The 119945-nt window shown below is 44.7% G+C and overlaps 3 protein-coding genes and 1 long non-coding RNA gene across 11 annotated transcripts; 3 read left to right on the top strand and 1 right to left on the bottom strand.

Annotated features, from left to right (window-relative positions):
• Window positions 1-4222: 4222 nt before the first annotated feature.
• TCEA3 (transcription elongation factor A3) lies at window positions 4223-53324 on the top strand. Its single transcript, XM_040229650.1, has 11 exons — window positions 4223-4412; window positions 9710-9772; window positions 10517-10622; window positions 11066-11210; window positions 19564-19626; window positions 34330-34493; window positions 34666-34722; window positions 38757-38911; window positions 49007-49153; window positions 50629-50700; window positions 53204-53324. The coding sequence occupies exons 1-11, from the start codon at window positions 4344-4346 to the stop codon at window positions 53210-53212; spliced, it is 1050 nt and encodes a 349-aa protein (XP_040085584.1). The 5' UTR covers window positions 4223-4343; the 3' UTR covers window positions 53213-53324.
• A 2536-nt stretch (window positions 53325-55860) lies between these two features.
• LOC120855102 lies at window positions 55861-61887 on the bottom strand. The gene is made up of 4 exons (XR_005719142.1): window positions 61799-61887; window positions 61120-61313; window positions 60246-60305; window positions 55861-59937 (listed from the first exon to the last, which is right to left on the bottom strand). It is a non-coding gene; the product is annotated as an uncharacterized LOC120855102 (long non-coding RNA).
• ZNF436 (zinc finger protein 436) lies at window positions 61453-70876 on the top strand. 3 transcript variants are annotated; one of them, XM_040229624.1, is made up of 4 exons: window positions 61453-61956; window positions 63261-63353; window positions 64118-64244; window positions 66850-70876. In XM_040229624.1, the coding sequence occupies exons 2-4, from the start codon at window positions 63321-63323 to the stop codon at window positions 68100-68102; spliced, it is 1413 nt and encodes a 470-aa protein (XP_040085558.1). In that variant the 5' UTR covers window positions 61453-61956; window positions 63261-63320; the 3' UTR covers window positions 68103-70876. The 3 variants fall into 3 exon arrangements, with proteins under 3 accessions (XP_040085558.1, XP_040085559.1, XP_040085560.1); XM_040229625.1 differs by lacking the exon at window positions 63261-63353; XM_040229626.1 differs by lacking the exon at window positions 61453-61956 and having other exon boundaries at window positions 62002-63353; window positions 64038-64244.
• Window positions 70877-84719: 13843 nt separating this feature from the next.
• On the top strand, window positions 84720-118074 carry HNRNPR (heterogeneous nuclear ribonucleoprotein R). Of its 6 annotated transcripts, none has more exons than XM_040229602.1 (11): window positions 84720-84895; window positions 88003-88168; window positions 90409-90527; window positions 91078-91185; window positions 92859-92972; window positions 106861-107037; window positions 108592-108727; window positions 110177-110391; window positions 114216-114365; window positions 116561-116682; window positions 116793-118062. In XM_040229602.1, the coding sequence occupies exons 2-11, from the start codon at window positions 88012-88014 to the stop codon at window positions 117403-117405; spliced, it is 1911 nt and encodes a 636-aa protein (XP_040085536.1). In that variant the 5' UTR covers window positions 84720-84895; window positions 88003-88011; the 3' UTR covers window positions 117406-118062. The 6 variants fall into 6 exon arrangements, with proteins under 6 accessions (XP_040085536.1, XP_040085541.1, XP_040085539.1 ...); XM_040229605.1 differs by having other exon boundaries at window positions 84771-84895; window positions 88000-88168; window positions 110186-110391; window positions 116793-118074; XM_040229604.1 differs by having other exon boundaries at window positions 84774-84895; window positions 110186-110391.
• Window positions 118075-119945: the final 1871 nt, after the last annotated feature.

The raw sequence follows: 119945 nt of genomic DNA, 5'->3' as shown, positions 1-119945 counted from the left end.
ACTGAGTCCTGGCAGGGACAGACCGGGATGAGCGAGGGAGGCTGAAAGATGCCAATGGCCAACGTGGCAGCCTGGCCAGGGAGGCTGGGCTGTTTACCCTGGAGACCTGGCCAGTCTGTGATCCCACAGGAGCGGGGTTGTCTTCAGAGCCCCCAGTGACTGTTTTATTCATCTCAGATCTGTTATTATTTCATTCATCTCTAATAAAGGATTTTTTGGTGTAAATTTCAGTGGTATCATTTATGTGCTCTAAAGAGCCATAGAGAAGGGGAGAGATTCTTAGGGCTTGGAATTCTTGCTCTAGACTTGGAAAAGGGACAGCCTGGTGCAGAGCAGTAGATGGCAACCAGAGTGATTCTCCCCCCAAGGCCATATGGCAAGGCAAAGAAATCTTTTACTGTTCCCGACTGGAAGTTGATACTGGCATCTAGTGGCTAGCATTCAGGGCTGCTGCTCAACATCCTTCAGTTCACAGGCCAGCCCATCAAAACAATGAATTTCCAAAATGTTAATAGTGCCGAGGCTGGGAAACCAGGGTGTGAGGGAGAGCACTGGACTGGGAGTCTGGAGACCTGCAGTGTAGCTCTGCTTCAGTCCCTGCTTCGACTTCATCTCCCCTGAGACAAGGATTGGAGAGGGTAGTTTATTTGTGAGATGGTCCCAAGAAGCACAATGAGGGAGCAGGGATGTGAAACAGAAGGTCAAAAAACAGCAAAGGCGGGACTTCCCTGATGGACCAGTGGTCAAGAATCTGCCATCCAAGGCAGGGGGTGCGGATTCCACCCCAAGATCCCACGTGCTGCAGGGCAACTAAGCATGCCCGCTACAACTGCTGAGCCCGTGCGCGACTAGAGAGAAGTGACTACAGAGAAGCCCGCGTGCCCCAATGAAGATCCCACATGCCACAACTAAGACCCAAGGCAGCCAAATAAATAGATAAATATATTTTAAAATATTTCTTTAGCTGCACCGTGTCGTAGTTGTGGCATGTGGGATCTAGTTCCCTGACCAGGGATCGAACCCTGGCCCCCTGCATTGGGAACACACAGTTTTAGCCACTGGACCACCAGGGAAGTCCCCTAAATAAACGTATACTTTTAAAAAGAAGGGAAAAAAAGCAGTAAAGGGTGTGTGAATGAGTTACCACCGTGAGAAAGGAAGGGAACCTCTGACAGATGGTATTAATTAGATGGTCCCAAGTTGTCCCATGGAGACTGAAGAACTGGTGTATTTACCCCCAACTCTAGTCTCTTGCTGGTTCAGGGGTCCTTTCTAGGAGTGCCAGTTCTTAATTCTCAACTTCCAGGCTGCTCTGAAGCCTTCAGTCAGATGCAGGAAGCTGTCAGAGATGTGTTTAGGAACCTGATCCAAAGAACTGACTCATTTGAAAAGACTCTGATGCTGGGAAAGATTGAAGGTGGGAGGAGAAGGGGATGACAGAGGATGAGATGGTTGGATGGCATCACTGACTCAATGGACATGAGTTTGAGTAAACTCTGGGAGTTGGTGATAGGGAGGCCTTGACGTCAGTCCATGGGGTCGCAAAGAGTCGGACACAACTGAGTGACTGAACTGACCTGACCTCCAAAGTGGATGGGTAGGCAGAGGGGAGGTAGTGGGTACCGACTGATAATGGTTAAACAGTGCAATCCTAGGCCTCACTGGCTCTCAGTCTTCCCATCTGTACAAAGAAAGAATAGGACTTGATGTTTTCTTAGCGTCCGTTCAAGCCCTGATGAAAGTCTTGGCTTCTTTTGATGTCACTTAATTCACAGTGGGAGTTGGATGGAGATTTGAGAAAACTCAAGTCTGCTTTTTCAAAAAGACCAGTCGTAAGTAATTGCAGACAGCTGTCTCTTCAACCCAGAGGGGCTTGCTTGGGTTGATAAACCCTAAAAGTGGCTCATAGTGCTTTTTATGATCAGGCCACGCCCCCTCTGCACACTCCTGTCACCTCTGTGCTGTGGCCACGCCAGTTTCTCAGTTTCTTTAACCCTGACAAGGCCAAACTCTCCCATAAGTTTTGCCCATTGGGAATTCCAGCAGAATTGATTTGTACCTCTCAGGATGTTCAAGGCTAAAAGTGCATGGCACCTAGTAGGCGCTCAATAAATACATGTATGAATGAATGTTTCTTGTTCTCTCTCTCTCTTTTTCCTTTAATATTTATCTATTTGGCTGTGCTGGGTCCAGTATTCTTGCCTGGAGAATTCCACGGACAGAGGAGCCTGGTGGGCTACAGTCCATGGAGTCACAAAGAGTTGGGTCTTAGTGGTGGCACTCAGGATCTTTGATCTTCATTTCACCATGGGGGATTTTTTTTTACTTGTGGCATGTGGGATCTAGCTCCCTGACCAGAGATCGAACCTGGACCCCTGCATTGGGAGCACAGAGTCTTAGCCACTGGACCACCAGGGAAGTCCCTCTTCTCTTATTTCAACACTCTCCTCCGACCCCCCACCTCCCACTGAGCACATCTGCCCAAAGTTTAAACGTCATTTCTTCAGAGAACATGACGTGCCAAATGGTATAAAACCCCTTAGATATGTCTGTAAAGTATCCTCTACTTCCTCCTGACCCTCACCCTAGTTGTGATAACACAGAAGTGCCGGTGTCCATATTTGTAGGTTTTTCTTACCCAGAGACTGCCTCAAGCTTGCTGGGAAGTTTTAGCCCAATTTTAGAAATGGAGACTTGATTGGGAAAAAAGTTTGTTTATTTGAGTTTTATTAGCTCTGTAGTCCTGGAGAAGTGCATGAATTGTGTTCTGCAGGACTTCAAAATGGGGCAGGCGTATAAAGGAGAAAATGGCAAAGTTATAGTCAGTTACATGAGCTGTTTATCAGGAATTACAATTGCAGCTAGCCAGAAGTAAAGGTGCTTATGAAGTAAAGATTGGTTGTGGTCCAAAATGGTTACATAATTATAAGGGGAGACCTTGAGACAAAAAGGTTTGCAGCTGGCAGGTATTGTTCTGAGCACTCTGGTGATGTTCTTGGAGCTGGTACAGTTCAAAGAGAGCTTAAGGGTTTTGTTTAATCTTTTTTTTTTTTTTTTCTATTTGGCTGCACAGTACATGGTGTATGAGATTTTAGTTCCCCAACCAAAGATCGAACCCATGCCCCCTACAATGAAAGCAGAATCTGAACTACTGGACTGCCAGGGAAGTCCTGAAAGTTCAAGTGTTGAATGGTGCAGAGATATGTCTGATACCAGATCCTCAGTGGCTACCCAACTCCACATTTGTATGTCTGAACTGTGATCACGTATTTTAATTTCAGTTTGTCATCAGAAGCCAGATGAGTCCCTCAGTCATCCATTCTCTAAGGTTCTCTCAGGAAAGTCTGGATATTTCCCTTGAACACCCCCAGCTACAACTCCCCACACCCCACACACCGTGAACCATTTTCCCTGACTCCCCTCCCGGCCCATAAACACCCTTACACACACACTGCGCACACGCATAGATCATTTTCTATCAATTAAACCCACTCCTTTAGGGAGGGATGTGGGTCTGCTGGGGGCACTGGAGGGTCCTTCCACAGGAACACAAACGTGTGCACAGCTGTGGGGGCACAAATTTGTTTCCAGACCCAATCTCCTTGGGGAGGGAGCGTGCAGACCCTGAGTAAATAAAGGGCACTCACTCATCTGGATCCAAAGTTCTCAAAGTCAGGCGCACTTAGGGATCTCCCAAGCCCTCACCCGGACCAGAAACGCAAAACCTCGCTTCAACAAACAAAACTGAAGGCCACGGTGGCCCTGGATACACACACATGTGCGCAGGCCGTGTGCACCAATGAGTGAGCACGGAGATGGGCCAGAACTGGATTTCACGATCATGTAAAAATAAGGGGATTCGAGTATACAAAATTGCCTCCACCTGGGCATCGGCACGAACTAGGTGCGCCGGGTTTGAGCTGCAGTGGTTGCAGAGAGGAGCCCTCCTCGCCTCGACGGCCGCCCCCACTCTCCGGAGCGCCCTCCTTCCCAAATCTTCCTTCCGCTCCAGGGCCCCCACCCCGCCCCTCCAGGACCGGCCGGGCTCTCGCAGCCTTGTCCCTCTCCCGGGGAGGCCGGGCTGGCTGGCGCGGGCAATCTTTGCCCGGGCGAGTCCTTGAAGTCTATATTTAGTGCACGCCGCCCCTCCCCCACGTCGGGAGGCCCGCGGCAGAGGGGTTGGGGGGGGTGTGGGGGGAGCCCCGCCCCCGCCGGGCGTGTGTGTCGGGTGTGTTTGGGGCCCGCGCGGCTGGCGCGCCCTCTGCCTTTTTACGCCTCCGGCACCCCCCGCAGCCCGGCTGTGGCCCCTGCGCCCCTAGCCCCGCCGGGCGTCGCGGGCCAACATGGGCCAGGAAGAGGAGCTGCTAAAGATCGCCAAGAAGCTGGAGAAGATGGTGGCCAGGAAGAAGACGGTGAGGCTGCAGAGTTCGGGCTGCAACCCCTGCCCCCCGCCCCGGGACAGGCGCGGCGCGGGAGAGCCCGAGGAGTCCCAGGGGCGCGTGCTGGCCAGGCGCCCGGGAGGCGCGCGCGCGCGGGACTCGGGGACCCGAGGGAGGCGCGGCTGGGGCCGGGCTCCGCGCCCCGGGGGGGGGGGAAGACTGGCATCTCAGGGTGGGCGTGTGCGTGGCGCCGGGGGTGAGGTGTGGGGGCCGTCGGGTGGGGATTGGGGGAGCACCAAGCCAGCCCCCGAAGACCCGAAGGCTTCTTGTGCACGTCCGTCTGGACCTGCAGGGTTGGGGGCCCCCGGGTAGGTCGTGCGGGGCCCGGGAAAGAATGGGAGACAGGAGCTGGAAAAAGACTTTCGGAGCCTCTGGACTCTGCGTGTGCAAAAGCCCGGGGGGGAGCATTGGCGACCGCGGGACTGGGGACCCGGAGATAGGGGTGGGAAGGACTCCTGGGTGACCCGAGAAGTGGGAAGAAACTTGAGTTGATGAGGGTTGCTGAGCCATGTGTACCCCGCACCCCGGGAGTGGAGCTGGCCCAGAAAGAGCCAAGGGCCTGGGTTCCCGCAGCCGCACGGCTAGAGGCTCCAGGAGCTGTTGGCCACTCTCGCTTTCCTTGGCCGCGGGGTGGGGCCCGGGCCCCAGGCGGGGGCCTAACAGGTGTCGGGCGCAGCCGCTGCGCCCAGGGGGCCCGCCGGGCAGGGGAAACGGGGACCGGCTGGCGGCCAGGGCTGGGGGCGGGGGCGGCGGCGGCGGGGACAGCGGAGCCAGGAGGTTGAGAAGAATCAGGGCTGGCAGCCCTACCTGCGGGTCCCTGAGCGCTCAGTGCCCGGCTTGAAGTTAATATTTGATCCTTCCCGTGATCTTTGCCTCAAGTTGGCTGCTGCTCGATTCCTAGCCGAGCAAACTTGGCCTTGGGACAGGGAGGGCTGGGACTCACCCAGAGTAGGGTGAGAGGAGAGGGTAGCCTGGGAGGGTAGCCTGGCAGGCGGTCCCCCCTCCCCTTTGACACTGTCCCAGAACCCTCCTCCTCCTGCCATCCAGGGGAACGTTCGGAAGCAGGACTTGAATATCAACACACTCTGTAATCTTAGAAGCTCAGGAAAGGGCCGGACCCTAAGGGTGCCTTTAGAGCAGGGACAAGGGAGGGGTTGCTGGATCCATGGGGTGACAGGGAGCCCTCGAGTAAGACATGGGCAGTATTGAGTTGGTGTCCATGTGAAGACCAGAACCTCAGTTTCTTCATCTGTGAGATGAGATGACCTACCTCCTGGGAAGGATCGTCAATGGATTTTTTTTTTGGTCTCTGCTGGTGATGGTGAGGGTGGAAGACAGTGAAACCCTTAGGATGATCTGGGCTGGCGCTTGGGAAGGCTCAGAGAGTGACACGTGCTTTTGCTCAGCCAGAGGAAATGCAGAAACCTGCAGATTTTAAGGAGTCTCCGTTCCAGGATGCCCCAAAGTCAGTGAAACTGAGCCTCAGGTCATCAGACTCAGCTGCGCGTGGCAAACCCCAGCCTGGGTCTCCTGAACTAGATCCCACCTCAATCAGACAAGTTGTCCCAGCCCTGCCGGTTACTGACCCCCGACTTGGGCCAGGAGATTCTAGGCCTCTTGGTGAGAGGGCAAGAGTGGGAAGCTTAGGAGACCTGAGACGAGGCAGAGTGGCTGCGGAGGAAGGGACCTGCCCTGGCCTCCCCTCACCCCTTTCATGGCTCTAGACCCACCACTCTGCTTTCTCTCTCTAGCACTGGATTTCTTCTTCTGTGAAATGGGAAGAAGTAGTGTCCTTTGGCAAGGAGTCCTGTGGAAGTACTCAGAGCTCTCTCCAGGAAAGATGCAAGTCTGGCCACAGGGTCCCTGGAGCACAGAGCCGGTCTGCAGCCACGTCTGCGCCTGGGTTCTTGGCAGCATCTGGGTGGGCACAGAGCTCTGGGCATGTAACCTAGAAAGGTGGGGCCTGTTCTGGGAGCCAAAGTGGGCCCGCCCAGTGGTGGTTAGGGGGAGGACACACTTCCTGTAAGAAGACGGATCTTCCACGTTGCAGCTCAGGCCCGAGATTTACTGCCAGTTACTGAAGTCCTAGCAACTTAGGGCTTTTGTCAGACGCTGTAAGCGCATACCTTCTGTACCAGCCTCAAACATACAGCAAAATGCCACACAATCACACACACAGACATAGCTACATGCAGCCACACACCGTGTGGTTAAACGAGCAACTGTGAACATAAATAACGCATGACAGATGTGGTTACTGACCCTGACATGACTGACACACTGACCATTATATTTTCAGAAAAAGACATAAAGACAACTGTACACATGTTTAAACGTGTAAACATGTGTGTGTGCACCGTAAGCTGTGCCCCGACGTGCAAAGCTATAAACGTAGCAAACAGCTGCACTTACGTGTCCAGACGGGTTGTGACACAGACGTCATCCCACAAAGACAAATAGACACATTATATTGGGTTGGCCAAAAAGTTCGTTCGGGCTTCCATGACAGCTTTTTTGGAAAAACCTGAACGGACTTTTCCGTCAGCCCAGTCCTCTGAGCGGCATACACACAGCAGCTCCCCACCTGAACTGGAGATACTGCTGGCTGCATGTCCCATACGTACATGCCAAAAGACGTGCCTGGCAACATTTGCCCATGGCGTTGTGAGTTCAGCTACAACCGGCATGCATGGCTGTTCTCCAACATGACCCAGTTATATATACAGTGTGACATACACAGGCACACACCCAGTGGTGAGCTGGAACTGACTTAATGTTGATTGTTGAACTTTCAGGGATTTTGCAAGCTAGTTGTTAAGTACAGCAATTGTTTTTAACATTAAACTATGTGCTTACAATTATATTATGTTGAAAACAAATGTCATAAATACTCCAGAGTCATCACTTCCTTATTATTTTATTACTTTTTTCTGTCATCTATGGTCTGGAGGCTATTTATTATACTGTATTGTATCAATATGGGGCTTCCCTGGTAGCTCTGCTAGTAAAGAATCCACCTACAATGCAGGAGACCCCAGTTCAATTCCTGGGTTGGGAAGACCCCCTGGAGAAGGTATAGGGTACCCACTCCAGTATTCTTGGGCTTCCCTGGTGGCTCAGATGGTAAAGAATCCACCTGCAGTGCAGAAGACCTGGGTTGGGAAAATCCCTTAAAGGAGGGCGAGGCAACCCACTCCAGTGTTCTTGCCTGGAGAATCCCCAGGGACAGAGGAGCCTAGTGGGCTACAGTCCATGGGGTCACAAAGAGTCAGACACGACTGAGAGACTAAGCACAGCACAGCATATCAATATGGTCTGTATCACTCATTTCTTCCCAATGTCTCCTTCAATTCAATGACAGCTTACTCTAGCTTGACATTGCTGTAGGGAGAATATTGACGCCACGGAAACTGACGAACACTACAAATCAATTTTTCCCTTTGAGAACCTGCTGTTAAACATTTACCAACATACCACTGCACTTACCCATGTTGATATTTCATGACTGCAGACGTCTCGCCAGACCCATGTCCATACCTACTTGCATGGTTGTATAGTGGGTCAAACCCAAAAGGTTTGAATCCTAGCTCAGTTCCTTATAACATTGAGCAAAAATTCACTTCTGTTTCTTGGATTTCTCTTCTGTGAAAATGGGATCTTGATTCTTTAAAAATGAGAATAGTAATAGGACCTATCTCATAGAATCATTTCGAGAGTCAGAGGAGATCATGCATGTAAAATATTTAGAACCGTGCCCAGCAGATAATAAGCCTTTAATTAGTAGTACATGCAGAGTTATATGCCCACAAATTCACATGCACACACATCTGCAAGTCATTCCTCTGAAACATACTATGAACCCAAGTTCTAAGGGAGACTGAGGACTGACAGAGGGCACTTGGGGGACATGACCCCGGAAGCCTGGTAGGGTAGGGGTTGGCAGCTGGTACTGCACAGTGGGGCCAGGGCACAGGGCATACAGGACGCGGTCAGCTGGTGCTTCCCAGGGACCTGATCTCAGGACGGGAGGCTGGGGCTGGCTTCTAGGAAGTGGGTGGAAGACAGAGAAGACCGAAAGAGGACGGGGTGGTTCAGGGCCTGGCAACCAGCAGGTTCCACACCTGCATCTCTTGTCTTCTCCTCCCTCTTCCCCTTCCCGCCTCTGCTTTCCGCTTTATGCATTCACTCGGGGAGCACTGGGCTGTGTGCTGAACCCAGAGGTCTCAGAGATTACACAGTCCTCTCTACCCAAGAGAAAAGGAAAGTACATATCTTCACAAAAACTCGAATGTTCCCAGCTGCTTCATTTGCGGCAGCCCCAAATCGGAAACCGCAGCACAGTGCCATTCACAGGTGAATGGACCGACAAACTGTGGCCTCTGCCCACAGCGGCAAACAACCCAGTAACAGAAAGGAGCTGTGGCTCTGCACAGCAGTGGGCACAGAACCTTAGCATGGCAACACCGAGCGAAGAAGCCAGCCAAAAAGGCCCGTTACAGGCACATTCCGTGAAATCCTTAAAAATGCAAGAAAGTAGAATAGTGGTGCCTGGGGTTGGGGGTGCAGAGAGGGGTAGATTACCAAGGGGCGCAAGGAAAATGTCGGGGATGCTATGTTTATTTTGGGCTGCACTGTACAGCTTGCAGGATCTTATTTCCCCAAACAGGAATTGAACTTATGTCCCCTGCAGTAGAAGCAGAGTCCTAACCCCTGGACCACCAAGGAACTCCCTGACTATGTTCTTATCTTGATTGTGGCGATAGCTTCATGGATGTACATCAAAACTCACCAAATTGTAGCTTATAATATGTGTGGTTTAGTGTATGTCAGTTATACCCCAATAAAGCTGTTTTTAAAAAATAAAATATAAGCTGCAGTCCTCAACCTACAGAAGGTCAGAGTTGGGAAGTGAAGGTAAACCATGAGGTAATTAACTTTAGAGGAAGAGATGGGGAAGGAGAGAGCATTCCCAGTAGAACAGCAGGGTCAGGGGTCAGGGTGAGTGGGTAGGGCTGGACCCCGCTCAGACGGGCTGGAACCCAGATGGGTGGCGGGAGGTGAAGTCAGAGAGCTGGTTTGGGGCGGAAGCTGGTGCTTCTCTCTTCCTCTTCCTCGCCTCTCCTTTGACTGCTTGTCTGCCTGGATCTGTCACTGGAATAGCCGCCTTCCTTACCTCTTGCCGCCCTCCCTCCCACCAAGACTGCGCGATGGTCAGAGAGGGGCCCGGCAGACCCCACAGGCTTCAGCCCTCCCCTTGTGGCCTCCCACAGGAAGGGGCCCTGGACCTCCTGAAGAAGCTCAACAGCTGGCAGATGTCCATCCAGCTGCTCCAGGTGGGTGGCGATGGGCAGCCCCCCGGGGGCAGTGCCGGCGGCAGGAGGGCGTCCTTGTGCAGGAAGGAAAGACCCTCATGGGGAGCCCTCCCAGGAGGGGGTCGGGGGGGACTTCTGAAGGGAAGGCAGCAGGGGGGTCTTGAGGTACTCCAGGTGTGGGAACAGAAGCCTGCAGATGGCAACGGAAGCTTTCTGAGCTCTTGGGGCCCTCTGGGTCTGGGGACAAGACTGACCCGCTTTCTTTGAACCCCTAAGTTCCCAAGACCTGAGGTCTCTGGGATCCAGGAGGCCAGCGTCTCTGGGAGAGGTGAAAGCCCCCTCGTTTTTGCATTTTCCATGTGTTACCCATGTGGCCTCCAAAATTCTACCAGAAGCTCTTGGCCCTGAAAAGTTAGCACATACCCAAGCTGTAAAGTAGCCAGAGTTGTGTCTTAGGCTGAAATTTGAACTCCAGGACACCAGAGGGCAGAGAACAGGGAGGAGTCCTGGGCACCAGCCAGGCCTGTGGCTGCCACCACCGCCACCCCAGCTTTACTTCAAAGCTGCAGATACCCCTGCAGGTCGAGGGCCGGGCCATGGGCACTGACCTCTCTCAGGGCAGCAGGTCCATTATAAAGTCAGGGAGATAACCTCAGCCACAGTTCCAGGCTGAAGCCCTGGGGAGCCTGGGCCAGGGCAAGGGGATGGGTGCCCTGGAGCAGGTCTTGCCTTCCCAGGCTGGCTCCTGACCACCTCCCTTTGCAGACCACCAGGATTGGAGTCGCCGTGAACGGGGTCCGCAAGCACTGCTCCAACAAGGAGGTGGTGGCCTTGGCCAAAGTCCTCATCAGGAACTGGAAGCAGCTGCTGGGTGAGGGGGCAGGGTCCCTGGGGCCGAGTGTTTCTCCCCGCGCCTGGGTGCTGGCTTATAGCAGGTACCCAGAGTGTGGCTGTTGATGACTCAGCTACGACCCCCAGTGGCAGTGCCAGGGTTTGTCTGCTCCACAAATGTGGGGTTTGTAGACGGGCGAGCTTTCGTGTCTGTGTCCCCATGTGTGTATTTCTCTGTGCTTCATGTGTGTGGACACATCTGTATGTACACATTGGTGTGCGGAGATATCTTTCTGTCCCCTTGGTGAGCTTGAGCTTGCACCCACATGTGCACATTGTATGTGCATTTGTGTGTAAATGTGCATTTGTTGGGAGAGGGGTGAGGCTGCCCCAGTCCCTGCCCTTCGCTCCTTTCTCCCCCAGAGTCTAGGGTTTGGCTGAGACAGAGTGAGTTGAGGAACAATGTCATGATTCTGTTTTTAGACTCCCCAGCAACCCCCAAAGGAGAAAAAGGAGAGGAAAGAGTAAAAGCCAAGAAGAAGGAAAAAGGGCTTGACTGTTCGGATTGGAAGCCAGAGACAAGTCTTTCTCCACCAAGGAAAAAACGGGTGGAAGATCCCAAAGACAGGTACTTGTTCTGGGATGGCGAGAGGGGGCTGACGCTCAGCATGTCCTCTGACAGCACTTCTGTTTATATACCATCTTTTCGTCTTCACACACCAGGAGGTGGGTATTGTTATTTCCCTCTACAGTACCCACTCTGGGGGCCTTCTTGGCTCCGCCAGACTGACTCACGAGACTCAAACAGGCCGTCCCTGGTGGGGCTTCACCTCGAAGGATGCAGGGACAGGAGAGGCAGTGTGCCAGCAGGGGGCAGCTTCTCATCACCAAGGTGTTTCTCATTACCAAGACTTCTCAGAGGGCAGTGGTCCCCAGCCTTTGTTGGCACCAGGGGCCGGTGTCATGGAAGACAATTTTTCCATGGGTGGTGGGGTGGTGGGAGGGGCGAGGAGGATGGTTTCCGGATGACGCAAGCACATTACATTTACTGTGCACTTTAATTTCCATTATTGTTACATCAGCTCTACCTCAGGTCAGCAGTCCTTAGATCCTGGAGGTGGGGGACCCTTGTCATAGGGACCAGGCTGTGTCCAGAGCTATTCCCCTGCCCACCCGGATGACATTCCCAGGTACAAAGAATGAGACCTCCGAGGGCGGGAACTCGCATCACATCCTACAATTGTAAGTCCCATAAACCAGGTCTCCAGGATTCCAGCAAGGGCAGTGACCAGTTACAAGATTCACAGCACTCGGGGTAGCCTCAAGCTGCGGTTTTTCCATAAATCATTGATAGTTCTTTCATAGGCCTTTCCCGTCTAGACAGAGTTTACCAATCAGGGCTCATTTGCTCTAGACACAGTGTCACCTAGGAATACAGCTTGACGGTCCACCTTCGTCAGGGTTCCAGGTGAATGGGGCTGGGAACTTACTTGTGCACAGAGAAGGCGTATTTTGCTGGCTTTTTAGTCAAAATTGCCTTCCGCGATAAGGAAGCTGAAGATTGGGGAGCAGGGCCTTTCCCAGGGTCACACAGCCGTTATGTAACAGAGTGGGAGCCCCATCTTTGTCAGACCCCCACGCCTCTGCTGAGGTCTCAACTCTTTGTCTGTTCCCCTTTGCCCACCCCAGCCAGGGTCTCCAAAAATGCATGACTTTTTAAAAATATTTATTTATCTAGCTGTGCCGGGTCTTCATGGCAGCGTGGGGGATCTAGTTCCCTGGCCAGGATTTGAACCCAAGGCCCCTGCATTGGGAGCACAGAGTCTTAGCCACTGGACCACCAGAGAAGTCCCAATGCATGACTTGCTGATCGGCCCAAATGGCCTTGTCCATGACGGTAGATAAAAGCCTTCACGGACGCATTAGTAGGTCCTACCTATTCCCTACGTGACTAGTCAGATCACTTAATTCCTTCGGGAGGAGGTCATCTAATAGATAAGGGAATGAGACTAGGTGAGACTGACTAGTAACCGATGGTACTAGGTAGTTACAGACAATATGACTTGTGATATACCAACATTTTAAACCTTTAAAAACTGTATTTATATAATTAATTTATTTTTGGCTGCACTGGGTCTGTTGCTGTGCGTGGGCTTTCTCTACTTGTAGCACGTGGGGGCAACTCTGTGGTTACGGTGCTCGGGCTTCTCCCGGCCGTGACTTCTCTTGTTGTGGAGCACAGGCTCTTGGCACACGCACTTCAGTACCTGCAGCTCTCAGGCTCTAGGGCGCAGGCTCAGTAGCTGTGGCACATGGGCTTATTTGCTCTGGTCCCAGTCTTCTGGGGCCAGGGATCGAACCCACGTCCCCCGCATCGGCAGGTGGATTCTTAACCAGTGGACTACCAGGGAAGCCCTATAACATATTTTTACCACCCTTAATTAATTTTTGAAAGTACTGTAAATCTGGGACTTCCCTGGAGGTCCAGGGATTGAGAATCTGCCTTGCAATGCAGAGGACCTGAGTTCGATCCCTGGTCTGGGTACTAAGATTCCGCATGCCTCAGGGCAACTAAGCCTGTGCACCACAAGTACTGAGTTCGAGTTCTAGAACCCACAACCCGCAACCACTGAGCACATGTGCTACAACTGCTGAGCACATGTCTTGCAACCACTGAAGCCCTGGTGCCGTGGAGCTTATGCTCAGCAACAAGAGAAGCCATCACAGTGAGAAGCCTGCGCGCTGAGACTGGAGAGCAGCCCCTGCCCACCGTGCCTAGAGAAAGCCCATACCCGGCAGCAAAGACCCCGTGTAGCCAAAAATAAATAAACAAATCTGTTGCAGAAATAATGGAAGATATTTTAAAAGTATGAAAAAATCACATTCCCACCACCCAAAAATAATCACTGCTAATATTTTTGTACATGTTTTTCTCTGTTTTCTATAGTTACCATCAATTCTGTAGTCTGCTTTTTAAGATGCAGTACTTGTCAGCTTGGAATCTTCTGAATGTTCTGTTCTTTTCATTCTGCTAATTTTGCAATCATATCCCACTTGAGGAAATGGTCATTGGCATTTAATGTTTCACATGGTGTGTTTGGTTTTCCCAAAGGGATTAAAAGGTTGGCCTCCAGGGATCCTGTGATCCACCATGCCTAGCATGGAGTGAGCATTTACTGAGCATTGCCAGGCCCAGCTGTACCAGTGGAATCCCCTGTGGAAAATTCATGCTCTGGCTGGTCTAGCCATGTCTGGAGCACCTGTTTGGTTCTGAAAGTAAAAGTGTTAGTTTCTCAGTTGTGTCCAATTCTTTGTGACGCTATGGACTGTAGCCCACCGGGCTCCTCTGTCCATGGAATTCTCCAGGAAAGAATACTGGAGTGGGTCATCATTCCCTTCTCCAGGGGAATCTTCCCCACCCAGGGATCGAATTTGGGTCTCCTTCATTGCAGGCAGATTTTTCACCATCTGAGCTACCAGGAAAGTTTGGTGCTGAGTACCTTGGCAAATAAATGAAGGACTAGGATCTTGTGACATACAGTTGAAAGACTAGAGGCTGAAGTATTGGGCGAGAAGAGCAAATGGGATATGGGACTAGTCTGTGGAATAGGGAGTATAGACATCTGGGTACAGATGGCAGCTTGGGCACAGATGTTTCCTTTAGTTCTGTCCCCAAATCCCGCCGAATGATCAGCAAAGGGATTTCCTTTAAAGGCCTACCGAGACGACAGGTGTGGGCGAGGAGACAGTTGGAAAGCAGAAAGCAAATTTCTAGGCTGATGTTGATCACTTACTCCTTAGACTCTGAGATTCACTGTTGTGACCTGAAAAATGAACATCATTATCTCATTATATGTAACGTTTATATGCAGAGCTCAGTCCCTCAGTCGTGTCCCCTCTTCACGACCCCCATGGACTGTAGCCCACCAGTCTTCTCAGTCCATGGAATTCTCCAGGCAGGAATACTGGATGGGTTGCCATTTCCTTAGGGGATCTTCCCAACCCAGGGATCAAACCTGTTGGCAGGCAGATTCTTTATCACTAAGCCACCTGGGAAGCCCTAAAATTTATATAACTATAAGTGAGTGATAAGTGAAGTCGCTCAGTCGTGTCCGACTCTTTGCGACCCATGGACTGCAGCCTCCCAGGCTCCTCTGTTCATGGGATTTTCCAGGCAAGAGTACTGGAGTGGGGTGCCTTTCCCTATATGTGTATATATGTATATAGCCTTCTAGGATTTTTCCTGTGCATCTACCCATGAAATACTTATTGTATTAATAAAATGGAATTAAACTCCATATACTATTTTGTAGCCTTTTCACATCATATATTTATTCCAACAGTGAGTCACGTTTAGGGTAAAAAGTTTAGAAAGTCAAATACAAGAAGAAAATAACAGAAATGATCACTGTTAACATCTTGATGTATATCTTTCTTATCTTTTTAAGAACATATATGTGTGTGTGTGTGTATATATATATATATATATATATAGAGAGAGAGAGAGAGTTATATTTTCTTAGAAAATTAGAATCACACTATAATACTGTTTTATAACCAGCATTTTACATTTAACAGTATCCTAGGGTGTTAAACTGTTGATGCCAGCTCACTTTTCATAGCTGGAGCTATGAGATGAAGTTGTCTCCATGGCTGAGCAGAGAGTGGGGTGGTTGTCCCCCTACCTTGCTGGGAGAATCCAGTGGGCAGGGGTCCTATTTCAGTTCCATTGGTGAAATTCCTTTCCTTTTAATTTTCTTAATTGATATTATCATATATAAACACTATAACCACATTATTATATAAACACTTTAACCACATTACTAAAATTTAAAATAAGAATTAAAAATATTTCTCCACAATGTGCCGCTTCTGAAAAAAGAAACAGCTTGTATTTTCTTCCTCTTCCCTTCTAGGCCTGATCTACTTACATAATTTTACCATTCCTATAGACACAAGGGACAATTACATCCCTGTTTATTTATCTTTCTAATGTATTCTAGGCATTTTTTTCATGTTCCTGAATAGTTTTCATAATGATCCTTCACAAAAATGGCAGAATTTTTCTGGTTTGTTCTAAAAAGCGATGAGGAAAGGCCAGAAAATGGGCAGTCCCAGGGAGAGGAAAGACTCATGTCTCCCCTCCTTTCTCCCACTGCAAGAATCTCCGCTCCCAGCTCTGCCTGCCCCTGTCCCTCCCTGTGGGGCAGTCGGGGGGGACCCCACAGAGGAGCTCCCAGGGCCCAGCGTGGGACTGGAGGGGACATGCAAAGGAAGGTCTCTGCCCCTCTCCGTCTCTGCTGCCTCCCGCTGTGTTTAAGCTGGGGCAGAGGTCCACAGGATCGTTAAGAGCTGGCACCTGAAACTTTCTCACCTGCTGTCCCCCAGGCCATGTGGAGGATGAGATGGGAGCTGGAAATCCATGCAGGAGCCTTATTATTATCTGGAAAAGAAGCAATCAGCTACCTAGAATTAGGGAGCACTGAGGAGTTCTTCGTGGTGGGAACTGCAGTAGGGATGTTAATGACCTAGTCTTCCTTCTAGCCAGCCCACAAACACAGGTCCTTTTCCCAGCGTTTGACAGATGAAGGAGCTGATGCTCGAAGAAGATGACCTGCCCAGGGGCAGGGCTGGGATCCCAGCTCATGTCACTGGCCTGTGCTCTGTGCACTGGTCCACCGCTCGGCGGTGTCCGAGTCTTTGCAGTCCCCTGGACTGTAGCCCGCCAGACTCTTCTGTCCAGGCAAGAATACAAGAGTGGGTTATCATTTCCTTCTCCAGGGGATCTGCCTGACCCAGGGCTCGAAACCATGTCTCCTACATTGGCAAGTGGACTCTTTACCACTGCGCCACCTGGGAAGCATGTCACCGCCTCCCTTTTTAGAGTGGTAATTGTCATGTATGTTTACATGCATGGAGAAAAAGACGAGGGAAGGATCTTAAACGTAAACGATCTTACCTCTGGGGAAGTGTCTTTTTCCACATTTTCTAAAAATCATTTCATTACTGTTTGACTTCACAGCCTTCAGCAACAAATATTCATAGAGCACCTACTCTGTGGCAGGCACTGTTCTGTTCACTTAGGCGAAGTCAGTTGAGTTGAGTATATTAGATTGGGCTTCCCAGAAGCAAACCCTGAGACATGGATTTAAGTGCAGGAGGTTTATCTGGGAAGTGATTTCAGGAAATGCAGACAGAGGAGAGAGGAAGTGAGACAGGTAAGGGAGGGGAACCGGCACAGGGTGTGATCCTGAGCAGGTTACTGCCCTGAGTGGTGGTGGTTGAATCACTAAGTCGTGACTCTTGCGACCCCATGGACTGTAGTCTGCCAGGTACCTCTATCCATGGGATTCTCCAGGCAAGCCTACTGGAGTGGGTGGCCATTTCCTTCTCCAGGGGATCTCCCCAATCCAAGAATCGAACCCAGGTCTCCTGCATTGTAGGCAGATTCTTTACCAACTGAGCTACAGGGGAAGCCAGGGCTAAAATCCTGCTGGAGATGGTGGAGGACACACCTCAGTTGATCCACTAGAGGGCTGAGGAAGCTGGAGTACTTACCCATCTATTCCCCTGTGTTTGGTTGAGGGCTGTTCCTGGGGTTGTTAACTCCCCTGCGATTTCTGCCCATCGGCCTGCTGGCGCTGGCTGGCACAGGGAGAGCCCCAGGGGATCTTGAAGAAGGAAGTCCTTGGGTCCCAGTGCATTTGGGAGGAGTGCCCAAGGGATGATGGGGACTCAGCATAGACAGCATCCACCACAGGGAACAAAACCCACCATATTCTGCTCTTGTGAAATTTACACGGTAGGTTGCTTGGACAAAGCATAAAATAAGTAAGCAAATTATGTGGTTGGTTAGACAGTGACACCTACGCTGGAATTAAAAAGGAGAACTGGGGACTTCCCTGGTGGCCCACTGGTTGAGAGTCTCCCTGCCAGTGCAGGGGGCATGGGTGTGATCCCTGGCCCAGGCAGATCCCACATGCCCATCCACGTGCCACAAGTACAGAGCCCGCAGCCCTGGAGCCTGTGCTCGCTGATAAGAGAAGCCACTGCAGGGAGAAGCCCGCGCACCGCAACTCCAGAGCAGCCCCTGCTCACTGCATCTAGAGAAAGCCCAAGTGCAGCAGCAAAGACCCAGGGCAGCCGAAAATAAATAAATAAATGACTTAAAGGGGAAAAAGAGAGAGCTGGGTAAGTGACATGCGGAATAGGAGTTACAATTTACAAGCAGATTAATGTGACAAAAACGATGAAAGGGGGAAATACGTTCTATACAATAAAAAGGATGTGTGTAAGTGTGCTCAGTCGTGTCTGACTCTTTTTGAGGCCATGGATTATAGCCCACCCAGGCTCCTCTGCCCATGGAATTTTCCAGGCAAGAATACTGCAGTGGGTTGCTATGTCCTACTCCAGGGAGTCTTCCCGACCCAGGGTTCTTACCCGAGTCCCTTGCATCTCCTGCATTGGCGGGTGGATTCTTTACTGCTGTGCCACCATGGGAAGCCCTAAAAAGGTTGTAGCTACATGTATTTTGTAGAATGGGGCGGGGGGTGATTTTTCACTTCTAGTCACATCACCCTGATATAACTACAGCTAGCATTTGGTTGCCCACTCCAGTGTTCTTGCCTGGAGAATCCCAGGGACGGGGGGGCCTGGTGGGCTGCCATCTATGGGGTCGCACAGAGTCGGACACGACTGAAGCGACTTAGCAGCAGCAGCAGCATTTGGTTATGGGCTTCCTTCCCTGGTGGCTCAGACGGTAAAGCGTCTGCCTGCATTGCGGGAGACCTGGGTTCAATTCCTGGGTGAGGAAGATCCCCTGGAGAAGGAAATGGCAATCCACTCCAGCACTCTTGTCTGGAAAATCCCATGGACGGAGGAACCTGATAGGCTACAGTCCATGGGGTCGGAAAGAGTCGGACACGACTGAGCTACTTCACTTTCATAGCTCAGTTGGTAAAGAATCTGCCTGCAATGCAGGAGACCAGGGTTTGATCCCTGGGTTGGGAAGATCCTCTGCAAAAGAGAAGGGCTACCCACTCCAGTATTCAGGCCTGGAGAATTCCATGGACTGTATGTATAGTCCATGGGGTCACAGAGAGTCGGACATGACTGAGCGACTTTCAAAAATGGAGAAGGAAATGGCAACCCACTCCAGTATTCTTGCCTGGAGAATCCCATGGACATAGCAGCCTGATAGGCTACAGTCCACGGGGTTGCAAAGAGTCAGACACGACTGAGTGACTTCAGTCACTCAGCATTTGATTGTATTTCCTTTTCATCTTTTTCTTTCCTAGGCATTAGTCCTCTTGCCTGGCCTCAGACACAGTATGCATCTAAGTTTGCACCCTCCTTTCTCACTTGCCATTTTAAACCCAGTTCTTGCAGCTCTGAGGCCCACCTCCTCCTCCCCTCCTCTTAAAGTGCCCACAGGGGAGGCTGAGGCTGATTTACTCCGACTCCTCATGAAAAGTGATCATCCGAGGAGTTCAGTCCATCGGTTCCAGCTAGCCAGGGCCTGCCTGACAGCAAGGAGGAAGGACCTGCAGAGAATAGTAATTAGTAACACATGACATATGGAGAAGGAAATGGCAGCCCCCTGCAGTGTTCTTGCCTGGAGAATCCCAGGGACGGGGGAGCCTGGTGGGCTGCCGTCTATGGGGTCGCACAGAGTCGGACACGACTGAAGCGACTTAGCAGCACATGATATAACACATGGACCACATCTGCCGTATCTGGTGCTTGGCAGATCTTGGTCTCCTTCCCTCCTGTTACCTCATTTGATGGTGGGTGGGTGAAGGGGGCCAGCCAGCACCTCCTGGGGCTCCTCCTGCCAGGCAGCTGGGGTCCAGGTGGACTTCGTCATCCCCAACCCAGCAGGCCTGGCTCCGGGATGCTTCCTCCCTGGACTCTGATCTCTCTAGGTCAGCACTGATGCTCATCGACCAAAGCATCTCATCTCCACTTCCTCTTCCTTTCAGGAGAGACTCTGTGGACTCCAAGTCTTCAGCCACCTCCTCTCCAAAAAGACCATCAATGGAAAGGTAAAGGAAGCCATGGGCCTCTGCACCCCAGAAGTCCTGTTCAGCATGTGTGTGTGTCGCTCTGTCTTACTGGAGGAATCCCGAGGCAGGAGAAAGGAGGAAGCTTCCTGTGTTGCACTGACTCCAATTCCTAGGACCCACGCAGTAAGGGTGGCGGGGGAGGCCTCTGAATCAGAGGTATGGTTCCTTCACTGGGGTGCCTGACCAATCGCTATTATCCCATTGCTGTCTGGGGAACATTCTCAAAGTCAAGTTGAACCCAATGAAACAGGTCTTGAGAGCCTGTACCTGGATTGGGATCTCTGGGTTTGGGGCGGAACTGGTATCAACCCTGAATTATCATGTCACTCATTCATCAAATATTTATTGAGGGCCTACTGTGTGCCAAGAATTATTCTAGGTGCCAAGGATATAGCAGTGAACAAAAGAGACAAAATCGTCTAGGGCATGAGGCCTTTATTCTAATGGGTGAAAGTGAAAGTCACTCAGTCGTGTCCAACTCTTTGTGACCACATGGACTATACAGTCCATGGAATTCTCCAGGCCAGAATACTGGAGTGGGTAGCCTTTCCCTTCTCCAGGGGATCTTCCCAACCCAGTAATCGAACCAGGGTCTCCTGCATTGCAGGCAGATTCTTTACCAACTGAGCTATCAGGGAAGCCCCATATTCTAATGGGGGAAACTGGTAATACATATGATAAGTAAATATTGTTGTTTAATCACTTAGTCGTGTCCAACTCTTTGCGACCCCATGGACTGTAGCCCTCCAGGCTCCTCTGTCCATGGAATTCTCCAGGCAAGAATACTGGGGTGGGTTGCCATGCCTGTCTCCAGGGGATCTTCCCAACCTGGAGATCGAACCCACATCTCTTACATCTGCCTGCATTGGCAGGTTGGAAAGGGTGGTCACTGCAGTGGTCAGGAGAGCCCTCACTGAAGAGATGACCTGCGAGCAAAAACATGAAAGAAACAAGGAGTTAGCCGGACAGACATTGGGGTCATTCCACACAGGAGGCCTGCAAGGGGGAGTGTGCCTGGCAGGGTCAGGCAGCCGTGAGGTGGCCAGCGGGTCTGGAGTGAATAAGTAAAGGTGGGAGTTGGAAGATGGTGTGAAACAGGAACCCCTGGAGAGTACTGAGCATGGGAATTCTGGGAGTGAATTTATCAGAATCCCTCTTGCTGCTGTGCTAGGTTGTCAGGGCCACAGACAGAAGCAGAGAGACCAGCCAGGAGGCTGTTTCGATAATTCAGGGAAGATGTGAGGGTGGCTTGGATCAGAGTGACAGCATGGAGGTGGGGAGAAGTGGGAGACCCTGGGTATATGTTTTAGGGGGGCCACACCCTGCATCATGTGGGATCTTAGTTCCCCAACCAGGGATCAAACCCACGGCCCCTGCAGTGGAAGCTGGAGTCTTAACCACCGGACGACCAGGGAAGTCCTGACCCTGGATGTAGTTTGAAAGGAGAGCTATCAGGATTTCCTAACAGATTGGATGTGGAGTACAAGAGAAGAATAAGTGTCAGGATGCCTCCAGGACTTTTCATGTGAGTGTCTGTGAGGATGGAGATACCGTGAACTGGTATGGGGAAGACGCTGTGTCGGTCGGGCTTGAGGTGGGAGATCAAGGGGTCAGGTTTGGATATGTTGGATTTAGGGGTGTACAAACCACTTGGGTGAAGAAATTGAATATGCAGTAGGTTATACCAGTCTGGAATTCAGGAAGAAGGCCTGGGCTGGAAACACAAATTTTAGTTGTTAATGTGTAGCTCGCATGTGAAGCCACTAACCTGGATGAGATCACCCAGGAGAGACTGTGGATAGAGGAGTGTGCGTTGTGGCCCGGGAGGGAGGTCAGAGGTCAGAGCAGAAGAACCAGAGCAAAGGGAGAGCAGGCCAGGCCAGGAAGTGGCTTAGAGGTGGATCAAGGCAAATGATTAGGATCCATGGGCCATATTGGATGCTCGGGTGACTGGAAGGAGTGGTAAGGGGGTTGACTTCTAGGGCAGTATGTTTGGAAGCTGCCCAGTTCTTTTGGGCTTTTTTTGTTGTTTAGTTGCTCAGTCGTGTCCGACTCTTTACAGCCCCAGGGACTGCAGCACGCCAGGCCTCCCTGTCCCTCACTAGCTCCCGGAATTTGCTCAAACTCATGTCCATTGAGTCAGTGATGCCATCCAACCATCTCATCCTCTGTCGTCCCCTTTTCCTCCTGCTCTCAATCTTTTAGGCCTAATATACCAGTAAGACTAGGTCAGATTTGGAGAAGGAAATGGCAACCCACTCCAGTATTCTTGCCTGGAGAATCCCATGAACGGAGGAGCCTGGCAGGCCGTGGTCCATGGGGTCGCAGAAAGTCAGACACCACTGAAGCAACTAAGCACGCATGTACCAGTAAGACTGACATTGGAAAGAAAAAAAGGGGCACAAAAATTAGGTCATTTAAGGTTTTATGAAGGTTAAACAGGCCTGGGATGTTGATGGGGCAGCTGTGCTGAGCATCCCCACCGTGGCAGCTGAATGCCAGCCCCAGCCGATGAGAGAGGCTCTCTGCTTGGAGCACAAATCTGAGGTTGCAGCCTGCCAGGGAAGAAGAGAGTTCTGTGGCTGATTGCTATTGTCTGCCACAGGCGATGCCTCGGAATTGAGGTTCCAGCATAGTTCTTGGTTCTAAACTAATCAGTCCTGAATATTCATTGGAAGGACTGATATTGAAGCTGAAGCTGCAATACTTTGGCAACCTGATGCCAAGAACTGACTCATTGGAAAAGACCCTGATGCTGGGAAAGATTGAAGGCAGGAGGAGAAGGGAAGGGGACGACAGAGGATGAGATGGCTGGATAGCATCACCGACGCGATGGACATGAATTTGAGCAAACTCTGGGAGTTGATGGACAGGAAAGCCTGGCGTGCTGCAGTCCATGGGGTCGCAGAGAGTTGGACACGATTGAGCGACTGAACTGAACTGAACTTCCTGGTTTGCAGACAGCCACCTTCTCACTTTGTCTACACATGACTGAGAGAGACAGAGAAAGAGGGAGATTTCATGCTCTGGTCTCTCTTCCCTTTTTTTTTTTTTTTTTTTTCTGGCTGTACCATGCGGCATGTGGGATCTCAGTTCTACCTACCAGGGTTAAACCTGTGCCTCCTACAGTAGAAACCTGGAGTCCTAACCACCAGGGAATTCCCTGTGGTCTCTCTTATTCTTCTAAGGACATTAATCCCGTCATGAAACTTCACCCTCTTGACCTCATCTAAACCTAATAATCTCTCAAAAGCCCCACCTCCAAATACTATCACAGTGGGAGTTAGGGCTTTTCAGTTCAGTTCAGTTGCTTAGTTGTGTCTGACTCTTTGTGACCCCATGAATCACAGCCCACTAGGCCTCCCTGTTCATCACCATCTCCCGGAGTTCACTCAGACTCACGTCCATCAAGTCCGTGATGCCATCCAGCCGTCTCATCCTGGGTCGTCCCCTTCTCCTCCTGCTCCCAATCCCTCCCAGCATTAGAGTCTTTTCCAATGAGTCAACTCTTCGCATGAGGTGGCCAAAGTACTGGAGTTTCAGCTTTAGCATCATTCCTTCCAAAGAAATCCCAGGGTTGATCTCCTTCAGAATGGACTGGTTGGATCTCCTTGGCATTCCAAGGGACTCTCAAGAGTCTTCTCCACACCACAGTTCAAAAGCATCAATTCTTCGGTGCTCAGCTTAGTTCACAGTCCAACTCTCACATCCATACATGAACACTGGAAAGACCATAGCCTTGACTAGACGGACCTTAGTCAGCAAAGTAATGTCTCTGCTTTTGAATATGCTATCTAGGTTGGTCTAACTTTTCTTCCAAGGAGTAAGCGTCTTTTAATTTCATGGCTGCTGTCACCATCTGCAGTGATTTTGGAGCCCCCCAAAATAAAGTCTGACACTGTTTCCACTGTTTCCCCATCTATTTGCCATGAAGTGATGGGCCCGGATGCCATGATCTTCGTTTTCTGAATGTTGAGCTTTAAGCCAACTTTTTCACTCTCCTCTTTCACTTTCATCAAGAGGCTTTTTAGTTCCTCTTCACTTTCTGCCATAAGGGTGGTGTCATCTGCATATCTGAGGTTATTGATATTTCTCCCAGCAATCTTGATTCCAGCTTGTGTTTCTTCCAGTCCAGCGTTTCTCATGATGTACTCTGCATATAAGTTGAAGAAGCAGGGTGACAATATACAGCCTTGACGTACTCCTTTTCCTATTTGGAACCAGTCTGCTGTTCCATGTCCAGTTCTAACTGTTGCTTCCTGACCTGCATACAGGTTTCTCAAGAGGCAGGTTAGGTGGTCTGGTATTCCCATCTCTTTCAGAATTTTCCACAGTTTCTTGTGATCCACACAGTCAAAGGCTTTGGCATAGTCAATAAAGCAGAAATAGATGTTTTTCTGGAACTCTCTTGCTTTTTCCATGATCCAGCGGATGTTGGCAATTTGATCTCTGGTTCCTCTGCCTTTTCTAAAACCAGCTTGAACATCAGGGAGTTCACGGTTCACGTATTGCTGAAGTCTGGCTTGGAGAATTTTGAGCATTACTTTACTAGCATGTGAGATGAGTGCAGTTGTGCAATAGTTTGAGCATTCTTTGGCATTGCCTTTCTTTGGGACTGGAATGAAAACTGACCTTTTCCAGTCCTATGGCCACTGCTGAGTTTTCCAAATTTGCTGGCATATTGAGTGCAGCACTTTCACAGCATCATCTTTCAGGATTTGAAACAGCTCAACTGGAATTCCATCACCTCCACTAGCTTTGTTCGTGGTGATGCTTTCTAAGGCCCACTTGACTTCACTTTCCAAGATGTCTGGCTCTAAATTAGTGATCACATCATCATGATTATCTGGGTTGTGAAGATCTGTTTTGTACAGTTCTTCTGTGTATTCTTGCCACCTCTTCTTAATATCTTCTGCTTCTGTTAGGTCCATACCATTTCTGTCCTTTATCGAGCCCATCTTTGCATGAAATATTCCCTTGGTATCTGTAATTTTCTTGAAGAGATCTCTAGTCTTTCCCATTCTATTGTTTTCCTCTATTTCTTTGCATTGATTGCTGAAGAAGGCTTTCTTACCTCTTCTTGCTATTCTTTGGAACTCTGCATTCAGATGCTTATATCTTTCCTTTTCTCCTTTGCTTTTTGCTTCTCTTCTTTTCACAGCTATTTGTAAGGCCTCCCCAGACAGCCATTTTGCTTTTTTGCATTTCTTTTCCACAGGGATGGTCTTGATCCCTGTCTCCTGTACAATGTCACGAACCTCATTCCATAGTTCATCAGGCTCTCCATCTATCAGATCTAGGCCCTTAAATCTATTTCTCACTTCCACTGTATGAACTAGCAGTTTTCCCTACTTTCCTCAATTTAAGTCTGAATTTGGTAATAAGGAGTTCATGATCTGAGCCACAGTCAGCTCCCGGTCTTGTTTTTGTTGAGCATATGGATTTTTGCCTAAGGGACACTGTCTATACTGCACTGTAATAACGGGAGGTTAGGGAGGGGCACTATTGGCATTTAGTAGGCAGCAGCCAGAGATGCTAGATGTCCCAGAATGTGAAGGACAGCCCTGTGTCAAGAAGGATTGTCTTATCCAAAAATGAAATGCTGGCCAGTAACCCATTTCTGGGTTTGATGCTGTAATAAGCACATTGGACATTTATGTCAGGGTTTATACCTTCAGGCTCCTCTCCTTCCTTTGCCCTGTGGCCTGGAAGTCTCTTGGCTCCCTCCCGTAATGCCTTCTTTCTCTGAGGGTTGGTCAGGCAGAGTATGTTTGTCCTTCCAACAGCTGTGCCATTTCCTGCTGGTTCAGTATTGGGGGTGGGCACCCCAGAGGGAGAGAAGCAAGTCTTGTAAACTCACTTTATCCACCACTCAGACTGTTCCCTGCATTCTTTACCTCCATTTCATCTTTGTCTTCCATTCATTCACTCATTTGCTCATTCATGCTTCATTCATTAAGCCAGCACATTTGGTTTTGTTTGTTAAATATTTTATTTTTAGCTGCACTGGGTCTTAGTTGTGGCATGCAGGGTCTCTGATCTTTGTTGCAGCATACAGGATCTTTAGTTTCAGCATGTGAGATCTAGTTCCCTGACCTGGGATCGAACCTGGGCCCCCCTGCATGGGGAGCAAGGCGTCTCAGCCACTGGAACACCAGGGAAGTTTCCCAGCAAGCACATTTGTTAAGCACCCCCTGACAAACTCAACGTCTTCCAGGGGTCGAGGACATGTGGACACACTGGGTGACTAGTGGAGAATACCTGCCCGTCTGAAGGGGGCACCCACTACCCAGCCCCAGCTGGTGGTTGCTTTATGGATATGACACCCAGCATGCCATCCCTTCCAATTTTTAAAGGAAAGCTGGCCAACTAGATTTTCCTAAGAAATGCCCAGTTTTATGTATTAGCAACATATTCCTATTTTCCTAAGACACAGTAGCTCAGACAAAACTCCTGTGTAGCCCATCAGTTTGTGACCTCCAAAGCGAAGCAAGGAGACACCAAAATGCTTGTTTTTTGAAGCTCTTAACACATAATGAGAACACAGTGTCTCAACATGACTGGAGAAGTCAAAGGAGACTTCAGGGAAGAGAGAGTATTTGTGCTGAGAACTGAAAGATGGGTTGCCTGGTAGACCACCACCCAGTAGAGGGCATCCCAGGCGGAGGGAATGGCACGTGCAGAGGTGTGGCTGTATGAGTGAGCCTGGGGCTCAGGAACTGTGGCAGGAGTACCAGGAGACAGACCGCAAAGGGCACCCCTGTGACAGAGAGGGCGGCACTTGGCCAGCTTTCACCCGAGCAGTTTCGGCAAGCTTGGTGGTGCAAGTAACCGAAATGCCCTCAAGGTGGCGCAGAGGAGCAGCAAGACCGGCCTCCAGGTGCCTCTGCTCAGACCTGGTTGGTGAGGATTTTTTCAGAGCTTGGCGATGTCAGACCACAGGCTGGTGCTGGCCCTGGTGCATCCGGGGAGCAGAAGGAACCAGCTGACAAATCCAGCCTCCCCACCCTTGCCCACAATACCCTCTCTGCAGTTCAGCACAGTTCCCACTCGCGTGCACTGAAAACAAAATGAGCCTGGCTGCCTGATTCGCCACCCAGACACAAATCCCAGCCAGCCAGCCAGCGCCTCTCCAAGAGGCGGGACTATGGCTGGGAGGGCCCGCCAGGGAAGTGAGGGGGGAAGTGCAACAGGCAGCCCAGTCTGGCCCAGGAAAGGGGACTCTGGAAAGCTCTCTGCCTTTTAGAGGAACAGTGAGATGTGTTGAAAAGAATTTGGAAGGCAGACAGACCTAGATGTGTGGTCTGTCTCTGCCATTTGCAAGTTGGATAACCTTGAGTACGTAAATTCAGTTCTCTGAGCCTCAGTCTCTTGAACCGTAAGATGGGGATAACTGACCCCCACAAGGTCACTGTGAGACTCAAACGAGGTAATGCAGTGCTTAGCACCATCCCTAAACCAAATGGGTGCTCAGTGGATGCACAGTGTTCAGTAAGAGTACTCACACTTAATGTGGCCATCTGTGTAAATTATCATCTAATAGTCTGCTGCTGGAATTATCTTAGATGCTTTAATCTTCTAAGCAGCTCTATAAGGTGAGCACTGTTGTTCTATTTGCATTTGAGAAAACTGAGGCACCTAGAAGTTAAGGAACTCATCCTAGGTCAAATAGCTACAAAGTGGTGGTATCAGATGTTGAATCTGTGAGTCTGGCCCTGGAGCCTGTTGTTGTTGTTCAGCCACTAAATCGTGTCTGACTCTTTGTAGAAACATGGACGGCAGCATGCCAGGCTCCCTTGTCCTTCACTATCTCCTGGGGTTTGCTCAGATTCATGTCCACTGAGTCTGTCTAACCATATCATCCAGTAGAGGTGATGCTGTTTGACTGTTTCATCCTCTGTTGCCCCCTTCTCCTCTGGAGCCTGGGCTCTTCATAAATATACTGCCCCCCAAATTGACAACTTTTGTTAACGTTATTATTATGCCTCCTTCCAAGCAGTATGCTGTTGACTCCTCCCTTCTTGGCTCCCCACCAGTGAGTCTTAGACACTGAGGATGTGGTGATGGGCACACAGGTCCGTGAGGGGCAACACCAGGAAGAGTCTGGGCTCCGTCCCAGCTGTAGGAGATGGGTTGGTCCAGACTGTGGGAGTTGACAGATGCTGGCTCAAAGGGCCCTCTGTTAGTCCCAGAGCAGTTGGGCAGCTGGTTTTCCAAAGAGGACCTATCCCCTGCCCAAGTCAGCGCTGTTAGACCCCTGGATGTGCCTTTCATTTCTGTGGCCCACTCCCTCAATTCATCATCTGTTCATTCATTTGACAAAGATTCATCAGGTGTCAACCTAGGGGCTTGTCACAGGTGCTGGAAGACAGTGGTGAACCCGCAGATGGGGTCCTGGTACTCTGGAACCTGTAATCTGGAGATGGAGGCAGACAGTGTTTATAAACAAACAAGTTAATTACAGGTTGGATAAGTGCTGTGGATGAAAGAAATTGGGTCATGTGCTAGAGAGTTCCAGGGCAGGAGAGTTGGCTTGGCTGGGATGGTCCAGGAAGGCATCCCTGAGGATGTGACCTTGGAGCTGAGACCTGACTGGCAGGAAAGGACTCATCATAAGAAAATCTGCAGGAGGAAGGGCCTTCCAGGAGGAGGGCCAGCCCTGTGGTGAGAGTGATAGGTGTGCTTAAGAAACAGAAAGCAGCAGTGCGGGGGGCTGGGCTTCAGTGACCTGTGAAGGGAGTGCGGTGTGAGAGTAAGTCAGTAGGGGAGGCCATGGCCAGATGTTGGGGGGACGATAGGAGGCCATGGTGAGGAGTTTGACTTTATGCTGGAAATAATTGGAAGCTGTTAGAGAATCAGAAGCAGGGGAGTGATGGCATCAGCTGTGGGTTTTTGTAGATTGTCAGGGGTGCAGGGAGAGCAGCTTGGGGCCTACTGTGGTCATGCAGGTGAGAGCCCAGTGGCCGGGACTGGGTGCGGGAAGATTCATTTTGGTTTGCAGGCAGCCCCTTAGACTCAAGTTTACCCCCTTCCCAGCCTCCCCTCACCCACACCTTTACTCCTGCTGGAATCTGACTCCAGGACAGGTCCTCTTGGATCTCAGCTTCTCCGTCCCTGTGCTCTCCTCCCAGGCCACCAGTTGTGAGGCAGAGCTGGGCAAAATCCAGGGTGAATTAATCTAAAATGGTGAAGTTCAAACTGAATTTAGAAAAATAATAAAACTAGGGAATCCATTTGGACAAAATTTGGGGGAATTCAAAATGTACACCTTGGGAGTTACCTAGCCATCCAGTGGTTAGGACTCAGGACTTCCAATGCCGTGAGTCTGAGTTCAATCCCCGGTTGGGTAACTAAGATCCTGCAAACTCTGCAGCGAGGCAATAAATAAATAAATAAAATAAACCTTTAGAGGGCAGAGCCTTCCCTCCTCAGACCACCCCACTCTGTGGCAGCACTGAGACACCTTTAGGAACCTCAAGGCTCCAGAGAACACAAAACTCCCAGTGGCCCAAGGGTATCCATGGTGACAAGAGTCCCCTGTGTCAAGGTCAGTCCAAAACAGCAGGAGTTGGGGGACAAGGAGGTGGATGGCAGAGTTCACACTGAACAATGGGATTATCTTGGCACCCCAGGTTTTAAAATTTTGTTTGTTTATTTTGGGGTGTGCTGGGTCTTCGTTGCTGCGTGCTGGCTTTCTCCAGCTATGGAGAGCTAGCTACGGTGCATGGGCTTCTTATTGCAGTGGCTTCTCTTGTTGCCCAGCACAGGCTCTGGGGCTTCAGCATTTGTAGCTCACAGGCTTAGTTGTCCCTCGCTATGTAGAATCTTCCTGGAGCAGGGATCGAATCTGTGTCTCCTGTCTTAGCAGGCTGATTCTGAACCACTAAACCACCAGGGAAGTCCCACCCCAGGTTTTTTAACACTGGGAAGCTTGGGCTACTCAGCCAGCCTCACTCCCAGACAGAATTTCTCGGGCTTGACCTTTGAGAAGTCCAGCACCATTTTCCTGAAAGAAAGAAGTGCATCTGTAATCTCCAGAGCTGCCTAGGACAGCTGCCCAGGTTGTACACTGTACAACTTTAAGAGATACCCAGGTGACAATGAGGATGGTGCCCCTTGGAGTTTTGGGAAACACAGCAGTCCTCTGGGCCCTTCCAACAAAGGGTCAGTGTGGTGGAGTAGAAGTGACTCACTTCTTCACCTCCGATGAGTCAGTTTTTCCTTGGAAGCATGAGGGCTGACTGGCAGATCCTGATGGGTTACTGAAAGAGGAGAGTGGGAAGAGCCAAGAGAAGAAGGCAGAGAGGTCTTGACTGGTACCCACCCCAAGAGTAGTGTGGAAACAGCTCTGAAAGGGAGAGTGCGGTACAGTTACCTCTCCATCCTCTGATATGTAAAACAGGGCCGGTTACTTATGACTCTCAGGGATATGTAGTGGAATAAATAGCAAACAGGCAGTAAATGATGGCTTTTGTTATTAGCATCTTTAACACACCCCAGAGTCTGGCCAGAAATCCTTTTTCCCCATCTCCCTCACTCTCCTCCTTCAGCTGTCCCGAGCCCCTCAGTCCTGCCCATACAAACCATGGACTTCCACGCGTCCACAAATTTCTCCCAAGAATTTGTTTTCCCATCCACTCCTCTGGTGGCTAACTCCCGGCCCCATCCCTTGCTGAATTTCTTGGGCCAAGTTACACTGTAGTATGACCTGTTTGACCTTTCTTATGCCACTCAGGAAGGCCTGACATGCTAATGCCGATTGGCCTGGGACCACCCCCAGGAAGCTAGGTGATGCTCCCATAGCATCGCCCAGCACCTGTTCACAGGAACCAAAAGGGACCAACAAGCGGTTGGAATCTGAGCCTCGGCCTGGTTTCTTTCATTACATGCATCAGCACGTCACTCTTTTTTTTATATAGTGGTAAAGTAGTATATCTGGAGAAGGGAAAGGCTATCCACTCCACTCTTCTGGCCTGGAGAATTCCATGGACTATATAGTCCACGGGGTCGCAAAGAGTCAGACACGACTGAGCAACTTTCACTGCAAAGTAGTATATATAACAAAGTTTACAATTTCAAACCCACCGCCCTTTTTTCTGGGCCATCACGAAGCCTGTGGGATTTCAGTTCCCAGACCAGGGATTGAATCTGCACCCTCAGCAGTGAAAGTGCAAAGTCCTTAAAGTCCGGACCACCAAAGAATTCCCCACTTTAACCTTTTTTTTTTTGTCTGCAGCGTGAGACCAAAAAAAAAAAAAAGATATTTCATCATTTCAAATGAATTCAGATTTAACAAATGGGATTTCTCTGGCGGTCCAGTAGTTAAGACTTTGCCTTCCAAATGCAGGGCACACAGGTTCTATCCCTGGTTGGGGAGCTAAGATCCTACATGCCTTGTGGCCCAAAAGCCAAAACATAAAACAGAAGCAATGTTGTAACAAATTCAATAAAGACTTTTTAAAAATGGTCCACATCAAAAAAAAGAAAAGATTTGCCAAATATGGGCTTGGCCAAAAAGTTCCTTCGGATCTCTCAGCTCTGTCTTAGAGAAAAACCTGATGAACTTATTGGCCAACCCAGTATTTAAAACAGATTCGTTGCCATCACTTATTTCAGGGTTTCTGGCTGCTCTTATTCATTGAACTTACTATACAGATTTTTTTATTGTGGTAAAATATATATAACATAAAATTTACCCATTTTAATCATTTTTAAGTGTACAAATCACTAGTATTAAGTATGCTGACACTGTTATATATCCATCACCACTTTCCAGAACTTTTTCCATCATTTGAAACTAAAATTCTTATCAGTTCAGTTCAGTCGCTCAGTCGTGTCCGACTCTTTGTGACCCCATGAACTGCCAGGCCTCCCTGTCCATCACCAACTCCCGGAGTCCACCCAAACCCATGTCATCATCGAGTCGATGATGCCATCCAACCATCTCATCCTCTGTCGTCCCCTTCTCCTCCAGCCTTCAATCTTTCCCAGCATCAGGGTCTTTTCCAATGAGTCAGCTCTTCACATCAGGTGGCCAAAGGATTGGAGTTTTAGCTTCAACATCAGTCCCTCCAATGAACACCCAGGACTGATCTCCTTTAGGATGGACTGGTTGGATCTCCCTGCAGTCCAAAGGACTCTCAAGAGTCTTCTCCAATACCACAGTTCAAAGGCATCAATTCTTCAGCTCTCAGCTTTCTTTATAGTCCAACTCTCACATCCATACATGGCCACTGGAAAAACCACAGCCTTGACTAGACGGACCTTTGTTGGCAAAGTAATGTCTCTGTTTTTTAATATGCTATCTAGGTTGGTCATAACTTTCCTTCCAATTAAACAATAACTCTTCATTCTCCCTTCCCCCCAACACCTTTCTGCATTCTGCCTCTATGAATTTGACTGCCCTAGGGACTTCGTATGACTTCATATGAGTGGAAGCTTACAGTATTTGTCCTTTTGTATTTGGCTTATTTCACTTATCATAATGTCTTCAAAGTTGTAGCATGTTTCAGAATGCTGTTCCTTTTATAGCTGAATGATCTTCTGTTCTATTACATACCACAGTTCGCTTGTACACTCGTCTGTTGATGGACAGACACTCAGGTTCTGTGTGAGTGCCGTCACTCAGTCCTGTCCGACTCTCTGTGACCCCGTGGACTGGAGCCCGCCAGGCTCCTCTGTCCGTGGGATTCTCCAGGCAAGAATACCGGAGTGGGTTGCCATTTCCTTCTGCAAGGGATCTTTCTGACCCAGGGATTGAACCTGCATTGGCGGGTGGCTTTCCCATCACGCCACTTGGGAAGCCCTGGACACTCAGTTTGCCTCCGCTTTTACTGGAGAACAGGAAGACGGGAAATTTCCTGTCTGAGCCATCAGCACAGAGGGACCACTCGTGATTGTCAAATATTACAAACCAAAAAAAAAATGGTGTCTGTCATGACAAAAGTAGATATGTTCTTTAAGCAGACTTAGAGAATATGTATGTGAAAGAAGAAAATGAAAATCTCCTGTAATCCCATCTAAGAGAGATAATTGCTATTAACCTGGGGTTAGGACTTCCCTGGCAGTCTGTGGTTAAGACTCTGAGCTTCCACTGCAGGGGGTGTGGATTCAATCCCTGGTTGGGGAACTAAGATCCTGCATGCCATGCCGTGCAGCCAAAAAAAAAAAATGTTTTTGAAATGGTGTTACTGTTTGAATGTCTGTGATTCCCCAGAATTCATATGTTAAAATCCCAACCCCTCAATGTGACTGTATTTGGACATAGGGCCTTTAGAGAGGTAATTAAGGTTAAATAAGGTCATAAGGATGGAGCCCTGATCCAGTAGGATTAGTGTCCTTAAAGGAGACCAGTCCTGGGTGTTCACTGGAAGGACTGATGTTGAAGCTGAAACTCCAATACTTTGGCCACCTGATGCAGAGAGCTGACTCATTCGAAAAGACCCTGATTCTGGGCAAGATTGAGGGCAGGAGGAGAAGGGGATGACAGAGGATGAGATGGTTGGATGGCATCACCGACACAATGGACATGGGTTTGGGTGGACTCAGGAGTTGGTGATGGACAGGGAGGCCTGGCAAGCTGTAGTTCATGGGGTCGCAAAGAGTTGGACATGACTAAGCAACTGAACTGAAGTGAAAAGACACCTCAGAACTCACTTGCTCTTTTTCCACCATGTGAGGGCTTAGCAAGAAGGTAGCTATATAAAGCCCGGAAGAGAATTCTGGCCAGAAACCAGATTAACAGACACCTTGATCTTGGACTTTCCAGTCTCCAGGATTGTGAGAAATGAATTGCTGCTAAGTCATGTAGTCTATAGTATTTTATTATGGCAGCCTGAGCTGACTAGGAAACATGGTTATCCCTCCAGTGCATATATATTTGTGGCCTTTTAAGCCAAAACCAAAACGGGATGATTCTTAGGTGGTGTATCATAGGAGTTAAGAGCACAGGCACTGGAATCAGATTGATCTGGGTTCAAATTTTAGCGATGTAACTTTAGGCAGATCTCTCTCTTGTTTCTTCATCTGCAAATGGTGGTGATTACAGTATCTACCTCCAAGGACTGCTCTGAAGACCAAATTAGAAAATGCTCCTAAAGGGCGTTGCACAGTTCCTGGCACATGGTGAAAGCCGATTAAATGGTGGCAAATTCATTTTTCACTGGACTATAGCTCCTTGAGCGAGTGAACTTTTCTGACTTGTCTGCTTTATCCCTTGTTCTCAGCACAGTACCTGGAGAATAGAGCCTAATATTTATCAAATGAGTAAACAGATGGTTCTAAGAGAGCAGATAAGAGAGAGCAGCTAGCATGGTGGATGATAGAGTTATTGGCATCGTAAAGTGCTCTACAACCTCTCAGCAGAGTGCAGTGGTTGGCTAAGTGCCTGGGTACCAGTGTTCACCCACCTGGGTTTCAATTCTGGTTCTACTGGTTTCCAGATGTGCACATCTCTCTCTCTCTCTCTAAAACACACTTTAAAATACAACTCTAAAGTGGGGATAAGTATAGTACCAACCTCGGAGGATTAAATGAGATGATCCATGTCAAGTGCCTAAAATAGCACCTTCCTCATAGAGTTTGTATGAGGATTAAAGGAGATCCTCCATGAAAACACTGGTGCTCAACAAAATGCTTTATTCCCTTGTTGTCAACATGTCTGTTACTGGTTGTCATCCTTAGATCAAACAGCAGCAAATCAAAAACGGAGACCACCAGAACACCCAGCAGCCCCTCAAGCCCCACGTTCACCCCCTCCGTCTGCCTCCTGGCGCCCTGCTATCTCACGGGGGACTCCGTCCGGGACAAGTGCGTGGAGATGCTCTCTGCAGCTCTGAAGGCGGATGGTGAGAGAGCCTGAACCAGTGACTGGGGAGGGAAGGGCTCCCCAGGATCTGGGAGAGGTGGTTTTTCTCCACACCACGAAAGTGGTACAAGATGCTAGAGTCCCCTGTACAAACAGGCCTCACTGCCAAGGTCATCTTCAACTGATGCCCGTGTTTCCCGAATCTCTTTTAGATGATTACAAGGACTATGGAGTCAACTGTGACAAGATGGCATCAGAAATTGAAGATCATATCCTTGAGCTGTGCCAGGGCTGTGGGTGCCGACCCTGTCCAGCACCAGGTGTCCCTAATGCAAGGGATCGGGACAGGGAGTGGGCTAGGCTGTTTAGAAGCAGTACCTCATTTCATGTGGAGAGCAATCTCCCAGGGAAGGTTCCCTAATTTTACAGGTGAGGTTAACTGAGGCTCAGAGCAGCTAAGTCCTTGCCAAGACTCATCAGCTAATAGTACTGGCAGAATTAAGATTTGAACCCAGGAGGTGTGACTCTAGAACCTGAGAGTTGGAACTTCCCTAAACATCCAGTGGTTAGGACTCCATGCTTTCACTGCCAGGGGCCTGGGTTCAATCCCTTATCAGGGAACTAAGATCCTGCAAGCTGTAACAGCCAAAAAACCAGCCAAAAATAAAAAGAACCCGAGGGCTCAGAGAGGCTGTGTCTTGACAGGTCTGGGTTGTGACATCATCAAGGAGATGAGACAGAAGGAGAGGACAGCATTCCTCACTTTCAGCCTTCCCTCTCTTCCTCCTCTGAAGATAACAACTCCCGTCTTTGACCCCCCCAAGTATGTACCAGGCTCTGTGTCTTGGTCAGTCGACACTTTCTACCTCTGTAGATTGCCGGGAGAAATATCAGTAACCTCAGATATGTAGATGACACCACCCTAATGGCAGAAAGCGAAGAGGAACTAAAGAGTCTCTTGATGAAGGTGAAAGAGGAGAGTGAAAAAGCTGACTTAAATCTCAACATTCAAAAAATGAAGATCATGGCATCAGGTAAAAAAGTGAAAAGAGTGTCAGACTTTATTTTCTTGGGCTCCTGAATCACAGAGGATGGTGACTGCAGCCATGAAATTTAAAGATGCTTGCTCCTTGGAAGAAAAGCTATGACAAACCTAGGCAGCATATTAAAAAGCAGAGACATCACTTTGCCAACTAAGGTCCTTATAGTCAAAGCTATGGTTTTTCCAGTAGTCATGTATGGATGTGAGAGTTGGACCATAAAGAAGACTGAGCATCAAATAATTGACGTTTTTGAATTATGGTGCTGGAGAAGACTCTTGAGAGTTCCTTGGACTGCAAGGAGATCAAATCAGTCAATCCTAAAGAAAATCAGTCCTGAATATTCTTTGGAAAGACTGATGCTGAAGCTGAAGCTCCAGTCCTTTGGCCACCTGATGCAAAGAGCTGACTTGCTGGAAAAGACCCTGATGCTGGGAAAGATTGAGGGCAGGAGGAGAAGGGGATGATGGAGGATGAGATGATTGGTTGGCATCATTTACTCAGTGGACCTGAGTTTGAGCAAACTCCAGGGGATAGTGAAGGATAGCGAAGCCTGGTGAGCTTCATGGGGTCACCAAGAGTCAGACAAGACTTAGTGGCTGAACAACAACCTCTGTTAACACTTACAACAATCTCTGTGAGGCAGGGGCTGTTGTTCCCAGTTTACAGATGAGGCAACTGAGGCTCAGGAACTACTGAGTGTCAAAGCTGAACGGAAAACCTTAGTCTTTGGATTCCATGTCCTGAGTTCTTCCCCTATACCCCATGCTCCCACCATCTGAAAGCAGCCTTGTGTAGACAGAGGAGATGACTGCTGTGTGGTCTGGCCAATTGAACTGAAAGTTTTTTTGTTGCTTTTTCTGTTGTCTTGCCCGGAAAGTCCCACGGCAGAGGAGCCTGGAAGGCTGCGGTCCGTGGGGTCGCAGAGCTGGACAAGACTGAGTGACCAGGAGTTGCTTACTAACACTTACTTGTTGTTTTGTTTTAGCAATGTCTTGAGCTTGCTGGATCTTAGTTCCCCAATCAGGGATAGAACCCAGGCCCCCTGCACTGGAAACATGGTGTTCTAACCACTGAGCCACCAGGGAAGTCCCAAGATTTCTGTCTTGAGAGAAAAAGGGCCTCCACACCCTGCTCCACTGAGTGAATGCATAGAATTCCTTTTACTGGAGACAAATCTTTGCATATCAAAGAAGTGTGGAGGGTGGGGACGGACTCCCCAGGGAACAGGGGTGTGAGTGTCCCACTGAGGCCCTTTCCTGGCCTCCTGGGCTCTACCTAGGGGCTCAGCAGGTCAGGGAAGGTGCAGGGGCCAGTCTCAGAAAACAGATTTGCTTCCCTCGATCTCATGCCTAAGAACCACCCTAATAGCCTCCAACACATCTCCTGGGAGTTTCCCTCCACCATCATTTAGTTATTAACCAGCACTTCTTGAACTAATCTCATACCTGTCCAAGTTCCCTTCAAAATTTCTAATTAATTCAGGAACACAGAACACGAGGCATCAGAACTGTCATGAGCTTCATCTTTGTTTCTCCCGAACAGTTGTCCCTCCGAGAAGGTCCCTCCACCTTCAAGCCCGGTTAGAGACAAAAGGTGGATGACCCAGTGCACAGCCCCTGCTGCTGGCCTTCCGTCCTCTGAATGACCTTCTTCTGAAGGAAAGGCCATCAGAGCTGCACCAACAGCCCTTCAGCTCTTTGTTCATAGGTGATGGGAGGTCAGAGGGAGGAGGAGTTTGGGGGCTTGAATTTCCATGTCTTAAAAAAAGGTAGGACCTCTTTGGAGTGACCCTGGACGAACATGGCAGCCGTGGGGCTCACAGGTGCTCATGTCGGGGTGGGGAGGAGGTCAGTGGGGGCGGGAGGTCAGTGATGCCCGGGTCTGCTCCGCCTCATCCTCCTCTGCGACCTTGATGAAAGGAGGCCAACTCAGGAAGAGGCGGACGAAAGGGTCCTCAGCCCTGCTGTCCCCACTTATCAAGCACATCTCCACTTCCAAGGATCCCGAACGCAGAAGATTTCTAAACAAATACTGGGGCTTTCAAGTGCATGAGAGCATATTCTTCCTTCTCACATTTTATTGTACTATACAAACAAGAAGACAGAAAAAATAAATACCACCACCTTCCCTCCCACCACTTGGAGCTCCCAGCTGTGTCCCGTTTCTCCACATTCCCCGCAGCTTCTTTCTCGTATATATAGGGGTTTTCCCAGAAAAGGTTTCATTTTCCTGATTCTTCTTGGCTTCGCGGAGGCCAAGAAAATGAGGCTGTGTTCCCTGAGCTCCTCCGGAGGAGGGAGGAGGGTGGAGGGAGGAGGGAGGAGGCCCATCTGGGATGCAGCTTCTGGACAGAGAACTTCCTGTGGTCGGTGGCCAGGGGTGACTTCCTGCCGGGTGAGTGGAGAAGAGAGTGTTACCGTCAGGAGGGAGTCTGGCTTCCAGCCCTGCCTCTGCCGGGAATGTGCCCTGTGACCTTGAGCAAGGGCCTGTACCCTTTCTGAGCCTCAGCTTCCTCATCTGTTAATGAGCAAAGTGACTGACCAGCAATTCCCAAAGTGTGTTCTGCGATAGGTATTCCTAGAGAAAAAGAAGGGAAGGGGAGGTTGGTCTGTGTTGTAATATGCTGGGAACACCAGATGAAACAAAAGCCAATGCGTTCTTTATTGTAATACTTCCTAGAGCCTTAGACACGTGGCCCCCAATCTGATGTTTTCCTCTGACAGCTGGACTTAAAAGTGTCCAGGAGCCCTTCCAAACTAGAGGGTCATCGTCATCACTATCATCTTAGCCCCTAAAGGTTAAGCATTTGAGACACCCCAACCACCACGCTAGAGCAGCGTGCACCTTAGCTCAGGGAATCCTCACGACAACCTGTATTTTACGGAGAGGGAAACCAAGGCACAAAGAGGTCATGGGCTCACCTGTGGTCACACAGGAGGCTCAGACAAACCCAAACTGCCCATTCCTGGGGTCCCTGGCCCCGCAGTGCTTGTGATGACCCGATCTCACCTTGCAGGCTGTTTCCTGTCCCCGATATGTGGCTGATCCCAGATGCCCGCATGAGGACCCTGACTCGGGGAGTCAGAGGCCATGAAGGGGCCTGACCTCTGTCCAAGTTGGGGGTACTCACTCGAGCACATGGGGTGAGCCAAGTCCAGGGAAAGGGAGAGGTGGCTTTGGGGCTCCTCAGGCTTCAGGGACTGGCTCCCCGTCCCCCGGGGCCCCTCTGTGAGTGGCTGGCTGGCCCTTGACTGTGTCACATATCTACCAGGAGCTCAAGAGCACGGACATGAAGTACCGGAACCGTGTGCGGAGCCGCATCAGCAACCTCAAGGACCCCAGGAACCCCGGCCTGAGGCGGAACGTGCTCAGCGGCGCCATCTCCGCAGGGCTCATTGCCAAGATGACAGCGGAGGTGAGGGTGGGGCGGTGGCCCCTCCAGTCTTGACTGAGGCTGAGAGGCAGAGGCTTGTGACGCAGCAATGAGCCAGGGGCTACCTTAGCTAGGGACCATCTTGGACGCCCCATCCCTCAGGGCCTCTGGACTGTCAGAACAGTGAACACAGCTACCAGGTATTCAGAATTGCACTCATTGCTTCAGGCACATGGGCCAGTTTAGCTTCGCACCAACCGAGGTAGAAATGTTTATCATCTCCAGTCTTACCCGTCAGGACACTGAAGTTCAGAGGATTTAACTGATTTGCCTGTGCACACAGCCAGAAAAGGGTGATGCCAGGAGCCAAACTGTTCAGCCTCAGAGCATCTGCTCCTCCCTACTTTATTTTGTTTGTTTCTGTTTTGGCTGCGCCAGGTCTTCATTGCAGTGCAAAGGTGGCGCCCGGGCTGTTGCTCCGTGGCATGTGGAGTCTTAGTTCCCCTACACCTGCACCCGCCGCATGTTGTTCTTGTTCAGTTGCTCAGTCGAGTCTGACTCTTTGCGACCTCACGGACTGCAGCGTGCCAGGCTTCCCTGTCCTTCACTGTCTCCCAGAGCTCACTCAAATCCATGTCCATTGAGTCGGTAACACTATCCAACCATCTCCTCTTCTCTTTCCCCCTTCTCCTCCTGCCTTCAATATTTCCCAGCATCGGGGTCTTTTCCAATGAGTGGGCTCATCGCATCAGGTGGCCAAAGTATTGGAGCTTCAGCTTTAGGATCTCCTTTAGGATGGACTGGTTGCATCTCCTTGCAGTCCAAGGGACTCTCAAGAGTCTTCTCCAACACCACAGTTCAAAAGCATCAATTCTTCGGTGCTCAGCTTTCTTTATAGTCCAAGTCTCACATCCATACATGACCACTGGAAAAACCATAGCTTTGACCAGATGGACCTTTGTTGGCAAAGTAATGTCTCTGCTTTTTAATATGCTGTCTAGGTTGGTCATAGCTTTTCTTCCAAGGAGCAAGCGTCCCCCACATAGGAAGGCAGCTTCTTAACGACTGGGCCTCCAAGAAGTCCCTCCTCCCTGCTTTGTGATCTGCCTCCCTCTTCTGCCTCATTCAATCCTACATCCCATTCCCCAGCTCTGGGCCCAAGCCTGAATCGGAGCCCCTGACTCTATGGAGCACAGCAGACATGTATACAAATATGTTTCATTCAGAGGTGGTGGCTGCCATGATAGAGCCACTGTGGGAACTTAACAGGAGGGAAGGATTGACCCAGAGTGAAGGGGTCAGTAAGGGAAGGAAAAGGGAACAAGCCTGTTTGAGGGAGTATGTGCAGTGGTTAGAAGTTCGGGGGCTGCACCAAACTGCCCTGGTTTGACTTCTGCCTCTGCCACTGAACTTTGTGATCTTAGACCAGCCACTTAACCTCTCTATGCCTCAGTTTTCTCATCTGTAAATTGGGAATAACAGCCATCTCATGAAGGACAGAATGAGTTAACACATGTAAAGTGTTTAAAGTGGCTTCCCTGGTGGCTCAGATGTTAAAACGTCTGCCTGCAAAGCGGGAGACCTGGGCTCAATCCCTGGGTTGGGAAGATCCCCTGGAGAAGGAAATGACAACCCACTCCAGTATTCTTGCCTGGAGAATCCCATGGACAGAGGAGCCTGGTGGGCTACAGTCCACGGGGTCGCAAAGAATCAGACATGACTGAGCGACTTCACTTAAAGTGTTTAAAAGGTTAAGACAAGTAAAGTCCTCCCCAGTATTAGTATATGCAAGGCCCATTTGATGGACATGAGTTTAAGCAAGCTCCAGAAGTTGGTGATAGACAGGGAAGCCTGGCTTGCTACAGTCCATGGGGTCGCAGAGTCGGATATGACTGAGCGGCCTAACTGAACTGAACTGAGGCCCGTTCACCAGCCAATTCATGTAACCCTCATCACAGTGAAATATCATCCCCACTTTATGGCTGAGAAAACTGAGGCCACACTCAACTCAAAAGTGATGATGAGGATTTGATCCCAGATCTGTTTATTTCAGAGTCTGTCTCAGAAAGACCTTTGCACACCCTCAGGTATGAGTAGCTCTTTGCTGCCAGCACTCAGGGGATTCCCTGAAAGCACACAGCGATGGCATAGCTAAAGTGCCACTAAATCCAAGAGCCCCAGAGAAGGGGCAGGGAAGTGTCTTGGAATCTGGATGTGCCTCTGGGTGTTTAATGTGTGAGGTGTAGTGCATGTGTGTGGAGTGGGTGTGTGGCCTGTGTGAGGCGGTATGGATGTGTGCTGTGTGTAGTTGATGTAAAGTGTGCATAGGTATGCGGTGTATGTGTTATATAACGTGCTGTGCTTGCTCAGTCTCTCAGTCGTGTCTGACTCTGCAACCCCTTGGACTGTAGCCCGCCAGGCTCCTCTGTCCATGGAATTTTCCAGAGAAGAATATTGCAATGGGTTTCCATACCCTTCTGCAGGGGATCTTCCCGACCCAGTGATCCAACCCGTCTCCTGCATTGCAGGCAGATTCTTTACCAGCTGAGCCACAAGGGAAGCCCCCTGACCCCAGCTTTAGGATAAAAATGGGAAATCTGGCACAGGTGGACAAGCATTAACTTTTTGCTTAATTAAAATATCTTTTTCGGCCACTAACAACATATACCGAGGGTTACACATGCAACTTGGCTTAACAGTATCCTCTTTCCTTTGTGAGGTGGCGCTGCAACTGAAATGGGAACCCAGCCTGCGTTTCTGTCTGTCTCTCACTCTATGGCTCTGGGGTCCCTTTGCCTCTGTGTGTGAGTGTGTCATAAGAATGCTGTCATCAGAGTGTCTTACAGGCAGTTGCAGAGACACTGGGAAACCAGGCCCTGGAAAACCAACAGCAAGGTGTAGACATGAGTGTGAGCCAAGCCTGGCAAGTTCCCAGAAGCTGGAGGCTGGGACAGAGCTGGGTGCCTGAATTAGGACAAAGGCTCCAGAAGTCTCAGCAAAGTAACCAGCCAACTCTGGCCCCATCTAAGGACTATTCACTAGAACAGGGCAAGAGAATCAGGTGATCAACAGGCCCAAGAAGAGGCCAAGACCACACTAGGCCTCCCCAGGGACTGCCAGTGCCAGCCACCAAAGGGCCCCTGCCAGCAACCCAGGCAACAGAGGTCCAGGGGGCCTTCTTCTTGGGGTCAGCTTCTACTCTAGGCAGGAAATTTCTATAAGAAATATAGGATCGGGGCTTCCCTGGTGGCTCAGTGGTAAAGAATCCACCTGCAATGCAGAAGCCATGGGTTTGATCCCTAATCCGGGAAGCTCCCTCATCCTGAGGAGCAGCTGAGCCCGTGGGCCACAACTATTGAGCCTGTGCCCTAGGGCCCAGGAACCGCAACCACTGAAGCCTGTGTGCGCTCTAGAGCCCATGGTCTGCCGCAAGAGAAGCCACTGCAATGAGAAGCCCAGGCACGACAATGGGAGAGTAGCCCTCACTCACCACGACTAGAGAAAAGCCTTCGTAACAATGAAGACCTAGCACAGCCAAAATAATAATAATAAAATACAGGATCATTTTTGCTCCAATAAGAAAAATAACAGCTTGGACTACAAAGAAAGCTGAGTGCTGAGGAATTGATGCTTTTGAACTGTGGTGCTGGAGAAGACTCTTGAGAGTCCCTTGGACTGCAAGGAGATCCAACCAGTCCATTCTGAAGGAGATCAGTCCTTGGAGGGACTGAAGTTGAAGCTGAAACTCCAATACTTTGGCCATCTGATGCAAAGAACTGACTCACTGGAAAAGACCCTCATGCTGGGAAAGATTGAGGACAGGAGAAGGGGATGACAGAGGATGAGATGGTTGGATGGCATCACCGACTCAATGGACATGAGTTTAAGGAAACTCCAGGAGTTGGTGATGGACAGGGAGGCCTGGCGTGCTGCAGTCCATGGGGTTGCAAAGAGTCGGACACGACTGAGCAACTGAAATGAACTGAACTGAACTGGACCATTGTTGCTCCAATAAGAAAAATAACAGCTTGGGGTTGGGCTGCCTACTATGCTGTGGCTCAGAAGACGGGGGCTCCCATCAGACAGAGCCTGGCGAAGCGGGTCCTCACGTGTGACTGGCCATCCCTCTCTAACTCCCTTTCTATATCTCTTTCCTGGTCCACCTGATGCCCTCGTGCTTCCTTCGTCTGGCTTTTCCTCTCACACCCAGGTGATTTCAGAGAACGGGCTGGATTCTGAGATACCTGTCAGAACTGTTGAATGGATACGTTGACAGCCTGCAGGGAGAGGTGTCTTAAGTGCTCAACAAATATGTTTCAAATTCACCTTGTAGGTGATGTGAAGATCCAGGGTCATCGCTTACTCCCCTCATTTTCAACCTTATTTTTCATATTACTGTACTGACTCCCAAGATGGGCGGGTCATGGTGGAGAGGTCTGACAGAATGTGGTCCACTGGAGAAGGGAATGGCAAACCACTTCAGTATTCTTGCCTTGAGAACCCCATGAACAGTATGAAAAGGCAAAATGATAGGATACCAAAAGAACTCCCCAGGTCAGTAGGTGCCCAACACGCTACTGGAGATCAGTGGAGAAATAACTCCAGAAAGAATGAAGGGATGGAGCCAAAGCAAAAACAATACCCAGCTGTGGATGTGACTGGTGATAGAAGCAAGGTCCGATGCTGTAAAGAGCAATATTGCATAGGAACCTGGAATGTCAGGTCCATGAATCAAGACAAATTGGAGGTGGTCAAACAAGAGATGGCAAGAGTGAACGTCGACATTCTAGGAATCAGCGAACTAAAATGGACTGGAATGGGTGAATTTAACTCAGATGACCATTATATCTACTACTGCGGGCAGGAATCCCTCAGAAGAAATGGAGTAGCCATCATGATCAACAAAAGAGTCCAAAATGCAATACTTGGATGCAATCTCAAAAATGACAGAATGATCTCGGTTCATTTCCAAGGCAAACCATTCAATATCACCGTAATCCAAGTCTATGCCCCAACCAGTAATGCTGAAGAACCTGAAGTTGAATGGTTCTATGAAGACCTACAAGACCTTTTAGAACTAACACCCAAAAAAGATGTCCTTTTCATTGTAGGGGACTGGAATGCAAAAGTAGGAAGTCAAGAAACACCTGGAGTAACAGGCAAATTTGGCCTTGGAGTACAGAATGAAGCAGGGCAAAGACTAATAGAGTTTTGCCAAGAAAATGCACTGGTCATAGCAAACACCCTCTTCCAACAACACAAGAGAAGACTTTACACATGGACATCACCAGATGGTCAACACCGAAATCAGATTGATTATATTCTTTGCAGCCAAAGATGGAGAAGCCCTATACAGTCAACAAAAACAAGACCAGGAGCTGACTGTGGCTCAGAACGTGAACTCCTTATTACCAAATTCAGACTCAATTGAAGAAAGTAGGGAAAACCGCTAGACCATTCAGGTATGACCTAAATCAAATCCCTTATGATTATACAGTGGAAGTGAGAAATAGATTTAAGGGCCTAGATCTGATAGATAGAGTGCCTGATGAACTATGGAATGAGATTCATGACATTGTACAGGAGACACGGATCAAGACCAACCCCATGGAAAAGAAATGCAATCAAGCAAAATGGCTGTCTGGGGAGGACTTACAAATAGCTGTGAAAAGAAGAGAGGCAAAAAACAAAGGAGAAAAGCAAAGATATAAGCATCTCAATGCAGAGTTCCAAAGAAAGCAAGAAGAGATAAGAAAGTCTTCTTCAGAGATCAATGCAAAGAAACAGAGGAAAACAACAGAATGGGAAAGACTAGAGATCTCTTCAAGAAAATTAGAGATACCAAGGGAACATTTCACGCAAAGATGGGCTCAAAGGACAGAAATGGTATGGACCTAACAGAAGCAGAAGATATTAAGAAGAGGTGGCAAGAATACACAGAAGAACTGTACAAAAAGATCTTCACGACCCAGATAATCACGATGGTGTGATCACTCATCTAGAGCCAGACATCCTGGAATGTGAAGTCAAGTGGGCCTTAGAAAGCATCACTACGAACAAAGCTAGTGGAGGTGATGGAATTCCAGTGGAGCTATATCAAATCCTGAAAGATGATGCTGTGAAAGTGCTGCACTCAATATGCCAGCAAATTTGGAAAACTTAGCAGTGGCCACAGGACTGGAAAAGGTCAGTTTTCATTCCAATCCCAAAGAAAGGCAATGCAAAAGGATGCTCAAACTACCACACAATTGCACTCATCTCACACGCTAGTAAAGTAATGCTCAAAATTCTCCAAGCCAGGCTTCAGCAATATGTGAACCGTGAACTTCCAGATGTTCATGCTGTTTTTCGAAAAGGCAGAGGAACCAGAGATCAAATTGCCAACATCCGCTGGATCATGAAAAAAGCAAGAGAGTTCCAGAAAAACATCTATTTCTGCTTTATTGACTATGCCAAAGCCTTTGACTGTGTGGATCACAATAAACTGTGGAAAATTCTGAAAGAGATGGGAATACCAGACCACCTGACCTGCCTCTTGAGAAATCTGTATGCAGGTCAGGAAGCAACAGCTAGAACTGGACATGGAACAACAGACTGGTTCCAAATAGGAAAAGGAGTCCGTCAAGGATGTATATTGTCACCCTGCTTATTTAACTTATATGCAGAGTACATCATGAGAAACACTGGACTGGAAGAAACACAAGGTGGAATCAAGATTGCTGGGAGAAATATCAATAACCTCAGATATGCAAATGACACCACCCTTATGGCATAAAGTGTAGAGGAACTAAAAAGCCTCTTGATGAAAGTGAAAGAGGAGAGTGAAACAGTTGGCTTAAAACTCAACATTCAGAAAACGAAGATCATGGCATCCGGTCCCATCACTTCATGACAAATAGATGGGGAAACAGTGGAAACAGTGTCAGACTTTATTTTGGGGGGCTCCAAAATCACTGCAGATGGTGACTGCAGCCATGAAATTAAAAGACGCTTACTCCTTCAAGAAAAGTTAGACCAACCTAGATAGCATATTCAAAAGCAGAGACATTACTTTGCTGACTAAGGTCCGTCTAGTCAAGGCTATGGTTTTTCCTGTGGTCATGTATGGATGTGAGAGTTGGACTGTGAAGAAAGCTGAGCACTGAAGAATTGATGCTTTTGAACTGTGGTGTTGGAGAAGACCCTAGAGAGTCCCTTGGACTGCAAGGAGATCCAACCAGTCCATTCTGAAGGAGATCAGCCCTGAGATTTCTTTGGAAGGAATGATGCTAAAGCTGAAGCTCCAGTACTTTGGCCACCTCATGCGAAGAGTTGACTCATTGGAAAAGACTCTGATGCTGGGAGGGATTGGGGGCAGGAGGAGAAGAGGACGACAGAGGATCAGGTGGCTGGATGGCATCACAGACTCGATGGACGTGAGTCTGAGTGAACCCTGGGAGATGGTGACGGACAGGGAGGCCTCGCGTGCTGCGATTCAGGGGGTCGCAAAGAGTCGGACACAACTGAGCGACTGAACTGAACTGAAGTGAACTGAACTGTACTGACTCCATGTGTCTTTGATGTGCTTCCTAAATAAGGCAGGCAAAGATAGGTAAATGGATTGGTGAGTGGGTAGATTTTTTTTTTTTCCTGTTCTCTCTCTCTCTTTTAATTGAAGTTTAGTTGATCTCCTGGTCTCTGTTTCTTAGCTGGAACAGTCTGACCCTGGCCTAGTCTCCCACATTCCTCACCTTGAGCCCACCCCAAATACCCTTCCCCAAACATGTTAGTCTTGTCCTCTGATCTCCCACATCTATTATTTTCTTCCTCTGGAATGTGCCATGCCGCTTGGGAAGTTGTGCTTATCTTTCAAGTCTGGTGAAAGTGTCAATTTCTTTAATGAGCCTCCCTGCCCCCACGCAGTTAGCCACTAGTCAGGCTTTCCCTGCACTTTGCAGGCCTTTGCTTTAGTTCCAAAGACCCTGATGCTGGGAAAGATTGAGGGCAGGAGAAGGGGGTGACAGAGGATGACATGGTTGGATGGCATCACCGACTCAATGGACAAGTCTGAGCCAACTCTAGAAGTAGTGAAGGACAGGGAAGCCTGGTGTGTTGCAGTCCATGGGGTTGCAGAGTCAGACACCACTGAGCAACTGAACAACAACACTATCTTGCAATCTTAGGTGAATGCTTGGCTCTTCGACTAGATATCATTACCTGGAGACAGGAACCAAATCTTATCTTAGTCCACAGGGCTTAGAGGCGGTGGTGGACTGTCCGTGCCTCCCAGCTCCAGAGAGATGATTGCGTGTAGCTATTCCCAACTCTGCGTTCAGTGACATCACATTAGTAGCTTGAAAGGCTGTGGTGGGATTGTTTACACCATGGAAACTGGTAGATGCTACAAATCGGCCACCCACTGTGGCCAAAGCCAGTTTACCAGCATGTCAGCGCTATGAAAGGCATTCAAGAGATTCATATCCAATACACTTTGAAAGAACAAATATATTATGCTCTGGAAAGTCCCCCAACATTAAAGTCAGCTGCTTGTTGCTTCTATAGCCTGAGGTTGACTTGTGGGCTTTCCCAGTGGCTCAGCAGTAAAGAATCCACCCGCAGTACAGGAGCTGCAGGAACTGTGGGTTCGATCCTTGGGTCGGAAAGAGCCTCTGGAGAAGGAGATGGGAACCCATTCCAGTTTTCTTACCTGGGAAATGCTATGGACAGAAAAGCCTGGCAGGCTACAGTCTGTATGGTTGCAAACAGTCTGATACAGCTGAGCATGATGACTTGTTTTGTATATACCCCTGCCATTGGTTAGGACGTAGTCCTTGCGTTTGACACAGTAGGAGTTAAGCATTCGTGTACACAGGATAACTTGGGGGCACTAGTAAAAATGCATATTCCTGGGCCTGCCCTAGAGTTTTGGATTCATAGGAATCTGCATTTTATCAGGAAACACAATTGGTTATAATGCAGAAATCAGCACACAAAAATTGTTTGACCTTTGTGCCAACTCTGTTCTCCACGGTTTAAGGGGTGAGGCTAAATGGTAGTAATATAATGTTTAGCCAGTGCCAAATCCTCTTTTTTTTTTTTTTTTAAATTTGATAAATGCCACAAGGTGTGTAGGATCTCAGCTCCCCGAGGAATGAACCTTGTCCACAGCAGTGAAAGCACCAAGTCCTAACCAGTGGACCACCAAGGAACTCCCCAGATTCTCTTTTAACATTAGGTTCAGGGAATTCCCTGGCAGTCCAGTGGTTAGCACTCCACACTTCCACTTCAGGGAGCATGGGTTCCATCCCTGGGTAGGGAACTAAGATTCTACATGCTATGTACTGAAGCAAAAAAAAAAAAAAAAATTAGCTTCAGCCATCTTCCTCCCCCTAAACTGAGGCTAACTAGAGCTCTTTCCAGCTTGAGTGTCTCCCTCTCTTCTGGAAAAAGGCCAAGGCAAGTCAGATGTCTAGGGAGATAGACAAAACAAAAGGGGAGGGCCTGACTAATGCAGAGACTGGGTGTCTACAGGGAGCTGACAAGAGATGGGAGGCTCTATTCTATAGGAACGTTATAGAAAAAGATGTTCCATGATGCAATCACAGTTGAGCAGTCAGTGGTGTGAACCTCAGGAACCTCAGGTCCTGCTTGGGTGGGGTAGCCGCAGTAAGTTATAGAGAGTTGAGGCCAAGGTTCCCACCAGGCAGATTGGCCTGGCTGAACGGTGATCACCGCTCAGGCTTTCAGTCAAGTCCAGCCCGGAAGGACAAGGGGAACATCACAGATCACGGGGTCAGTGGTCAAATAAGCTTAAGCAGGAAGGTTCAGGCAGGTTCCTGAGGTCCTTGGCAGGCGCTGTGAGTGCCAGAGCTGAGGAGATGTACACGAGATTGTTGACTCTGGGCGGACGCTGTCTGTCTTGTGTTCCCCCGTACTTGCCCTACCGTACTTGGCCTGGTCAGAGCCCGGGGTTTGACCTGCCACCCAGAGGCAGAACGGGGACTCCTCTGGTAAAGCCTCGCCCCAGCCAGGACAGGGCCAGGCTTCCCTCCAGTCCAGAATGTCCCCCTCCCTCTGTGCAAGCTCCCTGAAACCCAGGTATGGGGTAGGGCTCCTGGGGGCTCCCTAACCCTGAAGGGCACACTCCTTTTTCTCCAGGAAATGGCCAGTGATGAGCTGAGGGAACTGAGGAATGCCATGACCCAAGAAGCCATCCGTGAGCACCAGATGGCCAAGACAGGCGGCACCACCACCGACCTCTTCCAATGCAGCAAATGCAAGAAGAAGAACTGCACCTATAACCAGGTATGGCGTGGGGTCGAGGGACCAGAAAGAGCTGAGGGACAAGCCAGCAGGGAGAAGGGGCTGCAACGCTAGGCTGCGGAGAGGGGCACGACTTGGTTCACCAGCATGATACATCTGTGGCTTCCAGAAAAGATGCAGAGAGAAGCACCCAGATCCGTGTGAGGTGCGATCAGATCTGTCCTGCAGCCGGCATAAGAAGGACCAGACCTACAGGGGGCACAGAACTTCTGCAGAGTCACAGATGGTTGGAAGAGAACTTGGCAATAAAAACTCTGCTTCCTCACTTCACACACAGAGAGACTGTGGTCCAGAGGGGACAGGCTTTGTCTAAAGCGGCAAAGACAGTTAGTGGCAGAGAGAATAATAAGCCCAGATCCAGACCTTTCTTGCCAGTCCAGCCAATGTGGTGGTAAAGCCTAAGGGCCTGAGCCCTGAGCCCTGAGGATGAAGACCACTGCCCTGGCCTGGCCTCCTGTTTCTGGGTTACACATGTTATGCCCTTGAGGCACCAATATTCTTGGATTTGGATTAGTGCTCTGTTATTCTAGAACTCTATTCATTCCCCCATCTGCTTGTCAAGCAAGCACCTTGCCTCTGGGGACATGTGGCTGCAGCAGAAATACAGTAGTCAGCCCTGCCTTCCAGGAGTCCCTTGGAGAATTCCCATGCCGGAATCCGAAGATGTGTGTGCAGGTTCCTGCTCTCTGCAGAGTTCTCTCTCCTGGGGTGTCATTGCTCTGCAGTGACAAGGCCGTGTTGTGCTGTGTCCTCCTGGCCCGTGGCTGGGCATGCTCATTAGCCGGGGACTCCCTCCCACCCCACAGACACCAGCTGACACCATTCACAGCTAAGAGTCTGCAAAGCCACAACTTGCTACATGTCATAGCCGTCCAGGGTGGGCTGCAGAAAATCAGAACAGCGGTTGTTAAATCCAGAAATGCCCGGGATTTGCTGGGGCAGACCTGGTTTCTGCACCTGAACAGTCTAGTTAAAGGGATAAGAGACCAGAAAACAACACTGAATGTCCCCCATGACCTTCAAATCCTCTTTCCTCTCCGGGCTTCCGTTCTTCCACCTGTAAAATGAAGAAGAAATGGAATGATCCCTGAGTGTGCTTCCAGCTCACTCAGTTCTGATCCAAGAGGTACATCCAATACGATATGTTCATTTTTCCTGTAGGAGATGAGTCTTGAAGCAAGAGAAGAGAGACCAGTCAGTTCAGAAGGATTAACAAAAAGAGTGCAGAAGTCAGGCTGAGCCAGTGAGATACTGGAAGGGAGCCAATAGGCCTGCAAGGAGAGAGGAAAACATATGCATACCTAGTGGAGTGCTCAGTGATGAGGGCACTGCCAAAGTGGCGTGGGAATAACGGCGCCCACCTCTGCGATTTGACCTACTTCTACAGTGGGAGCCATGGCAGGTCCAAGAGCAAGGGGGTGACGTCACGAGTGGGCCCGCTCTCTTTTTTCTCTCAGGTGCAGACACGCAGCGCTGATGAGCCCATGACGACCTTTGTCTTATGCAACGAGTGTGGCAATCGCTGGAAGGTCTGTATGTCTGTATCTTTCTTCCTCCCCTGTCATCCTCAGGAGCTGCCCCACTTAGGAAGTAGCAGGCCCACAGCCCCAAATGGGGGCTGGCGGGGGGCAGTTTTGCCAGCCTGCGCAGAGCAGGTCTGCAGAGCTGGAGATAGTGGTGCATTGTTGGGAAGGCAAGGCCAGAGGACACGTGTGTGTGTGTTTTCGTTTTGGAAAGCACCCAGCAGGGGTGGGGACAGCAGCCGGCATTTTATCACAGGATGGGCAAGTCTGTCATTTGAACACAGATGGAATCAGCCTCCTGAGATCCCCGGGGTTGCGGGGAACGGGGAGGGAGGGGGGAGGAAAAACAATAGCCCTCTGCACTTGGACCACACCTCTCTGCAAAGTGCTTCCACAGATGCTATTTCCTTTGAGCCCAGTCACAGCCAGGGAGGTGGGGACGACTGAGCCCTGTCAAACCGGCACTGCTCTCAAATGCACCCAGGTTGTCCTCCCCTCCTAAGGCAGCTCTGGAAAAGCCTTACGTTACCCCAGGCTGTAACCCAGGCAGCCCCAGCACCCGCAGAAGCGGCAGTTTCGTTTTCAGGCGTGGGAGCCCAGCAAAGGCTGCTCCTGGAGTGCTCCTTCCCACCTCATCTTCTGAACCACCCGAGTGTGGTCACAGATTAACGTCCCCTTCCAGTGCCATCTGATTTGCATGCGTGCTGTGTGAGGTCTGGGTCACCGGGCAGCCGGCAGGTTGTAACGTACTTAGCAAGGACTGAGCATGAGGCTGGGAGTCAGGAGCCCTGGTTTCCGTCTCCACTCTGCCCTACTCACTGTGTGACCCTGAGCATGTCACCCACCTCTCTGAGCTGAAGGGTGATGCTAACACCTTTCTCCCGGACTGATTATGAAGACTATCACATACGCACACATGCTTTGCAGCAACTACAAGAAATGTTCCCCATATTACTCTCACTTTGAGATGAGGAAATTGAGCTACTGAAATGGTTAACGAGCATAAAGTCTCAGAGTTTGGAGCACGGAAAGACGGTGCTCCAAATTCCTGATCAATTGACCTTTCTATGACTTTATGAAGGGACTTTTGATGGCTCTGGGGCCTCATAAGAACTGCCATGTTTTTTTAAGGTAAAAGTCAGATGATTATGTATTTTCTTCTTTCATTCACCTGTTGAGCACTTAGAGGTGAAGCCAGGATAATGGCCTACTGGTTTCAAGCACGGGCTTGGGTATCAGGCTCAAATCCTAGCTTTATCACTCACAAAGTGACTTTGCCAAGTGCCCTGAACTCTCTAGGCCTGGATTTCCTCATCTATAAAATAAGGGTAGGAATATAGCCCACAGAGCTATTTTGAGGATTAGAGAAGGTAATACATGTAAAAAATTAACAGGGCCTCTGACAGCTCAAATGGTATCTTTGTCAAATTAGGGAAAGGTGTTCTTCCTCCAGATAGATGTAGCCTTGCACTTGGGTCCAGAACTTGGGAAACAGCAGGGATGGAGTTTCAGCCCAAACCTGCTCCTGTGGGGAGGCTCTCTTGTGAACAACCTGTACAACCACACAAAAAAGTCCTGAGCATATATGTGCCTGGTACATAGAAACCACCATTCTTATTATTCACAGTTGTTACCTGTTAGTATTATGGGAGCTTGCGAGTCATTTAACTTGTCTGAACTGCTTCTTTCCCTGTGAAAATGCACATATTATAATGGTGCTTATCTCACAGGGTAACTATGAGGAGGAAATGAGTTGATATATGTTAATACTGGTTAGCCCAGAGTAACTGCTCAATAAATAGGACCTTTGTGAGTGTTACTGTTGGGCAAAAGACATTCTACATGCTCCAAACCCAGCTCCTCCTCCCTGATTCCCAGAGAGAAACTGGAGTTTGGAAGTTGGAGAGGCAGGTCCCACTAGAGGTGGCAGCTACGTGGCTTCGGACAAAATTTCCAAGTAGTGTCCGCTGCCATGTGGGATGCCTACTGTCTAACCAAGCTATGAGTAATAATCATGGTGATGTTTCTGACCATAAATTGAGAGCCCACCACACGTCCAGCATCAAATTTCCATTCATTGCTTATCTTTTTCTTCATGGATCGGCATTATGGTCCCATTTTACAGATGAGTGATCTGTTCAGGGTTGCACCACTAATAGTGACAGGGAGGGGATCTGGACTGGTCTTTGTGGCTCCAGGCTTCCCAGGTGGCTCAGAGATAAAGAATCTGCCTGCCAACGCAGGAGACGCAGGTTCGATCCCTGGGCTGGGAAGATCCCCTGGAGGAGGAAACGGCAACCCACTCCAGTGTTGCCTGAAAAATCCCATGGACTGAGGAGCCTGGCAGGCTACAGTCCACGGGGTCGCAGAGTCGGACACTGAGTGAATGAACACAATCCTGCGTGGCTCCAGACCCCACCTCCCCTTTCACGTCCCCTCCACGTGCCTTTACCCTCTTTGAGTGGTGCAAAGAAAGTTCTAAAACGCTGTTGCCTTCTTGGTTTTGTAGTTCTGCTGACAGAACCACCAACCGGGATTTCAGTGAACAAGGTGAGGAAGAACAGAGAGAAACCACCAAGCCCTTCGTAAACTGGAGAAAAATAAAAATTAAAATGAAGAGAAATGCTGAACTCTGAATGGGGCATTAGGGACCAGAGGGAGAATTCTTTTGCAAATTAATAATCATTTATCAATAGGGATGGGCTTCCCAGGTGACTCAATAGGTAAAGAATCCCCCTTTTGATTCAGGAGTTGCAGGAGACACGGGTTCGATCCCTGGGTCGGGAAGATCTGCTGGAGGAGGAAATGGCACCCCACTCCAGTATTGTTGCCTGGAAAATTCCGCAGATAGAGGAGCCTGGTGGGCTTCAGTCGATGGGGTCACAAAGGGTCGGACACAGCTGAGCACAGTACAGCAGCAGCACATTGATGGGCACCGGCTAATGGGGGAGGCTAACTGGGGTGTGATTCTAAGCCCATGTGGACAGACCTCTTGCGGAAACTCAAGACTTCAGAGCCCCAGAGCTAAGGTGCAGTACATTTGATAGTAGCTGGCAGACCTTTGCTTTGAGTCCCTTCCCTCACATCTGAACCTCTCAGCCTTTTCTGAGTTGAAAAATACCAGACTGACTCAGATCTTACCCACTCCACTGTGAGTCACACGTGTGGAACAGTTGGCACACAGCATCAGATTTGGCTAAGGCAGACATGACTTCCACACTGTGTAGGAAGATCTCTTCCCCGCCCCTCATCTCTTCTCAAACGCTCTGCTCTTCCCTGTTTCTAGCTGATCTGGGGGCAGGGCTCTGAGGACTCCAGACCTGGTCCCTCTAGGAAGGCCAGACATCATCTTAAGCTCAGGGTTTCTGAGTGAAGAAGCAGCGCCTGAGTTGGGCGGCCCCCGGGAGATCCTGAGCCTTGGAACACGTCCAGGCCCAGGCTATGCATTCCTCACCGCTCTGTTGTGGTCTGAGCTACAGAGGAAGTCTGTAGGGCACAAGGCCCCTGTTGTGCTTCTCCCACGATGAAGCTGGCTTGCTTTTTAAGCCAATAGGAAACTTGAGGCAAAGCTGGAAGCTTCTGAAAAAGCCCTGGGAGCAGGTCTTTGCATCTGTCCTGAGTCTCAGTCTCTCACTGTCCCTGGCCTTCCTGAGGCCCTGGGCTGAGCCTCCTGGACACTTGTTTCCTGAAATAGCTAACTCGTAAGAGCTTGTGAAGCAAAAAGAGGCTTCCCGGGTGGCTCAGTGGTAAAGAATCCACCTGCCAATGCAGGATACACGGCTTCGATCCCTGGGTCAGGAAGATCCCCTGGAGAAGGAAATGGCAGTCCACTCCAGTATTCTTGCCTGGGAAATCCCATTGTCAGAGGAGCTTGGCAGGCTATAGTCCCTGGGGTGGCAAAAAGTAGGACACGACTTAACGACTGAGCATGCAGAAGCTTGTGAACTCCTGGGAGCTTGGGCAAGTCCCTTAACCTCTGAGTCATTTACTTACTCGTTAAAAATGGGAGTGGGCCTAGTGCCTGCTTCATAGCATTTCCATCTGCCCTGGGGCTCACTCTTAGGGCAGCTTTTTTGGGGTAACTTCAGCTCACGTTTCTTATGTGCCCTGGCATCATCCACTCTGGAATCTGTTATCACTTTCCTCTTTCTATCCTACCGCCTCTTCCTATAGATGAAGCCTGTAAATAAACTGTGTACAGTCACCATCTCCAACTTTTTAGCACTCAGATGTGGGATGGGTCCTTTGGGAAGATGGAAAATTCACTCACAGAAGATACAATACCCAAAACTCATAAATATCAGATCCAAGACTGAAACTCTGGTCTTCTGCTTCCTGTCACTGTGCTCGAGGCTATGAGAGATGCAGGGCCAAACAGTGCTCTGCCCCTACCTTCCAGGAACCCTCAGCTTGGCAGGGAAAGAAACCCACAGGCACAGACTCCATACCAGGTGGGATGATGGCATGTGATACATGCCTGAGGTATGAATATTAACTTCAGGAAGGCAGAAGGACATTGCTTAAGACACCCAGGTACTTCTTCAACTGTAGTAAGGGTGGGAATCCTCTGAGGATCATGTTAAAATACAGATATTCTGATTAAGTGGGTCTGGGGTGGGGCCTGAGATGTTTTTCATTTCCAAAGAAGCTCCCAGGCAATTCCAATGCTGCTGATCGACCGACCACACTTTGAGTAGTCATGGTTGAGACATCTAGACTTTTCTCTGCAATATCTTAAGCCTCCCTCCAAATGTCTGGAAATCAAAAGCAGAGGGCTTCCCTCGTGGCTCAGTGGTAAAGAACCTCCCTGCCAATGCAAGAGATATGGGTTCGATCCCTTAGGTTTGATCCCTGATTTGGGAAGACTCCACATGCCATGGAACAACTAAGCCTGTGCGCCACAACTACGGAGCCCATGCCCAGCTACTGAAGCCCAGGAGCCCTAGAGCTGGGGCCCTGCAACAAGAGAAGCCACCAGAAGAACCCCGCACACTGCAACTGGGGAGGAGCCCCGCTCTCCGAAAGTAAAGCCTGAGCCGCAAGGAAGACCCAGCACAGCCAAAATAAATAAATAACAGCCCACGCACCACAACAAAGAGTAGCCCCCCGCTCACCACAACTAGAGAAAGATTGAGCACAGTAACAAAGACTCAGTGCAGCCAAAAATAAAAATACATAAATTGTTTTAATACATAATTTTTAAAAAATAGCAGGCAAGGGAATACTCAGTGGATGATGGAAGTACGTCAAAAGGACACAGAAATCACCTGGTCAAGGCTCCCATTGGGAAAATAAGGACTCAGTAGATCACCCCTCCCCCAAACGGACTAAACAACAACAAAAAATGCAGAACAAAATATCAACCACTATTGATACAATAATGTCAATAAATGTTACTTTGGGGCTATTTAAAGATGGCAGCCTGGGCGGTCTTCAGCACTCACTTCTCCATCTGAATATCCATTGTGCTTCTGATGTCACAGACATTGACAGCAAAGGAAAAAACACAAAACTGAATCTCCACCCTGAATAACCTTACTGTTTACAAAGGAGATGAGTCAGAGTAAACAGCAGAACAACAAGTCTCCAGTTCCCACATCTATGCAGTTCACATCTACGTTCACAAGAGGACACAGGAAAGCATGAATAGGCCTCAGACTGTCGGTCAGCAGGCATCAGGACCTTCCCAACCGGTCTTCCTGTATCCACTCAGGACCTCTCCAATTCACGCTCTCCACTGCACTGACCAGAATAGGCTTTTTGAAACTGCAAATCTGATCACGTTGCAGCCCCCCTCTCCATTACCCACCTTTACAGCCCTCCATGTTTTCCCACTGCTTGTGGCAGAGCCTACAAGGTCCTGCAGTGCTGGCCTCGGCCTCTCCTTGACCCTCTGTGCTCCAGCCACACTGGTCAAGCTGTGCTCTTTACCAGGTGGGCTTTGCATTCACTGTTGTGGTTTAACCTCATGCCCTCCCTAATTTCAAAGATGAAGAGAGTGTGAGCTGTAAGGGAGTTAGTATTAACTCTGCCTCCCCGGAAGGCGTCCTAGGGGCAGAGAATGCTACCTTTGGGTGGGGGGGAGGGGAAGGATGACCTTAGGGGAAACAGAAGCAACAAACAGGCTCACCGGGAATGCTAGGGCCAAAAAGACCTTGAAAACCAGTCAAGATCCTACAATCAGTTTAGATGATTTCAAGCAGAAACCTGAAATACTATAGAAAAGTCTTAGTAGTCTCATCCAGACTACCAAATTTGGTCTTAGATCTGGGCGTCTGTTTTCTTTTTTTTTTTTTGAGCTTGAGACTTAAGTCTCCAAGTGCCTATCTGGTTATCTCCTCCAAGTACCCCACTGGCCCTCTCAGTCCGTCACAAACTGAGTTCACATCTTCTGTTTCTTAAATCCCGTCTTGTCTTTTCTGTTTGTCAACTATTTCCTTACTTAGAACCATCTTTGACCCTCTCCCCTTGTCCTCTTCATCTTATCAGTTATCAGTTCTAGAGTCTCCCTTGCCCAATCCTTCTCTCCACTGCCACCATCAACATTTTCTCTCAGGTGGTTTTTTTTTTTTTTTTTTTTCGATTGATGCAGAGGCCTCATACTCAACTCAAAACACTCCCAACTCAAAACACCTACCTGGACTTCCCTGGCAGTCCAGAGGTTAAGACTCCGAGCTTCCAATCCAGGGGACACAGGTTTGATCCCTGGAGAGGGAACTAAGATCCCACAGGCTGTGCAGTATGGCCATAAAAATAAACACACACCCCCTACCTTCCTTGCATGAGCCATGCATGGCTCTAAGCATCATTCCCTCAGTCATTTTCAGTGGATTTTCACCAGCTGTCCTTCGTCTGACTTTAAAAGTTCCTCTCCACCTGCCTGTCTTTAGTGGTTTATCTGCCACCCTTGCTGCCTCTTATGCTACAGCCAGCCTAAGGGAGGTTATTTGTCCTGTTCTTGCAAACCCCTTTTGACCCCACCCCCATCCCAGTCCAAATCTTACGATTTCTTCGAGGCTCATGTCTTCTATCAAGTCTTCTCTGATCCCCTGTCTGAAAGATATGGTTCCTCAGAATTTCTACAGTACTATGAAATGCTAATAATTTTTACACTGCATTCTACCATGACAAAGATAATTTCTTTGTATGACACTGTCAATATAATCTATTAATTATTGAGCATTTACTAGCTGAGTATCTTGGGCACATTATGTAAATGCCATGCCTTCATCCTTCATTTGTAAAATGATGGAAATAGTTAACACTGAGCTCATACGGTTGTTGTGAGCATTCATTAGAATTACACCTCACACAAAGCACCCAGTTAGTGAATATTAGCTATTGGTATGGGTATGGGGTGGGGGGTGGGAGGGCGGTACTTTATATTGTCTCAACTAACCCTCAGACCCCACTAAACTAGGTTACTATTATTATACTTTTTTTTTTTAAACCTGTGGGTTGAGAACTGGTGGGTTTTAAGTGAAGTTGTGCACAAAAACAAAAAAAAAATTGTGGGGAAATATACATAACAAAAAAGTAGCCATCTTAATCATTTTTAAGTGTACATACAGTCCAGTAATGTCAAGAATATTCACACTATTGTGCAGCCAATCTCCAAAACTTTTCGTTTCGCAAAACTAAACTTCTATACCTATTAAACAATTTCCCATTTCCTTCTTCCCTAGTCTCTATTCTACTTTATGTCTCTATGTATTGTATTATTGTACTGGTTTTACAGACCAAGAAAACCAAGGTTCAGAGAGTAATCTGCTTCTAGGAGACAGAATCTGGACTTGAACTCGGGGCCCCATGCATACTCTGAGTCATTCTGAAGTACGGTTTCACCTCAGACAGCATCTGTGATGCGTTTACCTCCCCCATAACCATCGTGGCCACTGTGTGCCAGGGCCCTCCTCTGGGCCCCTGCGTTCTGCAGCCATTCTCATGGAAGCCTTGCAGTCACTGAGGGGTAGTGTCCTATCTCCCAGCGCCAAGCTGATATAAGACAGATACACTGTAAATCTGGAATCAGGCCTGATGCCTGTCAATAGAGTAAACAATACTAAATAAGCCTGTGGCACATTTTTAATGCAATTGTTTACATTTTTTCAAAGTGTTGACACTCAGGAGAAAACCAGCTGAAATGCATGAGGTCAGAAAGAGCTTCCCAGTCCCCATCACGCTCCTGTCCTCCTGCAGAGTCAATCTGCTGTGCTCACCCCAGTCCACCCCCCATCCCATCTGCACCTCCGCACCAGCATTGCTGAGCCACAGTCAGAGCCAGAGGCAGGCAGGTGGGCAGGCAAAGGGACATAAGAGACCGTGCCTGCTCTGCTTCCTCCCCCTGCCACTCCACCCCCACGTTCTTCCCTCCAACCATACCCAATCCTGACCATTCTGAAACACGCTCTGTCCTTTCACGCCTCCGTGACTGCGCACATGCTGTTCTGGAAGACTGGAATGCTTTCTCTCCCCTCGTTCTCCACCTCCAAGACTCCTACGGTTTTTGTGAGTCTCCACAGCTCCGTTGCCTCTTCTGTGATGACTCCTCCCCTACCCACCTCCCCAAGCTCTGAGTCCGCCCCTCTTTGGAGCAGACTAGTTAGCTCATCGGGGTGCTCTTGAATCTGGACTGAAGTGACCGTCTGTAACTCAGTGTGTCCCCCACGCTCCCAGCTCCTTGTGCTAAGATGAGGCTTCATCTCTGCTCTGAACAGGGATAAAGAGGATTTCGGATCACTGATTTTTATTTTTTTAATGTTCCTGGTATATTTCAAAATGAGATAACAAGATCACAAATATTGAGGCATCTTTTTCAATGTCTAGCAAATGAATACTTCCAAATATAAAAAATTATAATTGTGCTGCTCACAAGATAATTATATGATTTATTAAGATATATTAATAAATATGATTTATTAAACATAAGAAACATACTATTTTATATTATATATTTATATAAATCATATATTGGATTTATACATTATATATACAAGACTTATTAAGATATAATAATTTATAGCGCTCAGTAGGCACAGCAGTCTGTTAATAAGAAACAAGCTTCAGGATATGTAAGGAGGCTTTTTGATCAAATTGATCAGTGGATGTGACATAATGTAAAACCCCATTTGGAGACATTGTCAAAAGCCTAAATTGGAGACCCTGATGAAACTGTTCACCTGGCCCCCTCTCCAGTGGCAGGCTGTGCTGCTGCCTCTGCACACAGTAGGCGCTGACTGTATGCTGAAAAATGGGAACGAAAACAGCTTTCCAAGTTAGTTACTGAAAACCCACCCACAGTACGTATTCATGAAAACAATGAAGTCCTGAACAATGGGGCAGGAAGCCATCTCCTTCTCCAGTGACCCCAACCCTCAGAGTCCAGCTGAAGGCTGCAACCGGAAACCCCTCACCCAGTGTCTTTCTTCCCCGCCTTTCCCACTGCCCACCCCCAGGGGCACCAAACGCACTCACGCTTTCCATCCACTATCAGCCCCCCTTCTTCTCAACCCTCTGGAGGGTCCCAGGTGAAAAAAGAGAAAAGCACTTACTCATAGGAGGAGGCAAGCAGCCAAACTGGGCTTGGAGAGTCGTCCTGCCCCCAGGCAGGCCTGAGGAATAAAAGAAACGGCGGCGAGAGGACAAAGGACTTAAAGCTCTGGAACAAGGGGAAAGAAAAGGCCTAAGAAAGTTTACAAAGCAATCTGTCAGAGAAGGGATAAAAAGGGAGCCCCAACTGAGCCGAGGGCCTGGGGCACTCACCTCACCTTCAGCCCAGTTAGAAACCTGCAAACTCTGAGCTGACCTCTCTCTTCCTTGTCCCAGAGCTTTCCCTGGGAGCATGATGCCTCACCTTGCCGGGTTTTTGGTAGCCCCAAATACTTCTGCTCTACTTGGCTCAACATGCCAGTTCTCTTGAACTCAACAAACTGACTCAACTGCCAGCTCCCTCTGGATTTTCACTGAAACACTCTGGATAATAAGGTCACCAGCAGATCTCCAAAGCTATCTAGCCACTCGGACTTCCCAGATGTTCTGAGCTAGTGAAAATATCCACAGGCTTTCTGAAAGTCTCTCCTGCCACCAAAGGCAGGATTAATAGTAATATCAATGATCATCTGAGTGAGTGCTCTCTCTGTATGGAGTGCTTTAAATCATCTTACTGCTCACCACCACCTTAGGTACGGATCACCCAATTTCACCAGAAAGGGAAGTGGGCCTGGAGCGATTAAATAACTTTCCAAAGGATACGCAGCCTGGATTCCAACCTAGGTCTGTCTGACCCTGATGCCTACACGATTCCCACTCAGGACACCGCCTCTTGGGGATCCTCTACGATTCTATTTTTTTGTGTGTGTGGTTCCCATATTATTTTTAGATGGGGGAGGGATGGTACAATTCTGTGGTATCTAAAAAATTTCTTACCTCACAGTTGGCAGTGTAGAGTGGGGAGTGGGAGAGTTTGCCTCCTGGCTGGGTAGGGTCCTGAGTTCTTTTAAAACACTTGATTAATTAGCCATAAATAACTGGGCACTGGGAACAGGACACTCACTAATAAAAGCGTAGCCTAGAGTCACGTTTGATGAAAAAAATTCAAGTCACTTGGTGGGTGGACATATCTGCAAAACAAAAGCAAAGCCCCTTTCCCAGCCCAGGCAGAGAAGTCTCCTGTACAGTTAGAGACAACAGGCTTCTGGGCACGTGGCCAAGGTTCTGAGGATATTTATAACTTGAAGAGGGTGGGAGTCCCTAATAAGCTGCTATATTCTTTTTCCATCACTTCCCTCTCCAAGGCTACGCGAGCTCGGAGCTCTCCTTCACGCAGAATGCCTGCTTTCCCTAGTGCTCCGCTTCCATTGTCTCATTTTCTCATCCTGGCTGGGGAAAGGGAAGGCTACAAGTCCTTCCGTTCGGAAGAGCTCCAGTTGAATGCAGCTTAGCTGCTGGTGGTATTTCTTGGCTAGCGGCTGTGGTCTCGGAGATCTGCCTAGGAGCCTGTGGTTTCTCTGAGCTGCCCTCAGTCTGATGTTTCGGGAATTCTGTGTCTTTGGGAACCGCCTACCATCTCTGGGCTTTGCCTGCATGTCTACGGATCAAGATCTACCTGCAGATCTAAGATATCCAGGATCTGCCGGTGATTCCTAGAATCTTTCCAAACGTCTGCAGTCTCAAGAGAACTCTGCCTGCGGATTTGAAATCTGTTTTGAGCCCTCTTGGATCTTTTGAAGCCGGAGACCGAACACATCTTTCGCGGGCCAGGAGGTGAGTCTGTTGGTTCCCAATTCGGGTTTTCGGCTTCCTGACTTCAGTCGGTCAGGAGCTGTTAACATCCTGAGAGCCCGCTGGGCTTAGGCCGTTAGAGGCCCACGATCCCATCGACGCGGGAGGCCGCCAGGAACTCTTATCAGGCAAGCCCTCGGGGATAATAAGGATAGACTTTCCGAACCCCGGGGCCCGGCTCGCTCCACCTTACGCGCCCTATAACCCACCCTCTCTTCTGACTCCGCTTCGGCTTTTGCCTCCCCTCCGCTAGGCGCAACTCAGCCGGCCCCTCAAGGGGAGTCCGTTTTAGAAGGACGCGGTCGGACACCCCTACAGGGTTAACAGCGATGGAGCCGAGACCCAGCCGGGCCCTGCCGCGGACCTCACTCTCCTGCGGATGGCCTGCGCGGTGCCTCCTGGGAGTTGTAGTCTGCACAGCGGTGTGAGAATGCCGCGGTGGCTGCTGGGAGATGTAGTGCGTGGGTGGAGCTCAAAGTTCCAGCGCGGCCGCTGAGTCTCCCCGGGGGAGTGGGCGGCTGCTGCTTTCCTCTCCGGCCGGGGTGGTCAGATGAGAGTTAATCCCAGAGGAACCCAACACAGGCCACCACCTGTATTAGGCTCGATGTCGCAGTTAAGCTTAACTTAAGCTCGACTCAAGATAAACTTCTAGGGGGTCTGAGGAGAAGCAGGGCAACCTCTCTGGCTTAATCCGACTGCGCTCTCCAAGAGAAGAAAGTGAAAGATACTCCGCCCTGGCTAGGAGGACGCGCTTTTTTTCTTCACCCTTTTGTTCTTTCCCTCCGTGGCTTTTGGCCTCTTGACTGGCCTTTGTACGACAGAGTGGAACTCCAACTCCCGACAGGCCACGGGGACGGGCGCAGGCGCGCTAAAGGAGCTCTGCCGGCTAGGAGAGGCGGGCCTAATACTCGGCATCTAATTGGCAGAGCGCTTTGGGAGCTTCGCTCGCTGATTGGCCGAGGCAGCTGCCGGAAAGGGCCCAGCCTCGACATGGAGGAGCAGAGGCGTTCTGTGGGCTGGGCTGAGCCTCCTCCCTGAGAGAGCATCGGCTTGACCCCCCGGGTCCAGGAGGGTCCGAGCCAGGGGGTTGTCTTATTAAATTCTGGCAGCTTCCACCCCTTGGTGGCGGAGACACAGAGGGCGGGTCGAGTTTGAGGGTCAGGGAGGAGAGTGACCCGGCCCGGGTTCAGGGCCCTCCCCACCCGCCTGGGCGGCCAGAACTCCAGCCCTGGGGAGTGGGCAGGGCCTGTTTCTGTGCCTCACGCCCTGCTTTTCGCCTCCTTTAGCGCTGTCTGCTAGCTGCTTTTCCTGCTCTCTCTCCTGGGAGGCGAATCCTTGAGCCCGAGATGGCAGCCACCCTGCTCATGGCTGGGTCCCAGGTAAGCCGGGGGTGGCTTCTTGGACCCTGCCTATGCTTAACCACCTCGTCCCCGCGTTTCTTTGCTCTGCAAATCCCTGTGGGAAATTCCCTGGGATTAGTAATTTGCTTGCTTTGCCATTCTGCCTCCAGAGACCCAGTATCAGGACAGTATAGCCACAAACAAGCATTTGTTGAACACCTGCTGTTTGCCTTTCAATACTAGGGAGACAAAGATGGATGGAAAGTGCCCTCTCTGTTTGGTCACAATCTGTAGGAAGACAGATGCATCCGGTTAGCCATGAAACTAGCGTGATAAAAACACTATTTTCTGTAGGAGCAAGGTGCTGTGGGAACCAATAAGTGGGAGTATTCTCTCTGAGGTGAGGGAGGGAGGAGTGGAGCAGAGCTGCGGGATGGGCTCGGGGGTGGGGGGAGGTGCGGGCACTGACGAACAGCTGGTGCTTGAACAGAGTTTTAAGGAATAGTAGGATTTCACTAGTCCGAGGGAGATATTCCAAGAAAAGAGGAACATTGTAGGTAAAGGTATGGAATGATGTAGATGCTCGATGTATCCGGCTGTGGGACCAAAGCAATCTGCTCATAAATTGCTCTCTCCTGAACCACATCTCTTTGTTGCTTACTTATTTCTCCTTTGGACTCTACATATCAGACCTAACGCCTTTTGCCTTCTCAACAATTCCAGCCATGTCTCTCATTTCAAGAAGAAAAATTGGTACTAACTTCCTAGATACCAAGTATTGAGGAAGCAATGTGTGATTTCAGGCACCTGTGACATTTGAAGATATGGCCATGTACCTCACCCGCGAAGAATGGAGACCTCTGGACCCTACACAAAGGGACATTTACAGGGACGTTATGCAGGAGAATTATGGAAATGTTGTCTCATTAGGTAAGAATTCTCTGTCTTTCTCCACCCCACGTTTTTTGAGACTATCAAAAATGCCTTAGCTCTTTCAACACAAACTAGTTACTTGATTTTTAAAGCACCTAATTGGATTTTGGCATGGGCTGAGCCCTCAGGCAGATCTTTGAGTGAGGGAATATCAAGGTCATACCGTCTAGGATGAAAGATTGTTTCTGCACATTTTAGAAACACTCAGATTTCTTGCGCCCTGAATCATTTGCCATTCTCCAGCCTGTTTGTACAGATCACTGACCAAACAGGTCTGACATAATGGTACTTGCCAGGTTATAAATGCCCCTGTAAATGGTGCTTTTACTAGAAGATGAAGGGGTGCTGACCGAGGTTGACAGGAGGGCAAAAGCCACCTTTTTGTGTTTGTTTTGGCTTCAGAGCCCTAGCTTTGCCTCAGGTCCTTTATTTATCCAGAGTAGGTACTTGTCTAGAGATGTTTCAGAGTTGATCGTAGATTTTGAGTGTGTCAGATGCTCTTCCAGGAGAATCCTGAACTAAATGAGATCACAAATTCTATTAAAGAAGGAAGCTAATTTTCTTTAATGGCCTGCAAACCTGTTGTTTCTCTGAGATACCCTTTTGTCTGGGTGCAACTAGAATAAACTGTTCTTGAGCCGAACAGTCTTTTGACTCACTTTGTCTCTTGTTAGGACTTGACAGAAGTTAGCAACCATGTATAGTTCACTAGGTTATCTGCCATTCATTAGGATTATTTCTTTTTCTGAAAGCTTTATCCCCATAGCTTTTAACAAACAAATGGCAACTCTGAAGGGTTTCCTATTTAACCTGGACTCTCTCTGATGTCTCAACTTTCTTGGATCCTTCCTTTAGAAATGCAACTAGAAATGACGCTATCTACCCAGATCTGTTGTAGTCAGGAACCCAAGTATTCCACTTAATCCAACAAAAACAAGAAATGAGAATCTTAAAGAAATGTGAATGTATATGTCAGTTGTCTACCCCAAGGAATGCTTGTTGGAAAGATGGAAACATGGAAATACCAAAAAAAAAAAAAGTTTCTTGCCCAAGTAAGTTTGGGAATAGGTTAAATAATGTTTACAAGACTTCTTTGCCTTCAGACTCCTCAGAACCTATAATCTGGTATCAGGGCATTTTGAATTTCTGAGAAGAGGATGTTGTATGTACCATTTACCAAACTAATTTATCCATGGACCTTTTTCCCCCAGAATACCTAGTAACCTCTTTCTAAAAAGTGTACCAAGACACACAACTTGGAAACTCAGTGACTGGTAGAAAGTTTCTTATACATAGTGACTTTGTATATTCTGATTTTCTTTTAGAGTCTTTACCTAGTCAATGCCAAGAGTATTCTGAGCCAGGCATCTTTTTTGCCTTCTCCAACTGTCTCACTTCTGTTTTCATTAAAAGGCCAGTGAGGGGGACTTCCCTGGCAGTCCAGTGCTTAAGACTGTGTTCTTCCAATGCAGAGGGTGTGGGTTCAATTCCTGATTGGGGAACTAAGATCCCAAAAGCTGCATGGTAAGGCAGGAGAAAAAAAAAGTACAAAAAAAAGCCACTGAAAAGTAGCAAGTAACATTTGGCAGTCATTTTTCTTGTCAAGTGAGACTTGATATAGATTGATAAAAATCTGTTTTTCTTCATGCTAACCCAGTAAGTCCATTTTTTCCCCTAGGAGGTGCTTAGTATATACTAAATAATGCTAATGATGAAGACTTGACAAGTTAAGAACATATAATATATACACACATGCATTCACATGCAAGATATCCAGGCTCTTGGCTTTTAGAAGTTCTAATTTAGAGTCTTTTATATTTTCTTTTATATATATATTTATTTATTTGGCTGTGCTGGGTCTTAATTGTGGCACATGGTTTTAGTTACAGCATGTGGGATCTAGTTTCCTGACCAGGGATCGAACCCTGGTCCCCTGCATTAGGAGCTTGAAGTCTTAGCCACTGGACCACCAGGGAAGTCCCTAGAATCTTTTATATTTTCTATTTCTGGTTTTCTTCTTTTGAAATACCAAGAATGTGTATAATTTGAATAAGGAACCATTAACTGTAGTGATACAAAGCATTAACTTTTATCAGACACCTGGATTTGTATCTTAGCTTCACCATTTACTACTGTCAAACTGTTTGTGAACCACTTCTGTGGACCTTGGATTTCTCATTCATAAAGTAGAAATCATCATGATGCCCGGAGAAGGCAATGGCACCCCACTCCAGTACTCTTGCCTGGAAAATCCCATGGATGGAGGAGCCTGGTGGGCTGCAGTCTATGGGGTCACTAAGAGTCAGACATGACTGAGCAACTTCACTTTCACTTTTCACTTTCACGCATTGGAGAAGGAAATGACAACCCACTCCAGTGTTCTTGCCTGGAGAATCCTAGGGATGGGGGAGCCTGGTGGGCTGCGTCTGTGGGGTCGCACAGAGTCGGACACAACTGAAGCGACTTAGCAGCAGCAGCAGCATGATGTCTGGTGCTCAAGGTGGTTGAGGTAATTCACAGAAGGGACTTAGCACAGTGCCCAGCACACAGCGGATCATTTTTGTGTGTGTTTACCAATAATATTCTTTACCCTTTATTACAGATTTTGAAATCAGGAGTGAAAACGAGGTGAATCCAAAGCAAGAGATTAGTGAAGATGTAGAATTTGAGACTGCATCTGAAAGACCTGTTGGTAATACTGAGGAAAGTCCTGAAAGTGAAGAGGCCTTTGACAACAGGGATAGATCAGAAAGACAGTGGGGAGATTTAACGGCAGAAGAGTGGGTAAGCTATCCTCTCCAACAAGTTACAGATCTGCTTGTCCACAAAGAAGTCCACACAAGCATCCGATATCATATATGTTCTCATTGTGGAAAGGCCTTTAGTCAGATCTCAGACCTTAATCGGCATCAGAAAACCCACACGGGTGACAGACCCTATAAGTGTTATGAATGTGGGAAGGGCTTCAGTCGAAGTTCCCACCTTATTCAACATCAAAGAACACACACTGGGGAGAGACCCTATGACTGTAATGAATGTGGGAAAAGTTTTGGAAGAAGCTCTCACCTCATTCAGCATCAGACAATCCACACTGGAGAAAAGCCTCACAAATGTAACGAGTGTGGGAAGAGTTTCTGCCGGCTGTCTCACCTCATCCAGCACCAAAGGACTCACAGTGGGGAAAAACCCTACGAGTGTGAGGAGTGTGGGAAAAGCTTCAGCCGGAGCTCTCACCTAGCTCAGCACCAGAGGACCCACACAGGTGAGAAGCCTTATGAATGTAACGAATGCGGGCGAGGCTTCAGTGAGAGATCTGATCTCATCAAACACTATCGTGTCCACACGGGGGAGAGACCCTACAAGTGTGATGAGTGTGGGAAGAATTTCAGTCAGAACTCTGACCTCGTGCGCCATCGCAGAGCTCACACGGGGGAAAAGCCGTACCACTGTAATGAATGTGGGGAGAATTTCAGCCGCATCTCACACTTGGTTCAGCACCAGAGAACCCACACTGGGGAAAAGCCATATGAATGTAATGCCTGTGGGAAAAGCTTCAGCCGGAGCTCTCACCTCATCACACACCAGAAAATTCACACTGGAGAGAAACCTTACGAGTGCAACGAGTGTTGGCGAAGCTTTGGTGAAAGGTCAGACCTGATTAAACACCAGAGAACCCATACAGGAGAGAAACCCTATGAGTGTGTGCAGTGTGGAAAAGGATTCACCCAGAGCTCCAACCTCATCACACATCAAAGAGTTCATACGGGAGAAAAGCCTTATGAATGTACAGAATGTGAGAAGAGTTTTAGCCGGAGCTCAGCTCTTATTAAACATAAGAGAGTGCACACTGACTAAGCCCTGTAATTATGACTGGGAAATGATTCATTTGAAGGTCCAATTGCATTTGATATCAAAGAGCTCTCTCAAGACTGAAGCTTCTCTTACTGTACTGACTTTCTTTGCTGTGGGTCGCCATTTAAAACATCACAGAAGACAAGCCACTTGAAATTCTGACCCATGGCTTTGGGAATATTATTCCCTCTTCCAAAATAGTGATCTGTATTCACCCAATACTAATGAATTATTTCATCAAAATCACAAATAACTGGAAGTCTGAAGACCAGGTGATAAATGCTGGTAAATGCTCAGGCCTGGAAATGGAGTAAATCTTTCAAAGTAATTTCTCCCATCCTTGACCCAAAGAGCTATACTAGGAGAAATGTTGAACTGTGATAGGGTGGTCACAGCTGCTTTGGAACAAAACAACCAGAGACTTTACCTGAATTGCCACACCTATTCACTCACCATCATAGTAGCTGGGCACACACATCTTCCCTTAAAAGGGCTTTCTCCTTGAGTTGCTCATGCATTTGTATCTTTCTATCTTCCTGAGAGCAGGATTCTGCACGGTGAAGGCAATGATCATTACTTTTCTCCTCATTGTTTCTAATTAACTTTTTTTAAAGCTTTCCTCTTTGCGAAAGCTAACTGAAGATTCAGATTGAAAGGAAAAATGAGACACAGATTTGGGGACCAAGGCCTCATCAACAGTGGTGATTTTAGCAAGGATGCCCACTGTTGTTATTGCCATTGATCAGAATTTATGAATTTTCTTTGGGGATCACTGTAGGGACTATTGTAGGGAAAATATCTTCAAGGAAAGGTAGGACCATAAGTGATGGTGGAGTGTAAGGAGCAAGTGGAATTGACTGGGGAAGGAAGCATAGAGTTCCTTCCCAAGGAATCAGGTCATTTCTGTGTTCTTTTCCCTCTACCCTTTAAGATCAATTCTTCCTATACTGCTAACTCTAGGATTTGATACGGGCCACATCCCAGTGTTTATCTTAGCTTGCATAAGGGCATGTGTATGTACAGTGAAACGTGTATTCTTTGTTTTTACCAATAGCAGAAACTGAATTCGCACTGAATTAGCATGCTCTTGGGTGATATTGATCATGTGACAGAAAAACCGACATAACTCCAATGTGAGAAATGTCCTTTTGTTCATTCTTTATGAAAAAATTTAAACACTAGTGCTCTTGTGTGCATTCTCCTGAAAGATCTGTATAGAACCAAGCACTTGTTTATATGTATTAGTCTGTTGGAGATAATTACCAAATAGGTTGATTGTCCTAGTCTCAGACTGAATGATCTTCTCTTTGCCCTAGTCACAAGGAATTAATAAACCTAGATAGGAATGTATTTCCATTCTCTCAGCTTACAAATTTAAGTGGTTTATGTCAGCATTGACCCAATTTAAGCCAGTAATGTCAGTTCTCCTTAGCTCAGCTCAAATAGGAATTAAGAAATATCCTGAATGTTGATGCTTATCCAAGCATTTGGGGGTGGGAGTGGGAGGGAATCGATGTCCAGGAATGGGGGCTAGAGTAAGGAATATTTTGTTTTGAGTCTGCCCCAAATACTGTGCTTTATTGTGAGTGTTGTAACATTGGAAAAACTTTTGCCATAACTCTTTGGGACTTGGTGTTAGAAGAGCCAGTGGTCTTTCCTGGGTCGTGTACTATAGTGATTTCTTGTGACCCACTGCCCTGCGGGTCTGCATCCTTTGCAATAACACAACCTCAGAATTAACAATGAAATAATCCACAAAGTAGATGTCTTTCTTTTGGCACTCCTATTTAAATACAGAATTGGGCAGGGAGCATGTTCTTTGTTCTATACGAAATCTAGCTGTGGTTATTCATATTTTAATTGTTGAATGACTTACATGTTCTTGATGACTAAACTCAAACGTGTCTTTTTCCCATATCAGTGTTGCTGATGGTTTTAATGAATATCAAAATTCTGTTGTTTCTGTGAGCCACTAGGGGCATTAGCTTCAGAGTGGCCAGAGAAGACATCATCTCCATGACCTAACTGTATTTTACTCGCTTTTCCTTCCCTATTCTCCTGCCTTACCCCCAGCCTGTTCCTTCTGCTGCTTTTGGCTTCTAAGTGCCCCAGCCTTCTCTCCAGACATGTACACTCCAGTTGGGAAGTTAAAAGGGCAGAGGGCCAGACCAGCTCTATCTCGTCTCTTGCTGCCAGTTGTTGCCCATTTGCTGCGTTGAACTCTGTGTAAAGTTATGCATCAGTCTCTCTTTGCTGAAGCTTTCTGCATGCCTTCTGCTCCCAAGTCTCTGGCTGCTTCTGCACATACCCTGAACACATCGTGCCTGTTTTCTATGATTGTGGAGAGTGAGTGAACAAGTTAAGTATGTAGCACAGTTTTCCTTCTGGTATTGGTCACAGTTATACTAGTGTCTATCTACATCTGTATTATTCTAACAATATTCTGTAATTAAAAGTAAAATTTTTAAAATCAAAAAGCGAAGAATTATTTTAGTAATTCAGCACCAATTCACAAAATAGCTTTTCATCGGATTCATTAAAATTGGGCACAATTGGTTTTTTATCTTGATGCCTTTGTACAGATGTTCTTGGGGGAATCTGGGAAGTGTCTTCACATATTGGTCAGCCTTTTGGATATTGCCATATTTGGGGGAGATGCCAAAACCTTGGCATTTCCTATGAAGATTAGGCTGATGGGAAACAACATGGAAATATTTGGTATGGGTAACTCATTAACTTTGGGGAAGGAAAACAAAAGCAAAAAAAAAAGGAAAAAATGAGGGGAGGCCATATTGCTTTAAGGAGATATTTTTGGGTATCTGTTAATACTAAAACAGTTTCTACTAAGTTAATATTAGGATCCCAGAACAGAGAAATGTCTTAAAAATGGTCAGAGGCTCTCAATTCATGACAAAATTTCACAATCTGCTTAAGGCAGTGATTATTTTCTAGTAGGTTGTGGCCACAATCTTCAAATTTCTTACAAGTAATTTTATCTTGGGAAGCCTTTTTTCTTTTTTTAATGGAAGACCAATTTAGACAGAGGTAGGGAGTAGAAGTGCTTTAAACTGGGGGAAAATATGAAAGAAAAATTTTAATTTACCCTATAGCCAAGACTTGAAAGAGATTTTATAAATTATTAGACTTTTTTTGGGGGTGGGTGGTAAGGGGCTGTGCCACGTGGCTTGTGGGATCTTACTTCCCCAACCAGGGATGAAACCTGTGCCCTTGACAGTGAAAGCTCAGAATCTAACCACTGGATCTCCAGGCAGTTAGCATAAACATTTCTTAAAACTTTTTTTCTCCTTCCTACATGTTCAGCATTTTTTATTTCTGGAAAGGAAAGTTCAAGGAAAATGGGGGAGAAATTGACCTGGCACTTCTCCTTCAGGGTATTTAATATGTTAATATTTCACCATTATTCTAATAGGGGCAGATTTCCTTCTCTGAAATTTTCTCTAGGTGGCTAGCCCTTGGTTAGGGCTGTGCTTCCAGGCCATTAGGACTCCACTGAGTCCATTGAAATGATAATTTGTTAAATGGTTCCGTAGTGTTTCAAAGGTTAGTGTTCCTGCTGAAAAAGGAGTTCCTGTGCCTCAGGAGAAACTTACTCTTTGAAGCATTGGTTAGATACCCATCTCTGTACAGTAGAGGAGCAGCCCACCGGGACCTCCTTATCTCTAGGAGACTTTAAGATAAAAAGGTTGTTAGTGAAAAACAATAGAGGAGTAAAATGGATTGAAGAAAATTACCCTGTAATGACCTAAAATGGTTTCAAGGTGAATCTCATTGTATTTATCTGTTTTCCTAAAAGGTTCATATGCAAAGTCTGTATCATTTTTACCTTCTTCAAAGGTGCTTTTGTTTTTCCCTTTGGGAGAGACAGGCTGGTGATATCAAAATCTCACTCTGAATTTCATAGCATCCCCTGTGGCTGCCTTGTAGACATCACTTGGAAATTACCCAGGCAGACCTGAAACTGAATCTACCACTTTGTTCTATCACCACCATCACCTTTCACCTGCTTCTGTACTTCCAGACTCAGTCATGGTCTAGTCATCCATGCTAGAAACATATATTTCATATTTGAAAACTACTCCTTAAGCCACTCTTCCAAAAGCAATCATAAAAATCAGTTGCATAATTAGTCTTACAGTCATTACCTTAGTCATAGTCATAAGTTGCTCAGTCGTGTCCGACTCTTTGCGACCCTATGGACTGTAACCTACCAGGCTCCTCCGTCCATGGGATTTTCCAGGCAAGAATACTGGAGTGGGTTGCCCTTTCCTTCTCCAGATCTTCCCAACCCAGGGATTGAACCCAGGTCTCCCACATTGTAGGCAGACGCTTTACCGTCTGAACCACCAGGGAAGTCCTGTCATTACCTTGCCACCTCCTAAATATTTCTCAAATCTATCTACCTGCTTTCTCTATTGCCCTCACTTATCATGTAACCTTGGGCAAGTTACTTAGCTTTTCTGTTCCTTGGATTTCCCATCTGTAAAGTGGTGGGTAATTATACCTACCTCACAGAATGGGTCGGGAAGATCCGCTGGAGAAGGAAATGGCAATCCACTCCAGTACTATTGCCTGGAAAATCCCGTGGACAGAGGAGCCTGGTAGGTTACAGTCCATGGGGTCGCAAAGAGTTGGACATGACTGAGAGACTTCACTCACAGAAGTGCAAAGATTAAATGAAATAATAGAGCTCAAAATATTAGTTGCAATTATTTAGACCATCCCCAAGCCACATCCTGCTTACTGAAACAACCTCTTAATGAGTCTCCTCTATTTTCAACCTCCTTCCAACTATTCTCCCTAGCTGCAGCTAGAATGATCTTTCTGAAGGGCAAACCCATTCTTGCCATTCTTCTGCGCAAAACTTTCTCATGCTTTCCATTGCCAGTGGCACTGTGTGTGATGTGTGAGGAAGTGAACAAGACCTGGCCTCTGCTGCCCTCCCGAGCTGCAGTTCTCTGCGCTTTCCCTGCACTTGCAGCACTCTCCAAGCTGCCTCTCCTTCTCTCCACTCTTCTGGTCAGCTTCTCCTCCTCCTTCAGGTCTCCATGCCTGGCTTGTTCCAGGGAACCTTTCCTGATCCCACAAGACTAGATCAGGTGTTTCGGTCCAGTGTTCCCTGGGTTTACCCCAGTCAAAGCACTTTATTCCTGTTTTGTAAATGCCTGTTTACTTCTTTGTCTCCTCCACTAGATTCTGATATCCTCCAAGAAATCATTGTGTGTTGCTTACCATTGTATCTTCAGTCCCTAGCAAATGTTTGACTGAGAATAGGGAGGCAACAAACATGTCTTGGATAAATGAAAGGAGTTGACGTATCAATTTCATTCCCTTTAGTGGGACTGGTGACTTCATTTCTGATTTTTCACTACACAGTTCAGTTCAGCTCAGTTGCTCAGTCGTGTCTGACTCTTTGCGACCCCATGAATCGCAGCACGCCAGGCCTCCCTGTTCATCACCATCTCCCAGAGTTCACTCAGACTCACGTCCATCGAGTCCGTGATGCCATCCAGCCATCTCATCCTCTGTCGTCCCCTTCTCCTCCTGCCCCCAATCCCTCCCAGCATCAGAGTCTTTTCCAATGAGTTAACTCTTCGCATGAGGTGGCCAAAGTATTGGAGCTTCAGCTTTAGCATCATTCCTTCCAAAGAAATCCCAGGGTTGATCTCCTTGCAGTCCAAGGGACTCTCAAGAGTCTTCTCCAACACCACAGTTCAAAAGCATCAATTCTTCGGTGCTCAGCCTTCTTCACAGTCCAACTCTCACATCCATACATGACCGCTGGAAAACCATAGCCTTGACTAGACAGACCTTAGTCGGCAGAGTAATGTCTCTGCTTTTGAATATACTATCTAGGTTGGTCATAACTTTTCTTCCAAAAAGTAAGCGTCTTTTAATTTCATGGCTGCAATCACCATCTGCAGTGATTTTGGAGCCCAAAAAAATAAAGTCTGACACTGTTTCCCCATCTATTTCCCATGAAGTGATGGGACCGGATGCCATGATCTTCGTTTTCTGAATGTTAGCTTTAAGCCAACTTTTTCACTCTCCTCTTTCACTTTCATCAAGAGGCTTTTTAGTTCCTCTTCACTTTCTGCCATAAGGGTGGTGTCATTTGCATATCTGAGGTATTGATATTTCTCCCGGCAATCTTGATTCCAGCTTGTGTTTCTTCCAGTCCAGCGTCTCTCATGATGTACTCTGCATATAAGTTGAAGAAGCAGGGTGACAATATATAGCCTTGACAGACTCCTTTTCCTATTTGGAACCAGTCTGTTCCAGAAAAACGTCTATTTCTGCTTTATTGACTATGCCAAAGCCTTTGACTGTGTGGATCACAATAAACTGTGGAAAATTCTGAAAGAGATGGGAATACCAGACCACCTAACCTGCCTCTTGAGAAACCTGTATGCAAGTCAGGAAGCAACAGTTAGAACTGGACATGGAACAGCAGACTGGTTCCAAATAGGAAAAGGAGTACGTCAAGGCTGTATATTGTCACCCTGCTTATTCACTACACAAGCCACTCATAAAAGAAAGTCTGTAGAAACAGGAGATATTCTGTCATTGAATGTCTGGTGGGGCCTCATGCAAGAGGAAAAAAGGCTCCCAGAGGCTATGTGGTCCTCCCAAGGAAAAACGAGGATAAAATCACCTACTCTTGAAGCGTCAGTATTTGATGAATCATTGTCATCTTTGGAGGGTTATCTAGGATTAGACATTATGGCAACTTTGGTAAAATGTTGCAAGGCAAGCTCTCAATACAGGGAGCTTGGGCAGGATTCTAAACTCCCAACTGTAGATTTGGCTATTGGTCAACCTCTGAATTCTCCAAGCTGATAATTCTCCAAGTTGAGCATTATAAATCAATAGTTGCTGATATTTTGAGGAGGATCCAGATTCCTTTAAGAATCTAATGAAAGTTTTGACTTTTTTTTTTTTTTTTTGAGAGTTCTTTATATATTTTGGATACAGGACTTCCCTGGTGGCTCAGGCAGTAAAGCGTCTGTCTACAATGCGGGAGACCTGGGTTTGATGCCTGGGTTGGGAAGATCCCCTGGAGAAGGAAATGGCAATCCACTCCAGCACTATTACCTGCAAAATTCCATGGACAGAGGAGCCTGGTAGGCCACAGTCCATGGGGTCGCAAAGAGTCGGACACGACTGAGCGACTTCACTTTCCTTTATCAAATACATGATTTGCAAATATTTCTCCTAGTCTTAGACTTTTCATTACCTTAACAACATCTTTCAAAGAACCAACGTTTCACATTTTGATGAAGTCCTGTGTTCTAATTGCGTTTTTACCCACGATTTCCTTTTCTAAGTCTCTGTATTGATAGTTCTCAAGTTACAAGACTCAATCTTTGTTTTTTAGACGAGGGAGGAAAGAAGCATGCTTTCTAGATTTCACCTTCATTTGGTTATATCCACTCTATTGGAATTTGGGTTTTAGCCCAGGAGAAGGCAATGGCAACCCACTCCAGTACTCTTGCCTGGAAAATCCCATGGACGGAGGAGCCTGGTAGGCTGCACTCCATGGGGTTTCGAAGAGCAGGACACGACTGAGCGACTTCACTTTCACTTTTCACTTTCATGGAGAAGGAAATGGCAACCCACTCCAGTGTTCTTGCCTGGAGAATCCCAGGGACGGGGGAGCCTGGTCGGCTGCCGTCTATGGAGTCACACAGAGTCAGATGACTGAAATGATTTAGCAGCAGCAGCAATACTGCCATTATACCAGAGCAACAGGGCCATCTTTCTGAACCCTGTATGTTAAAGGGTCTTCCAGTTGTACCTTTCCCCGTGGGAGCAGAGCAACATGCCATCTAGAGCTTATACTCCTGCCTCCCCTTCTAGATCACCAACTTCAGTTATCTAGGACCTGGACTCCTTTGCCCTGACAGCTCACTTCAAGCCTCTTCCCCAAGATCATTCTCTTGAAGGCAAACCAAGCTCCATGTGTGTACCCATAGCCCTTGGCTTGGGAAGATGGGCAGATTGGCCCTGCAGCCACACATGTGAACATGAGGGCCCTCCTGGAAGAGGACAAGGCCAGAATGGGAAAAGCAGGGGGACAAGCTTTCATTTGTACTCCAGCTCCAGTCCTAGTCCCAACCTCCAGGCACACGGCGAATCGTTTTCACCAGTGACTTATTAGGGGTCAGAACCTATGATATCCAGATTTCTGAGGTGAGTAATTTGTTGGATGGATGAGTATGCTGTGAGTGGAACCCAGGCACACAAAGAGGAGAAATCTGGTCAGGGTACAAAGGATAGAAGTTAATTCATTTAACAAAAACTTGTTGAGCACCAACAGTATACTTGGTATAGGACTGAATGAGATGAAGGCTCCGCCCTTATTGAACTTGTATTCTGTGGAGGAGATGGACAAAGGCATACATAACGTCAGGTGATAACAAATGCAGTAAATAAAAATAAGAGAAGTGGTGTGAAGAGGGACTGCTATTTTAGAGAAGATAGTCAAGACTCTCTAAAGTGGTGACATTAGAGCAGAGTTCTGAAGGTGTCAGGATATCTGGAGGAGAGTGTTCTAAGTTCTTAATTTACTAAAGAGCAAATGTGAGGGGCTGAGGCAACGGTTGGCATGCTGGAGGAATAACACCAGGTTGGGGTGGGTGGAGCTCAGTGAGGAAGGGGGCAAATGATGGGAGATAAAAACCATTTTTAGAGACTACTTGTGGAGTTCAAAGAACCTCTTAACATCCAAACACACTCACATGCCCAGCAGGTAGTTGAGAATATGAGTTCAGAGCTTAGGACCCAAAAGGGGCAGGCAGGTAAGTAGGAATAGTGATGGGGTTTCCCTGGGGGTCCAGTGGTCAAGAATCCACCTTGCAATGCAGGGGACACTGGTTCAATCTCTGGTCTGGGAAGATCCCACATTCCGTGGGGCAACTGAACCTGTGTACCACAGCTCCTGAGCTCCTGCTCTAGAGCCTGGGGGTTGCAGTTACTGAAGACTGCACGTTCTAGAGCCCATACTCCACAACAAGAGAAGCCACCGCAATTAGAAACCCATGTACCAAAACTAGAGAATAGCCCAAGCTCGACACAGCTAGAGAAAGTCTGAGCACAGCAACGAAGACTCAGCACAGTCAAAAATAAACACATTTTTTAAAATAAAAAAAAATGAGACTAGTGAGTATGGAAATGAATAGCAAAAACCATGCACGTGACTGGGGTGGCCCTGATAAGAGTGTGAGAACAGCATCAATGATGGACTCCTGGGAGCACCCATATGTAATGATGGGCAGAGGAGGGGACAATTACAGAACCCACAGAGAATCAGGAGAGGAGCGTCCCAGGGCAAAGGCCATACATTCCAAGATAATCAAATGTAGTAGATATCTAGTGAGATACTCTATTTGAAACTCTTTGTAAATGGAAAAACTTTATGCAAACATACCATGTCATATTATTGTTAGTATTAATGATAATTTCAGAGCACTTTCCCCCTTATTGTAGTGGATAATTTTTCCTATTTTTGTTTTTTAATTTTTTGGCCGTGCCATGCAGCCTGTAGGATCTTAGTTCCCCCACCAGGGATTGAACCTAAGCCCCCCTCCACTGGGAGCTTGGAGGCTTAACCACTGGACCACCAGAGAAGTCCCTCTAATGGATATTTTAACTTAAGGGTAATGAAACTTTAGCTATACACATATTGTCTATTTATAATCAATTCTTACTATTTTATTACACTCTTAAAAGTTATACGTAGGGAGCAGGACTCACAATCTCTGTTGAATTTGATTTGTGTAACAGTATATTTAACTTGCATATTGGAATATGGGTAATAATACTTAGGATTCTACTGGATTTCAGTTAAAAGCTTATAGTAACAGTTCCTAGAATATTTGCCACATATAACTCTTCTGTCTGCTCATAGGGAAGCCTTAAAATAATCAGAAGTCAATGGACCAAATGTTATGTTCAACAGTCTCCTAGAATTTGATTTCTTGAATTTAGGTGGAAGCTGCTACGACCGCCGGTGCCAGTCTCTTTACCAGTTGCAGAGTTCAGAGTCAGCGCAAAGAGGCACCAAGGTCCTGGTGGTGACTCTCCAGGGAATTCTGCTGTGGCCAAGTGGAACAAATACGTTAAATTCCTCCAAAGACTAAGTGTTCATCACTCTTAAATTGGACCCAGCAATCCTAATTGGCCTTGAAATTTGATTCTTGCTATCTTGAGTTTGATTGAGGGAATGTAAGGCTGGAAAGGAGAGCTCATTTTGCTATTTTTCCTTTTCACTTTTTCTATGTTCCCTCAACAAAACTCCAGGAAAGCAGATAAATCATGAGGAAAAAAAAAAGTGCAAAAAAGAATTTAAAAATCAGAGACTATCAGGAATTCCCAGGTGGTCCAATAGTATGGATTCCATGCTTTCGCTGCCTCCGTGTTCAGTCCCTGGTCTGGGAACTAAGATCCCACAAGCCATGAAATATCACCAAAAAAAAAAAAAATCACAGACTACCAACAAGAAGTTTGGAAATATGAAGTCTTAGAAAGGTGAAGGTTTAACTTTATTGGTTTTGATTCAATGAATCAGACCAATTATGCTTTAGCTGTGTAGCATGATTACAAGACTGTAATTTGGACTTACATCATAGTTTGAGCCTCAGTTCTCACCTGGGAATTAGTTTCTTCATTTGCAAAAGGGAAATGATACCTTTTGCTATTTGCCTCATATATTGTTGTCAGCTTTAACTAGTGTTGTGAAGTCTATATAGGTATAACCTCTATGGGAAATTTTCTAACAAAGCTACTCAAATGACTGTTGCTCCTCAATGTTGACATTTTGTGAGGCCACAATTTTGTTCTTTAATACTGTTTCTCAGAATGTGTTCATATTGCATTGAGAAGCCAATCTGCAAAGGACATAGGAAAATGTTCTCATTATCTTATATCACAGTTTGCTTTTGGCTCTAAATAGTGTTTTCTAACTTATTCATCATATTGGGGCTTCCCTGATGACTCCCAGTGGTAAAGAATCTATCTACAGTGCAAGAGATGTGGGTTCAACCCCTGGGTTGGGAAGATCACTTAGAGAAGGAAATGGCAACCTAATATTCTTGCCTGGGAAGTCCTATGGACAGAGGATCCTGTCAGGCTACAGTCCATGGGGTCACAAAAGAATCGGATACGACTTAGCTGCTAAATAACGACAACAAATTCATCATATTGACAATGATGGTTCTTTTTTTTTTTTTTTTTTTTGGTTGTGTGAGTGAAAACCAGGAATGGGCTTTCTCTGGTTGCAGCGAGCAGGGGTTACTCTTAGTTGCAGTGCTCAGGCTTCACGTTGCAGTGGCTTCTCTTGTTGCAGAGCACAGGCTCTAGAACATGGGCTAAGTAGTTGTGGTACATGGGCTTTAGCTACTCTGTGGCATGTGGAATCTTCCCAGGCCAGGTATTGAACCTGTGTCCCTTCCAGTGACAGGTGGATTTTAACCGCTGAACCACCAAGGAAGCCAAATGATGGTGTATGTGTGTGTTTGACTGGTAAAATATCCATCCCTACAAATGACGAGTCTGCCAACACTAGGACTTCAATCAAAAAGGAGCTTGATGAAGTAGCTCACACCTGTGTTTGAGTCTTAGTTTACCTGTGTGGCTTTGAGCAAATGTTTTAACCTCTCTGAGCTTTGTTTCCTCAATAAAATGGAATGTTACCAGTCTTTAAGTTTTCGTGTGAGGATCAGCAACAGCATATATAAAGCACTCAATACACAGTAGTGTTAGTCATTCAGTTGTGTCTGACTCTTCAACCCCATGGGCTGTAGCCTGCCAGGCTTCTCTGTCCATGGAGTTCTCCAGGCAACGATACTGGAGTGGGTAGCCATTTCCTTCTCCAGGGGACCTTCCCGACTCAGGGATTGAACCAGGTCTCCTGCATTGCAGGCAGATTCTTTACTGTCTGAGCCACCAGGGAAGCCCCAATACATAGTAAGAGCTCCATAAATGGTAGTGATTGCTGTTTAAAACACTGCTGTCACTAAGATGGAGAAACACTCTTCCTGTTTTAAAACAGTTGGATGAATTTGAGAATTGAAGGGAAGTAGATGGACCAGCTAGGATAATCTTCAAGAGAACAATGTTGCGAAAATGATACAGCAGGCATGCAGTAAGATCTTGGAGTAAGTTGATTATAAGCTATTGCATGTCAGCCAGATGGCACTATTTTTTAAAAGAAGGGTAATCCTAGGAGGTATAAATGAGACACAGTCTTTAGCTCTGGTCAGTCTTGATTGGAGCACTACCATTTTGGAAAGTGGCTTAAAATGATAATTATTAAAGTCTGATGGAGGAAATAAACAGTTCTATTTGACAGTGGGAGAATTCCAAGTAGAACTGAAGTTTTCTAACTAGTATTTTCTAACTTATTCATCATATTGGGGCTTCCCTGAGTAGACACCTCTTGGCACATAAATGTTAACAAGGGTTGGTTGTTGATATCCTTTCCACTAACATGCTATACATAGTATTTCTTCATTTTCTATTTTTCTCTCCTCATTCTTCTTTCTATATTATTTCTTTTTCCTTTCCCCTAGGTGTGACCTTGAACTGTGGCTGAGTTGGCTTCTCATTAGTAGCAAGTGAAGGCATTTTTGAAGAGGCTGAACTGATGTAATCTTGTTTGGAGTCTGAGGAATAGACTGTTTCCTTTAGAATCATGAAAGGGACAAGTAAGACAAAGATTAATCTAAGGATCCAATAAAAAGGTTTGATAATTTTAAACATTCTTTGTTACTTCAGGTTGTAAGTAGTAAAAGTCAAAGCTTCAATTTGAGTATTCTGGTGCTCTGTAATTGTTTAAAGAAGCAAAAGCATGTTGTTCATTGACATACCAGTTAGACCACCGATTTGTTCTGTGACAGGGAAGAGCTGTGGACTGGTCTAGCTGCGCTGTGTTACCCATCTTAAAAAGGTTAGATATATAGCTGGAGCGCTCCCTAGCAATTCATTTTATTATATTTATTTGTATACTTGTCTTGCCTTGTAAACTGGAATGTAAGCACTTAGAGGACAGCGATTATGGTTATATTTTGTACTTTCACACAGTGATTTATATGTAGAGGGCATATAACAAATATTTGTGTAATATCACATTCATGAATACACACACACGTACAATTTTCTTTTGAAATGCAAAGCTTTGATGCCCATATTTTCCAAATTTTAAAAAACCAGATACATGGGTCTGAAAAGGTGGAGTATACTTAGGACCATACAGGTGAGTATTTGACCTCAGAAAATACTGGATGATAGAATCACTTTACTTACAGTATCCAGTCCAGGAGTTTTCATTCTATATTAAATGGAGAAGGGTCTCTGACTGGAATTCACTGGTCCTTCAACTTGAAAGAAAAAAAAAAAAACTATTTTCGTTAATATACTGCTGAAATTAAGCATTTTTCCCCACTGTGAATACAGGAAACAAACCACAGTTAGCGGTAACTTTCACTCTGTCACCAATAGGAATAACAGATATTTTAATATCGCATTCCAGCTGTGGGATTTCTTGAAATACCTTTTTGCTTTAAAATTTCAGTAGTTTATCTTGCTGCAAGATCTTGATGTGTAAAGAAAAAGATTCAGTTCAGTTCAATTGCTCAGTCATGTCTGACTCTTTGCGACCCCATGAATTGCAGCACACCAGGCCTCCCTGTCCATCACCAACTCCCGGAGTTTACCCAAACTCATGTTGATCGAGTTGGTGATGCCATCCAGCCATCCCATCCTCTGTCATCCCCTTCTCCTCCTGCCCCCAATCCCTCCCAGCATCACAGTCTTTTCCAATGAGTCAACTCTTCGCATCAGGTGACCAAAGTATTGGAGTTTCAGCTTCAGCATCAGTCCTTCCAATGAACACCCAGGACTGATCTCCTTTAGGATGGACTGGTTGCATCTCCTTGCAGTCCAAGGGACTCTCAAGAGTCTTCTCCAACACCACAGTTCAAAAGCATCAATTCTTCGGCGCTCAGCTTTCTTCACAGTCCAACTCTCACACCCATACATGACCACTGGAAAAACCATAGTGTTGACTAGATGGACTTTGTTGGCAAAGTAATGTCTCTGCTTTTGAATATGCTATCTAGGTTGGTCATAACTTTCCTTCCAAGGAGTAAGCTTCTTTTAATTTCATGGCTGCAATCACCATCTACAATGATTTTGGAGCCCCCCAAAATAAAGTCTGATGCTGTTTCCACTGTTTCCCCATCTATTTGCCATGAAGAGATGGGACCAGATGCCATGATCTTAGTTTTCTGAATGTTGAGCTTTAGGCCAACTTTTTCACTCTCCTCTTTCACTTTCATCAAGAGGCTTTTTACTATATCATAAATGTCTTAAATATGTATTTCCTGATTGTATTTCAACATAAAATTTCTTTTATAATGCGATCTATTTTACTTTGCTCTTTTAAAAACACAAAAGATCCATAGTTTTACCAGACTGTCAAATGGCACAAAATAGGTTAAGAACCCTCGAGCTAGACGCAGATTTATGTGAAGCTAATAAAGTTTAAACTTCAAAGTCCCTTTACCATGCCCTTCTAGACTCTGTTCCTAAATTTGTATTCATCATTTTATATTATTTTTCTTAAGGATCCTAGCATATACATTTTAATTTGTATTATAAAATTATTTATAATTTATATATATCATAAAATTACATAATTACAAAATTATATTAATCATTTCAAATTATAAAATTAGCATTTTAATTTGCATTATAATTTGCATGAAATGGGCTTCCCTGGTAGCTTAGCTGGTTAAAGAGTCTGCCTGCAATGCAGGAGACCCTGGTTCGATTCCTGGGTTGGGAAGATCCCCTGGAGGAGGGCATGGCAATCCACTCCAGTATTCTTGCCTGGAGAATCCCCATGGACTGTAGCCCGCCAGGCTCCTCTGTCCATGGGGTTGCGAAGAGTCGGACACAACTGAGCAACTAAGCACAAAAGATGCTTGCTCCTTGGAAGCAAAGCTATGACAAACCTAGACAGTGTATTATAAAGCCATCACTTTGCTGACAAAGATGTCTACAGCCAAAGCTATGGTTTTTCCAGTAGTCAGGTAGGGATGTGAGAGTTGAACCATAAAGAAGGCTGAGCACTGAAGAATTGACACTTTTGAAACGTGGTGCTGGAGAAGACTCTTGAGGGTCCCTTGGACAGCAAGATCAAACCAGTCAATCCTAAAGGAAATCAACCCTGAATATTCATCAGAAGGACTGATGCTGAAGCTCCAACACTTTGGCCACCTGGTGCAAAGAACCCATTCTTTGGGAAAGACCCTGATGTTGATTAACAGTGAAGGCAGGAGAAAGGAGCAACAGAGGATCAGATGGTTGGATGGCCCCACGGACTCAATGTCTGAGCAAACTCGGGGAGATGGTGGAGAGGGAAGCCTGGCTGTGTTGTAGTCCACGGGGTACACAAACAGTTCAACATGGCTTAGCTACTAAACAATAAAATCATTTGCATAAATTCCACACCCCACACTGCAAAAGTTGGGTTGTCCATGACGTTCAGCCCAGTACCGAATGCATAGGTTTTCAACAGCTAATTTTTGGTCGATAGTTTCCGGGAAATTTAAATTATCCTTGAAGTGTATCTGGAAATCTTTCAGGCCACTGCTTGGCTTCCTTCTCGCCTGGAGAGGGGCAGGGCATTGGAGATGGGGAAAGAAGGGCCGTGAGATGAGAGGTTCGGACTAAAGGGAGGAACAGGGGACAAACCAGTAGGGGTCGAGGGTGAGAAATGTTTAAGAAAAAAGGGATTTAGCCTCCTTTGGGAATTAGCTTTTTTCCTTGCACGGTTCCTTTGGCTTCGTAGATGCACACACCTGCCCAATGTTCTTTTGTGAATATGAATTAGCTCCAAACCCCACGCAGAAAGGTCTCAGCTCTGTCATTTGTAGCTAACATGACTCTTAAGTAAATGCCCACTTGAGCGATTTCCCTCACATCCTGAGCTGCTCCCAACCATGTGTGGAAGGGAGCCAAGGAGGGAGTTTTCTGAGTGCTCCAAGGGATGATTTTTCTCCGCGAAGAAATTCTCCAGCAAAACAGACGAGCCAAACCCTTACAGCGTGCTCTAACTGGAGCCCAGAAAACGACCTAGAAGAGGCCGGGCCGCGTGGCGGTGGGCGTGTCCGGGGTGAACGCGGCGGCGGCGGCGGCTGCTCCAGGGAGGCGGATTACCGGCGTGAAGGCGCCGGTGAAGGGGCGGGAGGGCCCGGAGGGCCCGCGGCCGACGGAGCCGATGTGAACCGTAGGGGGCGGGGTTCCGGGGGCGGCCTCGCGCGGGCGGCAGACGAGAAGGGACGGGGGAGGGGGCGGGCCTCGGCCACTCTGGGCCTGCGGCCCCACAGCCTCGCCTACCACTCACTCGCAGCTTCGCCACAGACCCCTTTGTGTTCCTGCCCCCGCCCCGGAGGCGCCCCAGCCGGCAGCGCTGAGTTCCCTCATTGGCTCAGCCGACGGCTTCCGCGATTGGCTTCTGAGCCGTCCGGCGTGGGGCGCCTCTTCTCGCTGCTAATGGTTGTCTGGGCTGTTCGTCAGGCCGCCGCGCGAGGTGATTGCCCGGCCGCTCAGAGTCCCTGGAAGCAGTTCCGGGAAACCCCGCGTGCTGCCGGGATCGCGTCTCGGTCCGTGACGGCGGGGGGAGGGGGTGGTGCGCGCGCCATTTCTAGTCGTTTTCAAAGCGCCTCGCGCTGGTTCTCACGGGCCCGGCCACCGGCCCCAGCTCTGCCCTGGTGAGTCTCGCGCCGGCCCGCGGGGGGAGGGGCCGGGAGCCCCGATCCGACCCTACCGGGCCAGGCCCGGGCTCGGCGCCTGCTCCCCAGTTTCGTTTTCGCTCCGAAGCCCCCGGGGTGGGGGTGGGGATGGGCTGGGGGCGGCTTCGGCCTCGTCCGGCGGCTCAGCGGAGGGCCTAGCCGCCGCCGAGGCGCTTCCTCGCCCTCGCTCATCCTCCCCGCTCCCCCCACCACCCGCCGCCTCCCCTCCAAGCCCAGGCCCGCGGTCCGGCCCGCCGGGCGCCCTCCGCGCGGCCTGCCGGGGCCGCCGCGCTTTTCCCGCCTCCGCCCGCCGCTCCACGCGGCCGAGTCGGCCGCTTTCAGTCCCCGCTTTAGATAGACCCCGTCGCCTCTCCCTGCCGGAGCCCCGCCTTGCTCCCCGTCTCAGCCGGCCTGGCCGCGCGTGGGGTTTGTTGATGGTCAGGACCGGCATGGGCCGGGGTGGGCCGAGGGCGGGATGCCAACCCGGGTGAGCCGAGCCGGGAGAAAACTTTTGTGTGAAGCAGAGGCCGAGAGGCCGGTGTGTGTAGGAAAAGCCTCCGTTTCCCCTCCCCAGCCGCCCCCCGCCCCCAGTTCTGCATGCTGCAAGTCGAGATTTGAAGGAAAAAATGACTACTAGAGGCCATGAAACTTAGGCTTCGAGCGGCGCCTGAGATACCGAAGTCTAAATGCCATAGGCGCACTCTTGGAAATGCGATTCTCTTTTTTCTTCTGCGATAGAAACCGTATTGCCAAAATTTTAAGAAGCCACGGGGATCTTGAAGGGTTCAGCCCCTTCCACACTACCTGTTTCAGATTTTTTGCTGTCCTCCGGAGTCTAAATTTATGTCTCATGAGTCAGTCGTAGAATAAGGGCTTGACACTCCTAAGCCATGAGAGAACCGTTAGTTTTCATTTCATTGGATCCTTAAAAGCCGGTCTCTTAAAATGAGAAGAATTTTCACGAGATGTTCAGAAAAAAAAGTCAGGGAGGGGCTAGTGCCAGATTTCCCAAATTTCCCAGCAACCCTGATTTTAAATTTCTCCTTTTTGCAAAAAAAAGTTGAGATCAAATAACATCAATCACATTAATATATTTGCTGCATCCAGAAATATGGTTTGGCTGTGTGGCATTGAATTGACACAAGAGTTTTAAATGGTCATATGACATGAAAGTCTTTTTTTAATATGAGCACATTATATTTGGTTTGAAGAGAGCTTTTTCCTTGATCTGGAAGGTTTTATTTTCTGGACTCTCTTAATAGTTGTACTTTTTTGTTAAACTTTACAGACATTTTTTGAAAATTTCAACCAATTTCAAAATCAGCTTGTAGAGAGCCTTTGCAGTGAATGGTAGTCATAAATATTTCTGTCTTGTGCTTAATACACAACTTGTCTTTTTGCTTTACACATACTTTAAAAAAATACCACCTTAACAGATTTTCATTGAACTTTTCTGTTAAAAATTTGCTTTCTTTCCGTGATTGATAGTATTCCCAGGTGCAATACCGCAAGGGTCTTGTGATACTGAGAACTTTTGAGTTCTAATGATCTATCTTATGGTCGTATTTGAGGGTGGGTGAGCATGGAAAACAACTATACGTTCCCAAAAATATTTTGGACTTGAAGGCTTCTTTATAGAAGTAGGTTGTACTAATCAGTAAACTATTCATCTTACACTATAAGTAGTTTCTTTATCAAAAGTGCCAGTTTTGAATGTTTTTGTTTTTGCCAGTTCATCAGAATTTGAGTTTTGCCTTGAGAAACATTTATCCACCCAGAGATTAACCACGGAGTCTGCCTCTATATAGACATTAGTGGGTTACTAAGTCTTAATGTTTTGTAATCATAAGAAGTTATAATACTGTTTATCTCATTTTCAGAGTAACAGTTTGTGCATTTTCCTCTCTTCCTGCTTTCTGTTACCTCCTTCTCAGTCTTCCTTTTTCATTAACTTCAACTAAATATCAGTGGACTTTGAAGTTGTTTTAAGTCAGAAAAACTGCACCTGGTGCATTTGCACAGGGTTTTGATAAGCAGTCTGGAAGTGTGGTTATCTTATGTATGGATTTTAGTGCTTTTTAGGAAACTTGTATTTTCTTTATAGCTGTCTAGGTATCTTCAGTTTCATCAGGAAAAGTAGGCTTTTCCTTGAAATCCACCTTCATGTCTTTTATTTCAGTATTTGTTGCAATGTCTTTATTCTGCTGCTTATTATCTTCATCACATTATAATTTCACCACAGACAAATGCACTTTAATTCCCTCTCTTTTGCGGAGCTAGTATAGAGACTGGCCTTGTATGGTTTTATTGTTTAATCTCTCTTCAGGGAGGTGATCCATTTCAGCATTACATAAAAGTTGAACACCCAAAATGATTTGGGTAGGTAAATCTGAGACATCTGACCTAAGTTTAAAAAGAAGCAGCCTTAACTATAGCTCACTTTTTATTTTATGTGGACTTAAAACAATCATTTAGCTTTTAAACCTGGTCATTTTTTCTTTTAAATCTGTGAATGGGAATAGCAAATTAATTTTAGAACAAAAATTAATGTCAAGCTGTTTTTTTTAAGTTAGGTGGAGAAAACGCAAACCAGCAGCATGTTGAACTAGAGACAACAGGGCATTAATTTCACACCTATGTTGGATTTGAAGCAGAGCTAGTAAAGTTTGAAAGTCCTTGAACCTTAAGTTGTCTGTGGGTGTTCATTCTGTTTTTAAACCAGACTTTTTAAAACTGTTTAAGAATGGAGAGCTGAAGGGCTTTTTAGGATTTTGTGATGATCTGTTGATAAGCTCATCAGGACACAACTGCTGCTTTTGTTAATTAGTGATTCTACCTTAAATAAATTCAAGCTTTTATCTAACCTAGTGTACATGAAGTTCCTTAAAAATTCAACACTTTCATGTACATTTCCCATGGTTTTACAGAATTATCGCAAATTTAGGTCAGATACATCAGAAAAGCCATCAGAATATTTCGATAGAGGTTATTAGCAGCATGTATACAAACTAGATAAATCATGCATTGTCCTACAAACTAGTTATTTCTGGCTTAATGTAATATAGCTCCTGAATTTTTTCCAGCAGCATAATAAAATGGCTAATCAGGTGAATGGTAATGCGGTACAGTTAAAAGAAGAGGAAGAACCAATGGATACTTCCAGTGTAAATCACACAGAACACTACAAGACACTGATAGAGGCAGGCCTCCCTCAGAAGGTGGCAGAAAGACTTGATGAAATATTTCAGACAGGTATAATATACATTTCTTGTTTCTGACTGGTTATGAAAGTGAGGGCAAACCACTTTGAATTTTATAGATTTTTAAAGGTTAAATATTATTGTTTCTGATCTATGTAGAGCTGAATGTTACTTTCCCTTCATTGAGGGCATATTGGGTTTGACTTTGATATTCTTATTTCATTATTTTGAAGCCTTAGTGTTGAATATGCAGTCTGAGTTGTTTCAGAACAGTACATCAATTTGTCTTAGATTTACCATCAATTAAAATGTGTTTCAGCATATCAAATTTTACATTTTTTTCTTAATCTAAATCAGTTGTCATTTTGCTTTTACTTTTCTACCTTTAGCTTCTTAAAGTGATTGTTAAAATAGCTTAGGTCTTATTAGGTGGCATAATAAGAGGACTAGTTAGATGGTATTGTCTGAAATGATAATAAAATGTCAGACTCCTTGAGAGTTTGTGGCCTGTCCAGTTTGTAACAGAAATCTACAACTCTCAGTAATTCGGAAGTGTTTGGTTTGTAACAGCTGTGTTTTTTTTAAAATCTAGAATCCCATGGTTAAGTGCTTAAGCAAATTTGAACATTTTAATATGGTGGTTGTAAGTGGTTTGAAGTTCTAAAGAGGGAGAGAAATATATATACCATTAGAGAGCATTGTTCATAAATAAATATGTCCTCCCCCTTTGGGGCCATTAGATGGAAACGTTCTTCCTCTGTGTTTTGTGTGCCTGTCCAGATTCTGGGAGAGAAAATGGAATTGTCTCACAGACTGTGTCTTAAGTACTGTAGTAACAAATAACTGTTTTTTTGTCCTTATTTATTTATTTATTTTTAAATCCGAGAAGCTCAAGCTAAAGCTCATTTAGACACTAAAATGACTTCTCAGACTGACTCCTGGGTGATGGTCCCTTTGAAAATCAGTGCTCAGAAACTTTCTTTGATGTTCTGCCATAGAGAATTGGCAGTGATCTGCTTTGAGATGCTCTCTTGTAGAGTGTTTTGTTATTGATAAGAGGTTGATGGCTTGGGTGTAGGGTTGGATTGACAGAATGGATTGATGGGTATCCTGAGTTGTGACTTTGGGTGGTGATATGGAATAGTCAAGTAAGGAAATGCCAGTTATTTTGGCATGCTCATTTTGAGCTCTTAAATCATGGCATCTTTTTTTTTTTTTTTAAGTAACTTTGCAAGTGATATTATGGAATAAAGTTCTTTTTGGCTTTACCAAAATGGAGTCACTTTTGATGTTAGTTCATATGGACTTGGGGCTTTTAATCTGCCAAATATTTCCATTTTACTTTGGATCAATTCTGAAATATATTCAGAAATATAAAATTTAACAGACTTAAATTATATTTAAACATAGTAGATGTTCTGTGTGCAGTGAAATATACTATATGTATATATAGAATGCAGTGCATATATTTTCTATATACTTTGCTTGTAAGTCCATAGTAAAGTCCATTTAATGCCATTTGAAAAAAAAATTGTCATTGTTGACAGTGTTGTTAATGCTACAGCATCTTTTAAAATCTCAGTGTGACACTTGTGAAGAACAAAAAATGCCTTAAAATATGACTTTTTAGAATTGATTAATCAAGCTGCACTTGCATTTATAGGAAAAATTTAAAATTTAATGTAAAATATGCCTTTCCACATTCTGACTGCAGCAAAGTAGATGCTCAAAACAAATGAAACTTCATTTTATCTTTGGTGCTAAGGAGGGAAAGCCTTTGACACTTTTTGGAGAGTGGGAAGAATTATTTAGCAAAAATAATTCATTTTTTCCCCCACTTCTTGGGTGGTTAGCAACAACTCCAGCAGTCCATATAATTTGAAGGTTGATTCTTGGGAAATTCAGTGTTTTTTTTTTTTTTTTAACCATGCTAACATAATCAGAACTTACTATTTTAATGCTTAATCTGTAGTACAGTATGTATGTACATCAGATTTAACTTCCAAGATTTAAACATTTTGGAGAGTGGGAAATGGGGTTAGAATTTTTTTGTGTGGGATATGGGGATTGAAATTTATGTGTATAGATATTAACATTGTGTCTTTTGTTTTCATATTTGTACTCTTGATCTTTCTATATAGTATTTGTATAGCTGACCTATATGCGTATAGTTGAATGAAAATGTAGTTAGTGATAGTATTGAATATAGCAATTCTCGATGAACATTGATAGCTCAGTTTAGACTATCCTCTTTGTTGCAATAATGTTACCTGTTTTCAATTTAATTTTTAGGATTGGTAGCTTATGTCGATCTTGATGAAAGAGCAATTGATGCTCTCAGGGAATTTAATGAAGAAGGAGCTCTGTCTGTACTACAGCAGTTCAAGGAAAGTGACTTATCACATGTTCAGGTAAGGACATTATCCAGAAAAGTCTTTGAACAACTAATGATCTGAAATTATTTTACTATTACTTTTTACTATTACTATTATAAGTGGTTTTTTTTTTGTGACTACTTCTGCTTCTTTAAAAAAAATTAGCGTAAAAAAGTCTACATGGCAAAAAGTTTTCAGAAACGCAAGTACAAAGTAAAAGTCTCCCACTTCTTGTGACATTTTTGGATTCCGTGAAACTGTTTTGTTTTCTTGGAGGGAAATAGTGTAGATAGGAGGAATAGTTTCAGGACATCTGGCAAAAATAGCCCAGATGCAGTTAAATATCAGCAAATGGAAGACTGTTTTGCTGTTGCTGAGGGTAAGCTCCCCAGAGGCTTTATGTGTCTTATGTGCTGTCAGTTCCAGTCTCTGCACATAGCAACTACTCATCAAGTATTTGTTGAGTTAAGAAATGAGTGAATATTTTGTTTAAATTTTGTTCTTCTGAAATTTAAATTTAATTGTATATTTGACTCTTCAACAATTCCTGGTAATTATTTTTCATTGAATTACTTGGCTGTTCTAGAACAAAAGTGCATTTTTATGTGGAGTTATGAAGACCTACAGGCAAAGGGAGAAACAGGGGAGCAAGGTGCAAGAGTCCACGAAGGGACCTGATGAAGCAAAGATCAAGGTAAAACTTGGATTGGGTAGTTGTAATGAAATTTAATCATGATATCAAATGCTCTAGAAATATTTATTTCTTTGGATGGGTCAGGTTTTGGTGGTGGCACGAGGGATCTTCCTTGCAGGATGTGGGGTCTTGGGTTGCGGTGCAAGGGCTTCTCTGTAAGTTGCAGTGCTCTGACATAGAGTACATAATGCCTGGACTGTAGGGAGATATGTATAACTGTGAGCCATTATTGTTACTGTTGTTATCATTTAGATAAACTGAAAGGAAAATACAGGGCTTTTAGTAAGACTAGTGAACCTCAACTTTAGTTAAATGGATATTGGTGTTTTGCTGTAGTGATAGACTTTTCCATTTGAAATAGTTAATGTTGAAGTTTGTACAGTTCCATCATGTTTTAGACAAGAAATACAACTTACAGTTTTTACTCCTTTGTACCTTTTATTCCTCTTGTGGAAAATGGCACACTCCCATTCTTATATATTAAATAATAGGAGAGAACTTTATTTGCTATAATGGTTTTTTTTTTTTTAAACTTACTGCTGTTCATAGAATAGGTCTATGTTATTTCCCTAAAACTGGCTATCTGCTCTTGAGAAGGTGCATATTGTATATGTAATATGTGTATACTACATAGTATACAAGTAATGGATAATATACATGTTTTGTGTCAATAGTAGAAGAATGGAGGATCTAAAATAACTGCTATCCCAGGGTTATCCAGAGATGTTTTTTTAAACTGTTGAATTTGATGTCTAAAATTTCTTGTTACTCCAACATTCTGTGATTTTTAAAAACCTGAAGTGTAAAATCCTCCCATTCCTAGATAGATTGCCTTTCTTTTTTTCCATTGTGTCTTTGTTCTGTAGGCCTTTCATATGAACACAAACCCTTAAGGGCAAGGACAGTATCTTCTTTTCTATGACTCCTCTTAATACCTCATATAATGTTGTGAGGAATGTTGGAAATCAGGAAACAGTTTATTTTTTGAAACCTGAGAGTATATTCATTTGGTAATTGCCAAGTATTTTGAGTCTGTGCTATATGAGGAATGGTCTGGTTCTTATGAAGCTTATGGTATAGGAGTACAAAACAACAGGGTCAAACAAAATAAAGTTTAAATTATTTGAGTACAATAGAAAGTCAGAATAGGATGATGTGAGAAGCAGTAAATGAGAGTAGCTGCCTAAAAAAGCTAGGACGTCTGATTTCTTTTTGTTTTTAAGGATAGAGAATATTTTATTTGAAAAGAATCACTTGTGGATGTAAGTATGGTATGTAAAGGGAACAAATAAGGAAAAAATCTGATGTAGAGGGGTTATAAAAGGAGGCATACTATGGTATGTAAAGTATGAACAGATAGCTTGGGGCCAGCTTACCTCGAAGTGTTAGTAATCCTTCCCCCTTTTTTCTTTTCTCATTAAAAATAGATGACGTGTGCTCAGAGACTTAATTTGCCTACAACTCTTTCCATTAAATGTCTGGAAAGGAGAAGTAAAAGTCTATGCATGTGAGAAGAACTAGTGTGAATTCTGTGATTTTTTTTTTTTTTTCTCCCTCGACTAAAATACCTAAAATGTTGGGGTACCTTTTGGAAGATTTATATTTTTATTTGTGTGTGTATTTGTATGATATTTAACATTCAGGTATTAACAATTATGTATAATTATCTTTAGGCCTTGCTTGAAAGGACCGGTTATACCTTGGATGTAACCACAGGACAAAGGAAGTATGGTGGTCCTCCCCCCGACAGTGTGTACTCTGGTGTGCAACCTGGAATTGGAACAGAAGTAAGTGTTCTTCAGCCATTTGCTGAAATCTTTCCAGTTTGTAAATACTTCTCTCTATTGTATGATGGGAAAAATAACTTCCATTTTTTTCAAAGAGTAGCCATAACTTTTGTTTTGCTATCCATCTGTATTTTGCTGTCATCGTAAGTAGGGATAATCCTGTGAATGGTAGATACCTAAACACTTTGTAAAGACATGTATAGGGTTCTTGGAACTGGTAGCTAGGACTGTGCAACTAGCAACACACCATTTTAGGTCCTTGGGATGAGGTTATTAAGGAGAAGCAATTGCTTTATTCTGTTTTTCTTTTATGTCAAAATGATGCTTGTCATCTCTCCTTGACCCTCTCCTCCATCACATAGAAGATACTCAGTGTTTACAGAGATTTATTGAAGGGAATGGGTTGCACAAGGGAAGGATGTAGAATCAAATAAAAGGTTGAGCATGTTGGTCTATACTTGAAAGAAGAGGGAGTCCGGTCTCCATCTGTGTGTTGATGAGGGTTTCTTCATATGCCTTTATGTTAGACTATTCTGATCCTTTAAATGGAGAACACTGAATGCCAAAAGATAAGTCCTGTCATTGCAGGTCCCTTTTCTGATTTGATGTCTCCATTGTCTTTTTAGTGCCTAGCATGATGCCGGGAGTATAGTAGGACAGATAATTGGTGGTTATGGTTTTTTTTTCTTTGAATACTGTAACCATGACTTCATAGCTTAAAATTAGATTAAATGATAATCTTACGGGATTTTCTTTAAAACAAAGTGAAGGGGGTAGATCCTTAAGTGATGCTGTCAGTTAAAATATTTAGGTGGTATTATTATGTATCTCCTACTTATTAGAATTTTAAGAAATTCTAAAACTTTACTCAAACATTATCAATGACACCTTTCTGAGTGCTGAAATTTAACTTTTGAGGTAGCCCAAAGCACAGATTGTTTTTTCTAATTTGTGAGTATGTAAATAAAGACATCATCATTTAATGTTACTTTTTAGATCTATATCAGAGCTAATTTTAATTATGTTCTCTGTATGTAAATGTACATTTATTGGTGGTTGTTCCCTGAGCTTCTTTTATGCATTATTATAGTTAATTATTATAGTTATTCTGTTTAATATTAAACATTATTAAAAGGACTGTAGGCCTTTTTATTTTTTGATACCTGAATTAGGTACATATGCTTGTTTTTGAATTTCAGAAAAACTACTGTAAATTACTTACTGCTATATAATTATTGATGGAGTTGGGATTGGGACTCTAAGCCGCCTGCATTCCTTACAGGAGAAAGTGTCATTGAAACATAACATACTCACTGTTGTCCTCTCATTAATTCCCTGACACCATACTTTAATGTTCTACTTATGTTGTGAACCCTTTCAAATCTACATTTATATTTCATTTTTAAAGAATATAGAGGGACTTCCCTGGTACTCCAGTGTAAGTTAAGGCTGTGCTCCCATTGCAGGGGGCACGGGTTCAATCCCTGGTTGGGGAACTGAGATCTTCATGCCACTTGGTGTGGCCAAAAGAATAATAAACATGGAGATATAACTCAGCTTTCTTATAGGGACTCCTGGACTATATGTATTTGTTTTCTAATGGTTTTAAATTTGCACCTAAGCCCTCATGTAAAGTGAATGAAAAATGGAATTGTTCCTTTGCCTTTTTCTTGTTCCTGAGACAAGTTGAAACACCTCCAAGAGGGGAATACATTTTGAAAAAGTTATCAGTAGTATACCATTCATCGTATGCTATCCTTATCAATTACTATTACACTTTCTTAGTTTTGTTTCTTTGACTAATTATAAAATCCTTAGAAATAAAAGTTACGTCATACAGTTTTGTTCTTCAAAGTGCCCAATATAGCCTGCTGTAAAATTGGTTGTATCTATTTTGTAATTATTTGAAATTTTTTTTTAGCCTGTTAGGTAGGTTCATTAATGAGCTCCTTAATGGAGACTTGTTTTATCTTTGCTCTATGTAGATAAGGGACTGGTGTGCTACAGTCCATGGGGTCGCAAAGAGTCAGACACTACTGAGTGACTGAACTGAACTGATGTAGATAGGGAGGGATTTGCTAGTACTTTAAGATTTCACTGGAAGTTCTTCATTTAATAAACTGTTTTGAGTACTCAGTTAAAAACAAATCCTGTGTTAAATGTAAAATTTGTTTCAGTTCAATTCAGTTCAGTCACTCAGTCATATCCGACTCTTTGCGACCCCATGGACTTGCCCGTCCATCACCAACTTCTGGGAGCTTGCTCAATCTCATGTCCATTGAGTCAGTGACGCCATCCAGCCATCTCATCATTTAATTATTTTGACAGTGTGTAAACTGAGTATGATGTTTCTAAGCATCACTTCAACCATCATGTATTTGGCATACCTATATTCTGCCAGACCCTGCCTCAGTGCTGGGTATTTATTTCTAGATAATCAACAATACATGGTCCTGCCTTTGAAGAGGAATCAGACACACACACTCAGTCAGTCAGTTCAGTCACTCAGTCGTGTCCGACTCTTTGCAACCCCATGAACTGCAGCACGTCAGGTCTCCCTGTCCATCACCAACTCCCGGAGTTTCCTTAAACTCATGTCCATTGAGTCGGTGATGCCATCCAACCATCTTATCTTTGGTCCTCCCCTTCTCTTCCTGCCTTCAGTCTTTCCCAGCATCAGGGTCTTTTCCAGTGAGTCAGTTCTTAACATCAGGTGGCCGAAGTATTGGAGTTTCAGCTTCCGCGTCCATCCTTTCAGTGAATGTTGAGGACTGATTTCCTTTAGGACGGACTGGGTTGATCTCCTTGCAGATTTTATATTGCACTCCCTCTGTAGGAGAAAGATGTGTTTTTTGTATGTTAGTTATCATTATGTGCAGCAGATATGGTTGCAGCAAAAATCCCTATATGAGATCACCAGCCTAAAGCACTCTTGTCAGGCAACTTGTTGTAACAAAATTGCAGTGTAAAATTTTGGGTTTCTCCCTTAAGTTCATATTTCATGAGATTTGGCCCATACTTGTTGAAGATTAAAGTTTTGAAAATTAGGAGGCTTTTGCTATACTGGGTTGATGATAGATTTAGTCCAGTAATTGGTTTTGATTGATGTCACTTTTGATGCGCCAAGGTGTGGAGTTTTGTTTTTTATGGCTCATTGCAGTTACTAAAAATTACTACTAGCTCTTGATTGAGGAAGTTGAAATTAGGGTCAGTGCCTGATACTGATAGTACTGAAAGTAAGTTACCAGAAGACAATGAAATTTTATCTCTGGATAAAATCTACTGTGAATTAACCCTATGGTGAATACTCATTAATGGACCGTGTTGCTAAGCATTGACTTTGAGATGAGATATAAACAAGAATGTTAATACCAGTTTTGAAATGTATATTTTTAGTGTGCCTTGGCTCTCAGACCTAGTGTGGCTATAGTATTTTTGTATCCTTTTTTTCCCTTTTTATTCCAGTTTTATTGAGAAATACTTGACATACAGCACTATATAAGTTTAAGGTGTACAGCATAATGGTTTGACTTAAATACATCATGAAATGACGACCACACTAAGTTTAGTAGGCATCCATCACCTCATAAAATTAAAGAAACAAAAAAATAATGATTTTTCCTTGTGATGAGAACTCAGGATTTACTGTTAGCAACTTTCTTATATAACATACAGCAGTGTTAATTATATTTATCATGTTGTACTTTACATCCCTAGTTATAACTGGAAGTTTGTACCCTTAACTACTTTTATCCAAATCCTTCTCCTCCCAACCCCACCTCCGGTAATCACAAATTGATCTCTTTTTGTGTGAGTTTGTTTCTCTCTTTGTTTTTGAAGTTCAGTTGACCTTCAACACTGTGTTAGTTCCAGGTACACAGCATAGTGATTTAATACTTCCACGGCATAGTGATTTAATACTTCTCTAGTTTCAAAGTGATCTCTATAAGTGTAGTTACTATGTATCACAGTACCTTTCTGTTCTTCAGCTGGTTTTGTAAAACTCTATTTCATTGACATAAATGTAATCTCCATGCAGATCATCTCTATATATTGATAATAAACTCTGTATGTTGGACTTAACTCTTTATTAGCTAGTTGAAGTGTTAAAAAGAAACAGGGTGTGTAACAGACCTATAAGTATATGACTTTGTAACATTTGATTTGCATTATATATAAAGGAAAGCTGCTCTGTTGGCAAAAATGGCAAATAGAAGCTGGATATTGGAACAGCCGTTGTAGATAATCGGAATACAGTGTTGATCTGCCTGGTTACTTCTGTCGATTCCTTCCAGAGTCTTTGGGGCTTCCTCTGTTACTGTTGAAGGAATCAGTGGGTAAACAGCAGCCAAAATCTTGTTCAAAACCTTAAAGTCTAATGAGTAAAGGAAGAACAGCTGTTAGGGTATTCACTGGATTCTGTTGGTTCTGGTGGGGGGTGGTTAACCTGCTCATGACTGAGTGTTTACTCTGGACAGCTCATATGGAGCCAGAATGGCTCAGGGATCAACATGGTAGTGAAAGGAAAACATTCATATTACGTTTCAGTTCATTAAAAACTGAGCTTAAAAAACTTTAAAGAGGGGTGCTTAGTTAGTTTTTGAATACTATCTATTTCAGCCTTTTAAAGTTCTTTTAAAGTCCTAAGTTAAACTGATCTTGGAATGAGACCATCTTCTGTTTCTCAAGCAAATCAGTGTTTTTGGCCTGTTTCTTCATGGACCCCAGTGAATACAACATTGGGCATAGGTTTGTTGATGTTGATTTTTGTTTATATGTTTATTTTTGGCCACGCCATGTGTGACATATGGGATCTTAGTTCCCTGATCAAGGAACAAACCCTTACCCCTTGCAGTGGAAGCTCAGAATGCTAACCACTGGACTGCCAGGAAATGCCTTGATATTAAATAGAACAGTATTCTTATGGAAAATCTGTAATGTCAGGTGCACTTCTAACATTCATATGATCATATAGAATACAAGGAGCTTACTGTTATGAATTCTTTCTAATCAATCAATTGCTTTTCCTGAAAATACAAGATCTTTTCAGGTATGCTTAATGAAGTAAACCTGAATGGTTCTGAAAATTTATACACGTGTTAAGAAAGTAGTATAATAATCTGACATTTAGATTCCTCATTTATCTGTGTTCAACTGTATATTTTTAAAAATATTTGTTTATTTATTTTTGTCTGCACCGAGTCTTAGTTGCAGCACACAGGATCTTCCTTGTAGTGTGTAGGCTTTTCTCCAGTTGTGCACAGGCTCCATCCAGAGAGCTGACTCAGTAGTTGCTGCATGTGGTCTTGGGGAGCTTAGTTCCCTGACCAGGGATCAAACCCATGTCCCCTGCATTGGAAGGCAGATTCTCAACCACCAGCGAAGACCCTCACGGGTGTTCTCACAGTGCCACTGTGTGTGCTGTCTTTGCTTTTGCATGCATTTGTAACGGGTAGGGAGAGAATACGGATGCTGAATGGTGTAATTATGAATCATCACTGCATTATAATAGAAACAATATAAAGCAGAATTTACTTCCCAGGACAGTTTTAAAATATTCAAATAACAAATATTCTCCAGCATAAAGATTTTCTAACCAGGCTAGACTTAGGTGTGGCCAGAGCCTAGCAACACTAAAAAATATATTTCAGAATTAATACCAATTACTCTCGTGTTCACAACAAACTGTTTAAAATTCTTAAAGAGGTGGGAATACCAGGCCACCTGACCTGCCTCCTGAGAAATCTGTATGCATGTCAAGAAGCAACAGTTAGAACTGGACATCAAACAACAAACTGGTTCCAAATCGGGAAAGGAGTATGTCAAGGCTGTATATTGTCACCCTGCTTATTTAACTTATATGCAGAGTACATCATGAGAAATGCTGGACTGGATGAAGCACAAGCTAGAATCAAGATTGCCAGGAGAAATATCAGTAACCTCAGATATGCAGATGACACCACCTTTATGGCAGAAAGAGAAGAAAAACTAAAGACCCTCTTGAGGAAAGTGAAAGAGGAGAGTGAAAAACTTGGCTTAAAACTCAACATTCAGAAAGCTAAGATCATGGCATCTGGTCCCATCACTTCATGGCAAATAGATGGGGAAACAGTGAGAGACTTTATTTTGGGGGGCTCCAAAATCACTCTAGATGGTGACTGCAGCCATGAAATTAAAAGACCCTTGCTCCTTGAAAGAAAAGCTCTGACCAACCTAGACAGCATGTTAAAAAGCAGAGACATTACTTGGCCAACAAAAGTCCGTCTAGTCAAAGCTTTGATTTTTCCAGTAGTCATGTATGGATGTGAGAGTTGGACTATAAAGAAAGCTGAGGGTTGAAGAATTGATGCTTTTGAACTGTGGTGTTGGAGAAGACTCTTGGAGGAGGTCCAACCAGTCCATCCTCAAGGAAATCAGTTCTGAATATTCATTGGAAGGACAGATGCTAAAGCTCTAATACTTTGGCCACCTGATGTGAAAAACTGACTCCTTGGAAAAGACCCTGATGATGGGAAAGATTGAAGGCAGGAAAAGAAGGGGACGACAGAGGATGAGATGGTTGTACAGTATCACCGACTCAATAGACATGAGTTTGAGTAAGCTCCAGGAGTCGGTGATGGACAGGGAGGCCTGGCATGCTGCAGTCCATGGGGTCTCAAAGAGTCGAACACAGCTGAGTGACTGAACTAAACTACTCTTGTGTATTTTTTGTCTCAGGATGCCTTTTATCAGTAGTTTCTTTCTTTTTTTTTTAAGTGCTGTGCACTGTTAATCAGTGCTAATATATAGAGTTGTGAATGCTATAGGGTGATACAACTGAAACTAATGAGAAGTGGTCAGATTCTGGATAATTTGAGTGTATGTCTTAACAAGATTTATTGATGTGTTGGATACGGAGACATGAGAGAAAGGAGCAGAGGATGGCTTTAAGTCTTAGGACCTGAGCAGTTAGAAGGATGCAGTTGCCGCTTACTAAAATGAGGAAGGCTATAAAGAAGAGCCGATTAGCAGGATCGAAAGGAAGTAGTTCAGTTTTGGACATGTATGAGTTAGAGGGCTCTTAGTCATCCAAATGGAGCTGTTGAGTGAGCCGTTGCTTGTGTGAGCTTGGAGTTCATAAAAGAGTTTTGACTGGTGATCATAAATGTGGGAGGCATAAGTATCTAAAATGATGGCGTTTTAAAACCATGTTTGGATGTGGTCACCATGGAAGTGTATATAGCTAGAGAAAAAATTTAAGATCTGATTCCTTCAGCACCTCAACATTTAGAGAGATGGGGAGATGAGAAGGAACTAGCAGAGGGGACTAAGAAGAAGGAGCCAATGAAGAGGCTTCCCTGATGCTCCAGTGGTTAAGATGTTTCCAGTGCAGGGGATTGGGTGTGATCCCTAGTCTCAGAACTAAGATCCACACATGCTGAGGAGGGCTGCTGAGTCTGTGCACTCTGGAGCCTGCGTGCGGAAACAAAGACTCAATGCTGCCAAATAAATAAATTTTTAAAAGAGAGCCAATGAGATAAGAAAAAACAGGAGTGTGGTGTCCCAGAGGTCAAGTGAAGTATTCACAGAAGGAAGGTCAGTTATATCAAACTTCCCAAGTTAGATGAGGACTAAGAATTGACATTTGGTTGTGATAGCATAAATGTTGTTAGTGACTTTGACTGGAGTGGTGACAAAAGCCAGATTGGAAAAGATTCAAGAGACTAAGGAGATGAGCAGATTTGAGGCATTAAGAATATTATAGCTCTTCTGAGCAATTTTGCTACGAAGGGTAGCAGAGAAATGGGACAATAGTTAGAAGGTTTATAGTCAAGATATATTTTTATTTTAATTGAAATTTTAAAGAAAAGGGACTTCCCAGGTGGTCCAGTGCCTAAGACTCTGCATTCCCAGTTCTGGGGTCTTGGGTTCAGTCCCTGGTCAAGGAACTATTAAATCCCACATGCTGCAACTGAGAGTCTGCCTGCCATAACTAAGACCCTGCATAGCCAAATAAATAAATATTAAAAAAAAATTTAAGGGAGAGATTGTAGTATATTTTGTGCTGATGGGAATGATCCATATATAAAGGAGGAAATTGATGATAAAATTGTCAGACCAAGAGTGCTTGAGTAGGACAGAAGGGAGGGAATCTAGCGTATAAGTCAAAGTATGAGATAGATGTTCTTACATGTATTTACTCAAAGATGAGCAGCTGTTATGAGCCTGGCACTGCGTTCAATACTGGGAATAAAATGAGGAACAAGATGTGGGCTCTCTGCTTACATGGAAGCTGAATGCTCTTGCTGATGTTACTCCCAGATGAGAATCTTGAGACTTGCTGATTTAGAAACTTGTTCACGGTAACTGGAATATAGATTTGAATCCAACATAGCCTAAAACTCACTGTTCCTCACATTCTCCCTGCCGTTAAGCTTTCACCCTACTACACAAGCCACCATCATCTCTTTCCCTGTTAACCTGACTGGTCAGCCTGTTTTTCCTTACGATCCACTTTCTACCCTGCGGCTTCTACCCTGCTGCCAGTCCTATTTCTTTTAGGACATAAGTAATACCTGGTTATTTGTCTGCTCAAGAGTCCTCTTAACGTCTTCCTAACATGTTTGGAATAAAATTCTTAAACTGTGGTTTAACTTAATCTGGTCCTCATTTTCTCTTTCTCACTGTCTCCTGTGTGGACCTTTTATTTAATCACTGCCTATTTGCTGTTCTTCAGATATATCAATTGTACTTGATATCTTTTTGTACTTGTTCTATCTTCGTGGAATGCCCTTTCCTCATATTTTAGTTTATTTTCTCTCTCAGGTCTCAGTTCAAATTTGTCTTCTCAGGGAGGCCCTCCTACTTAAAATATAACCTCTTCTTCATTTATCCCTTTTCTTTGCTTTTATCCTATGATTTCCTCCTGAAATTGTATTGTCTTTTAAATTGTCTGTCTCTACCAGTAGAATGTAAGCTTCATGACCATCTACCTGTCTGTGGTGTTCACTCATCTCTAGAATGTAGCAAAGAATACATGGCATGCGAGTCCACGCCTCATGAAAGGTTTGGACAAGTTCTGTGAATAGGGAGGGAGCTAGTTCCCTGCACTGGAGCCACTTGGAGCTGGCATTTTGTTTCTTCCTGGATTTATGGCTGTGCTGGATCTCGGTTGCTGCGCAGGGCCTTCCTCAATTGCAGAGAGCGGCAGCTGCTCTGGAGTTGCAGGGCTCGGGCCCCTCATTGTCGGGGCTTCTTTGGTTGTGGAGCAAGGGCTCTAGAGCGCTGGCTGCAGTAGTTGCTGTACATGGGCTTAATCGCTCCATGGCATGTGGGGTCCTCCTGGACCAGGGAGAGAACCCATTACCCCTGCACTGCAAAGCAGACTCGTAATCACTGGGCCATCAAGGAAGCCCTCAAGCTGATATTTTAAAAATTAATTGGATATGGATGGGAATTGGAGGGATTAAAAATATCTGAGGTTTTTTGTTTATGAGAGTATTTTTCCTCAGCCATTTGCTGGGGGGGCCTGGGGTGGAGTGGGGTGGTGGTTAGCAGAAATTATGTTCTCCTAAGAGAAATGTGGGAAAAAATCAGAGGAACTGATTGACAAGGGTCAGTTTTAGTTATTTTGATTTTTGGACAAAGGAAACTTTTGTTACATATACATTGTACCTTTATTTTAAATAAGGAAAATAAAATTAGAATTTTTTCGTGTATCAATAACCACTTTTAACATTCTGATACATAGTAATTCTTAATCTGTACATATATTTATACTCAAAAAAATGAAAATTGGCATTGCTTAAGTTACTGATGATTTGAGGTAAAATCAGGACTACCAAGAGGAGGTGTTTAATAGGTAGCTGGAGATACAGAATTAGGTCTTGAGATATATAGGAGGTATTGGGAAATGACTGTAGCATTGTATGTAAATATGGGTGTTAATATCCTTACAAGGGAAGGAAGTACAGTGAATTACGGGAAATAGGGCCATAACTTTGGGAAACATGCAGCTTATATTATTAAATGGATAGAAGAATCACCATGGAAAGGATAGAGGAGTAGTTAAAGGTAAAACGGTTAGTGGAGTATTCTGAGGTTTTTCCAGTAGTCATGTATAGATGTGAGAGTTGGACTATAAAGAAAGCTGAGTGCCGAAGGATTGATGCTTTGATGCTTTGAACTGTGGTGTTGGAGAAGACTCTTGAGAGTCCCTTGGACTGCAAGGAGATCCAACCAGTCCATCCTAAAGGAGATCAGTCCTGAGTGTTCATTGGAAGGACTGATGTTGAAGCTGAAACTCCAATACTTTGGGCACCTGATGCGAAGAACTGAGTCATTGGAAAAGACCCTGATGCTGGGAAAGATTGAAGGCAGGAGGAGAAGGGGATGACAGAGGATGAGATGATTGGATGGCATCACTGACGCAATGGACATGAGTTTGGGTAAACTCCAGGAGTTGGTGATGAACAGGGAGGCCTGGCGTGCTGTGGTCCATGGGGTCGCAAAGAGTTGGACACAACTGAGAGACTGAACTGAAAACTTACGGGAAGAGAGTTTTCAGAAGGTAGCATCACTAGTGTTAATGCTTGTTGAGAAGGCAAGGATGATGAGATTGAGGAAGGAAAGACTTAAATTTGGTCCTTAAAAGTCTATTAGTGACATTTGGGTATACAATTTAGTGTTGGAAGAAGCCTGTTTTTGGAGAAGGCAATGGCACCCCACTCTAGTACTCTTGCCTGGAAAATCCCATGGACGGAGGAGCCTGGTGGGCTGCAGTCCATGGCGTCGCTGAGAGTTGGACATGACTCAGTGACTTCACTTTCACTTTTCACTTTCATGCATTGGAGAAGGAAATGGCAACCCACTCCAGTGTTCCTGCCTGGAGAATCCCAGGGACGGCGGAGCCTGGTGGGCTGCCGTCTCTGGGGTCGCACAGAGTTGGACACGAATGAAGTGACTTAGCAGCAGCAGCAGCCAGTTTTTAGAGAGTTTAGAAGCATATGGGAGGGAAGCGCCAAGAGAGAGGGTGCATGTGTGTACTTACAGCTGATTCCCATTGTTCCATAGCAGAAATCAACACAACGTTGTAAAGCATTTATCCTCCAATTAAAAAAAAAAAAAAAGGAAAGAAAATGATACCAAAAAAAGTAAGAAAGAAATAGAAATGGAACTTGATGATGAATACATGATAGAACAATTTAAAAAAGCATAGATGCAAGTGCTTTTCAGAGTGAGCTTTCGTTAGAAAGATGGTTCTGTAGGGATGTCACTGAGATGATTGCCGATCTGTTATTTATGCTTTTCTTAGCTGCCCAGTATTAAGCATACAGTAGATGTGTTGAATAATTGCATGAGTGAAAGCAAACAGGTAAGGGCCATGTGTTTAAAGCATTTAAAAATGAAAGGAACAATAACAGGCTAAATAAGGGGTTTTTGTATTTTGTTATGGGAGCTCTGGCATGTTTGAAGATGGAAGAACTGTGGGAAGGAAAGAATGTACTGAACAAGATAGGACAGTTGAATAAGTAAAGGTTTAAAATTATTTCCAGAAGAAGGTAGTAAGAAATGGGCTTATTTATTAGGGTTAAGGAGCTACTCTTTTTGGAAAAGAGGTACATTTTTTTCTCTGAGGTATAAAGGAAGGAAGTGAAAAGAGATGTTGAGAAAAGTTTTTAAGGCCAAGAGGAAAGAATGTTAGGAAAACCAGTGACTTTTCAGGTGACCCTCTTAGAATGAGATTTCATGAACGAGCATTGGAGATTTCAAGGAAGTAAAAAAATTAGAAGAGCTGTTGTGTAAGAATCTTGCTAGAGATTCAGAAGACCACCTCAGATTTTACCAGATAGCAGTGAAAGTGAACCTGATTATTTTGAAAAGGATTGTCGTAAGATACCACAGCTCCTATAGAACTTAACACCAGAAGCTTAATCTCCAAAAATTTGGCATCTTTTGGATTGCTGGTATTACTTCATTAGTGTTAGTATTAGTCGCTCAGCCATATCCACCTCTTTGTGATCCCGTGGTCTATAGCCTGGCAGGCTCCTCTGTCCGTAGAATTCTCCAGGCAAGAATACTGGAGTGAGTAACCATTCCCTTCTCCAGGGGATCTTCCCGACCCAGGGATAGAACCCAGGTCTCCCGCGTTGCAGGCAGATTCTTTACTGTCTGAGTTTCGAGGGAAGCCCATTGCTTCATTCATTTCAGTTCATTTCATTTCAGTTCAGTCACTCAGTTGTGTCCGACTCTTTGCGACCCCATGGACTGCAGCACACCAGGCTTCCCTGTCCATCACCAACTCCTGAAGCTTACTCCAACTCATGTCCATTGAGTCGGTGATGGCATCCAACCATCTCATCCTTTGTCGTCCCCTTCTCCTGCTTTCAGTCTTTTCTAGCATCAGGGTCTTTTCCAGTGAGTCAGTTCTTCGCATCAGGTGGCCAGAGTATTGGAATTTCAGCTTCAACATCAGTCCTTCTAATGAATATTCAGGTCTGATTTCCTTGAGGATGGACTGGTGGGATCTCCTCGCAGTCCAAGGGACTCTCAAGAGTCTTCTCCAACACCACAGTTCAAGAGCATCAATTCTTTGGCCCTCAGCTTTCTCATAGTCCCAACTGTCACATCCAAACATGACTACGGGAAAAACCATAGCTTTGACTAGATGGACCATTAAAAAGCAGTGTCTCTGCTTTTTAATAAATGCTGTCTAGGTTGGTCATAGCTTTTCTTCCAAGGAGCAAGCATCTTTTAATTTCATGGCTGCAGTCACCATCTGCAGTGATTTTGGAGCCCCAAAAAATAGTCTGTCTGGAAAAAAAAAAGTTTCCGTTGTTTCCCCATCTATTTGGCATGAGGTGATGGGACCGGATGCCACGATCTTAGTTTTCTGATTGTTGAGTTTTTACTTCATTACTTCATCAGTCGGATCAATTATCAGGATATGAAATGTTGATGTAGATGAGTTTCACTAGAAAATTCATCTCATGCAAGCAGTAATTTACTCTTTAAGACTTTGTGTGTGGATTGCGAATGTTTTAACATAAAAGGTTATTTTCCGTATTGCTGACTTGGTAGAAATTTGAATTGTCATCTGATATTAAATACTGAGAAGGTTTACGATTGTTTCATTCTAATTTAGCATTCCTGTATATTATGACTTAATCCTTACTATATAATTTTAACTAAGAATACAAAATCTTCAAATTATGATGAATTTTTTCATATCTTAAAATGTAATATTCTGATAGAGAATGGAATTCTGATGAAGAAAGATTAAAGCAGTGGAGTTTTAAGTAGTAAAGATTTTAGAGTTGAGAAAATTGGAAAGAGATCTCATCGATCTATTCAGTTTTTTTTTAATTTAACTTTTATTGTAACTTTATTGAATTGGCATGTTTATCCTATAGTGAAAGTGGAAGTGTTACTCGCTTAGTCATGTCCCACTCTTTGCGACCCCATAGGCTATAGCCCACCAGACTTCTCTGTCCATGGAATTCCCAGGCAAGAATACTGGAGTGCGTTGCCATTCCCTTCTCCATATTCAAGTATGGTTTTTCTAAAAATGCCGATGTATTTCAGTGAAGATTTATATAGGCCTTTTGTTCTATTTTTTGTGAGAAAAGGACAAATTTAAAAAGTTTAAAGTTTAGAGTTATTACTACAAATTGTGAGCACTTACTATTAATCAGTTTCCATTTTTCAGTATAGAATATTGTTGTTCTGTGTTGATGCCCTGAAAGTCATTATAATGAAAAACTAGGATTAACTTTGTAAGATTCAACTTGCCCCAATTTTTCCTTAACCATCTTTGTGTCCCCACCCTCTAAAAAAGGCACCTAGGTTTTGTGGCTCTAAAATCAAATGCTTGTTACATTGGGATTCTAACACACAGGTTTCATTTCAGGTCTTTGTAGGTAAAATACCAAGAGATTTATACGAGGATGAATTGGTGCCCCTTTTTGAAAAGGCTGGTCCCATTTGGGATCTGCGTCTGATGATGGATCCACTGTCTGGTCAGAACAGAGGGTATGCATTCATCACCTTCTGTGGAAAGGAAGCTGCACAGGAAGCTGTTAAACTGGTATGTGATAAACAAAACAAATACCCATTGTCTAGCAAGTCATTTGAGGGAAATACTTCAATTAAAAACATTCGCAGTTAACGTTGTTTCATTTACTTTAGTTTTTGTTTTGAAAGTTTTTATATTGACTGAGTTAGTATGTGTCTGGTGGCTATTTTTTCATATTATGAAAGTAAAAAATAAATGAAATACCACAGAAGTAAGGTGATAGTCTCCCATAATTCTAAGAAGTTATTACGGCAATTACTATCTAAAGTTTCATTTGAATATTTGGCTTTTGCAGTTCTCCCTTTTGATCTTAGACAGAAATGTCAATTCTTGCTGTTAAACTTTAGAGTAAGATTCTTATGGATTCTGGGGAATATAACTGGGCTCCTTCATTTTTAGGACACAATTTGGGAAATGGTTGTGAATCTCTTTTGTTTTTATCATAACCTAATCATGAAATTTATTTATTTTCTAAGTATACTCTCGTTCTTTTCTTTTTGTTTCCAGACTCTCCAGTTCTCTTTGTTTTTAATCTTTCTCTTTTTCTATTACTTGATAACCAGTCTTCTAGGAAGCTCCTTTCTGTAGGGCCTTTTATCCTTTGTACTTATTTCAGAGTAGTACACAGATTAAGTATGGCTTCGCTCCTACTGTGTTAAGATACAGTCATCTCAGTGACTCAGAATAGCAGTGTCACTGGTTGGGGGTGCTACTGGCAGACGGCTGAAGGCCCCAGTCTAGTTTTAGTTCTTCTAGAATGGTAACCTTTCACAAAGCTTTTCATTTCATTAGTTGCTTCTAAATTTGTTCTACTTCTAACTTGACCCAGATTTTTGTTTTTATTATGGACCTTTTTCCTTCCAGTTTGTTTATTTAGTACTGAGAAGTTTTTAAAGTTTTATTTTCTTGCTTCTGGCAACATATGGATGATTTTTTTTTTTAATTACATATTTGTTTTGTAAACTAATAGGTAAGTAATGTTAAGGCATAAAAAGCACAAGTTTACCTAGGAAATCATCACCATAACCATTTAAATAAAACACTTTATTCCTATGATTTAATACAATTTTGAAATTATTATGTTTAATATGAAATTTAAATTTTTAAAATTCTGTTTTATGTAAAAGGTGAAATTCTTCTACGTTTCTTTGCATTGATTAAACATAGTTGTTATTCTTTACATTTTGTTGTTTTCCTGAGACTTGTCTCTATCTCATTTCATCTCCAAGGGCTCTGAATTACCAGTTTCAGGTATTTTTTCTAAAATTCTCTGGGAAGAAATCTTGAGATTGATAATATTGAAATAAATCAGATATTTTCAAAGATAGAGTGAATAACTTTGATTCATTTATATTTGATAGAGCAGTGAAGGTTAATGAAATCAAACTAAAACAGAGGCTGTAAAAGTTCAAAATACACATTTTATATTATGGCAAGCATGAGGGGACTTGGTGAATTCATGAAGCAGGGAGTGTTTGACCTTGACTTGTTAAGTTTTTTAGACTGAAATCAGTTGTTCTGAGTTTGGGGTGGTTGTGGGGTGTCTGGTTCTTTTCTTCCTTTCAGTGTGACAGCTATGAAATTCGCCCTGGTAAACACCTTGGAGTGTGCATTTCTGTGGCAAACAACAGGCTTTTTGTTGGATCAATTCCGAAGAATAAGACTAAAGAAAACATTCTGGAAGAATTCAGTAAAGTCACAGGTAAAACAAAAATGTATTTAGAAATTAGTTTTGGGAAATCTGTGGTATACTATAAGTGCAAAAAAAAGGAGGTGTATCTTAATCTAAGAGTTCACATATCTACTGAGTGTCTAAATTTCCTCCTGTTTTTTTAGTGGTTTGGACTAAACAACTTCTCTTGTAGCCTCAAGTTCTTGGAGTGTCCTCTTCGCTTCTTTTCCTTAATTGAACGATAACTTTTGACACAACCTTTGCCCTGTAGCTCTCAAGTGAAGGCTTTCCCCCCATCTGGTAGTCAGTGTACTCTAAGGCCAAGGGGATGAGAGTGCTTCTCCTCCTCTTCCTTCTTCCTCTTACCTTGTCTGTTTCAGATTTTTCCGCATTTCCAATCCATGGAATTGATTTGAGAAGAAAATTTTAGATCACAGATAGATATATATGTATATATATATATATACATATATATATATACACACACACACATACTTATATGTAACAAAATTTAGCAGAATCACATTTTCACTTACCAAATACGATTTAATCATACATTTCCTATTCCATTTCATTTTTTAAAATGCTGAGGGAGATCCACTAATGGTAGCTGCATTGTAAAAGACAACTTTTAGACCATTGCTTCTTCATCCCATATAAAAACCACTATTTCTTTTCATTTTTGTTGTCCAGACATACTACAGATAAACCTTTCCCCTTCCTTCAAGCTGTTATCTGTTACTCTTCTGGTTTCAGTCTTGTGTTAATTGAAGATTGCTTCTGGCTCATAGTCTTTCTCTTCTGTCCTGAATTAATTTATTGTTAGTACTTTCAACATCTGTGTGGATGAATCATTCAATACCGTAATCTCCTAGTTTTAATGACTGCCTCATCTCTGATCCTTTACTTCCGCTCTACCACATCCAAATCACATTCTGGATATTGCTGCTAGCAGTAAAATCTAACTACTCTTAAGGATTTGGATAATATGTGGAAAGGTGAGGGTACAGGACTAAGATCAGAGGTACATTTTAACCAGTTACTTATTTATTACTTGGTAAAAATAGTAACTTTTTAAAACTTAAGATTCAAGGATGACTTTTGGTTATGATTAGTTGTTGAGTGTTCTCTTGGATTTATATTTGGTTTTTAAGTTCTTTGGTAGTATTTTCATAAGTTTTAGTAAGGTCATGTTATGTCAAACACTCTTTAAAAACATTGTAAAATAGAATGTTACATGTCAGAATACAGTAGTTGGACTTACTATGACTGTACTTTCAGGGCCCCTAAAATCAAAAGGAACATAACGTATTGTCCATAGCTCCATATCTAATAATTCTGATTTAGTTGTCTAGCTAGATAATTAACAGATCATTATGAGGCTTCTTCAATTACTCTTTGCTCTTTGGCAAGTGGATTTAGGTCTGCCTAATCGCTAAATGTGTGGTGGATGCTTTTGGCTTATATATCTGGCTGTTGGTTTAACAGAGGGTTTGGTGGACGTTATTCTCTATCATCAACCCGATGACAAAAAGAAGAATCGGGGGTTCTGCTTCCTTGAGTATGAGGATCACAAGTCAGCAGCACAAGCCAGACGCCGGCTGATGAGTGGAAAAGTAAAAGTATGGGGAAATGTAGTTACAGTTGAATGGGCTGACCCTGTGGAAGAACCAGATCCAGAAGTCATGGCTAAGGTAAATGCAGTATCTTGTGTTGGGGGTGCGGTTATCATTTACTTTTTGTATTTAGAATATAAGCTTGAATATTTCAAATTTTACAGTACATACAAACTGTAGCTCTTGATCTTAACGGCTTAAGCAAAAACCTGCTTTAGCACCAATTTAACAGCCTATCTTGATATCCAGGAATTTCCATTAATCATTTCTTTTTCTGCAGATAAATGTGTAAAAAGAACTGAAATTAAATCCCTTGAATTAGGTGTTTCTATGCCTACTGAGAGTTTGATTAGTGCTTGGCACTATCAAAGATAGAAATGTTAAGAAAAGAAAAAAAACAAGGTCTTAACGGAATAAAGAGAGAAGTAATGTTTTGGAGATTATGAATTATAATTTTCATTGACCATACTATGACTTTTATTACATGGCCATGAATTATATTTTATTTAGATTTAGTGTCTTTTTCCTTTTTTAATGGATCAAGTTTCCTTATAGTATTGTCTCCATGAAGAAAGGTGAAGGGTTATCATGTTTGCTCTTAGTGGCAAAATATGCATGGCAATGCCTGTAGTGGACTTTCACTTTCTTCCTAAGCCCTGTACTTTCATTGCCGGGATCTTGGCCTGGTAAAGGATGGTTCTGTGAGTCCTGGTTCTTAGGCTTTCTTCTGGGTGACTCCTGGGGGTGAAGGGACATATCTGAGTTGTACCTCTGTTGGCTTTTAGTGAATTTCTTATTATTTTGGTGTATGTCTCTTGACCTCTTGGGGGCAGCAACTCTGTGGATGGCCATAAATGAATGGTTTGGTTATTCTGGTCTGAAAAGTCTTTTCTGCAAGCTTCTTCAGAATCTGAGGTGACAGTCCTCACTGTTGATTAATTTGGAGGAGGGACCTGGTTTATACTAACATGATAAAAGCTTTTGTAAGCAAAAACATTTTTGGATTATGCAAAGATCCACTGAGAATGAACCAGAGAGACTCAGATGTGTTACACACTTTTTCTATGTCCTGGAGTAGATAGGAGTCAAGGAAGGGGCTGGAAATCTAAAGAGCCCTGTTATTACTAGCTTGATTTTAATTCCACTTGTTTCTTCTAATACAGTTGTGACTTTGAGCAAACTACTGAATTTGGATGTTGTCTGTTTTATTGGAGTTGGATAAATCTCTTTACAAGATCTCTTACAGCTTTGAATCTATCTTGTAGAAACTGACTATAGCCTGTATTGCATTTTCTAAGATATTTTAAAAATAGTATTATAGATTGAGGGGGCATTTTTAATTTTATATTAGATTATAGTTGAGTTACAATGTTGTGTTAGTTTCAGCTGTACATACAGTTGTCTTTCTTTTTCCTATTGAGTGCTTTAAACATTATTTCAACTGGTAATTTTTATATAGGATACTTTGGTTTCATCTCAGAAAAGAAAAAAGATCTATGTTGAGTTTCAAAAAAGAAGGTAAATAAAGTAATGGAGGCCTGTCTGATGTAGAATTAGACGTCAATATGACAACATTTAGAAAATTAAAGGGGTTAAAGATAGAGGTGGAAGACTTCCCCCACCTTGGATTTGTGTCTTCCCCAAATTCTCTTTACTTAGCCCTTTATCTAAGGCAACAGTTTGTTTGATAGATATGTTAATTTTTTTGTCTAAATAAGTGATGTATTTCCTTAGTCCACAAGTCAAAATTATATAGAAAAGTATAGCCAAGGAATTCCCATTCCTGCCTCTAGCTCCAGCTACTGTTTCCTCCTTGTCCCTTGTAGATATCCAGTGTTAGTGGTCTCTGGTTTATCCTTGTAGTGCTTAGCAAGCAAATATAATTATATATTCTTTCCTTCCCTGCTTCTTACACAAATGGTTACTGGTAGCTATATTAATGAATTATGTTTGTTTTATTCACTGTCATATTTCATCTCATCTCGTATTTCAGCTCTAAGGAAGTATGCCATTATTTTATGTATCGCTAAGAGATAGTAACATGCTGCCAATTAAACTGTGACAAGTGCTTGTCTGTCACATTGACTTAAATTGAATCCCTGTTTTGGAGGTATAAAATGGGGGAAAATCTTAACAACAGTGTATCCTCACATTATGTTTTTTTTAGTATCAGCTCTTAATTGTTTATGACTATGTACTTTTTCATTCTGTAGGTGTACATAGGTTCATTCAACTAGCTGGACATTGGGTGTTTCTAATCTTTTGTTGTTATAATACTGTAATGAGTAAGCTTATATCATTTCAGTTAATATAAGTACAGATATATCTGTAGGATAGATTTGTGGGTCAAAGGGTAAATGCATCTGTAATTATTAAGATACTGGCCATATTTTCTGTAGGAGGTGCACTTGTATCCTGCTCTCCACAGGCAGAATACAGCAGGATGTTCCTATCCTTGTTAAAAGAGGATAGGCCCAAACTTGGTTTTGCCAAATCTCGCAACAAGTGGTATCTCATAGCTGTTTATGATTTGTTTCTCTTTACTGTACATGCCTGAATTTACATTTCTCATGCATTTAAGGACTGTTTTATGTTTCTTTGTATGAACCGTGTATTCATGAATTTTGCCTATCTTTCCATTCATTTGTTTTTCTGTTGATCTTTTTCTTTTATTTTGTAGAGTTTTGATATAAAAGGCTAACTGTTTGTGACACTTTTTTTTTTAAATTATGGTATTTTCTACCATATGGAAATCTTTTTTTTCAGTAGTTGAATTTTTCAGTCCTTCGTATAGATTTTAAATTAACAAAGACTTCTCCAGTGCAGTGTTACATAATTATTATCTTATTTTCTTCTAATACTTTAAACATCCCCCTCCTTTTAAATTTTCTGTCTATTTGGACTTGATCCTAGTATATAGTGTGGGGTATGAGTCTACTTTTCATTGTTATTCAGATCAGCACTGCACTGATTAAATGATTTAAGCAATGAATTGATCGAGTTTGTTTTATCTAGTAGGACTAGTCTCTAAATTTTGTTCTTATTTTTTCCCTGGCTACTACTGCTTGTTTATTTTTTCATATGAACTTTAGAATCATGAGCTCATCCAGTTCTTGGATGGGGAAGGAGGGACAGAAAAACTTGTTTTGGGGGGGATTTATGAACTGTGTGGACTTCCCTGTTGGCTCAGATGGTAAAGCAAGTGTCTGTCTACAATATGAGAGACCTGGGTTCGATCCCTAGGTTGGGAAGATTCCCTGGAGAAGGAAATGGCAACCCACTCCAGTACTCTTGCCTTGAAAATCCCATGGACTGAGGAGCTTGGTGCAGGCTACTCTCCATGGGGTTGCAAAGAGGCGGGCACGACTGAGTGACTTCACTTCACCATGAACTATGTTGGGCTTGCCAGGTGGCTCAGAGGTAAAGAATCCACCTGCCAGTGCAGGAGACCTGGGTTCAATCCCTGGGTCAGGAATATCCCTTGGAGAAGGAAATGGCAACCCACTCCAGTCTTCTTGCCTGGGAAATCCCATGGACAGGGGAACCTGGTGGGCTTCAGTCCACAGGATCACAAGAGTTGGACAAGACTTAACAGCTAAACAACAACAAAGGGACCCTATTAAATTAGTAAAGTAACTTAGTAATAATTTTATTTTGGTCCCTTGAAGGTCCTGTTCACAGTATTAAGCACTGTAATGACATGGCAGGAAAAGAAACTGATAATTTATATAAATTGGTAACAGTTATTTTCTCAGTTTTCATACCTTCTGTTATAGCACCTTTAGCACTTAATTGTTTTTGAGAAAAATGCCTATGCCATGAAAATAGGAAGAAATACTTTAATATAGGACCTCAGCTAAAATTAAGTAGCCAATGCCAGTTTTGTATGTTTGTTATATTAGGTGAAAGTTTTATTTGTGAGAAACTTGGCTACCACAGTGACAGAAGAAATATTGGAAAAGTCATTTTCTGAATTTGGAAAACTTGAAAGAGTGAAGAAGTTGAAAGATTATGCATTTGTTCATTTCGAAGACAGAGGAGCAGCTGTTAAGGTAGAAATTTTGATATTTTGTTTCTTGATATGTGAATTTTGTTGTTGAAACTTGCTAAAACACATAAAGTGACTTTATAAACAAATGAAATTGGTTTTCAGCTTTTACCGAACTCTGGAGCTTTCTTTTAATAATCTCTGTGAAGTGGTAGTAATGTAACAGGTAAGACTCTGTATTTCAAAGCCTGATTATTACTAACTGAGTTTGTGACCTCAGGCAAGTTACTTTTAATCTCTGTATTACTTTGTAAGCCTAAGCTTTGATAGCATGATACCTTGAAAATGTTAACAAGGAATAGTAATTAGCTTCCATAAATACCAAAATGATAGTGAATACATTGTAACTACTTTAGTTCCTTGTTTAAGAACCTATGAGTGGAGCTGAGTAGGTACATGGCCCCATATCCAGTACAGTGTAATTCAGTAGGTGTGTTCTGAGGGAGTGGTTAGTTAATTTTCCATAGTCTTGCCTTTCTTTGGTCATTTTAGAATCCTCACAGTATTTTTTTTTTTGCCAGTTTCAGTAGTTGTTAGAAATATTTCTTGCATATAATAGTTAATTTGCTTGCTGATGATAGTATTTGAAAAGTATGAAAAACAATATTTTCATACAGTGTCTAGAACGTATAACCTGAGTACTCTGCTGCTTTCCGTTGATCAATACCATTTTTCCGTTGATCAATACCATTTTTAATGGCTGAAATTTTCAGTTTCTTCCTCTTGTCCCTCTCTCCCTTCTGAAGAAAAGGTTGGGGGAGGGGCTGACAAAACAAAAGACAGGGCAAAAATAAAAGATTTTTTATATGATTGGGGAGATAGATCTAAGACCCTTGGTGACATCAGGCCTGGTTCTTTTTTTGCATGTTTTGTCAGAAAAGTGGCCCCACCCTCTAATTAGGGCAGTTTTTGTTTCCTGACCAGGGTACTGCTTTAAAATGTGCCTTATAGCATCTTTGACTAGTAGAATTTATTGGTTTGCTTTTTGATGGAAGCTAATTACTGAGACAGTATTGCTTATAAAATTCATAGCTTAGTACAGAACTTGTTTGGCTTCTGAATTGCAAGTGATAGGAAGGACAGATAACTAATAAATTTATACTTTTCTAAATATTTGTTTTGATTCACTTGGTATTAAATAAACTGATTGTTCATAATTGAAAATAATTTTCAAGGGTGGTTTGCCAAAGCGATTTCTGAAATTGTAAGATTTCAAGCTCAGAAGATGGCCAGAGGAAAGAGTATAGACAGATGCTCTGTTCTTTTGTTTATACCAGGAAGCTTTTACAGATTCATTTAATTGCTTTAGTTGAAGCAGCCAAAAGCTTAGGTGGTAAAGGGGAAAAAAGTCGGTAAGAGGAAGATACTGATTTAATCTTTTGTCTGGATACTTGTAAATCACTAAAATGTTCTTTACAGTTAGAGCATTTCATTATGTATGTCCAGAGAGGGAAAGGTTGTATTGGGAAACAGAAAAACTGCTGAGGAAGTGATACTTGGTTACCGAGTTACCTAAACCTTGAAGTATGGCAGAAGTTATTAGGTGGAATGATATAAATAAAAAACTAGAGCCGGGAATACTTTTGATTACTGCTTTCTAGATGAGTACTTGAGTCTTAATTAGTTCAAGCCTTTGCTTTGGGTTCTGTGCTTTTAACCATTCAGGTAAAGTATATACCAGGTTAAACATTGTTGGGGTGGGTGGGGAAGATGCTTTTTTCTTTTTTTTGGTGAGTATCTTGCTGAATGTCACTGATAGTCTCATTTATATTTCAAATTCTTGACATTTTTATGAAAGAACAGTTTAAGACCTACAGGCTGAATGCCATGTTTGTTTAAAAATTTTAATCCTGAAAAGATTGTTAATACTGGCATGTTCTCCAAATGGGAATTTGCTGTTTGTTTTGGCCTTAGCTTGGAGGAATTAGTTACTTGCAATTAAGGAGCAGCAACAAGCAGCTCTCTGCTTTATCTTTTTAAATATAATAATAGGACATCAGTTTTATTAGTGTAACTTGCACATAAAGTAAGGTTGAGGGGAATAAGTATTTTGTGTATTTTTAAAAATTTGGTGGCTGTATTCTTCTTGGAAATTAAAACAGTTGTGAATTAAATTATCAGTTGTATTAAATGGTACAGACAATGTTATATTTAAGGTACTGTTACTTGTAAAATAAATTTGTTTCTAATTTTGCATAGGCCATGGATGAAATGAATGGCAAAGAAATAGAAGGAGAAGAAATTGAAATAGTCTTAGCCAAGCCACCAGACAAGAAAAGGAAAGAGCGCCAAGCTGCTAGACAGGCCTCCAGGAGTACTGCGTGAGTCTGCATTTAGTAAATATATCAGAGATCCGGTAGTTTAAAAAGTTAGAAAGAATCTTGAAGCAAACTAACTTGTGTTTTCTTTTCTCCCTTCCCTCCATTGCTAGGTATGAAGATTATTACTATCACCCTCCTCCTCGCATGCCACCTCCAATTAGAGGTCGGGGTCGTGGTGGGGGGAGAGGTGGATATGGCTACCCTCCAGATTACTATGGCTATGAAGATTACTATGATGATTACTATGGTTATGATTATCACGACTATCGTGGAGGCTATGAAGATCCCTACTACGGCTATGATGATGGCTATGCAGTAAGAGGAAGAGGAGGAGGAAGGGGAGGGCGAGGTGCTCCACCACCACCAAGGGGGCGGGGAGCACCACCTCCAAGAGGTAGAGCTGGCTACTCACAGAGGGGGGCACCTTTGGGACCACCAAGAGGCTCTAGGGGTGGCAGAGGGGGTCCTGCACAACAGCAGAGAGGCCGTGGTTCCCGTGGATCTCGGGGCAACCGTGGGGGCAATGTAGGAGGCAAGAGAAAGGCAGACGGGTACAACCAACCTGACTCCAAGCGCCGTCAGACCAACAACCAACAGAACTGGGGTTCCCAACCCATCGCTCAACAGCCGCTTCAGCAAGGTGGTGACTATTCTGGTAACTATGGTTACAATAATGACAACCAGGAATTTTATCAGGATACTTATGGGCAACAGTGGAAATAGACAAGTGAGGGCTTGAAAATGATATTGACAAGATACGATTGGCTCTAGATCTACATCCTTCAGAAAAAATTGGCTTATCTGTTTCATCTTTAAGTAGCAATTTGCTGCCATTTGTATTTGGCTGAAGAAATCACTATTGTGTATATACTCAAGTCTTTTTATTTTTTCCTCTTTTCATAAATGCTCTTGGACATTATTGGGCTTGCAGAGTTCCCTTATTCTGGGAGTTACAATGCTTTTATCGTTTCAGGCTTCATTTTAGCTTCAAAACAAGCTGAGCACACTGTTAAAATCATGATTTTGCAGAACCTTTGGTTTTGGACAGTTTCATTTTTTGGATTTGGGACAGCTTACATAGGGGTATGGAGTATACTGTAAATAAAAATACAAGCTAGTGCTTTGTCTTAGTAGTTTGAAGAAATTAAAAGCAAACAAATTTAAGTTTTCTTGTATTAAAAATAACCTATGATTGTATGTTTTGCATTCCTAGAAGTAGGTCAACTGTGTTTTTAAATTGTTATAACTTCACACCTTTTTGAAACCTGCCCTACAAAATTTGTTTGGCTTAAACGTCAAAGCCGTGACAATTTGTTCTTTGATGTGATTGTATTTCCAATTTCTTGTTCATGTAAGATTTCAATAAAACTCAAAAATCTATTCAAAACATTACCTATTTCAAATTCAATTGTGTCCTAAAACATTATTTTATTCGTAATCCTTGCAAGGAATATTGTTTTCAAACTATAACTGCCTATGTGAGTGATCAAATTCATGCAAAATTTCTTGTCTATTCTAATATGTATCGTGGATACCAGACTGAGGATTAGTCTAAATTCTAATATTTATTCCAAATAGCACTTCATTGATTGATGTTCTTTCATAGTCATCTAATTTGGCAATTTTATCCTTTATTTTTATAAAAACAAGCTCAGGCTTTTGAACATTCTTGCAGGCATTGGATAATTTGCATTAAATAAAATGGGGTTGGGGAAGCAGACTGCAATTTATTTTGACCCACATTCTTTCTATAAAGGATAATTTGTTGTCTGAAGATCTTATTTGCTGGAGTGAATGTACATAGCAGGAAAAAATGTTAGTACTGTGGCGTCAATTGCTCTGCGGACTAAACTTCATGTAAACTTTAAGTATACATGATTGTGACTACCACTTCAGTTACTAATTAGGAATATAATTTCCTATTACTGTGTAAATTGGCTTTGAGAAACACTCGGGCCTTGTAAGAGAGGCTTACAGATATCCAGTGGTCCTACTTCTGACTTCCTGTTAATACCTCTTATTTTTATTTATTTATTTATTTATTTTACTACTCAAACGGCTAAAAATTTTGTTGGCCACATCATAACATCTATTTCCATTTCCTTTAGAAATTCTCCCTTTATTGTAAGAACATTTTTTTTTTTTTTGCTTGAGAATAAGAGGAACAAAAGAATCTAAACAGTGCAGAAAAGTCTGGATCACTTTCAAATAACCAATAAAAATTTTCCCTTCCATTTTATTCTTAGGTGGATCTAAAATGTTTTTAAATTATAAAAATAAGCCATTGGAAAAGAATTAAAATGGGCACACCTTTGTGTTTTGTTCCTGTTTGGTGTCTTTTATGAGTGGTATTAGATTTCAAAATTATAAGCTATCTAATTCCTTGAGAGCTCAGTCAGAACATATTTTGGTTTTCATGACTTCTCTTTTGACTTTGAGGAGAAAAATGAGTATTTGCTGATGAAAGTCAGTATATCATTTCTTTTAAAAAATACACTTATTACATAGTTCAGTAAGTTAACAGGCCTCGTTAATATTCCTTTTATGTTTTTGGAAACCAGTAGAGAAATTATATATAATTCCTGTATATAACAGATTGACATTAACATGGGTATCTATTTGATAAAGCTTGGATACACTTGTTTTTCTTATGCCCATGTATGCAGGTATAGACACCAAACATTCTTTAAATGCTGTCTTTTCAACTTTGAAAATACAATTTGAAGCTCTAACTATAAATCTAAATTAAATTTAAGTAAAACCCATGATTTTTCTTGGAAAGAAGAGAGGCTGTAGAAATAAAATTTGAATTATTTGTATTTCTTAGATGTTACCAGCGAACAAGTTCTTATGAACAAAATTAGGAATGGGAGTAGAAGTAATTCTGGAAAAGTAATTTATGAGCTTCCCCCACCCATCCTAAAATGTAAATCTGGCAAAAACATGGATCAAACCTAGGTTCCATGTCAAAATCTTTTTCTTTAATTGCAAATTATATTTTACTCTCACCAATTAAAAATATACCTATAAAGGTATCCCTCTAATAGCACTTTATAGGTTTTTTTGTGGCTATTTTACAGACAAACAAAACTTTATAAGCATTCAGTCTACCCTGGAGCTTTTCCCTTACTGATGTAAGCTATTGCTGTAAGCGGCATTCCAAGAAAATAGATTGAGAGCTTAACAACTCACAGAAGTAAATCTAACAGTCTAATAAACCTGAAAAATGTCACCTGAAGAGGCTTTTATTCTAGATTTGCATT

Source organism: Oryx dammah, unplaced genomic scaffold (assembly GCF_014754425.2).
Source record: "Oryx dammah isolate SB20612 unplaced genomic scaffold, SCBI_Odam_1.1 HiC_scaffold_27, whole genome shotgun sequence".
NCBI classification, from domain to species: Eukaryota; Metazoa; Chordata; class Mammalia; order Artiodactyla; family Bovidae; genus Oryx; species Oryx dammah.
Note: the sequence above shows the minus strand (reverse complement) of the source record. Positions and strands in the feature narration are given on the sequence as shown.

Coding starts and splice junctions, on each gene's coding strand:
- TCEA3 (XM_040229650.1), top strand. CDS start 4,344: ATGGGCCAGGAAGAGGAGCTGCTAAAGATCGCCAAGAAGCTGGAGAAG. Junction 9,773..10,516: donor TGTCCATCCAGCTGCTCCAG/GTGGGTGGCGAT, acceptor CTCCCTTTGCAG/ACCACCAGGATTGGAGTCGC. Junction 11,211..19,563: donor GTGGAAGATCCCAAAGACAG/GTACTTGTTCTG, acceptor TCTTCCTTTCAG/GAGAGACTCTGTGGACTCCA.
- ZNF436 (XM_040229624.1), top strand. CDS start 63,321: ATGGCAGCCACCCTGCTCATGGCTGGGTCCCAG. Junction 63,354..64,117: donor TGCTCATGGCTGGGTCCCAG/GTAAGCCGGGGG, acceptor GTGTGATTTCAG/GCACCTGTGACATTTGAAGA. Junction 64,245..66,849: donor TGGAAATGTTGTCTCATTAG/GTAAGAATTCTC, acceptor CCTTTATTACAG/ATTTTGAAATCAGGAGTGAA.
- HNRNPR (XM_040229603.1), top strand. CDS start 88,012: ATGGCTAATCAGGTGAATGGTAATGCGGTACAGTTAAAAGAAGAGGAA. Junction 90,528..91,077: donor GTGACTTATCACATGTTCAG/GTAAGGACATTA, acceptor TGGCTGTTCTAG/AACAAAAGTGCATTTTTATG. Junction 108,728..110,176: donor AGAATTCAGTAAAGTCACAG/GTAAAACAAAAA, acceptor ATCTGGCTGTTG/GTTTAACAGAGGGTTTGGTG.